The sequence below is a fragment of the Nesoenas mayeri genome, assembly GCF_963082525.1.
Source record: "Nesoenas mayeri genome assembly, chromosome: 1".
Lineage (NCBI taxonomy): Eukaryota > Metazoa > Chordata > Aves > Columbiformes > Columbidae > Nesoenas > Nesoenas mayeri.
The window spans coordinates 60,787,307-60,901,067 of record NC_137541.1 but is presented as its reverse complement, the minus strand read 5'-3'; the positions used below and the strand labels follow the sequence as shown (position 1 = coordinate 60,901,067).

At 44.1% G+C, this 113,761-nt stretch overlaps 3 protein-coding genes across 6 annotated transcripts; all 3 read left to right on the top strand.

Annotated features, from left to right (window-relative positions):
- Positions 1-3,221: 3,221 nt before the first annotated feature.
- On the top strand, positions 3,222-16,514 carry WEE2 (WEE2 oocyte meiosis inhibiting kinase; the record flags this gene model as incomplete). The annotated part of the gene is made up of 11 exons (XM_080359635.1): positions 3,222-3,554; positions 7,017-7,216; positions 8,060-8,108; positions 10,555-10,727; positions 11,376-11,497; positions 12,760-12,906; positions 13,682-13,783; positions 14,098-14,183; positions 15,047-15,217; positions 15,306-15,448; positions 16,361-16,514. 11 exons carry the CDS (start codon positions 3,222-3,224, stop codon positions 16,512-16,514), a joined length of 1,680 nt encoding a protein of 559 aa, XP_080215761.1.
- A 1,352-nt stretch (positions 16,515-17,866) lies between these two features.
- SSBP1 (single stranded DNA binding protein 1) lies at positions 17,867-72,871 on the top strand. 4 transcript variants are annotated; one of them, XM_080363570.1, is made up of 6 exons: positions 17,867-17,999; positions 19,185-19,245; positions 20,194-20,334; positions 20,997-21,084; positions 21,300-21,388; positions 72,799-72,871. In XM_080363570.1, the coding sequence occupies exons 1-6, from the start codon at positions 17,976-17,978 to the stop codon at positions 72,819-72,821; spliced, it is 426 nt and encodes a 141-aa protein (XP_080219696.1). In that variant the 5' UTR covers positions 17,867-17,975; the 3' UTR covers positions 72,822-72,871. The 4 variants fall into 4 exon arrangements, with proteins under 4 accessions (XP_080219696.1, XP_080219695.1, XP_080219697.1 ...); XM_080363569.1 differs by lacking the exon at positions 72,799-72,871 and adding an exon at positions 22,720-22,888; XM_080363571.1 differs by lacking the exon at positions 72,799-72,871 and adding an exon at positions 22,694-22,751.
- CREB3L2 (cAMP responsive element binding protein 3 like 2) lies at positions 72,871-106,883 on the top strand (the record flags this gene model as incomplete). The annotated part of the gene is made up of 11 exons (XM_080363567.1): positions 72,871-73,015; positions 88,332-88,498; positions 90,040-90,127; positions 91,948-92,129; positions 92,799-92,945; positions 94,655-94,713; positions 96,063-96,131; positions 103,816-103,915; positions 104,874-105,000; positions 105,682-105,907; positions 106,808-106,883. Exons 1-11 carry the CDS (start codon positions 72,886-72,888, stop codon positions 106,881-106,883), a joined length of 1,371 nt encoding a protein of 456 aa, XP_080219693.1. The 5' UTR covers positions 72,871-72,885.
- Between the last annotated feature and the right edge of the window lie 6,878 nt (positions 106,884-113,761).

The following is a 113,761-nucleotide window of genomic DNA, read 5'->3' as shown; positions in this document are numbered from 1 at the left end:
TGTCCCTTGGCAATCCAAGCAGGGGAAATAAATCCCAAATAAAAATTCCTCCGCGACACACATGGGCTATTTGTGATGCTGAGCCGTTCCTGGTCCCCTTTGCTGTGTGGGGACAGCAGCCAGTGATGGGGAGCAGAGGCTGCCGGTGCTGGCTTTGAGATATGTGAAATGTCATCACACTCCGAGCTCCTGGCTTTTGGTGAAAAAGGAACAAGAAGCCTGGCAGCACCAGAGCTTTTGCGCTGCTTTGGCCAGCAATCTGGGCCTGCAGGGGCCACACAGTTTGTTGGATATATGCAAAAAACAAAAGGCACATTTTCTACTCTATTATTTCACCAAAAATCGAAAAGGCCGAGGCTAAGAGAGAATATGACCCTTTTGGGAGAAAAACACTCTCCTTCAAAAGAAAATGAACACATTTCCCCTCCAGCTGAAGGCTGAGAAAATTGTCATCAGATCTTTGAGTAGTCCTCCAGATAAAAATATGAACTGAACATGTGATGGCTTTTAGTTAGAAGATCCAATATGAACAAGTTGGGCCTTCTTTGCACAACTTCTTTGTCCAACTTTTTTCTTATCACATTCCTCCTTAGAAAAATGGATACTGCTTCTAAAACTAGAGGAACAAAAATAGGAAAAAGTGCTTCAGATGGGATTGAAAACTGTGGTCTGAAGGAGTTTCATTGCTGAGTTATTAATCAAAATGCAGTTATGGGGAATAAAAGCATTATTTCTTTAGATTTATGTGGGGGACTACGGCGGGTCCGTGGATTTCCTGGTGGAGGGCATGGGAACAGAAATTAGCCTTGAAGATATTAAGGCCTACCCATGAGAAGGATGGGATTGGGGGGGTGTCTGGAGATGTTGAGGATGTGCTCGTGGGAGAGAAGGGAGTGGGGGAGTGGCATTGATGGTGGCAAGGGTAGCCGGTGAGATGTTGCTGCTGTGACTTGTAACCCATAGTGAAGAGACAGATTAATTGGTAAAACTGTATAAAAATGCACTTGTGGCAATACTACTACTTTCATCCTGGAAGAACTTGGTCCATGTCATTTGTCGGTCTCAACCGCGATACATTTAAAATATCCAGGGCTCCAAGTACCAAACATCTGGTTAATACAGTCAGATCACAGCAGCACTAAAGTGGTCCCATCATAGGATCTCAGCTGGCCAGATGCTGCAGAGACAGCTTTTCATGGCCAAAAGCAGCCTGTGCCGGCATCTCCAGGCCTGTGGACCTCTCTGGAGGTCAGGTGCAGGGAGAAGCAGCAGCTGCATGGCAGGAGAAGGGAGACTGCAGGGCAGCAACAGGCTCTTTGCTTGGGAGAAACACTACAACCCCTGGACCAGATGTGGCAATAAAACCAATTCTGAGTTCTTGGCACATTCTCCTCATGCAGCTTCTGTGGCCTGTGTCAAATGAATCGCTAGTCTCAGTCTTAACAGGCAACTTAGGATCCGAGGGAATGTCAGGAAGATATACCAAGGGAGGTTTAGGTTGGACATTAGGAAAAGGCTCTTCACCCAGAGGGTGGTGGAGCACTGGAACAGGCTCCTCAGGGAGGTGTCACAGCCTCAAGCCTGACAGTGTTCAAGAAGAGACTGTACAATGCCCTCAGATACACGGTGTGAATTTTGGTGTTGTCCTATGCAGGAACAGGAGTTGGACTCAATGATCCTTGTGAATCCCTTCCAACTCAGGACATTTAATGATTCAGAGACCCATATGCCCATACTTTTCATTCAAAGACCAGGTTGGGAGGGCCAAGTGACCTCAGATCAACATGTCCCTTTATTTTGTGGTGGGAATTCCCCTTGACGTCTACATATGGAAGCCCATCAATCCTGACAACCCCCCATCTCCTCTGGGCTGGAGGTTCTTCCATGTCCAATTTCTGCACATCCTTCCAGCAGCTCTCCTTGATGCTAACAAAAGGCTGTCGTAACTTTGTTCCCAGTTGAAGTTTACTCTGGTCCCTCCTCAAAACACAGGCTCACCAAGGCACAGAAAGATCCCTGTTTTCTACACAGAGGTGCAGCAAGATGGGACATTGACCTACTCCTGGCAAGCAACGGAGCAACCTTACCTGCAGAGCTGCCTTTGCCATCGCAGCCACCTTCTCACTTCTGTCCCTTGAAACCTTAAGATGGGAACTCATACAAAGACCCATGTATGGTCCCTGACTCTCTCCTGAAGTCTAGCACATTATAAATGAGGCTACCGACCTCTCTGTGCAGACTGCAACACTCGTCCAAACTAACAGACATCTAAATGCAGGAAGTGAATTTCAGACTTAAGGAAGCACAGGGCCCCTGGCACTGCAAGACTAATTGCTTATACAAGTAAAGCCCCCAAAGACTGCATCTCTGATGGGATTAACACAGAGCAGACTGGCTGTCAGCAAACATCACCTCCCCGGAGGCCCAGGGAAGCTGGAGGAGGGAAGAGCGTGCAGAAGCAAGGAGATGACTCAGAGGGAGCCCTGGCTCTCTGCAGAGCTGGGTGCAGGTGCAGCAAACCCACATCCACAGCGAAACCCCTCAGCCACCAACTTCCCTAAGCACAGGCAGCTGTGCACAGGTGCTGCTGAGCTCCAGATGTTTCCCATTAGCAATGGCCCAGGTGTGGGGTGGTTATAAATGCACCAGGGCAGGAGAGGGGTTGTCTGTGGGATATTTGGTCACTGTTTGGGGTACCCTCTGCTTTTACAGCTGTATGTAGCATGGGTTCTTTTTCTCTAGTTGAGAAATTTAAGGTAGAAGAGGATGGGGGAAGAGCTGATGTGTGGTGTTCTTTGGGATTTGATTGCTCTGTTTCTATGTGTGATGAGAGTAGTGAATGAAGTATTGCTGGGTGGTGAAGTTGCCTTGGAGGCTTACTGGGAGAGGCAGTGACTTCTGAGTTCTGCCTTGCACCAACAAGGTGAAAAGCAGCATCTGTTGTTGTTATGTGAACAGTAACTGAATGGATTTGTAGTTGGTGATCCTGGGGTACTGTTCCTTAATCAATGGTGTTAAATTACATCTATGAGTGATCAAGGCTTCTGTGTATGTGGGACTAGAGTGGGGGAATGCATGTGGTGAGTAGAATCAATGCCTTTGATGAGGTAAGGCAGAGTGGTTACTCTGTGTAAATAACACTGCCTTCTTCTCTCTCTGCCCTTCTCCCTCTAACAAGGTAGGCCAGTATCAGCTATACCTGTTCCATTTCATATGGTGAAATGGATGACTGGGACAACAGTGATGAATTCATTCAGAAGCTGGATTTTTCCAGCTCTGACGAAGAGAGTGAAGACAGAAGTGTACATGTGGAGGATGCCCTGAGCTCCAGCCCACCCCGGAGCTGTGAGTTCCAGAAGTGGCAAGGGAGCAGTCCTCTGCCAGCAAGCCCTCAGAGAAAGCTCAGTGAGATCTTCCTGAGCAGGACAAAAGTTTGGGTGAGTCCCACCCTGAAGACTTCCCCGGCTGTGAGCAAGAGCAGAGGTAATGCTGAGACACCGCTGCACATCACCTGGAAAAAGCTGCAGCTGTGTGACACCCCATACACTCCCAAGGTAATGGCATGTATCAATCTGTGTCTGAGCAGGCAGGGACTGTGGCATCACTGGGGCTTCACTGTGGGTGGTGAGATCATCTGTTGCTAGCTCTGTGGAAAGCATTTTTTTTTGTGTTGGTGTTGTTAGCCTTCTACTCTTTCCTTAAAAACGTGGACTGTGAGCTCCTTAACTATGGAATGGTTATTATGTGGGTGTGAATAGAAACCTGTGTGTGGGAGCAAGTGTCTTGACTCTGTCCAAGCTGTTGTTAAAGCCAGGCAGTTGTTGGGCCAGTCTGACAACAACAAAAAAGGGGGGGTAACCATGTCCCTTGGCTGCCTGTGCACCCCTCACACTCTGCTTGGGGAGTGGACATCTGTAGCATCTCTGTAGGAAGTGCACACTGTCACACTGTGCTCCCAGAAGGATAAATGTATCTCTCTTCAAGGAGCTCCTCATTCCATGGGGAGCTTGGAGACAGACAGCTGCCCTGACTGCTCTGTTCAGTGTATTTTTGGATCAAAGTGGGTTTTCTTTTGACAAAGAAAGTTGGAAATGGTGTTGTGGCTGGGGCATGCTTTCTCTGGCAAGTCTGGATTGCTTGTAAGCAAGTTGTTGTCCTGTGATGCTGATTCTTTTTGTGTGAAACTGAGTTGCTTGGAGAACTTGGGGAAAGCAGGACTTTGTTCTCAGGATAGCAAATTCCCTGTGGAAGGAGTAACAAGTCAGTGTGTGCTTGTGTAGGAAGGTTAGCCTGTCTTCCTCTGTGTCAGTGTCCTAAAATGTAACTTAACTACTGAGCTAGTTTCTTGGAAGAATGGTCCTAGCCCCTATTTTCTGTGGAACTTCTTGCATAGGATATAATACACCTGGTTTTTATCTTCTGTAAACACAAGTGGACACTTAGAGTCAGCTTCTCTGTTCCTAATAACTTCTGTTGTGCACACTGGCTTCTAGCATTCATGACTTGCAATGAAATGTAGCTCTTTCAGGCCTCTCTCAATATTAGTGCTCTATTGGTAGACTGGTTGCTCCTTTGCTTAAGTGGTGCACACAAGATCAGTCCCTTTGGTACTTCTGATCTAGGATTTTATTTCTGTCCCTATCAAGGAACCTGATTATGTTGTGAGAAGTGTGGTCCTATGGCCACATATGACTAACAATGTGGCCATAGTTACTGCTGCCTGCTGCTCTCTACAGGAAGGTGACTCTAAATGGCTACACCCCTAATAAGCTTTTATAAGAGATCTCCCTCAATCTCATCCCAAAACAGGTGAGAAGTCTAGAATCTCTTCCAGACCAGATGGGCTACTGGTAGTGCAGGGTACTTTCAGTGTGCTCTTGTGAAGGTGGTGTGTTGGCTGGATGCTTCAAGACATGATGCCTGTGATTTTTGTCACCTTGTAGCCTGTGAGAATCAATTGCACTAAACCAACAATTTATTTTCCTGTGTTGTCTTCTGGGAGAAAGGTCTTGATTTCCAAGTGTGGTGCAAAAGGTGGGCACAAAGCAACCTAAATCAGCTTATAAGTGTGGCTGTGAGCATTGATCTTAGAACACTTAAAGGTGAGAGAAAGGGTAAGAGGGTGGAGTCATGTGTAACTGCAGACAGGTGGGCACTGGAGCCTGAGCTAGGATGCATGGCAGAAGAGGCAAATGATTGTATTTTTTGGACTTGCCTGGTCTCAGAACAGATTGCTAGATTGGTAGCTGCCTAATTTACTCTGTATGGCAGCAGCTACTCTCAGATGATGTTACAGGAGACGAGCCTTCTTGATTATGAAATAAAGCCCTAGTAGAGCAGATGGGAATCGCATGCATGCAGTGGTATTTTAGATCCCTTTGACTTGTGTCTAGACTAGAACATAGCCACAAACCTACAGAGCTTCTAGGCTACTAGGTAAAATTGGCTTAGACATATACTGCTTTTGATACATCCATACACAGAAATTTTTGATCCAAGAACAAGGGAATGCAGGCTAGAGCTTGAGACAGTGATCAAGAAGCACTTCCAGGATCACAGTAAACCAGTTACTGAACTTCCAAGTATGGTCTAGAAATAGAGGGGTGTCCTAGAAGTAGCTATATCACAGAATCGACTGGGTTGGAAAAGACCTCAGAGATCGAGTCCAACCCTTGGTCCAACTCTAGTCCGTTTGATAGATCATGGCACGAAGTGCCATGTCCAATCTCAGTTTAAAAACCTCCAGGGACGGCGAGTCCGCCACCTCCCTGGGCAGGCCATTCCAATGCCTGACCACTCTCTCTGTAAAGAATTTTTCTAATATCCAGCGTAAATTTCCCCTGTCAGAGTATAAGCCTGTGCCCCCTTGTCCTATTGCTGACTGCCTGAGAGAAGAGACCAATCCCCACCTGGCTATAACTTCCCTTCAGGTAGTTATATATCCATAAGTGCAGCATCATTTAGGTGGAAGCAGGATACTGGCTGCAGTTTTAGGATTTTTTTTTTTGTCTCCAAAAACTGTCAGTGAGAGAAGGGAGGAACTCTAGATGTGAATGAAGACGTGGCTCCAGGATCATAAGAGTGAGACCATTGTTGATCAAAAATATATAGAAGTATCTTTATGTTCACAACAGGAAGAGTTCTGAGCTCTTGAAGGGCTTTTAGCTAAAAGAAAGAGATGTTAAAAACCCCTTTATAACTTATAGTAGTCTCTTGAAGCTGAAACAAGTGAAATTCAAACTGAAAACCCAAACTTTTATTTAAAAAAAGCTGACAGTTACCGAAGGGATCAGATTACTGTCATCATGGAAAGTGGATTTTTCCCTTCTTCAGATCAAGACTGGGTGCTTCTCTGAAGTTATGCTTTACTCAGCCCAAGGCTTTGGGCTGCTGGGTAAAGCCCAGTGGCCTGTTTTCTGTGAGAAGGTGGATTAGAAGATCCAGAGCTTCCTTATGAACTTAATTTCTGAAAATTAAATTTTTCTTCTCAAGGGGAACTGTTTCCTGATGATTTTGCCAGTAGCCCTGTAAAAATACTTCTATAAACTTCCCCTGTTCTAATGCTACTTATTGCTGAGGAACTGAAAGGGAAATCTGGTGATGTCCTGTCTTGTCATTCTGACAAACCTGTCCCGACCAAACTGGTGCAACAGTCCAGGTGTGACAGAACTGGATCTTCCATGTTAATGCAACTGATGATGCAATTTCTGCAGCTCTGTAGGTGGGGAAAGATGAGTGTCTGGCTTCTCTTTTGCCTCCCAAAATGGCTCTGCAGGCCTCACCAAAGTGAGGAGGGAATAGAGGCTGAAAGGGCTTAGTGAAGAATGTAATACTTTGTTGAAGGAGAAGAAAACTGCCAGGATTAAATCAGTTATTCAGGGTTTTAATGATTCAGGAAGAAAGCTGAGTTTTCCTTGATTTGCAGGAGACCAGATATTTTATTCTGACATAGAAACAACAAAACATTTTGCTGGTTTATCTGCCACTTTTTTTTTTCTTTTTCCCCCACAATACAGAGCCTGTTATCAAAGGCAGCTTTTCCTTCACATGAGACAAAGGTCCCACCTAAAGGCTTCCGACATCTGAGGTTTACTCCTGGTGCCGACTCGGATGACTCTACCCAAGCCTCTCTTGTCAACATTAATCCCTTTACACCAGAGTCATATCGACAAATGCTCTTTCCTCCTAATGGCAAGCGGAAGACCAGAGGAGAGCTGTAAGTGAACTTCTCTTAAGTAACAGGTGGAAAGGAGACTGTTTAAAGGAGATAAGTAATGATGGAGACATTTAGTACCTGGACTTGTTTGTTAACAGTGAATCATTCACTTCCGTACCATTCATTGGTGCAGAGCAAACATTAGCAGACATATGAAAGTAATAGAAATATAAATAAGATAAATCATTTCCTTTGTTCAGAAATGTAAGTAGGGGATCACCAGCTAACTTCAGTGCTGTGGCTGTAGGAGAACATTGTTCCTCTTTCTTAACCATAAGTAGAATGGAGTTCGATTCAGTTATGCACATACCCAAACCCTGGAAGAAATTAGGTGCATGTTTGCATGTAATCCAGCTTTTAGGATAGGTGCAGGCTACTGCTGACCTGCAGTTCCACTTCTGGTCTAGGTTAACCAAGCCACAAACATAGTCAAATACTTGTGTGCTACAACAATCTTCAGCTTCTTTCATAGCCCCAACTGTAACAGATGCTCAGTTGGGATTCCCCTTAAAAAGCACAGTAGGGCAGTGTTCTCCTAGACTAGGAGAACCTTTGCCACTAGTAAGGTGGACAGGAGAATGATGCCCCTGAAGGATACTACTCTGTCCTGTGGGCTGAAGTGGAGGCTTTCTAAATGAAAACAAAAACTTTCTAGCCTGGGACTACAGTCTGTAAGGTCTCAACTAGACACTCATGGTGTATTTACACTCTACAAAATATATCCTTAATTGAATCATGAAGCAGGGTTTGGACATTCTTTTGAAAAAATGTTGCAATTTCAAATCTCAGTTGGATTGTTGCCCTGAAGTGATACATTCAGACTTTTTTAAACTTCTCTTATAGGAGGGATCCTGATCCAAGAAACCAGATAAAACAGGAGCTACCTACAAAGGTAAGTATGTGCATTTACCCCCACAGAGAAGGGTAAATATTTCGTGCTTGATGAAATTTATTTTGCTCTTGGAGTATAAGTCATGGCATTGAGACAAAGGATGAATACCAATGACAGAATAATTCCAAGCTGAATGTTTTATGTTAACATTTGTTTGAGATAACAAACTCTTAAATGACTTCTGTCTCTAAAGGAAACTTGTACTAAAGTGGATCTGAAACTTTGACAACTAATCCTAAAATATATTGATTTTGGTCAGGAGGTCTTTCTAGGAAATATAATATAATTTGGGTTCCTCAGGGGGAACTATATTACTGTATTATTGAGTTACCACAAATGCTGACCTTTGTGGTCTGAAAAACAGCAGGTATATTGTTGTTCCTATGAATCAGTGCACTGAGCATCTCTGGATGTGGATGGGACATGGCTTCTATATTGCAAATAATACATGGACCTTCACTGCAAAAGCACAGACTGAGATGAACAGTCTGACATGAATAAGTACTGAGGGCTGAGGTTCAGTCGCAACAGTCACAATGGGGAACTTCTGAAGCAAGGCAGCAAATTTGATACTAACTTTCAGTAGGAAAATGTCTAGCTGGAGGAGGGGGGTGCTTGTATGCCTTGGGGTCTAAGGGAAGACCCCACCACAGCTTACATAGCTACAGGACAGCAAATGCAGAACCAAGTTCTCTTGCTGTTGCTGCTAAACCTCAGTGGTGGGCTGTTTTGGCCTGGCTGCACAGGGCAGGGGACAAGGTGTCATGTACCCTCAACTGCACTGGTAGGACTGGGCAGCTGGTGTGGGAACCCACATCCTGCAGTCACCTTCCTTCTTCACAGTTTTATCTGGGGGAAAGCTACTCATCTGGCTGGCTTCTGGAAGGCAAGCCAAGTCTGAACTAAGTAGTGTTCAGATGAGATAACAGAAAAAAAAAAAAAAATCTGTTTTCTTGATTAGCCCCTTGAAAGAGGTATCTGTCTTTTGCAGGCAGGTAGAATTGTTTGTTCACTCTAATTGTGAAGTAATCGGGCTTACTGGAAGCATAATGGTACCCTCTAGCTGAGAAGACCGGCATTGCATGGTCTCCAGCTGTGTAGTTAATGTGGTACCAGGTAACATCCGAGGCTACAATTATCATTTTCCTAAAAAAAAACCCAAAAGCCTCAATTGTAACTTGCTGAATTATTATTCTGCTTGAGCACTGATTAAATGAACATATAATATAGCTATGAAATTGTGTACTAGGAGTTATCTTTTTTCCCCGAGCTTTTAAGATGCTGTAAAATATAGCTGCCTTATGAAATACAACCTATTGCAAAGGGCTGATATTTCACATGGGCCATATCTTATTGGCTCCTTGCCTCCACCCTTTAAGGTCATATACCATATACTAGCATCAATCTCAGTGGTGGTTATGTGGAAACCACTGTGCAACATGAACCACTGTCCCTCTAAGGGATGCAGGAGGATGATGAAAAATCATGTAGTTCACTCTATTCACTTCATGCTCCACTGCTTATCTCTTCTTATCTCCCCTGCAAGCAGACATCACTGTACAAGCAGTGCCGGCAGCTCCTGTTTCCCTAGTGATCGTTACAGGAGCAATGATGATGTTGCAGCTGTTCTTCAGGCTTTCAGCCCTTTGTAGAAAAGTGGCTCCTGGTGAGAAATCACTGAGAGTACAAACTGAGATGCTGGGACCTGCTAATCTGCTCTTAGTCAACAGCTGGTGCCTCAGACCTGATGAGAGCCTGAACTGATGTAGAACGTCCTTGCTGCAGGCAACCATAGCTGCCAGGGTAAAGCAGCTCTCAAGCCAACACACTAAGCTTCTCTCCCAACCTCAAAATAAGCAATAGCTCTTATTAAAACACAAGCTCAGTACCTGAGTGTGGCTAATTCAGAGGTACTGGAATTCCACCTACCAAGGCTGGTGATAGGTCTTCTTGAGTCTGCAATAGCTGGGGAAAAGACAAGTATTTTGTTGTTGTCTGCTGTTGATCCCTGACGCCATTGGCTAGGAGTCTAGGAAATAGGCAGGGCTGCCAAGAGAAGAGATGTGATAGTAGTAACCCAAGGAGGCTTAGGCACATACAGCCAACTAGACTACAATTCTCCTTAGCTGCAATTTCTACCTCTGTGGCTAGCAAGTCATGATTTAAAACCAAAACAACAACAAGAAAAAAAACAAATCTTGGCCAAGTCAGGCCAAGATGGCCTTTGTTAGAGATGCTTTTTCTGACCCCCTAAGTGGAAAGTAGTGTTTCAAGAACAACTGACCATGCACCTACATGTGTGCCTGGATGAATGTCCAGGGTGGGAGAAGGAGCAACATGGATGCTCTGCGAGAGCAAGTGCTACACAGATCTAAAAACATGATGAATGCCATTACCTAAGTCTTTCAACTCATACTTGTGTTTTGCTGGTTTTGTGACCTTGTAGAGATATCCTTTGAAAGAGAGCAACATGGTTTCCCGCTACAAGAAGGAGTTTCTGGAACTAGAAAAGATTGGTGTGGGGGAATTTGGCTCTGTCTACAAATGCATAAAACGCCTTGATGGGTGTGTTTATGCCATCAAACGCTCCAAGAAGCCCCTGGCAGGATCCTCAGATGAGTGAGTGTGCTAGCTAAAAACTGCCAGTTGAAATGATGGGCATGTTCTTGGGAGGTGTGATGGGGAAGGAGGGAGTGTGGATCTAAAGGTACCTGAGGGGTGGCATGAGCAAAAACCGGCTCCTGTTAAACTCTCAAATAACAGTTGGAAGAGTGGGGGAGTTACCACTTCAGGACTATTGAATATAAATGTCTGAGAAAGGGAAGAAACCACATGCATTGCAAAGTGAGATGACAGCTTACCTGAGCTCCTTGGGTCCATCCAGCCAATCTTTTTAAAACAATAACTATCAAACAGTTCTCTTTTTGGTATGTCCTTCCCTGCTGTAGAGCCAGCACTGTTTACATCTGTATTGAATAGCTACTGTTGTCCTGCATGCTGAAGCAGTCTTTGAAGCTGCCTTTGCCTCTTTAACAAAAGGCTGTCTCAGTGATACTATTTTTTTTGACAGCTGTTCAGCATATTTGAGCAAGGGCAGGTTTTGCTTCAGCAGCTGTAAGAGCCAATCCACTAGCCAAAAAGTCAAGAGAAAGTCCTAAACGCCTCTGCTTCCCCTTCCTTGAGCCAGGCTACGAAGCAGAGCTGCTCTTGTGGTCCCAAGCAAGACTCTGGCACCCTGTCACCTCTTTTCTGTGTTGGCTTCTCTAGGCAGCTGGCACTGCGTGAGGTTTATGCTCACGCTGTCCTCGGACACCACCCTCATGTTGTGCGCTACTACTCGGCATGGGCAGAGGATGATCACATGATTATCCAAAATGAACACTGCAATGGTAAGAGCTGTGACCTTATTAAAGGCTGAGATCTCAGGATGGGTGCATTATCTTCTTTTGTACTTGAATATGCGACATTTTGGCTCACAGCAAAGCAAACTGCACTGGGGTTACTCTTTCACAGATCATCCAGTAATGACTTAATATTTAGACAAAGCTCTGAATGGTGCCAGTGTCTTACAAGTAGTGAATACCCTCCAGATTGTGGAGTTTTAAAACTATTCCTCTGTGTTGGCTGGCCTGGAAAAGTATTCCCTGTGCTGATGCTTGGAGATGTGTCTGGGACTGCTCAGGTAAAACCTGATAGGAGTGACTCAAGAGCAGCAAACTTAAGTGGTGTCATGTATCTCAGTAAGTCCTTCTTAATGAAGGAGAGTAATTATTTGAATAATGGCTACCTGATTGAGATGAAGGCACCTTGCATCTTGGCTAGAATAAAGGGTTCAACAGCTGCGGAGGAACAGAACTAAATCTGAGGTGAACTGTAAATGGGTAAATTGTAAATGGGCTGGTTTTGGGAGACACTGGAAAAGACACCCATAAGTTTTTACCAGAGCTCTACCAGAGGAGCTTGAAGGAAATATGTAGCTCTTATCTTTCAACTGTTCCTGCAGTTTTGGGGCTCAATGATGAGTGGTGGTAGTTGTTTGGAGTAATGACTTCAAATCTACTAAAGGTAACCATGAAACATGGTGATCGTTGCTGTAGTATTGATGCATTTCTTGCATTGTAGTGGATGAAATCTGAGACTAAAGGAGAAGCGGTAAAAGGAAGGCTGATGGGAGAGAGTCTGTGGTATTTGCTAGTCCTGAAATAGCTGGAGCACCTTAATGGAAACCCACATAACTCTGTTTCTGTGTCAAATGTTACATTCTTCAATCAAAAAATCTGCTGGTGGGAGCTTAATTTCCTTGCTTCAACATTCATATGCCTGCTTTCTGCCTGTTAGTGTGGGAAAAGTATTTAACTTTTCCACTGCTCACTTTGTGGCAGCAGCAGCATCAAGAGCAGGACAACCCTTCTGGTGTTGTAGGTAGACCTGCAGTTGCTTAGTCCTTGGCAGGCAGGAGGCAAAGGTGCTCTGAGGCTGAAGCCAAATGGTGGTGTCCAAGTTTGATCACCAGAGCACATGTAGGTGGTCTTGTAGGGGTTTGTCTCTAGCAAGTCTGCAGGTGCTCTGGGCAATAGTTTCTGCTAAGCTCTTTAAAACCTGCTGCTCCATAAAATCTTTGTCAGGTCTCAGACTGGCCGTTTTCACCTAGGTGGGAGCCTCCAAGACATGCTGCTGGAAAATGCGAAGCTTGGCCAGTATTTCCCAGAAGCTGAGCTGAAAGAAATATTGTTACAAGTCTCCATGGGCCTAAAATATATCCACAACTCTGGCCTTGTGCACCTGGATATCAAACCTAGTAAGTATAGTGCTGTCCCTTGTGGGTCCTCCAAGTGACTCTTCAGGGGTAGGACCTGTAAAATATCCTTCTGACTGGACTTATTATAGCGCTTCAAAGGAAAAAGGATCTTGCCCTAAAAGGTGAATGTCTTGTGGGTTTTTTAATCTTGCCACTACTGCTGCTCTAAAACAGCCTTCTCTGATAGTTGGCAGCATTTCACTTCTGTTTCATTATCTTCATAATCCTTGCTCATGGGAATCACTTTCATACAGGTGGAGCAAGTAGGGCTGCTAATGAAGACAGGGACTTCCTTATTTGCTGCTGTCTTGTTGCACAACACTTGACCTTTGAATGTGAGAGCTGGAGTGAAAAGTGAATATTTATTGTACTTCCCCTGAGGGATTAAGTTCCTGCAAAAAGTAGTAACAAGCTTTCCTCTGTACAGCTGAAGATGGGCGCCTCCAGGGCTATGGTCTCCCCCACAGTCACATAATTATATCCTTACAGTAGAGCTCCTCTTTCCTGCTGAAATAATGCTTCTAGCTTGGGCAGCAGAGGGAGGAGTGGAAAAGTCAATTGCACTGATTTTATGCACAAGATACAACTATCTTCTGTCAGCTTTATTGCTGAATATGTAAACTAGGCAGAAAGTGGATTCACAGGTGGGATGCATGTGCAGAATTTCTGTCTGCAAAGCTCAACTAGCTTGACAGGTGAGATTTCTATGAAGTTGTCAAGCTGCTGCGGTCCGGCTACCAATATCACAGTCTTGCTAAACTTCCCTGTCTTGCAGGTAATATCTTCATCTGTCACAAGCTGGCAGTTGCAGGCCCTGCTGGGCAGGAAGATAGTGACAGTGAAGATGAATTTTCTTCTGGTGTGGTGTATAAGATAGGTAGGTTTTAGCCCACTTATCAACTAGCTTAAGACTAGGGCCGCTCATTACTGTTCTTGCTGGCTGAAGAGACTTGCGTACAAAACTGGTGGCATAGTCCTGAATGCCTCTGCTATTTACCAGAAGTAATTCCTTTAGGGAGACAATTCCTAGAAAACTCGTGCTTGTTTCAAAGCCAATATTTGAGTTAGGGGCAAGTTTGCTCTTACTTAGCATTTCCTGATTGCTCTGTTGGTACCTATAAAATGCAGGCTTTTATTTATGGGGGTGATATATATCAGCTTGCTCCATTAGTTGCTCATTCTTTGTCTCAGGTGACCTTGGCCATGTGACATCCATAACAAACCCCCAGGTGGAGGAAGGAGACAGACGGTTTTTGGCCAATGAGATTTTGCAAGAGGTACAGCCACTGGTGGGGCAGTGGGAGAACATGGTGGTGAGCAAGTACGGGGAGATCAGCTAGTGTGAAATCATTAGTCTGGCATATTCCTTGTCTCATCTCCTTTTTCTTGTTTCTGGTCTGGCTGTGACCTCAGCACAATTAGCACTTAATTAAGAATAGTATAGGTTTAGATCTTGTTATGTAGATATTTAATATATTTCCTAAGTAACTTTATCATCAGATTATTGTAATTATTCTAACTCTGAGGGATGAATGGGACAAAACCTTTATCAATTTGGAGACATTGCTGAGGAATACATGCACCCAGACAACTGCCTTGTACAACAAGGACTGATCAGGCAGCACGGGGGAGTGAGGCACAACACACCTCTTAAATTGACTGCAGTTTTGCCACTCTGGCCAGCGAACAAAAAGGGGATCGGTATGTACCAACCAGCTTGGATGTGTTCATCACCTCGGGTATTTGTTACAGTATCTTGTCCTGCAAGTGGATTTATGAGCTGTTAGGTCAACATATCACATGGAGACTTTAGTTTGAGTTGGACATGGCTAGTTTATTGCCTTGTGGTGAAGGCTGCAGGCACATATTTGTTGGGCCACCCTCTGGATTTGCTGCAGTGATCCTAATGTGGGCTGCAGCCTCCTCAGGACTGGGTGAAAGCTGAAGTGCTATTAGTTACCAGTACTACCTGCTGTCAATGTCTTTATCCTAAAGAGGAGAAAACAGCTAATTGTGATGGTGAAGGCAGTGTTATACATGTACTTGTATGGCTGTTTCTTTTTGAGCAGGTATCCCAACCCACCTTTGTTCAATATAACAAGACACTTCCTTTCTATAATTGTTTATCTTCTCCCTGCAGCAATACTGCTATTTGCCCAAGGCAGACATCTTTGCCCTGGCACTCACAGTAGCTCTAGCAGCTGGCACAGCACCACTGCCTCACAATGGGGCCATGTGGCACCACATCCGCAAAGGCAATCTCCCACCCATCCCCCAGAAGCTTCCTCATCGCTTTCTTGAGCTCCTTAAGGTGAGAAAGTAGTCATGATGGAATGAAGGTTTTTCCAGTTGGCCTGTGACAGAGGGAGTATTAAATCCTGAATTCCTTTGCCTTCTAGCTCATGATCCATCCTGACCCAGTGGAAAGACCTTCTGCCACAGCTCTTACTAAACATCCGGTTCTCTGTCCTTCACGTGGAAAAGCTGTGCAGCTCCAGAAGCAGCTAAATGTGGAGAAGTGCAAGACAGCCATGCTGGAAAGGTAGGGCTGCCTTGAGCATGAAGGGAAGAAGACATGGGTGCCACAAGTCATCATCAGGCTTGAATGTAGGGTGGTAGTGTTGGGAGACCCAACATGCAGAAGTACCCAGTCAGCTCCTCTGCCTGGAGCTCGAAGCAAGATGGGGCTGTAGCAGGGACTCATAGTGACCAAGCAGCTGTGGTTCACCTCTGGCTTTGAGGAGCTGGCTCAATTAGAGCAGTGAACTTGCACACTTGCTGCAAACACTGGTGATGGAAAGTACCGATACAATATGCAGCCGGTGGGCAGATGAGGAATTGATATTGCAGTGAGGTAGTGGCCTAGCACAGAAGGAAAAGTACTATCAGGTGGTGGCAGTTATCCTCTTTCCCCTTGCTTGCTCTCACTGCTGTTGGCAGTAACACTTTGAGGTGCTGGGATCTAGGAACTGCTCTACCACCCCGCTTAGTGCAAGAGTCAGCTGGGAAATAGGCTCTCCATGTAGACAGGACAGCACATGCTCTGGGAAAGCAGCAAGCATCAGGGGGGAAAAAGGCAGTGGAAAAGAAGCATGTGCCTTTATTAGGTGTGTTTGCTGCATGAGTGGCACTGATCCAGGTTCCACCATCACAAATATCTGAAACAATGAGAGAAAAACTGAGCTACTGGTGCCAGTCTAGGTGTCTGACCTGATGCGTAGCTTTCCTTGGTAAACCTTCAAAGCTGATCTGGTCTCAAGTAGAAACTCCAGAGAAATGTACAGTAACCTTCATGTCATCATCTGAGGTCAAAAGCCACCGCTCTCCAGCAATGCTGGAGTACTGATGTAACCCTCTTGTGCAAGACTGTTCATAGTTGTCTTCTGTAGCTCATGGGGATTCATGCACAATGTGGTTTTCTTCTTCTCCTCTTCCTTCCATCTCCCCCCTGCAGGGAACTTAAAGCAGCTCGCCTTGCCCAGACCCTCATGAAGGACCAGCAAGGGAGTGCCAAGTTGCGAGAGTCTGAAACCTCTTCTAAGCAGAACAGCAAGCGCCTGGTGGGAGGGAAGAGCTGTCGCTCATTTAGCTTTACTTTGGGTTACTGAATTTGTGTTGTCCAAAAAGCTCTGGCTGCTGAATGGCCCTGTGAAAGCAGAGGGTCTGCACAGACCAATGCCCCATATTCGTTCTCCCTGTTGTGGTTTTTGGTTCCCTCACGAGTTATGATGAGATGTTGGCTGAGGGAAGAATGACTATCTTACAAGTGTCATCACAGGATTTAAGATTATTGTCCTCAGTCTTTTACCTGTTTAATTTATTGTGTAACTGGTCTTGTTCTAGACTAAGAATAGGTTTGCCATACAAGGTAAAAGATGGCATTTCCTCTACTGGCTGCCTTCTTTGTTTAGTTGGGCCCTGTTATTGATGATGTTTTTGTGGTCTTAACCCTCTGGCCACCTGTGTGTCTTTGCAGGGGAGGTAGTGGCTGTACATGGAGATGGCATCTGGAGCTGGGTCCTCCCAGGAGTGAGGAGGTTGGGACTCTAGTAGACAGTTTCAACTACATGTCAGGAGACAGACTGGTTACATAGCAGTCCTGCTGGGCTCAGGATGTGATTGGAGTGGTGTTTCACTGAGGGGGACGAAGAGTAAAAGGAACACTGAGTTAAACAAGGCCTTTCTTGTGGAAGTTGAAGAAACTTTCAACTTCCAGCAATGAGCACAAAGTCATGTGACTGACTAATCTATCACAGACTAGTCGCTGCTACTCAGTTTTATGTTGTTTGGCAAGGACTCCTCACTGAAATTGGGGTAAATACCGGTGATGAGCTGTTAGGTGGGTCTGTGCCTACTGCCCTTGCACCTTGCTGGTGCGACCGCCTGCGAACTGTTGCCTGTCAGCAAAGGTGAGGCAAATAAGAAAAGGCTCTTTAGGCTCTTTTGTCAGTTTTGAGTTGCCCATGTGAAGTGTCTATATATTTATTAATGTAACTTTTGGAGTCCTTGCCAGATGTGTGGCTGTGGTAGTTGGGCTGAACAGTGTATTGTTATGAGGGAGAGTGTAATGTTGGTAACTTGGTTTTACTGAAGTTTGGTTTTAAGCGTTGGACAGTGCTGGCTTTTAAACTGTTACAGCCTGTCTTTAAGAAGCAGAACGTGCCAATAAAGATTTTAATCCTTTTACCTACGAGTGACTTCTTTGTTTTTTCCCCTTTGAGCCCCCTTCCCGGCCAGCTGGCCGCTCCCAATGCCCCGTATGCGCCAGGGCGGCTGAGGGCCGGCGCTGCGGTCGGGAGGGCCCTCCCCCCCGGCACAAGGTCTGCGCAGCCCGCCCTGCGCTGCCCCCTCCCGCCCCCGGCTCTCCGCAGAACCGCCGCGGGGAAGGGGGGGACATGCTCGCGTTTCCGCCCGGACCCTCTTTGCGCAGGATCCGTGGCGTCCCTTCCGTTTCCGGCCGTCTGCGGGGCAGAGGTGCGGGCGGTGTGGCCGGGGGTATTGGGGGCGGAACGGGGCTCCCTCCGGCGCTGCTTCAGCCCTGCTTTTCCCTCCGCAGGCGCGGCGGCGGCATGTTGCGGCGACCGGCGTGGCAGGTAGAGTTGGGGCGGGGCGGGAGCGCCGGGTGACGGTTTAACGGTTCCCCGAGGGAGCGGCGCGCGGGCCCGGGCGGCCCCGTCCCGGGCTCTGGGGTCGGGCTGCAGCCCCGGCGGGAGTTCGGCCCTGACCGCACGTCCCCGAGTGGCTCGTGGGGAGGGGCGTTGCCGAACGCTGCCGAGAAGCAGCTCCTGCCCTTTCTCAGGTAGCAGTGGGGCTCGTAGTAACTTTGTTTTCACAGCAGCGGGTTTTACCTGCTGCCATCAGTTGTAGGGGTGACCCGGGATCCCGAACCCCTGACTCTCGACAGGGAAATCTCTGCAGTCAGGGGCTCGGCCACCTGCCAGCGCCTTTTCCTGTATGAACTATCTGTAGATGCTGCTGCATTTACCGCAGCACTGAAAACCTGGTGTATTACAAGGTCTGGCTTGTGCACAGAATGAATCTTTGATTATTTGCATATACATCAGTGGACCATACAGGCATACCAAAGAACTTCTGCTTTGCATGTTGCATTTTCTCTGGTTTAGCTCCTCTGTTCAACACAAGACCGCCAGTCTTGACTTCCCTTAAGTTTTGCAGTCACTTTTTATAGGAAGTGAGCTTTCTTCCAGTTGCTGTGCATGGGCCTGTTGCAGAGGTGTTCCTGGGCTTTTCTCCTAGGTATATTTGCTGATTTTTGCCAGCATCAAGTCAGTTCCTTTTCTTTTTGTCACTCATGTTTAGCTGTAGCACTCAGCTTTTTGTGACCTTGATTTGCTGCTTGCTTGGAAATGAGGGGTTATCAGTGCATCACGGTGATGAGTGAAGAAGAATGTTGATGAAATTTCCAAAACCTGAAGCCTATCAAATTAAACATCCCCCTGACTTCAAACCTACCCCCTCTTCTGTTTTGTATTACAGGAAAGCAGTAGTTACTGTATGTCCCAAAAATAATTGTTGAAAACATACCCTTGGGCCATCTTTGTTCCTGGCAGCTTTTTGACCCCAGTTTAGCCAGTTATTCTTTCCATAATCCCGTTGACTTCATTTAGCTGAACAGATCTTCCCTCGCCTACCCCCGTAAGTCACTGGAAAAGAACATACTTGGAAAACCTCTGTAAGCGTTCAAAAAAGGAGGTGTAAAAGCATGTGAATACTATTGATACTTTGTCTTAGAAACTAATATCTGTCTGTTCCTACAGGTGCTTCGCCAGTTTGTAAGACATGAGTCCGAAACAGTTGGCTCATTGGTACTGGAAAGATGTAAGTAGCTCCTGAGGTACAACTTAGCTGTTACTCTTTGTGGTTTTTATCTCAGTTGTAGAATGGCTGAAATACACCAAGAGAGAAACAGATAAGAATGATAGCTCCTGAATGCAGTAACTAAGAATGTGTTGTTTCAAACAAACAGACTCTTAAGCAGCTTCTTGTGTGATCTTTGCCAGGTCAAGCAGCCCTTAAGAGGGGAAAGAAAAAAGCCCTGACATGGACTACAACCTGTAAAGGGCAGGTAGTCGAGCTTTATCAATGGCAGCGAATCCTGTGTGCTGTAATCATGTTTCCTAATACCTGCCTTTAGGTGTCTCATGCTTATTTCTGAAACTCTCCTGTGCCCGAGGGACTTGTTTGGGTGCTAGTGCCTCAGTGAGGTTTGCTCCAGGTGTACACTTCAGACTTTACCATTCAGTTCATGTGTTGATTGTGCAAGAGTGATGCTTCCCTGACCTCCTTCTGTTGCCCTTGAACAAGGAGAAGGAATAAATTGTGTCCACCTAATGTTGGTACCTGTCTAAAAAGTAGTGATCCTCTGATTCAGAGCATGGAGTGTAATAGTGTAACCTTGTTGTTTTAAAGGTACTGTTTTATGGACAGAACAATATAATGATAAGTTTTTATCACAATGAAAAAACATAAATTCAGAATAGTCTCGTGACATATGGATGTGTCTGTGGAAAAGATAACAAAAGAGCAAAAAGAATAAAGAACATTTAGCTTTCTAAATGAGCTTATTCAGTAGTGGTAACAAATAGAACAGGCGCAGTCAACCATCTGCAGGGCCTGAATAAGCCAAATGCCACAAGAGCTTGAAAAATGGTTTGGAGGTGCAGAAAGTCATTGTCTGACCCTTGGCAAAACCTGCTGGCTTATGATTTGCCATGATTAGAACCATAATGGTTCACCTGTGTGTATATTTACTCTCTCATGTTTTAGCCATGAATCGTGTTCAGTTACTTGGTCGGGTTGGCCAGGACCCTATCATGAGGCAAGTGGAAGGAAAAAATCCCGTTACCATATTCTCTCTTGCAACCAATGAGATGTGGCGAACAGGGGATAGCGATGTAACCCAGGGAGGTGAGTCTGCAATGAGCAACGTGCTTCTGCTGTGTTCCGAGGTCATGTTTGCATATGCGGTGGCACCACGCTTTGTCTTCAGGCTGCCATGTAAATCTCTCAGGTGCAGGGAAGTTCTTTTCAGGTCAGTAGAGATGCTGGTGTATTTGTGTGTCTTTTACGGATCTCCAGCAGCACATACTGAACAAAGATCTGCATGTTAACCTTCCTCTGGATGAGAGGTAAGAGCGTTGTTTCAGCAGTTTTTCACTGTTGGGGTTGCCAGCGGTGTAGCAGCTTCCATATTCTTGTTGTATTCCAAGAGGAGGAAAAAAAAAGGTATATTTTCTCTTGGATTCTTCTATCAGTCTGCAACTACAGATGTCTCCTATTCTCTAACTTGCTCAATGTGGAATATGTGAGGGGAAAAAAAAAAATCTAGCACTGGCTTCCAGAAAAACTGATCTCTTAGTTTAAACTGTGCTTCTGCACAATGTTTTCATTTGGACACAGGTGAATGGAGCATTGAGTTTTAGTACAGAGTGGGAGACTGAGTTCTAATATACTTCCATTTTCAAATAGCTTTTCATAATTTGAGAACGCCAACATGTTGAAATTAACTTCTGAGGCCTGCATCAGAAAGGGGATTTGGCATCCAACTTTGTTATTTTTATGTAACTTAGGTGATATCAGTCAGAAGACAACATGGCACAGGATCTCTGTCTTCAGACCGGGCCTCAGGGATGTTACGTATCAGTATGTGAAGAAGGGGTAAGTGAATAGCAAATGTGGTTGAGGATTTAATGCCTTAATAATTGATTGATGTAACAATTAGAGTCAACAGGAGCTATACTAAGTGCCATAAAATAAGTTAGCAGACCAGCTACAAACAACTGATGCAAAAGCCTATGTATTCAGTATCAGATACAGAGGAGAAAACAGCAATACAGTTCTCTGACCAGAACCACATTCTTGATTTTTTTCAGTTCTCGGCTCTATGTTGAAGGGAAGATAGACTATGGAGAATATACAGATAAAAACAATGTGAGGCGTCAGGCCACGACAATTATAGCAGGTAAGGAACAACATACATTGCCCTACCTTGCCCTTTTAAAATGGAGAGGGGTGGAGGGCCTTTGAGCTAGAGCTTGGTTTGTCTTCAACCTCAGTATCCACACTTGGGAATTTTGAGAGAATGAATGGGCTGTACTACTAGATGACCTCTGGCACTGCTTGTGAAGAGACAAAAAATGAGAGCATATACATGCAAACTGTTACATAGTTTGTTTGCACAAACAGTTGGTGCAGGAGGTCGTGTGTGTTAAGAACACTGTCATGTAGTACTGCAGGTCAGGCAGTTTCCCTTTCTAAGCAAAGTTTGTTTAGTAGCTTTGTTTTGGTTTTGCAGGGAATTTTTTCTTCCTGTTTAAGACTGGAAGCTTCACCAACTTTAAGAACCTCTCTGAAAGATATTTTATGTGGGGATAACTTGATGGAGAATTTAGAAAGACCTCAGTCTGGTAGCTAGTAGCAGTAAGAGCACAGAATGGGTAGGGACTAGACTTGTCCCTTGGGTAGACACAATCAAGAAACGAACTGGGAAACTCAACTTTTTGATTCAACCTTTGAAGAGCATGTGCATTCTACATTTTTACTGTGAGTAGAGCACTAGCTTGTGGCCTTTGAGGGAGAACTAAGATAATTGGGTAGCAGAGCAAACATTTCTGTTACACAAGTATATCTAAAAAAACTGGGCTAGAGAAGAAGGAAAAACAACCAACCAACCAATCATGGTCCTGGGTCTTTCTGCTGTGCAGCCTCTTTAAAACAATAGTAATCAAACTTTTACATGAACAGTTCAGCTGGTGGTGCTATAGGTTACTGTTTATAAATAGTTGAAGGGGAGAAGCAAGTCTGTCTTTTAAAATAGTTTTTATCCTAGTGGTTTCTTTTTGGTGTTCAGTATCTCCAGTCTCAAGATGCTTTAGAAATTACTGAGGCTTGATGAAATGCAAGTTTCCTATAGTCCCATTGGGTGATGACATCGTAGTGCATATTGAAAATGACAAAACAAAAAGGAAAGAAGCTGTAACTGATAGAGATCATAGTAAAAAAATTAAAACATTATTTTAAAATGTTTCTAGTATCTTTGACTGTTCAGCAGCTTTTCGTCAGGTTTGGCACACTTGCTTCACAGTATATATGGTTGCCTTGAGTTGTCAGCTTTCTGGGGAGATAGAGCAAGAACCCTGTATCAGACACTGTTTTATTTTATGAACTATTCTGTTCCGAAATGAATGTCTTTGCAGCTTATTTTAACACAAAAGTAGGATGCATTTGTGGGTGTTCAGGCTTGCAACAAGGCAAAAGATTCCTGAAGATTAAATTTTCTTTATTTCTTTTCAGATAATGTGATTTTTCTGAGTGATGGTGGTATGAAAGAAAAGGTGTGAGGTCGTTAGTGCTTGGATCCACGCCACTTCATTCCTTTTTTGTTTTACAGAGCTTCATAATTCTGTAATCATGTATAATGCTGTAGTTTCTTTAAAGGATAAATAAAATGTTTGATACCTATAGGGTATCTGTGTGTGTATCTGATTTGTTTTCTTGTGTGCTTTCTCTCTGTTCATCATCATTTGGATTTCTTTCTTAAAAGACAAGGTAACCCAGGTAGCTATATTAATTCTTGAGCTGATGAATATGTAAATGAGTCTCCTTTTGCATCTTCAGCCATTTTCAAGCCTTATATCCTTGGCTGCTTGAAAAATCTCTCTTCTATCTTGTGGGGCCTGACAGCCTCATCACCTCTCACTGTTAATATCCCTCCTGTGTTCTGAAGGTGTCATTTTTCCTTAACTAAGTCAGTTTAAGGCAGACCCAGTGGCCTCAGTGGGTGCTGAGCTTGACGTTTCTCTTTCACAGCCCTGGAGAAGGTTTCTGCGTGTTGGCCTCTGCCCCTACACTGATCGTAGCATTTGATTAAATCAGTTGTTGTCTCTCACCAAACCCTGTGTTGGTCGTGTGCTTAAATCTTCGTTATTATGGCATTTGACATATGATGACTCCATGATGACATCAGTCTCATCCCAGTGCCCTGTTAGGGTGCTATGCTTAAGGTCTGCCATCAGGAGGAGCTGGAGGAATGTCTGCCTTGGCTGTTACTTGTGAGAGGCCTGCAATGGTGTGTGAAAAACAGCCCTGGGCCAAGATTCTCAGTTAATGTGGGAGTGGTGTTTATTTTAAGTTTGTTTTTTTGTCTAAAAGACCCAGAATTATTAGTATTGCTAGTAAAAAAAATGCACAACTAAAGGTGTTTCATTCTGTTGCATGGAGAAGTGGTGAAATTCCCACTGTAATACAATGTGTTGTGAACAGGGAAAGAAAAATATTAGCAGTGACTATTTCCTGCCTTCAGAGCTGGTGGGATTCTATATCTTGTTTCTCTCTGAGCCCAGTACAGAACATACTTATTTATAGTTTTTGCAGGTTTTCCTCACACAGAATGATTATCTTGTTTATGCTTTTCTTTATGAGCATTGTCAGTAGTACTGAAAGCTTCAGTTCTTTCAGTTCAGCATTTGTTTCTGGTTGAAGTTAATGCTTCCACTAGTGTCCTAGCCCCTGTCACTGGCATACTGTAGTGTTAGACATACTGAAAATGCTTAGCTTTTTATCCACAAGAGATTGTGGTATCTTTTTACATACGAAGTCCTGACTTTAATTCCTGAAACAACTACTTGTTCAGTCTGAGCCTGTTGTACTGCTGGGAGATGTGGTGGTACACTTCTATAGCAGTGATCTGAATACAGTTTGTGTTTGGTCCACACAAAATTTTCCTGTTAGCTGAAAGCTGGAGTTTGTCTTAAGCTTTCTTTGTATCTGTGAGGCCTTGAGTGAATGTGCTAAGCCTCTGTTTGTTCGGTGGTTACCTCCTTTTCTGCACCCTGCTGTGGTGGTGGAGCTCAGCACAGCTCATGACAGTGTCTGCTTTGGAGCTTGGGAACTGGCTTTCTGCTCCAAACTCAGAGTAGAAGTGGCAGCGATGATTCCTGTCACCGCTGCACATGGAGTGACCAGAACTGCCAGAACTCCTCTCAGTTATGGCTGAATGGCTCATGCTAATCTCTGCCTCTGGCTCAGGATGGAGACAGAGCTGAGCTAGCACAATTTATAGGATTGGATGCCAACAAAGAAAAATATTCGCTCAAGAATTTCAACTTTTCTTGCTTTTCTGGTCGTTCTATTTAAAGTTGCAAGCATGCTTTTAAAGATTGACCTCCTACAAAGACAACACATACCTACTTTGAGATCACATTGTTTGAAAAGTGATGCAGTATCTTGAGTGTTCATCACAATTTTGCAGTAGGGTAGATATTCACAAATGGCTGCATCAGTAATAGATATAGTTACAGCAAAAATAACCAGTGGCAAAGGTGTGTTGCACGTTCAGCTCATAAGTCTGCTTTGCTTCTATGGAGCAAAGTTAATCTATAACTAGAGTGATTTTGGTTATGAGAAAATCAAGTGTGAAATTAGCATTCCTATAGCATCTGGCTTGGGCTTTTTTCATGGCTAGGTACTGGTTCTGTGAGGAAGTGTTGAAGAATGGAAGTTGTTCCCACTGAGTTGAACACGGTGATACCTTGTTTATAATTAGGCAATGTGTATTTTTCCATGCTGTCCCTTGTAAATGGCATTCAGCTTTTGCTTGTCCATGTTAACCTCTTGTGTAAACTGTATTCGGCAAACCCTGATTGCATACATCAACTGGGACATTTAGAGGTATTTGACCTTAACAAGGAATGTATTTTATGTATTTATGGAGATAGATTGGAAGAGAAAAAATAGAGATTATTTTGTTTTAAAATGACAGAGCATTTAAATGAAGTACTTGGAGTATTTCTTAACAGTGCTGAGACAGAGCTATTTGGGCCTGCAACGCAGCTCAATGCCACTCAGTTATTTCTATCAGTCTGGTGTAAGGTGTAAGAAACCTCCTTTTCCTGTGCTTGTTTCTGTTTCATGTTTGATTCCTGTCGCAGCTCTGCTGGGAGGACTCACAGTGCTTGTAGGAGCCTGCTAAGAGCCTGTGCAGAGAGGCCATGAATTGCAAAGGCAAGAAAGCTGAATTAGTGCTTTGAGAAGTCCCTGGGTACAAGAAGTAGTCTGTACCAAGTATGTGGTTTTAGTAGTAGGCTGTCTCCAGTACTGGAGATCCCACTTCTTTCATGAGTATTCATGTCAGTGAAGGAATAGAATGCCAGGATTGTGGGAAGAAAAATTCAGAATTCTTAAGCACACCTTCTATTTTTAGCTCTGAAATTTCTGTAGTGGAAGCCTTTTTGTCAAGTAGTGGAGCATGTCTGTACATACAAACTAAGACTTGGTGGCTGTTTTATCTTGGTGAGCTTTTCCACACAGCAGTGTGATTTGCATCTCATTTATGCAAGAAATTTGATTTGTTAGTACATTACCAGGTACTGGGTAGCACAAGTAATGTGTCTGCATGTGACACACAAAGAAATAGACTTCCAGATGGTTTCTAGAGAGACATCTTTTTGTGGGAAATGTGTGTTACTGTGTGTGAGATTTATTTCTTCTGCTTGTTGCTTTATGTCCCAGTTAAAAAAATAAGCTCATTACCATACTTTTCAGTTTCAAAACAATCTCCAGCAACTACTGTGATTAGAAACTGATTGCTTAGTGATTCTTTGTGTTCTTAGTCCTGAAGTTTGTGCCCTGTACTTTTTGAGAGGTGTTTTGTTTGTTGAAGAAACCTAGCTGTGGCCATTTTCTTTGGCTTTCAAGAGGTAAGATTTTTCATTTGTAGCTGCTCAAAACCCTAGCAATTGTTATCCTGTAGGCTCTGTTGCTATTTGTTCTTTTCTTGCTGGTTGACTTTTCAAACTTAGTTGAACAGAATGGCTGTAGAAAATGGATAGTTATCTTGATCCTGGTTGTCACAAGTTAGAAAAATGTCACTTGTAAATATTTAATGAGCCTTTGTGCAACTGACCTGATCGAGAACTGAGTAATGATGTGGTTGCAGGAGTTGTGGCTTCTGTGACCCGGATCTGCAAGGAAAACAGAGCACCTTTCCTTTGCCCGTCATTTTGTGACATTATTAGGCTTGTATTATTGAGAGCTGCTTTTCTTTGATGCTTAAAGTGGTGTTTGTTTGGAGCTCTGGCTTAACAGCCTCCTCTTTCTTAGCTAGTTTGGGTTTTTTTGTGGGGGTTTTCTATATTTTTTTTTTCCTGTGTGGGCTTTTTGCTCCTTGCAGAAAGGTGACAGAATGCTCAGTAAACGAAAGCTGAGCTCTCCTCTCCCCTTGGTCCTATCTCTGCAGACAATAAACCCCCACCTTTTTATCATCTTGTAGATTGTTGGTCAAGTTTTGCACTGTCCCCCTGTACTGGAAAGTGAGTCCACATGCAGTTCAGAAGTCTGTTGTGAGGAAATGTTCCTACACAACAGAAGAAATCAAAATGCTCTCAGAATTATATGTGTTGGAACTTAAAAATACTACTAAAGCTGTTTGAAGAGGAAAGTTATGAAACATGGATAAAGAGCCTTTATTTTCAGCATGTTAGTAACTATTGAAATCTACAATTAAAAATCCTCCAAGAAATACAGGAAAAAATTAGGAGGATAGTTGTGTCTGTGTAATGTTCTTGCTGGTTTTGTGGTGCTTTCCACAGTGCCTGATTTCTGGTGTAGTATCAGTTTGTAACCAGCAACACATGACACATTAGACTGCTATCCTAAGTGTTGTATCAGGACACTGAATAATTAATATTCTCTGGAAAGGATTAATTTCCTCCACTTTTGTATTTTCTTTCTTGGTGCCCTATATGTGCTGCCAATTTTTAGCAGAAACTTGTTAATACAGATTTATTTTCCCAAGAATAACTGATGATGCAGCATGAAAACTTCTGTGTGGTCTGTATGCTGTTAGTTGCCACCATAAAGGGTGAATTGGTCATATTTCCTTACAAAATTTCAGGTAATTGTTTCAAGAATGTTGAAGCTCAAAAATGAGATGTAGCCTTAAACTTTAATTTTAATAATATAGCAGGAACATGGCAGGATGCCCAGTTACCAGTATCTAATCACTGGTTGCCAATGTCATGTTTTGTATTGGTGAATAGCCCCAGAAATGGATAGTCTGTGTATGAAAGTATTTCAGTTGCCAAAGAAATCTTCCAAGATGCTTACGAACACTCAGCGGTGCTGTGTACCACAGCAGCAGCTGTGCCTCAGTACCAATATTACAAGAGAGCCCTGGGGAAGTGTAGCGGGGAGAGAGAGACAATTTTATGTGATGCAAGAAGAGTGAAAACCATTGGGAAAAGCAGTGCGCTGATGACTTGGTGTGCCTAGTTTCCCATCAGTGCTTTACCCAAGGGAGAATGACAGAAGTATGTACTGTGCAATTTGTTTCCTAAATCAGTATTTCTTCCTGAGAAATGTGTTAGGATGAAAAAGTTCAGCCCAGTACTGTTGGTCAAATAGTAGTCCTTAGGAGACACTCATCCTCAGTATTTAAAAAAAACGAAGTTGCAGTCACCTAGTCAGCACCTTCTTTCTTCTTTTAAGGTGGCTTTTATTTTGTTGGCTTACAAGGCAAACATGGCTCTCCCTTCAGGCTCCTCACATGGGCAAAACACTAATTTAGTGCCCCAGCCCAAAGAAATTCTCTAGTCACAGCAGTGATTTTAGCAGGATCTAATGTCAGCCAACAGAGTGATGGAGAGCCTTTTGTTAAATGGATTATCACAAGGCAGCAAAAGCTTTGAAAGAACACATCCAATGAAAACAGGGAGGTTTCTGGATAAGGAACTGACCTTTACAAGTTTCACAATCTGCATCTTGGGACTGGCACAATGTAATTGCTTTGACAACAGTGCCTGACACTGCCAGGACACAAGAAGTTTCAAAGTTTGTACCTCTGGTCAGGCTTGCCAAAGTGGTAGCTAACAATTCAGGTGCTAGTAATTTGTCCTGAGCTGTTTTCTGAGCTGCTGAGGGCATATACTGGACTGATTTCTTTCACAAATAACTCATCTTTGCAGGAGATCTTTGGTTAGGGCAGTTATGGATTTTCCCTTCATATTCTTCACCAAACAATGTAGCTTTTGTTACACTATTTTTTTTAAAAAATCAATCAAACAAACAAATGTCTTAAAGGGACAACCCTGACAAGGTTATGAATATTTTTCCACTTTTTGTTGCTGCTGTGACTGATGGGTGCTGGGAAGTTCCTGTGACTTTGTTTTCCTCAGAGGGCCAGTCTAGGCTCTCCTTCCCGAGGACTGTATCGCTGTCGGCACAAGCGTTGGCTCTGTGGGTGAATGGAAGCAGCATGCCATGAGAGATGCAGCGTCAAGGGGAGCTCTGGAAGAGAGGAACGCATCAGGAAATCCAGTTAAAATTCAGGCACAACGCAGCGTGGAAATGCCAATTAGTGTTGAGCTGACCCACAGCAAAATCCCTTGATGAGCTTCCAGGAGCTGAAAGGAAACATGGAAGAATGCCCAGTTTCTTAAATCATAAAGATTTGGTTTATTTTGTTTTTAAAGAACAATGAAATGTCAACGTTGTCCCGGCTTGGCATGAAAGGAAGTCTTAAAATACCAGAATTTCCCATTGACTAGGATTATTTTTACTGCTGGTTGATGAGCCCCCTGGGAGTGGTGTCAGTCAACAGAGGATTCATTGCTGCCAATGCTGTGGCCGTGCAGAGTTTTAAAATGCTGTTTATCCTAAAGTAGCTGTTTTCTACAAAGTACGTTCTGACACATCTCTTCTCTATAGAGCAGGTAAGCTGAGCTCAGTCCAGCAAACCATGAGTGTTGTGTGATTTTCATGCTTCCTGTTTAATTAAACCACAGGACCAAAGGGGTTGGTAGCTTCAAACCGTAAACCCGCTGAAGGCAGTGTGAGCCCCGCAGCGGCAGCGCTGGGGCTGAGGGGACGGCGGGGCCCGGGGGCTGCCCCGGACGGTTACCGCTGAGCCGGCGGGGCTGGTACCGCTCCGGGAGGCCCCACGGCAGGCAGCTGTGCGGGCCGCCAGGCGCCGCTTCGCGCCCCGTCCCGCAGCCCCCCCGCCCTCACACAGCCGTCGCCACGGGGCGGGGCGGCGAGCGGCGGCTGCAGTCTTGTCGCTGCCGCGTTGGCTGACGAGCCCGTCGCTCCCGGCGCCCCCGGCGTTCCATTGGCCACGCGGGGCACGGGGGTCTCCCCCCACGCCGTGACGCGCCCGGAGGGTCCCCGCCCACATTCCACAGCTGGAGCCGTGCGGGGAGTGCCGATTGGCGGCCTCGGCTGCGGGGGCGTGGCGCGGCCGCGGGGCGGGGGGGGCGCGGCGCGCAGCTGGCGGGGTGACCCGCCCGCCCCGGTGTCCGCACACTCCCGCTGGCGGCGGGGACGCGGCCTCAGCCCGGTAGCGAGGCGGGGAGCGACCGGCGGGCGGGCGGCTCCGCGGCCCATGGGAGCGGACGGCGCGGCGTGAGCCGGCCGCCGCGGGTGCGCAGGGGCAGGCAGGGAGGCGGTGGATTGGCCGGCGGGGCTGCCCCGTTGGTTGCGGCCGCCATGGAAGTGTGCGAGAGCGGCGGGGAGCAGCCGCCGCTGCTGCACTGGGACCGCAAGCTGAGCGAGCTGTGCGAGCCCGCCGACCCCGACACCCTGCTGTGCCACACGGTGAGGAGCGGCGGGGGCGCAGCCGTTGGAGGGGCCTCCTGAGGGCCGGTGCCCGGCCGGAGCCGCCGGGAGGGCGGGGATGGGATGGCTGAGACGCCCCCCGTGGGCGCCGCGTTTCGGGGCGCCGTGGCAGGGGTTGTGCCAGGCGTTCTCGGCTTCCCCCTTGGGGCGGGGGTCGGTGCTGGCGGGTGGAGGCCTTCGGCCAACAGGTGCTCGCCCACCGCCCCTCCGCGGGGCCGGGTGCCCTCGGGGGAGCGGGGTGTCTTCGGGCAGGCGCCGGGACCGCGTCTCGCCCCGTCTGCGCCGTCGTGTCACAACTTCCTCCGCGCCCGGGCGCAGCCTTGGCGGCTCCTGGCAGTCGGGGTCCCGCTCGGCCCGCTGCCCCCGTACCCTTCTCCAGCCCGGGCCTCGCCTCTGTCCCCTTCTCCCGGCCGGGACTCCCCCTTCCTCTCTTCCCCCGGGGGTGCCGTCAGGGGAAGCCGGCCGGGGGTCCTCCTCGAACACCGGCCCCCTCCGCGGTGTCCCCCGGCGCAGGACAGGAAGGAGGTGACCAACGGGCCGGGATTGTCCTGGGATGGACATCGTGGCCCGAGGGACTCCCTGGAACCTGGTCGTTTGTCATCATGCCAGTGTCAGAAAAGTTAACTATCCTGTAGATGTGATCTGAAGAGTCTCTTAAAGATGTTGATCAAATGCTTGCTTGAATAGCCTTTAGTTTTGACTTTATTTTCGATTGGAATCCCCATACTTTCACTTGTGCAAAATGCATAGTTAGGATAATCTCAAGGAACTACATCTTTTGTTTCTCTGTTAATCTGGAGGCTTTTTGCAAGCACAGAGATACAACTTTATAAACTCACGTAGGTGCAAATCCTAAGTGGATGAGAGCTGGAGCGCTTTGGGATGGCGTGCACGAGAGACTCCTCTAGTCCACAGCTGGTGCAAAGCACAGAGTAGTCTCCAGCACGTGCTCCAGGGGAGACCCCTGTTTAATACAGTGGCAGTGGCTGCCATGTCGCATGGTCGGTGCCCATGGGATCTCCGCGTTTCTTTCTGACACCTTGGAGAGCGATGTGCAAGTACAGTCACCCCACCGAGAGCAGAGGTGATCCCACAGTGCGATGTGTGGCTGGATAGCATGCTGGTGCTCTGTGGAGATCCTGGTGTCGGTCTTGAAAGGCAAACAAAGCTAATTTTATTTGTTGCATGCAGTACACTGTGGCCTTACTGATCCGGGATCGTGTCCGTGATAAGCTGCAGAACCTGGCTTCAGCAGGAAGTTTTATTAAAAAAACAACAAGACTTTCTTTAAATGTTGTTTGGCTGCTTTGTCTTTGAAAAATCTTGGGTGTTCTTGCGCAATGTGTATCTTCTGGTAGATATGGGGAAGAGCAATCATATGCTATGGTGGGTTGTTTTTTTGGTTGGTTTTTTTTCCTTTGGAAGAGCCAGCTGGAACACTTAACAGTGGAAAGCTCTTCCTTCAAACAGCTGTTTTCTTGGTTTTGGGGTTTTTTTCTTCAACAAGAAGAATGTTGTGAATGAAATGATAGTCTCTTCAGACAGTGCTCCTACTTGGATTTTACAGTGGTACTGGGATACTTCCTCCTGCTTTGTTTGGATCCTCGTGATGAGAATGGAGTTGCCACTTCTAACTTTTTTCTTCTTTAGTTTTCTCATATGTTTTTAATTAATTCACTGAAGGCAATCTTGCACTTGGGTTAGAACTTGTGGCTGTAGTGACACAGATATGTGTGGTTTCTGTCATATTTCAAGGAGCCTGAGGCTTGGTTTTAAGTGTAACTTGACAGACAAAACATCCTGGCTGTCTGGTGGATGGAAATGTGGTGCTTTTCCCTCTGTTGTTTTCAAGTTTTATTGGGGATTTTGAACTTCAAATGCTACGGTGATGTGTGTTTTGTGAGAGGCAGCGCATAGATGGATCTTCAAAACCTTGGGCTGTGACGCCTCCCTTTGGGAGTAGCATTCTGCTGTTGGTTTGTTTGTGTGGTTTGTTTGGTTGGTTGGTTGTGTTTTTTTAGGAGTTAATGACTTATGTAGACCAACTTAAAATAAAAAGTGTGAAATCAATTTATATTTTTGTTGGTTTTGGAATTCTTCCAAAAGAAGCTATCAATGAAAAAATAAAAGCAATGAAACACTATGGATGAAGTATGTATAGTGGCATATTAAGATCTTTAAAGGAAAAAAGGGAAGTTTTCTGAAATTATTATTCTCGGCGGGGGAGCACATCTTTCTTCCTGAACTTTTTGCAGAGTGCATCCTGCTGTATGGAGGAAAATACTGTGCTTGATATCATGAAACACAAGTTCTCCATTTACTCCGGGCCAAAGCCTCGTAGAAATAAACCGGATAAACAAAAACCCCTATGGATGAAACATTAGTTCTTCCCCTGGCTTATGCTTTCCATCTGGACTGGTTTGACCCAGCCGGTTCTGCTGTGTTTGTAAAGTTATTGCAGGGCCTTTCTGAGAAGACGGAGGTGATGAGCAGACCCTTCTGCGCTCTCTCTACGTGGGCGCCCACAACTGTGGGCTGTCATCCTCATGGCTGAGGAACACGTGCTCAATGGCATCTTCTGGTCTTTGCGCGCTCCTGAGATGTCCTATGGCCGGGTGTGTGAGCCTGTCTTCACAAAAAGTTGTGAGTGGGCTTGGAAAAGGTGCCTGGGACAGTCACACAGCCCAAGCTGTGAGAGCTGGGTTGGCGAGGGGGAGGAGGGAAAAGATGACGACTGAGAGGAGAGTTCACAAGCAGGAACAAGGATCCATGTCCTCTTTGGCAGCTGGACCTGTGTATGCAGGCAAGGGTGAGAATTCTGTGCCAGCTGCCTTTTGTGTATTTTAAGTTAAATCTTAACCTTTTTACAACTACAAAGGCCATTCCTGGGTCTGGTTGATTTGAAGCTAGTAGGCAAGTGTGCCTACACTTATAAACTCAACCTCTATTTTAAATTGTTCCAGCCTGCCTTAATTACCAGGGCTGAAATCCAGCCGCCTGGGGATTTACATTTCTCTTTAACAGCTGATGATTTCACCAGCGCCCGAAGCAGCGTGAGGAGCAGTTCCCTTGCTCTGCTGGTGCTGTCGGTGATGTCACCGTCTGTGCTGGGAGAAACTCGGACCCTGAGGAGCTCAGCTCTGGTGTTGGCAGGCAGCAGGCCTTGAGGTGGCTCCTTAAAGTCTTCACTGTTTATAGTAATCACCTGGATGCTAGATAGCTTTATAGCAGTTATTTTTCCAGAGTGGCTTCCTTTCCCAGAGGTGTATTCATGGCATATCACAGAATGTTAGGGATTGGAAGGGACCTTGAAAGATCATCTAGTCCAATCCCCTGCTGGAGCAGGAACACCTAGATGAGTTTACACAGGAAGGTGTCCAGGTGCATTTTGAATGTCTCCAGAGAAAGAGACTCCACAACCCCCCTGGGCAGCCTGTTCCAGTGCTCTGTCACCCTCACTGTGAAGAAGTTTCTTCTCATATTTAAGTGGAACCTCTTGTGTTCCAATTTGTACCCATTGTCCCTTGTCCTATCATTGGTTGTCACTGAGAACAGCCTGGCTCCAACCTCGTGACACTCATCCTTTACGTATTTATAAACATTAATGAGGCCACCCCTCTTCTCCAAACTAAAGAGCCCCAGCTCCCTCAGCCTTTCCTCATAAGGGAGATGCTCCACTCCCTTAATCATCTTTGTTGCCCTGCGCTGGACCCTCTCCAGCAGTTCCCTGTCCTTCTGGAACTGAGGGGCCCAGAACTGGACACAATATTCCAGGTGTGGTCTCACCAGCGCAGAGTAGAGGGGGAGGAGACGTGTTTGCATATATAATCTTGATATGTCCTGTAGCTTGTTACGATTGTGCGTCAGTAACACCGTACACTGGTATTGTGCAAGGTATTACTGTTATTATATGATTTTTCTTTTTCCTGGCAGTTGATCAAAGTGCAAAAGCCTGTCACTACCCAAAGGGAGCAGAAGCGTGGCCAGGTTGCACACTCTTCACCTCGCTGCTGCTCTTACTTCCCATAACATGCCGGTGGGCTTGAAGTGAGAGAGCTCTGCTTGCAGCCGTGGGTCTCTGTTGGAGCTGATCTGTGGTTGCATGTGGCCCAGCTGGGATGGTGGCATCCTCAGTGACAAATGCCAGATCTGGTACAGATGGATAAGCCTGTTGACAAATGCTGTGAAATGCCAACTACCTGTCCCATTGCTGGATGGCAGCTGAAAGGCAGATGGTTCTTATGAGCTTTTGACATTTAAAAACTCCTTATTTAATACTGAGGAGGCAGTCTTCTCCCCCCACACCCCCATTTTCATGGTTATTTTAAGATATAAGCTACTGGCTGCTGCTTCTGCTGCTTCCAGATGGTAGCAAAATGCAGCTGAATGTAAATATGACCGATCTTGGCATGGCAGATGTAGAACTGCCGCTGCCCTGCAGGTATGTGGGAGCAGCAGCTGCCTTAAATATTTAGGACTGAGTTCCTAGGTGTGAAGTCCTGCATGTCTCCATGATGAGCGCTTAACTGGAAGATACTTCAGATGCTAAGTAGCCCAAATTGCTTATTCTTTAAAGAGCCTGACTACTGAACTTGAAGCTCAAATGAAAAAATGGAAATGCCTCAAATATCCCACTGCTGATGCCACTGTCTGAGCAGTGTCTGAGCTCCGCAAGCCTGTTGCTGTGTTGCCAGTGATGCCGTGGGCGGCTCAGCACTGGGATACGGGCACAGCGCAGGTCGGTGTGAGCAGAGGAGGTGTCCAAATTGCCTCCAGAACTAAGGGTTTGTGATAGTCATCTAAGACGAGCTGGGGAGACTTTGAGCCGGCCTTCTTTCCTCAGATAAAAATTGCCCATTGCAAGCCTCTGTACTTCTCCTGGAACTTGCCGTGACTCATTTCCTCTGCCACAAAAATGATGGTTGCTGTGACTTCATGTGCTGATGACTTCTGCAGAAACGCTGCCTCGGAATGAGCTGCCAGGGATTGTCAGTTTTTGGAGTACGGGTGTGGCAGCAGTTAAGTTAAATGGACAACAGTGCTTGATTTTTACAATCTGTGTGTATTTAATTAAAAGTTGCAATTACCACAGCAGGTACAGATGTGGATCTGGCTGCACCTTATTTTGTAGTGGCTGCATGTAGCTCTCTGTAAAATCTGGTGTCAACATTGATCCTTTTCTTTCTTGTGGGGGCAGGGAGGGCAGGAGGAGGAACTTTATTTATTTGAAAGTGGGATTTGCCCTGTTGCCCATTAACAAGAGAGCTGAAATCTCATACACCTGCATACAAAGGACCAGACAGCTAACTTTAGGTTGAATATTTTTGAAGTACATACTTTTAAGGATTTTACCAAAATCCTCCAGCAAAGAGGGGGAATGTGAAAATGAGATTTTTTTTTTAATAGTTGTATACAGACTGCATACACAGCAGTAGTGTTAAATTTTGAGAATGGCTTTCCATACTTAAAAAAAATCAGGGTTGCAACTGCTGAACAGTAGAACTGGTTGTATTCAGTGCCTTGCACTGAAAGCCATGTCCCCCTCAGCCTTGTTTTCTTCCCAATTTTAAATAAAAAAACCAGGGACATGTCAGGTACTCGTAATGGGTCTAAATGACCTACAGTTCCTCTAAAAGATGAGATAAACACAAGTGGGATACTTTGAAGCTTTACCCTCTCATTTTCTTCGAGTTAAAATTAAAGGTATTGAGTTCCTGGCTGGTTTCATTGGGACTGGCTGTAACTGTGTAGTGCAGTGCTTGATCTGCAGTGAGGACAGGAGCTGGAAAAAGTTTTAGTCTGTGCTGGTTTTGACTTTGAAGCGTGGTAGATAAGAATGAGCCACCGTTTGATGCACAAAAATACTAGTTATTTGTTTATATTCTTTTCCTGATGGACGTGATTGATCTGCACTGTTCTCTGTAAATGTTTTGTTACTTTGGAAAGCCAGTCATTAAGCATGGAGCAGGCTGTGTGTGATAGCTGGGATAAAGGAATTTCTTTCACAGCATTACCAGACAGGGTTTTCCTGTGTCTGGAGTTGTTGAACTTATCTACAGGGACGAGGGGAGCTTGTGCTCTTTGCAGGTCTTTGTTTGCACTGTAAAGAGTCCCTTCTTTGGAGTCTTTTGCAGCTGGGGGTTGAATAAGTTTCCACTGTCCTTGTGGGGGGTGGCCAGTTTTTTTATTAAAGCAATCTCACTTTCTAGGATCATCTGTGTGTGTGGAGGAGGCCAATCTGACTAGCTGCAGATACCAAATGGGAACGTGCAGTTTGGTTTGATCTTTTTGTGTCCCTCCTGCTCTCCCATGCATTTGCTTCAGATGCAGCTGTTCATTTGCACGTTATTTCTCCTCTGCAAGTCTACCTTCATGCTTTTGCATGTACACTGTGACATCAGATCATCTTCATGCCAGCTGTGACAAATAAACTACAAATAAACATAAAATAAATATAAAAATAAAGCAAAGAGGCCTTTGAGCAATATATGACTGGCTCTGTCTTAGCTTATCTCTGCTTCTTGTTGCATGGCTGTCACCTGTACCCCCACCTTGGCAAAGCCACTTTATGTTTGAGTTGCCTGACAGATGTGGGAGGGAAACAACTACTGCAGAATAAAATTGCTTCAGTGCCTCAGGACTCACTGTGTGCAGCAGTACCATGCTGTGGTGACTCTAGAATGTGGCCCTGGCCTTGGGGGGCTTGTTAGCTTCCCCTAATAGGCTTTTTTCATAAGAAGGACAGTCAAGTACTAGAGAGAGTTCAGAGGAGGATGACGAAGCTGGTGAAGGGTCTGGAGCACAAGTCTGATGAGGAGCAGCTGAGGGAACTGGGGCTGTTTAGCCTGGAGAAAAGGAGGCTGAGGGGAGACCTTATCACTGTCTGCAACTACCTGAAAGGAGGTTGTAGCATGGAGGGGGTTGGTCTCTTCTCCCAAGTAGCAAGTGATAGGATGAGAGGAAATGGCCTCCAGTTGCACCAGGGGAGGTTTAGATTGGATATCAGGAAAAAAAAAATCTTTATGGAAAGGGTTGTCAGGCATTGGAACAGGCTGCCCTGGGAGTTGGTGGAATCACCATCACTGGAGGGGTTTAAAAGGTGCTTAGACTAAATTCTTAGGGACATGGCTAAGTGCTAGAGTTAGGTTATAGTTAGACTTGACGATCCTGAGGGTCTCTTCCAACTGAAATGATTCTATGATTGTATGCTTTTGCAGACCTGCCCAGGATTGTGAGTAAGGACCAAGACACTGAGCTTGTGCCGTGTCTTGCCAGCCCCTCCTCCCTCCAAAGAGCTGTGCTGGCTGCATCACTGCAGGCTCATTTTCTCTTCATGTCTCAGCTGCCAGGGTACCTCTGGGATACCTGATTGTTGCTTTGAAAGTGAAGAGAGAGTTGTTTGAAAGTAACCTTCTGTCTCTCTCCAGGCAAGCTGTCTTGCTGGCGTTGCACTTGAAGATACGTGCTGCTTTTTTGTGTTCTATCCTAATATCGGTTATCAGGCCTTGCTGTCCTTAGTGCTGTCTGTGCTCCTTCCTCCCCGTGTTCTGTTCCACTTACTTTGTAACACTTGGTTTAAACATCCATCATTAGTTTCTGCTGTCTTGGGCTCCTTCTCTGCCTTCTGGAGAAGGATTGTTTTATGGATGAGACTTTAGCAATTCTTGACAGCCAGTCAGAGAGGGTGAACAATCTTAGCTCAGTGGCATTTTTCACAGACTGTATTGGCTGCCTACCCTTAGCTTACAAGGTCCTCCCTTTAACTCAGGAGTGTCAAAGTCGTTTTCCCTGGGGCCACATCAGCCTCGTGGTTGCCTTCAAAGGGCCAAATGTAGAAGTAGTTATACAGTCCTAAAATTGCATTCGGCCCTTTGAAGGCAACCGCGAGACTAATGTGGCCCCCAGTAAAGATGACTTTGATGCCCACCCCTGCTTTAACTCCTCTGAATCCCCCAGAGCAGCTTCCCTTTTTCCAAGGGGATGGGTCCCTGAGGGTCCCTCTCACAGCATAGCTCCACATCTGTTTTTTCAGAGGGGACACATTCCTTTCTGCTGTTGCTCCCTATTAATCTCTCTCTGAATTACGGAGATGAGAAATCAGTACTATCTGGACGGCCTTTGGCTGTGTTTTTCTGGGTGACAAGACCTGACAGTGCGGTTCTGCACCTGGATGTAACCGCAGGCTGTTGTGGCAGCTGTCTGGGAGCTCATCCAGTCGTAAAATGACTTTCTTGCAAGAAAATGGCTTTCAGGGTTATCAGTTCCCTGATGCAGCTTACCCTGTAGCAGCCCAGATACTAGTGCTGATGTGAAAGGGCAGGTAGGAGGAATATTTGGCAGAGGAAGGGGTGGTAGAGCTGCATTTTTGGGCTAAGGGAACATGGAGTGGTAATAGTCTGGGTAGCTTTAGGGGCAGATGTAATCCCGATGTGCGCGTGTGTGTATTGATTTGGTTCCAGTGGACTCTTATTTGGATATCACAGGAAAGAAAAGGGATTACCTGGAGAAAAGGCAGTTGTTCAAGGATCAGTAGGAAAAGGGGTTGTTTGACAAGAGTGTAGATACGTTGCAGAGAAATGGACAGTCCTGAGGTTGGATCCAGTCAATATTACCGCCACCCCTCCATGATGTTGTGTTGGTGAAAAGTGGAGGCTGTCTTGGATGCTGAATTGTTTGTCTGGTATAAAAGTGACAGAAACAGTGTGCGAAACTAAGCATGGCCTAGGGACACATTTTTACTGGCAAATATGTTACCCTTTCACCTAATTTCAGTGAGTAATAGCCAGTAAAGAAGACAGGTCAAAAACTATGAGGTATAATAAAGCATAGCGGAGGTGAGCATCTCATCTACTATCTCCAGTCTAAGATGCTGAGCTCTTCAAGCAGGACTGTCATTCTCTCTGTCTGTGAACTGTCAAACTTGGCTTGCAAACATAGAAAAAAGAGTCACTGAACTGAGTTATGTCAGTGCTAAATGTGTGCAGGACGGATATAAATGCTCTGTCAAATAAGGAGTGTGCCTTCGCATGAGGGCGAGTTGGGACGTGGAGAATTTGATGTGAATGTGATGTGATAAGGAAAGGCTGGTGAAATGGGATAGACCTGAATTACTAGGGCTGTCCCCGTAGCTGCCATCCATCCAAATGTGTAGCTTATTAGTGCTAGTGACCTCTCTGTGCCTTCATTGTGTCTTGGAAACTACTCACTTTTTTTTTTCTCTTTCCCATCTGTTGCTAACTGGCTTTCGATCTTCTGTATGTGATCTGGCTCTGCTGTGGTGACAAGCAAAAATCTAATGGAAAAATGTGACACCCACTTCATCTCTTTCCTCTCTGCCAAGGAAAAACATTCCCCTACAGCCACACTGGGGCTGGCTTTGTCCTTTCATATGATCTGTTAGTCATACGGGGTGAGAAATAGAGACCAGGTTGTTCTGATTACCTCGTAGGGAGCTTTGGGCAGGCACCTTAGAGAGCTTCAGGCTTCCTTCTCTGTGAAGTCTGATGTGTCCTGAGCTGAGATGCAGGAGGGAAGCATTTTGGTGTTGGAGGGGCAATATTGCTGATAGGCTTTAGTGGCTCACCTGGAGGTGTACATGCTGGGCTCGCTCCCCTCCTGCAGCTCTGCCAGGACAAGCCATGTCTGTCTGGTGACACCCTGGAGCACTCATGTCCCAGCTCTTGCTGGAGCTGAGGTTGCCTGCAGAGGTAGTGTGTGTGCTTCCTTTTGTGAGACGGGGTAATCTCCAGTGGAGAGGGGGAAGGTCACTTGCCCTTGCTCTGCACCAAAGATGTTGAATGCTGCCCCTGATTTTGGATGTTAAGAGGCATCTTCAGCTGTGGCAAAATGCTTTTAAAGCATGTGTTAGCTTGCAAAGCGAGGAAAGCATGTTTAAATTGCTGTGATTTGAAGTAACCTGTTTGATTTTCCTTCTCCAAAATTTGGATGCCATGATGCGAAGGTCTGTAGAAAAAAGTGGAAAAAACCCTTTACACCACTGCATGACAGGAGGATGAGAGAAAATGGACATTAACCGAAGTGAGAGAGGTTCAGACTGGTAAGGAAAAATGGCTTCATTGTGAGGAGAGCCGAGCACTGGTGCAGGCTGCCCAGACAAACTGCACCGTCTCCTTCCTTGGAAGTTTTTGGGACCTGACTGGATAAAGGCTTGAGTAATCTGATCTGAGCTTAGCGCTGACCCAGCTTGGCAGGAGGCTGGGCTGGAGACCACCTGAGCCCCCTTCCAGCTGCAGCTGTGCTGTGGTTCTGTCCACAGCAGCCCTGAACACAAGGTGCTGCCTTGCTCAGGTTTAGCTACAGCATTGCTAGACAGTGGTCTGATCTCTGAGTTTTTCATGTCCCCATTAAACTAGTGAGTGATTGAGGCCACTTGGTTTTACTGTTTGTTTTTTTTTTTTAATAAACTTTTTTCTGATGATCACAGTGTTACATAAAACTACCTTTTTTTTGTATTTTTTTTTTCTTCTGTTCTGGTTTGGATTTACAGAAATGAGGAGAAGGAGAACTAAGCTGAGTTCCAGCCATCCTGAGCAAATGCTTGTTGCTGCGCGTACATTTTCCTTCTGTGCAGCACACGATGTACAGAGTGGTGTGTTGGACTTGTGTTTTGTTTATGCACCCGTAATTTTGTTCAGAATTTTCTTGATAAAGTTCTGTGCATCTTACCTACTTGTTCATCTGTCATATGATGTGACCGTATACGAGCCTGCACCATTTGTTTCAAGGCTGTTTGTCTTTATGCAACCTCATTCTTATAAGGATTGGCTACTACTTGTGCTGTTTCTTTTTTGTGAAGGAGATTGTAAGTGTGGGAAGAGACCACCCTGCATAGTAGCGTATGGAACTAGCTTGGAGGAGGTTTTGTAGACCTAAAACCTGAAAAACAGCCAACAGTAAAACAACCAACCAACCAAAAGAAAAGAAGCAAACAACAACAAAACACTAAAAACCCCCACCAAAACCAACAACAACAAGCAAACAAACAGAAAAACCAAACAAAAACCCCCAAATAAACAAAAACAACAACAAAAAAACCCCAAGCTCTGAATACCAAGCAGGTCTCTGTTCCTTCACCCCTGTAGTCCTATAGTTCCCAGTCTCCTATAGGTTTTTCTGTCGGCTTCAGTAATCTGTTTGCAATGTTTTGATTTTGTGTGGGTTATCTGAAAACATGTGTGCTCTCATTTATGGAGCTTCTGTTACCCACAGAAGAGATTTGTGTATGTGTAGAACCAAAACTTAAAAGCATTGAAGAGCTGATCTGCTCCTCCAGCTTTTCTCGCAGCAAATGCAGCGATGTAACTGTTGCCTTTGGGGAAGGCGTGTGATACTAGAGGCAGGATAAGATCTTCAGGAGGAACCAAGGCTGTGAAGGTCATTATTTCTCACAGCCAGATAAGCTGGCTTTCTTGGATCTGTCCTGGCCAGTAAAGGATGAAGACTGAGGAAAATATGATGTCTAAACTGCCTGCTTTCACACCCCCTAAAATAAGGCAGCGGCTGACTTTCTGTAAAACATCTGTCTTTCTCATTGCGGGTGTAACTGGCCTAGTCATAGCCACTGATGGAACGTCTTGCTCCAGCTCCTGGGTGTCGCAGCTCCCTTCCCCTCCTCCTCTCTGCCACCCCCCTGCACAGCTGTGTGCGTATTTCAGGGTTGAGACTGGTGCTGTTTGGGGCAGGCTGGTAAGCTGCATTTTTCAAAGAACAGGCATAAAGCGTAGAGGGTTTTTAAAAAGAAAAAGCAAGGTAATCCAAGCTGACCCTGCCTACATATGGCTCTGATGTCTTCTGTGCTCCCTGGTGAAGTGCTGTGGGGGCTGAAGGCTCCCTGGGGATGTCCATTTGAGCTGGCTGCACTGTCTGCCCTTCATCTCATCCCAAATCAATTCCCCCCTCGCCTCTCCAGACCGATGCCTTCAAGTCTGCTGCCCCCTTCCCTCCCACAGCCCTGAAGGAGCCAGAACCGAGACTCCCTGGGAGGCTCTTGCCCCTGGTTATCAACTCGATAACAGCGGCTCTGCAGTGAGACGGGGAGGCTGGGAGCTGACAGCTGCAGGAGGGCTCCAGATGTGTGGGGTGCTGTGCTGGCAGCTGGAAGGCGCCACTCAGACATGGCTCCCTAAAGTAACAGGCCTGGCACAAACGAGCTTTGTCACTATTTTTAAGGAGTGAGCTTTCTGAATGCAAAACTTGTCTCCTGCTTGTGCCTCCATGCTTTTGCAGTTCTATTTCTATTTGGCTGGTTTGCTCCTCATGGCTTTCAGTGGGTGCTGTCGCTTACAAGGAGGATTAAAGAAAAATAAAAGTCTTAACTTTTGTACTTGCCCAGGGTGACTTGTGGCCTCTTGTTTGGCTGTTCTAATTCAGAGCAGAATTTCAGCTGAATTCCTGTTGACTGTTACCTCTGCTGATAAAGCACAGCAAGGAGTCTGCTCTGGGGCTTGGGAATGTTTCCCTATTGCTGTTGCTTGTTTCTTGGGTTGTTAGAAATATGTTGCAAAACCACAAGGGAAAGATGGGCTTAATTTATGTTGCTGTTTTTTCTGAGCTACAAACATGTCTGCAAGATCAAAACCAAGTAAAAAGTGGCACTGACCTTGAAAGCTGTCGAGTGAATCTCTTGATTTTTTTTTCTAAAAAAAACAAAGGCATTTTATGTCCAGAACATCTTTTTTAGCTTTAATGAAAAAGATCTGGAAGAGATGCATACAGACAGCCCTCTCTTCAGTACCTTGCTTGGAGCAGCTTTCTGGCAAGATTAGTTTGGGATGAAAAAAACTACTTGGTTTTAAGATGTGGCTTCAGTGTTTAAGAGGGACATTATGTGATATGGTAGCTGGGGTGGCACTACAAGGAACCTCTGGAGTCATTTGATTTTGTTTCAAATTTGCAGGTATTTGAGGGGGAAAAAAGGAGGCTGGAAAAACAGACAGTAGCTTGCTGAAGGCCAAGGGAAGAGACAACTGATGCAGTTATTCAGTGCAGAAAGTGCTGAAGTCCGTATATTGAAGGAGCCAGGGTTGTGACCATGGATGGCCAATTAACTGTGCCACCGCCATGGTGGTGATTAAGATGTTGAAAAGTACGATTTGGGGGAGATGGATGGAAACCTGGGGCTTGCAGATGTCAGTATGCTACAGTTTGTGGGTTTTTCAGTTCTTGACACCTGGATATCTGAAAGAGAGGCTAATTTGGGAGAATTCAAAGAACAATAACAAGCGGTTTAAATAGCTGGTTTATGAGGGAAGATAAGAAACATTAAATGTGTTTGCTTCAACAGGTGTTTGGGAGTGGATGTGGAAGCGACATGATAAGAACAGTTTATGTTAAACTCACACTAATATTATTGAGGCTTTTTTCTCAGTTTCATGTGATGTCTATAATGTAATTTTCGGTATCAGTACCAGAATAGAGAGTCTGCAAAAGCTTTGGTTTCAGCTGTGGTTCTCATAACACACAGACAATTAATATCATTGTATTCGCAGCAAGATCCCTTCAGAGCTTTGTGCTTGGAATAAAATTATCGTTATCATGAAGGGGATTATGAATCTTAAGCTATCATTATGCTATTCCTTTTTTAAATTGTAAATGTCCTTTGAAAATACGTTTTCTCTTTTCGCCTCAAGTAATACTTACAGGTTAGAGAAGAGTAAAGAAGAATCAGTGTGAAGTAGAGAGAAGCTGATGGTGATCAGCTAAGAATACTCTAGGGGAAAAAGACAATGGTGGAAAACGTAAGGGTAGAAAGGGGACTTTTTTTAGAGTGTAGTGTGAAAATTAACCATTGCCAGTAACCAGGTTACAAAACTTCTTGGAACCAACAAACCTGGATAACTGGAAATCCAGACAGACTGAAAGGTCCCAGGGGAGAAGTTTGGCTTGTTGACACTAATTTTTGTTGGGTCATGACATCACGAGGAAATGTCTGAAAACATTAAATTGACTGAGAAAGAGTAAAGGGGAGGAAATAAAAACTATACACCGGAGATCCTGGTACCAAACATAGTTTAAAATACAGAAGAGCTCTTGCAGGATTCCTTAAGTACAGACTGGAAAGACACACACATGATTTAACCCTGGTAGGTGGGATTTTATGAAAAGCAGATATAGTCAGAAAATATTATTTCATTATTTGGGATGAAACAAATTGAGATATTTTGCAAGTAATTGGCTATTTATTTCATTGTATTGATTAAAAAATTGTACCACAGAATGTGTGAAATTAAAGTGTTGACTCAAAGTAGTTGCAAATGAACAATTGGTGTCAGAGGACAGATTTATTTTTTCTTTGCAGAACGATACCAGACAGGAGGCTTCTCAGTATTTCCATCCATGATTCAGAAGCAAGCTGTGTCTCTAGGAACAAAAGGTGTATCTGTACCTATGGGACAGGTGAATTCATATTGGAAATCAAGACTTGGCAGATGGTCTAGAGTTCAGAGTAGACAAACAACTCCGTGTGCTCTGCTAGGGTGATGCTGAAGGAAAAAGATTAAAAAAAAAGTCTGTGTTTTTCAAAATAATTTATCTATTTAACCTTAGTATTCAGTGTAAGTGAAACCAGTGCTATTGCACAATGTCAAGTTCCTGAAGTTCAACTCTTAAAACAAGATATGGAAGAACTGAAAAGCATAACAAAAAGAAAAAAAAAGAGCTAAAAATATACTGGAGTTGAGAAAAAATACTCGTTTCTCAGTCTTTGCAGTACATCCATGTTCTTTCCTGGAAGTTATATTTCAGCAAAGGACAAATTATCATGCTATACAAAGGTACCTCAGGGAAACACAGTGGATTGGGACATGTGGAAGGGTTGGATTAGGAAGGTTTCATAGTCATTTCTAGCTTTAAATGCTCTAAAACTTCATTGCTGGGCCTGTCGACTCTGGATACTGCAAGGCAAAACATGCAGCAGCACATCACAGCATTTGGTCATTCTAAACTGCATTGATTTCAGTGAAGTTTAAATACGTGTGATTTTGAACAGCTTGTGTTTACCATGACGCCTCTCGGCACGTATAGAAGGGGACAGCGCACAAGGCCTATGGCAAAGGGTAAGATTTCTGGTAGGAGAAGGCATTTGTCTCAAAATACAAGGCTGCCTTTATGTATATTCCCTCATGGAGTCGAATACCAAAGATGGCCTTCTATTCCGTGTACGTCTGTCTGGGACACACTGGCTAAAACACACCTGATTGGTGTGAGTTTGCCCAGGGAGTTCAGCCCTGGCAGGTGGAAGAAGGCAGAGGAAAGGAAGAAAGAGAAGCAGAGTGAGGTATGAGGAAAACCCAATTGACTGAACATATGAGGAGGTGGGATGAATACTCAGATGAAGTTTCTAGCTTTCATTTTAAAGTTAGAGCTGGCGGAAGGTGGCGGCTAATATGATCCCAGCTGTACCAACGGTACCAACTTTTACCTTAGTTTTTAACAGTGGAGGATTTTTGTTGTCCCTCTGCTTCTTTTGCCATGATACTACAAGCCTGTGCTTTTCTACACGGCCAACTGGAGGAAGCTTAAAATCTACTGCCTGTGGCAGGCCTTACCCTATTAATGTCTATCCAGAACTTTTGCAATGCTTTAACGAGCCTAGTAATTTGTCTGTCATGCAGGGTCAGTCTCCCCCCAAGTTTATAGGGGACTCATGTTTAATTTTGGCAGACAGGAGGAGGAGGGTGCCCGGGACGTTTGGGAAGCGTGAGGAATTTTTCTTCCTAAAGATGCTCTGTCTGTAGGTAGCTGACAGACAGAAGATGCTGCCTTAAACTGCTTCCATGGTACGGCATAACCTTCTCTAGTGGTAGTGCTGTGTTGTTTTTTCTTTGGAATGTGCTAGCAGGAAAAATATTTTATTCAAGTATAGTGTTGGCAGCAGATGTGGCTTGAAAATGTTTAAAAGCTGTATTGGAAATGCAGCAATTGCCAGGAGAGTGCCCAGCTTCTCTCAAGCGGTGTTGCTTCTCATGTTGGCACAGAGCTCCTAGCACGCCTGTGAGGTGTTGGTGTGCGGGAGAGCTGCTGCCCTCATGAAGTGGCCCCTTCCTGACCTGCTGGTCAGCATTGGGTGCCTCCTGGAGAAGCACTGACAACAGGTCTGGCTAGGAATGAAGCTCCATCAGGCTGGTCAGGCTCTGCTGGGAGGGGCTGAGGCTGTGTGTGCTGCTGGGAGTCACCGCTCACAGCTGTCTGAGGATGGAACAGGTGAGCAACCCTGCTTCTTCAGCACTAATGAATTTGTGGAGCAGAGGAGTATTTGTATGACTGCCTTTGCCATCCCGCTGTGGAAAGATAACCTGCAGCAGTGGAGGAATTAGTGCAAGACATGCAACACCTTAAACTGCTCTAGGGGCCTGGAGCCTGGATGTGTGCTTAGCCCGCTACTGTGATTGATGCACAGCAGGTTTATCTTTGCAAGGCTGCCTTATCTCATTACTGCTTGGCATGTGGAGTGAGCTCCTTGTGACAGTAGGCACTGCAGCACACGGTTGGCAGATTAGGAACAAATCTGTGCTAGGACCAGGTGTGCCTGTATGGAAACCATGTTGAGGGGCAGTTCTGCTCTTCCAGGCTGGTACCCTCACCCCTGAAACAGCCTCTGGGGAGTTGGACACTTGGGTTATGACCAAGACACAGAATAGAAAATATAGGAGTAAAAGCAGAAGTGAGGTGAAAAGTGCTTCCCTTCCCCCTCCCACCTCATCCTAAGAGCAGAGACTGATTTTAAAAAACCTTGACTTTTCAGAGTACTGCTAGAATGCCTGGGAGGGGACTTTCTTCAGGTATGGGCCCTCTCTTAATTGAGCCCCTTTAAGATACTTTCAGGCAGGTGTCCCAAAAATCTTGGTTCACACTTCTGTGCAGATCTCCAACAAGAGCTCTGTTGTTTAACTCAGGCAGGCTGCACTCCATCAGTTTAGTCTAGCAGCAGGGAAGGAATGTGAGTCAAAGGCCCGGGGAGATGATCCAAAGCGAGTGAGCAGGTGCCAGAGAAAATCTGGACCAAGTAGGGGTATGAAGAAACCTGGAGGCAAACAGGGCAAGGAAGTATAACGAGTTGCACACAGAGGAAGCTGTGTCTTCAGTGGTCTGCATATGTGTGTACCAAAGAGAAATGGCTGGGCAGGACTGGTGCTGGGAAACAGCTCTTTCAAAAGCTCGGTCACAGCATATGCTGCAGTGTCTGGAAGCTTTAAAGTAGCGCTGAGGCTATCTAAAATGTCTCGGTGCCATGCTTAGCTTCAGAGCTCTTGCATTAAGCAGAGATATTTGAAACATCTCATACTGGAGGGAGTTTTCCCCATGACAAGTTGTACCTTTACAGGTGCTGATCTCTTCCTCGGGACTTTGGAGAGTAGAGGGGCCTGGTGTAGAAATAGCTCTGAGGAAATGTATAGCTCGGTGCAGTGTTTCAGGGAGGAGGTAGCCATAATTATTTTCTTCTTGTCTCTAAACAGAATCTCAAGGATTCCTGTAAAGTGCAAGGGCACAACTAATATAACCAGTGCTTTCAGGCTCCTAACCGCAACTCTCAGCAGTCCTGCTTGCGATCCACAGAGACACCTAAGCACCAATTGTCAGTAAACACACAGACAAAACTTTATCACTTTTCCCAGAACACACTGCAAGTTAGTTTAGTCAGGGATCCAGTGAAGACCTGATTCTTGAACATCCCGTTTCTCCCTAGATTGGTTTGATGGAGGGATGCCCATTTGCGTTGCTTCTGTGAGTCTCTTCTTGGAAGCTCGGTGCAAATCGATCTGTTTCCAGTTAGTGACGCGGTGCTTCAGGGCGCTGAGCCAAGCCAAACAGGGATGTTCCCTGCTTAGGGAATGAACCGTGGGGCCTCTGTACTGGGATCTTACGGGCAATGTGCTGGCAGACAGTATATTTAAATGGTCAAGATCTGTATTAACTTCTCAGTCTTCTTTTTTTTGCAAATAATCTTTCTGCCCTGGTGGTGTTCATTTGAAAACAAACAAACAAAAGGAAGAGGGGAAGGAGGAAGGCGTTTTTCCATCCCTCTCTGACAGTGAAGGAAAATGAGGTTATAAAAGTGTTATTCTTTATAATTTTATGTGAGGAGCAGCTCTGCCCCATTTAGGTCTTTTCTCCACTATTGTCTAGTGCAGTCTCTCAAACTAGTCAACAGGCTTGTGTGAAAGGGCACAAGTGTAACATCTCTGGGAAGTAAAAAGGGCTTCTAGTATTTTATTGGGAAAGGTTATAGCAGTAGGATTTGTTGAGGGTGTCCAGGGAAGGGCAGAAGAAAGTAGAAGAGCAACTGAGAAATGTGTGATGTTTCAGCCAACTCCTGCCCTAGAAACCGTGCAGTGCAGGAGGATACTTCAGACTGTACTTCAGAGGGGTGTCACTTCTGTTCCCTATCTTGCTGCTGAACACTGGTTGTCTTGTAGATGTTACGTTGTTAAATTGTCATGTATCTGACCCCGGCCTGCCAGCCGCTGCACAGGTACCCCCCAACTCAGGGAACACAGATTTGGTATCTTATGGGATGGCTGGAACACTAACGCTGCTGCAGCTGTGGCATCCCAGCTTGTGTAAATAGGGAGGGAGGGATTCGTAACTTCTGAGTACATCTGTGGTGTGGGTGGGTGGTTACAGACTCAGCTGGCTAAAGGAGGCCAGCCGAGCAAATATTTTACTGTAGTTGTCACAACTATATATGGAAGACCAGAAAAAAACACTGGTCAGGCTGCTTACCCGAAGAATCTCTGCTGAATTTTCTTTTCCGATTGTTTCTGTAGTAAGAAACAAGTCAGGTACTTTGTGTCTGATGGATGGCAAATAGTCCTGGAGATGAGTAGGTACTTCAGTTTGAGGCTGCCTGTGGTGATCATAAACAATCATGAAGTACTTTGCTGCCTAGTGTAGCCTTTTTTTGATGGCATTTAGGAACATCATTTACCAGAAGCAGATGTTCCCTTCAATAAGAAGGCTTGAATAGTCGTGTGTGTGTATCCCAATGCACACACACGTGCACACACTTCGGAGGAAGCAGCATTGCCAGTGCCCTCCCAGAGTTCGCAGTGGTGATCTTGTAAATACAGCTTGCAGGATCGATTCTGCTGATTTATGGTAGTTCTGACAGCTCCACCCATCAGGGATTTCAGGGTTGTGGTAAGTAGCCTGCAAAATCCTACTAGGCAATTATATTTTGTTTTTGCAACATTATGACAGATCGTGGTTTTGGTTCTTGTTGGGGCTAAAGATGGAGCATCTGCGTTTCAGCCTTGAACATAGGATAGGTAGATTTACGTATCCCAGTACAGGAATATTCAAGTTCTGGTTGCATTTCCAATGCCAAATGCTGCTCTAGTTTGAAGAGGTCATTTCTTGCATTGCCTTATCTGGAAAATAAATACCAACACGCCTCAGTGGTGTGTTTTATCGAATAATTACAGAAAGTTGCCCATATTGTTGAAAAAGATCTGCTGCAAGAATATGAGTCTTATTTTCTGTTTTCTTAATGGAAGTGCATTTTTCACTTGAATGAAGTTCCGTGGACCTGACCTCAGCCAGAATGGGTTAATTGTTGCAATTAAATCACAAATTGTGTCATTCGTAATACCTGTAAAGGGAGCACTGCTCTGGGCAAGGTAGTGCTATTTATAGGGAACAGCAGCTACACGGACATTTCCTTTGGAGTTCTTCCCATCCACTGATCTGACTTTTGCTCTTGGAGGAAAACTAATGATACTCCTCTTAAGAAGGTCTGCTAAGCGGTTTGCTTTGGTGAGAGCCAAAGCCTGAGCAGACAGAGGCAGCCCTGTATGTGGAAGCTGGTCTCATCTGGCGGCAGCGCTGATGCAGGGGCAGTGCTTGTGCCAGTGGTGGGTTTGTAAGCAGATGTGGCTAAGCATCTGCTCTCAAGGAGAACAAGCCATGCAGGATCGACGAGATTTTACCCCATTGTCAGTGTTTGCACCACTTTCCATGGAGCAGGGCTGCACCTTCTTTGGCATCTCCTGGATTTGGTGACTTCGTAATGAAGGATTGCTGAAGAGATTGAAGTTTTGGGGAGTGCTGCAGCTTAACGGCAGCCCTTGGATGCAGCACAGTCCAGGAAGAAATTCTCTGTGAGGCAGGCTGCTACTGTAAGCAATGCAGTTTTGAGAGGTGGATAGAAAAATAATCCCTTCTTTCCTGGGAGAGCATGAATTTGCAGGGCTGGATGCCTGGGCTGCTAATGAGCAACTGTTACAAAGTTGTGGAACCTCCTTGGCTTCTTAAATGAGGTTTGTCCTGATCAGCCAGGCGGGTCAGAAATAAGGCAGGAATCACCCTTGGGTGTCCTCTACTGAGAATGCTAGGCCCCTGGCTGGTCCCTTTAGATCTGCTGGCATAACTGAACCTGGAGTAGCTCCCTCAAACTGCTCTGCCAAGCCAGTCTGTGTTAACTTGCGTAGTAGACCTCAAATCTGTCTAGATGAAACTGGGTTGGAGCAGCAGATGTAGAGTTAAGCCATCCTTTCTGAGGGAACAGTGACCTCTGGGGAGGATGGTGACTTCTGTTGAATGTGGATAATAATCCAACACACTTTCTGGCAGAAAGGCACACATCTCTGCAGGTTATGCCTATTAAACATTTTTATCTCAAAATTCCCAGTGGACACAGCAACACTAGGATTTTCTTGGTGGTTATTCTTCCGTGTGGAGTGCTAATGGTGCGGGATGCCGAAAAGAGGCTGAGAGAGCTGAACCACACCTTTTGGTGAAACAGATAAGATGTAAGGTCAGGGTGTATGAGATTGCATGTTTATGAATTCCTTGTGCATTGATATCTGATTTCATGGCTTCAAACTCAGTATTGCAGTTGGAATGTGCCTCTTTGTTGTGCTCAGTTTGAGTTTTAATGATAGAGCTGGCGTATCTGAGTAGTTTGCATGTGACTTCGCCAGAACTTGCTCAGTTTTCAAGATGTGCTCTCATCCATCGCATATGGGCAGCATTTAGCTTCTTGAGCTGTAAAAGACAGGTTGCCAAAGTATTTTCCATGGCTTGATATTGTTATAACACTCAGCCCTGCATGCTGGTTTTTCACGCACGTTAATGTTTTTCTGAGATGTGTTCCTTCAGTTTTATTTGCACTGGTTTGTGTTGTCTGAGAGCCTTACTTTCTCCACCGCTATCGACAGTGAAAAACTGACTTCTCAGAGTCTGAAAAAACCCAACTGTTATGCAAAAATTATGGTGAGAGAAGGATGTGGTCATCCAGCCTGGAGGGTGTCCACTTGAAGCCAAAGAATAGGCAGGAGAGCATGCCATCACAATAGCCTGCCTTATAATTTCTCCCTTTGTACCACGTCTCCCCCGTCCACTTAAAAGCAGCACACAGGAAAAACTAAAAGAAACCAACCCCCAAAAATACGCAACCAGGGCAGACCGAGACGGTGGAAGCAGAAGCATGCAATTAAAAAAAGCTGCATGTGCCTGGTCCCAGACATTCCTGCAGCTGCAGGCTCCCGGCGCAGTATCCGGGCGGGCTGGACCCCCGCCAGCCCCCTCCCCAGGCAGGGGCTCTGCTGGGGAAATGCTGCCGGATGGGGGGGATGCCAGGGTTTTTGCTCTTTCTCCACACGGCGATGAAATGGGGTCTCCAAGGTCCTGCCTCTGCTCAGAAATACCTTTCACTGTTTATGTGCCTTGGACAGGCTGTGCTGAAGGAAGAAAGAGTCTCAGTAATCCATCTGAAAGGGAAACCGAGGGCAGCTCCCCTGTGTCAGGGAGCCCACCTCTGCTTTAGGCCCAGCCTGCATAGTCCCTGCTCTGTGTGCCTGCGGTAGAGCAATTTTATAACAAATGTCTCTGTGTTTCGTTTTGGGTTGGTGGGGAAGAGCAGGGGTCAGCACCAACAGTCAGGCTTTTGAGACCCTGGGGCCATTGAGTCTTGCATGTGTGCATAACTTTTAACCAAAAACCTGAATCCGTATGGTTTTATTCAACCAAAGGGACGACATAAATTCGGGGTCGGGGGTTAACATGTCGGTTACTGGCAGTTAAACACAAGGTGTGAGAGTAGGGCTGGCGCTTTGGTGGGGTGAATTGTGGGGATGCTCTCGCTGCTTTCCGAGGACAGCAACTCTGTTTCTGTGCTTTGGGCTGAAGTCACTGTGGGCACATACTTGCTCGCTCTTTGCTGGATTCCAAAATGTAGGTTCTTCCAAGAGTGGTGTTCGGTATGAAAGAAGCTGTATTTACTTAATTTATTAAAAGAGATGGCTTAGTAGCACGGCTCTTGGCGTTGCTCTGATCACTGAAAAACGGTGAACATCGGTATCATATGGGCATTGAGAATTTTTAAACTTATAATAGGTGTTTTAAAGTGTATACAGTGACAGCTGTGATGGGAGCTGCGGCACAGCATCGCTTTCCCATACTGCTGCCTCCAGTTGTTTGTCTTGCATCTCCGCTTGAGGCTGCAGCAGGAAGAGGTGCCCAGCCCTTACACACCAGTGTTTTATCCTATGCTGCTGAGAGAGGCAAGCTGGGCACCTTGTCCCCTCCTCTGAACAGAAATAGCTGGGGCAAAGGCCTCCTCCTCCCATTGTGAGCCATCGTCCTGCAGGGAGCCAGAGGGCAATGTCGTCTTAAACCAGGGCTGTTTTTCTGGATTTTTTTTCCAGAACTTGTTTGTCTGACTTTTCAAGCAGTGACTGACGGCTGCGGGTATCCAGGGGCTAGATGGGTATCTTGTGCAAAAAGCACCTAGAGTGTCTCTGGGTGGCTCTTAGTGAAATGTCACCCCTTTCCCCACCATTCCTAGAGCTCTTCCCATCACAGGCAGCCTGCTCTTCTGCCACCATCGACAGCGGCTGAACAAGGTGAAAAACTGCATGACCTTTTTGCTGCTACAGGTTATCTTGCAAATTACAAAGCTTGAATATATCAGCAGAAGAGGCTTGCCTCTGGCTGTTCCTGCACCGGTTACACAAGTGTCCCCTGGTTTTTGGTGTAAGAGTCATTGCCATGGGAATTTAAGTGTTGAAAAGCAAGATAAGGAGCTGTGTGCATTCCTCTCCTGCTGCCCAGTTGTGTCTTTGCTCATCTTGTCTGCCTGTCTCATCATTGAAGTCTTTAGCAGGTAAATGCTGTGGAGCTCTGGGCAGGGAGCCCCTCTGTAGTCCTCCTTAGTTGCTTGATTTCTTCCCTAAACAAGACACCAACTTCAGAGTGCACCAGGAGAGCATCTGAACGTGCACATGGGCATCCCTTAGCAATGAGAAATTTCACACTGTTTGGCTGGGTCTGTAGCCAATTTGCTTGTTATTGCTCTGATTGCACTTCTTGGAGGTGTGCGGTAGCAGTGTTGTCTAGTGATAGGAAGCTTTATTTACAATCATGTGGTGTGAAAAGTCATATAAAGCTTTTATTCCTGTAGTTACGGCTCTGTGTATATGGCCTCTACCTTGCCAACAAGAAAGCAATGATTGCGAATTTCTATGCATCAAAAAAAGGCTGTTTCACAACATAAATCTCTGTTCCCTCCTGGGTTTGCATCAGGATCAGACAAATCATCTGCTTAAATAAAAATGGCTAGAGCGTTAAACCTTTGAAAGCGTATTAGATTGTCACTGCTTTTGTTTAATAGTTGCATTTTAGGTGGCAAATATGCAGTTTGAATTACTATTAGCGTGGGCGTCTGGTCTAAATCTGTTTCCATGTTCTGTCCTGACCTTTCTTGACTGGCTTAACAAATCCCATCAAAAGGGGAATAGTTTTAACTGCTGCTGCATGAGCCACAGATTGGAGCAATGTCGACAGAGTAGAGAGACTGACGATCTCTTCTACTCCTTCCCCCGCCTTCTGGCAACTGATAAAATACCACAAATGGTGGTTATACTGGAAGCTGGATGGTCCATTTAAATTTCTATTGCCTCTATCTGTTTGAAGGCTTTTCTGAGTGTGGCTGGCTGTCCACATAAAGCTCAAACTAGAGGCTTGTGTAACTGAATCCTTTTGCGTAAAACATCTATTGGGTCCTTCTGTAAAATGGTCCTGTGGGTTCTTTTTACAAATGCTACCTTACTGGACCTTTTGAAGTGATATAAGATATTTTTTACTGCAATATTGGGCAAATAAAGATGCCTGGTAGTGGGGAAAAGACAAACAGCTGCTTTTTCCAAAAGAAGAATTTTATTTTCTCTGCATTGGCCTATGCTCAAGTTCTGCACGTGTGCATGCTAGCAACTTGCTACCCTTACAGGACAGGTACAATTCGGCTTATGGAAATCCCAGAAGTGGTGAGTTCCCAGTTGGCACTAGTGCCAACCATACTCATTCCAGCTCTTGCTAAAGACAACGTCTTTCTGAGCCATCAGGAACTGCAACTTGTTGGTAGAGTCAAAGCAGTGATTTTCAAGCTCTTATTTTTGCACACCAAACAATTTTCTGGGGATGTCTGGAGACTTGAGCTTACTTCATGTCCTTTAGTTTCTTTTGTTACCCTTTGCAGATCTTGCAACCAGAAAAAAAACAATAGAGGAGAAGGTACTCATTGTGAACCTTGATGTATAAAATCTTTTAGTTAATAGAATTTTGCTGTAGTCTTCAGAGATGTTATCTCCATGTGTGCATATACGTTATGAATATGAAGCCATCTTAGAAGGATGTCAAACTACTTTACATATGCACCATTTGTTCTTGTTATGTTAATTGTATGTTAATTTAATGAATAAAAGCTCACTGTGTTTTTTATGATATTTATTTTTTTTAAGGAAGCTTGAGAAACTCCATGGTTACCCACTGAGTGTTCAGGTACCACTCTCAGTTCATTGGAGCAACACCAGGCCAATGCTAGATCTTCTCCCATACTGATGCATGTCCTGAGAACTTGGTTTTGTTTCATTTAATGATGCTGAATTTCAGTGATATGAGGTCATTACTGTTGCCTGCAGCCAACTCCAACCTCCACAGGAAGCAGCAGTTTCGGGATCACTTCTCTTTCTTTTTTTTGGTCTTCCTTTAGTTAAAGAATCTTCCTGCTATCACACATTTGTCGATGTACCTTACGCAACAGTTTTCTGTGTAAAATCCGCCGCAAGTTTCAAATTCCTCAAGAGTCCCACAGTGTTTTGCTCTCTCTCTTGGTCCAGATGGTCTGTAGCAGATGCTCATCCGAACTGTTCTGCAGCCAATGGTGCTGTATTAAAAATCTGAGCTATATTTAATACACACAGACACACACATGCGCGCACACATGTATATATCTCTGTGTATATATAGCCTGAACTGGCTCTGGAGTTATGCATTGCTGATAAGCAGTGCAAGGTTCCCCTAGTTGTTGTTCTGGCTATGCACCTGTGTTTCCCTAGAGCCGAACAGATTAATTTAGATCCAGGAGAGTGTTGTTTTCCCCGTCACTTGAGCTGGGTAATGCAGGGGCTGTGCTGGCTTCATGCTCGGCAGCCTGGGTTTCACACGGCCACGCACCACAGATGGCTTACAGGCCACACGGATGAAATCGTGACACCTGAAATTTGAATGCAAATTGTGCTTTCTGAGCTCCTGAGCTTGCTCTTTACCTCTTGGCAGCCCTCAAAGCCTGAAGTGGCTGTGTGGGTCCCTCTCTCTGTGTCCCAAACTCTCTTCGAATTTTTATGACCCTGATAACCTTGGCACTGAATGTGATGCAATATTCCATGCCCTGATCCTTGAAATCCCTCATGATAGGAGAGTATCGCTTCATTATTGCCCTTAGGCATGCGGAATCGAGAGGCGAAGGGCACCTTTGCACCAGAGGATGAGGCCCGGGCCCGCCAGGGCAGTGTGGGCCAGCGTGCGGCGCATTCGGCTTCTGACTAGCCGTCTAACCACATGGCCATCTGTCTTTCCTTACAGCAATGCTGACAGAGCTTGGAAAAAACACTTTTATTTCCATCCCCCCCCCTCCTTTTAAGCTCTAGGGTAGGGGTTACACAAGCAGGGGCCAAGGGGGCTCTCGCTAACATGGTTGAGTGGATCCACAGCTCGAGTGGATCTTGGCTGCGGCTTGCGGGGGTCTGAGTTAGTGTTGGCCGGGACAGCCTGAATGAGGGATTACATGTGCCTGCGCTTATGCAATGTCTGAAACTTCCCTCTGCCTGTCTCTGTCCTCAGGGCGCTGGCAGGATTTTTTGGCAGTCTCAGGAGAGTCGTCTTCTGCACCGCACAGAGCACTCACTCAATATATCCAATTAATTAAATTGCAGTGCTGCAAGTGAAAGCATCTTTGTTTGCGCATTAGTGTTTGAGGGATATGGACGGGGAAGATGCTGTGCAGGGGTGCCTGTGTGTATGTTGGCTGGTGGCATTGGCTAGAGTGCCTTTCTGCTAGTAGTGCCAGAAACTCGCATTGCCTGATGGGATTCATTCTTGTAATTGATCTTTAAAACAGGATGAAACTCCTCCTTTCCTTTAAATGCTACCTCTCCTTCCTTTCTGTCAGCTGTTTGCTTATAACGTTTTTCTTTATCAAACTAAACAGACAAGCAGGCTTTTTTCTAACATAAAGAGCCCAAGTTAGTCTGTTCTCTCTCTCTGGGTTTGTATGGGGTTGCATATTATGTGTTTATATTCATACTCTTTCTCACGTTTAAAGCAAGAATAAAGTAAAACTTGTCTCTGATATCTCTGCTATGGGGAATCTTCTCGTGCTGCAAGCTCCGCATTTGGAAAGTATGATGGGCCAAGGAGGAGATGCCCAGACGCAACTTTGCTAACTAGGAGACCTTGTAGAAGTGACTTGGAAATGAGCAACTGCTAAATTACTTCTATTGAAGTCAATCCCTCCACGTGGAAGCTCCCTGTTAATTCCCCCACACACCCTGGCATTCCCCTTGCCTGGATTTCTGCGGAACCTCCTGCCACCACCGAAATCAGCCATCTATCAATGTGGTTTATTTCGAAAGTAAAGGTGGATTCTTGAAAATGATCACAACACTGTGTGCTTGTGAGTCCTCACAGGTTGTCTCAGGTGTTTGCTTGTGCTTTGGCATGGCCACAGCTGCCCCTCCTCTCCTGAGGAACAGATCGGTATCAAAGGGGTAGCGAATAGTCAGCATGTGTGCATGTTGCTGGGTGTTTATGTTTTCAGTCTCTTTGACTGAGACACCCTGAAGCCCAGTGCAAGCCTGCCAGATTTTTCCTTTTCGAGGGTTAAGATTGTGGGGTGACAATAAAACCCTGGCAGATGTATTGTTAACCTCCTCTACTCCCCCTCTTCCCCCTTTTGCTCCTCCCTCTCCCCGCTTCCCACTAGGGACAGGCGATTGGGAGGGAAAGAAGGACAGAGAGAAGAGAGTTGGAAAAATTAACAATGTTTTACTAATGCTACTAATAAGAATAGAGAAAATAATACAAAATATGCAAAACCAATCTTTAAAGTCTCAGCAACTGCAGATCCAGCACCCAAAGTCCTGGATTGGACTCTGCAGCCAACCGGAGCTGGATTCAGTCTCTCACTAGGCCTCAGTTCTCAGGGACGACTAGCAAGGTCCTCTCCTAATGTCGGCCATAAGCGAAAGGGAAAAGGGAAAAACGGACGAGATCCTCGTGATCTCCCACTTCTATATGAAGTATTCACGTGAATGGGATGTTATACACAGTTGGTCAGTTTCTTGGTCACTTGTTTCTCGTCGCCCCTCTCCCGAGATGTCTATCTGTGCTTATCAATAAGTTTGCATTCCATTGCTAGGTTTACCAAAACATGTGTCTGGTTCTCCAGGAAAATGCAGCTAATAGGAAGGCTTTAGCTGACAGGCAAAATCACTAAAAGAGAAACTTGTTTTTAACAAAACCAGGACAGTGACCTCCTCCCAGCTCTCTATTGAGGTGCAGCTCTTGGGGTGATGGCGAGCAGTAGGGGCTCCCTCTCGTAGCCAGTGCTGGGGCATCCACAGCCCTCACCAACCCAGCTGAGGCGTGGGCAGGAAAACTGACTCACTCATGCAGCAGGGCTCAAGAGCCCAGCCTTAAAAACAAACGAAGGGAAAAGCCTTTCAATGGGCTAGTGCTGCGGGATGTGCCACCCGCTTGGAGTTTATCAAGTGCTGTGTTTGGAGCTTGCATGTGTGCGGGTGGGTTGTGTCTAACGCGAACAACCTTTGGTCTTAAAGCTAGGTTCTTGAACTGTGTTCCCTGGCTGCCTTCCTGATAAGGATATCGAGTTATCTGGAATATAGGAATGCAAAGCAGCATCAGCAGGTTTCCCAACTCTGGGTTTGTATCGGGTTCTCCAGAACATGCTGTCACTCTAGTAAACAGCCTTGTTTTGCTGCAAGAAGGCCAAAGAAAACAATTATGATTAATTAGTTCAGCCTTATGTAAATCATGGGCTATAAAACTTGCCCAGATTGTTTCCTGTTTGAATTCCTGCATATCTTTGTAGGGAAACCCCCAGTCTTCAATTAAGAATGGCTTGAATGAAAGAATTCATGCTGTTCCTTATGATTGACTGTTCTCCCTTTTTTAATATTTTGTCCCTTTATAACCATAAAGAATGGATCTGGCGTCAGCTTGTAAACTCAGCTGCAAGCTGGTAGAGCTGTTCTTTAAGTCTTATTCCCTGTTTCAGTACTTAAGTTCATGTTCTGCATTCATTTCCTCTTTGACAAGCTGAGTACTTTGGTTTCTTCTTTTGTTATTTGCTTTCATTTTGAGGCAGGATTTCCAGCTCTGCAGTGATTCTTGTTATTCTCCAAACTTTCTCCAGTTTTCAACATGATTTTTTCTGGAATTTGGTGGTATGGGGTTGGAGCCTGGCTGTGGCCAGTAGCAGCTGCATCCACCACAAGGATGGAGAAAAAGAATTCCTGCTTCACACCCCTGTGTTTTGTGAAGTCCTCAAGCCCATATACTCTGGGTTTTGCATGGGGGACAGACTTGTGCGTGGGTTGTGTGATCGGCATGTGGCTGTAGTACAAAGCTGTACCTGGGGGCTGAGCTTTATAGGGCGACTTCTTTTAAATATAAAGCCTCATTTAAGAAACAAGTACAAACAACAACAACAAAAAACTAGATAAATTTTAAAAGGCAAATTTTTTGCGGTACCGTTACCTCCCTGCTGTTCTTTGGCTGTGTGAGCCCAGCAGTGGCTCCATGGCACTGGATGGTCGGGCGAGGGTCCCCAGCACTTGGCTGCTCCTGGGACTGTGTGAGACCTGGATGCTCTGGCTGAGGGGCTTGACCTGGGGTGTAACAAGGGGTCTGTCACGTTTGGAGGGTGATCATATGTCTGCAGTAATTCCTCCCCAGTTCCTCCTTTGTGCGCCCAGCGCCTGCGGCACCTGTCCCACAGATGCTCCTTCAGCCGCATCTCTCCCAGGGTCCCTTTTGAGATCTCTGCTTCTGATTGTCAGTCACCTGAGCATGACTTGGGGCCTTTTGTTCACAACAATAAGATTTTTATTTTTATTTTTTTAACCTTCAACTTTCTTACATGTCCCTTGTTTATGGCTGCTTACCAAGTACTCTGAGTTTTGGGTTTGTGACCTGACCATTTTATTAATTGCTGCTCCTGCTGATGCTGCGTTATCTGCAAACTTCAGCGGTGGTGACTTTTCCTCTCAGGTCATTGACAAAATATTAGGGTCTGGGTCCAAGAACTGATCTCTGAGGGAACCCATTGAAAATGTATGGTACAATCAGCTGATTTGTGTTTCCCATCTGGAGATTTCTTGTTTATTTATCACACTGAATGTGGCCTGTTGACTTTATATCACTCTAGCTTTGTTTTATATAGCACCAAGACACTTGCCTTATGAGAGACAAAGTATATTAAGCTTGTAATGTAATTACAAAAAGAGATAAATATAAGAAGCTAAATTGTCAGTTGTTATTGTGAAATTATAAGCGTAAATTCTATTTCTTTCCCTTTTATTCTTGGCCTCTAACTACTTTCTTCCCTTCTCCATCTCTTCACTTTGTCAGGAATGAACAGTAGGTGGGTTAACTTGCTGTTACTTTGCCTGCCTTTTTTTACACTTAAATATTTTCATATTATTTTTTACAGTCCATCAGTATTGTCTCATACTGAAAATAGTTCGAAGAGCTCCTCAGAAGCTCTGTTTAGACTTTTCAGATGGAGGTATTCTAGGTCTGCTAATTAAAATGGCCAGCTTTGAGTAGCTGTTGTTTTTATATTCTCTTCTGTTATTGTTGGGATGAAAATCTTTTCATTACCATCCTGTGGGATGGCTGTATCATCTGTTCTTACATAAAGAGCAGTAATTCAGAACCACCCCCTCCCAGGAATATTCAATTAAACATTTTGATCTTCCTTCTTCCTCCCCCTAATAACTGCAGCCAAGCGATGGCCTGATCTATAATTAACATTCTTCTGAGTTCCGACAAACTCAGAAGCAATCTTTTTTTTCCTCTGAATTGTATTTTCTATTAACTCTTTCTTGTTCTCTGTTTATTTTCTGATTTATGTTAATTCTCATTAATTTTTCCTTTCTTTCAGTAGCCCAAAGATGTAATACTCACAAGCTTCCATGGTAAGCAGCGTTGTTAGCCCAGTGTGGCTTTCTCTTCACCTGCCATGGTGAGAGGACAAGAGTTTTGGTTTTTAGGCATGTGCTGCAATGTTCATAAACAATTTACAATCAACACTGATGCTTTCTTGGTTAAAGACCTTCTCTCATGTTCTCTAGACGCTCTGTATTATGGGGACAGATTGAAGAGCTTTAGGATTGCAGAGCATGTGCTGGAGGAAATGTTTGTTGGAGGAGAAGGGTAGGGCTACTGGTTCTGGAATATGATGCCAGCCCATACTGAGTCTCCTCTTGAAACTGCCTTCTGGGTGGGGAAGGATAAATGAGGGTAAGTCCATAGCAGTTGCAAGAATGACCACTTTAGGATGGGCAGTTTTAAATGGGAAAGCCCAAAAGTCAGTGATACTTGGCAAAAATACACAACTGGGATGAAGGAAGCTCTTGCCGCAACCATAATATCCAGCTTATCTGTCATAGGTTTATTTTTTCCCTTCCCAAGTACTATGACTTTCCTTCCTCCTCCTGTTGCGTTCCCTCTGCACCTTTGCTCTGCTGGCCCTGCTTATTGAGGGTCTTCACCTGCAACTTAGAGCTTTCTTCTTGATTCTGCTGATCTTTAGGTCAGGCAAGGTGCTGGGTACCTTAGGCCTCTCTTTCACCTGCTTGGGAGCAAAGGTCTGGAAATGGAAGGTACAGATGAAGGACAGGGATGCTCTGAATGGGGGAGGGCTAGTGAAAGAAGCTGAAATGCCTGTTCACAGGCAAATGAAGGCAACACTGGTTTGAAAGTCTCCCCTGTGTTATGGCGACTTGTAAATAAGCTCTTCAATTAGCTCTTCTTTCCATCTCTGGAAAGAAGCATAGAGGAGAACTAAGTGCACAACTTTGTTTTTTGTTTTTGTTTAAGCCCTGATCTTAGGACACACGTGTTTCTGTCTATTGCTATTTTTGGTCCTGATTCCTAATCCCGTACCACTCCTATTTTTTATTTTTTTTTAAGGAAGTTGACTGAAGTAATGTTTTCTGGCGCTATGACAAAAGACTTGTCATAGGAGATTGGAATACCAGCTCTCAGTTATGGGGTATCTTTAAATAATTTGTCTAGACGAATGCTATGCATACTTCTCAGTACGTATTTATTTGATCTTGTTCACATCCTGTCTCCTTGTTTCCTTTCTCTCTACAGATGTCAGTAGATCTTCAGAACAAACTGGTCTGCCTTTGACATGAGTGAAAACCAAGTGACCGCCACTGCTCTTGTGGTGACATAAAATGAAATGCATCTTTCCTCAGAGGGAGGGTGCCAAGGTACCAGTGCTGATGGAGCTACTGGTCCATACCAAATGAGTGGCCCAAACGATTTCTGTGGGTTACCGTGTGAATTTCTGCAGAGTTCAGGCTGTACAAGTGCAACGCCGGCATCTTGAAGTATCCGTCTTGTGGTACAAGGAACCACTGGAGGTGGCTTCAAAACATAAGGTTTTTTGCTGTGGGATGGGTTTGGGCAGGGATGGCTCGTCCAAAGCAGCTCTGGTGTCATGGCTTCAGGCCCAAGGTAGGGATGTTCTTCCTCTGTGTTGTCATCATCAAGTACTATTGCTCCGCTCTTCCTTAGCTTGCTGAGGCAGTAGCCGGTTTGACATGAAGCTCTCTGCGGAGTTGCAAGCTGGAAATGTTTTGACAGTTTGGGATGGGAAGTCTTTGATGATACCTGCTGTTGGCAAAATATCAGCTCTGTATGCACCCACAGTGTTTGTGTGGGCTCAGTGCAAGTATATGAGAAGGATGAGAGTTATGTCAGATCAAAACCCGGGATGTTTCTACTTAAAGCAAGGTATAGGACTTGCTTACTGGAAAGGTGTTCTTTAATGTAGTCGTTTGTTCCACTATCTGGCGAGATCACATGCTGGAACAGGATTTGATATCAAACTGTCTTCTTTCGTGCACGGTACTTAACATGTAATGCTCAGTGACAGCAGCACTGAACACAAAGTCCTGCCAGTGTTGTTTTGCTTTCTGCCCCGATAGTAGATATCTGTGTGATAGAGGGGACAGGGGTTTCTGACGGGCAGGGTCTAAAACCCATGGCAGCTGAGGTCATTGCTAGCCAAAGGCTGCCGACCCTTGAGCTCTGAATCAGGCAGGGGAGTTCATCTCTCAGGTAAGGTGATTTGACATATGGATTTCTCCACATTTGTTTTGCAAAAACACTCTATTTTTTTTTCTCCTTCCCTAGTGCTCAAGCTCCTCTCTCTTAAGTTCAAGAAAGGGTTATATGTGCGTGTGGTGTGTTTGTTCTTTTTGGAACTTTACATGCATCTGCAATTTTAATCATTATGTCTATGAATATTAGGCAGCATTTATAAAAGCTAATTCATATTTTCCATAATCAACTCAAAGAGTCTGCATTTAAGCACTTGAAGCGACAGTCTGACTCTTCAAAAATGAAGAGCACTTTAACATTTAGGAGCTTATGTTTATGTCCTTTCTTTTCAAGCCTTACCCTTCCATGCTTCTGCTCTTAAAACCAGCCAAACATAAAACTGAGCAGAACCCCTCCAGTACTAAAAATCCGTAAAACAGAACCTACAAACTCTTAAATGAAGTAAAATGCCCAATCTATCCTCAAGCTGCCAATACTGATAGTAAAGCCTTACTTATAATAACCAGACATCTTTAATTAAATAGCTGAATTTTGATGGGTGGTGTGTAGGTTTTCAGCCAGAGTTAGGAAAAAGAAGGAATGATTACTCCTGCAAGCTGGAGCCTTCCCATTTAAACTTTGCAGCCATTAGAGAAGTAACATTGTTGAAGAAGAAAACAGCAATTTTAATTTTGAATGTCAAGTGCCTTGTCACTCAGGAGTGGCGAGCCAGAGCGTGCACCGAGTGCTGCTGATGAAGCAGAAGTTGTTTCCTACCTACGCTGCTCAGACTATTACAATTTAGGATCCTTCTTTGAAAGATACTGGTTTGGTCCTGAGGGAGGAGGCTGTTGTGAACACTTTAGACATGTGACAGCTGACCTGAAGAGCATCTGCATTCTGCAGGAGGCCCCGTGCACTAATGGGGACCTAGATGAGAAATTATGATGTTGCTGGGCTCTCCTAATAGCATCCAGCTTGCCCAATGGGCTGGTTCTGTTTCTGGGAGGTCGTGCCTGTGGGCTGAGGTTGGCAGCTTCAAGTGTTGCTTAATATGTGGGAACCGTGATGAGACTTTGCAGGGTGAGCAGGTGAGTGAAATGCTGCTGGCCTGCAGGGCAGGTTACAGCCTCTTTGTTTTAAGTACCCATCCTTGAATTTTGTGGTGCTAGTCATCCTCAAGGAAAGGGTTTTGTCTCCATGTAGGCCAGCTTGACAATCCCCATGACTTCTGACTTCTCTCCCTGGTTATCTCTTCCTCCTTCCTGTTATATCCATAAAGTCATCTGGGAATTGCACTTGGTGATCTTTAAGGGTCCCTTCCAACTTGACATAATCTATGATCTCTAAAATGGGTGCAAGACTAGTGGGTTCTGTTTAAAGTACAGGAGTCACACTGGCTGTGCCCTTTACAAAGGACTTATCTGTGCCCTTCGACAAGGGATGCTGTTACATGATGACTGAGAGGAATTTTCTTTGCTATCCTCCTCTCCCATTTCCATGGTCAGTGAAGATGATAGAGGAAACCAAGTGCAGTGCGCACAAATGTTGTAAAATGCTGCTGTAACGTTAAGATCTATCTGCAAGCGTTCAAGAAGAAACTGGAGTAACTGTTTTCTTTCAAAAGTGGCCATAAGTTAAACCAGCTGTGCAACAACAAAATGTGTTATTCCTGCTGCTGAGCTTTTGGCCAGCAAACAAGACCATAAATGCCCACTGGTGAATTGTAAAATATGTATACAAAGGTTTCGACTTGTCTGAAAACTTTCTTTTGCTGCTTATTTTTTTGCTAAACACTGGGTTTTTTTGCTAAACACTGCTAAACCCAGAAGACACTAATTAGATGTAAAACTTCCGGTAAATGCAAAGAGCCTGTAGGTGTACCTGGCACGTAATCCAGGAAATTAAAAAAACCCCAAACAACTGCATCAATTCCTTTCTTCTCTAGGTAGTTTTTAAAAACATAACTGGTCTCTCTATGTATCTTGCCTGGGTGCCAAAAATCATCAGAGACACCAATGACTAAGTTTTGAAAGCTGAGCTACCCTCTCTGTGTAGGGTGAGTCATGTTAGGTGGAGGTGATGGGGAGAGGCTCGCCCCTGATCTTGGTGTTTTGGAGGCTGGTGAAAGGCTGACCTGTCAGTCAAGCTTGTCTTGCAGCCTCTGCAATCCCTGGTGGTAAAGAATTGTGACCCTGGTGCTCACTGGGTGGAGAGAAGTGATGGAGAGCTTCAGGTTTCTGTGGTTTTGCCGCTCAAGCTGGCAGCCCAAGAGCTGACTTACGGGACAAATGAAGTGCATGCCAGTGAGCCTGGTGTAAGAGGCAAAATAAAATAAAGGGGCAGGGGGAAAAAAGTAGCTGAGACAAAAGAATGAATGCATCTGACTTGAGAGCATAATCCAGACGCTTGCTTGCAACACAGAATTCATAATGTTTTCTGAGGTCTCAGCCAGGGACCCAGATGTGGGGAGCCTTGCTGAAGGGCTTCCAGCTCGGCTGAGTCACCGCTCTGGAGCACTGGCCCCGTGACTCACCCTCTCTGACTTTGGCTCTTTTGGGGAGAGGGTGGGAAAGAGCAAAACACGCGCCTTGTCTGTTGAGAAGTTAGACTGGATCCAAGAACTCTGCACTGGGGGAGGGGCAGGGGAATGTGAGAAGGATTTTCCTATTTTCTGTGACTCCCAAGAGGCTTGGGCGAGGAATGAGCAATAGCATCCTTTTCTCTGCTTGCAGATGGTGGGTTTAAGAGACACTGAACTTCAGCGTTGTTTCTCACCATTGCCTCAACTGCACAAGGGCTTCTATTTTATTTTTTTTTCCCCCTTTCAACCCATATTTAGTCCTAGTTATTATAGAGCTTAATTTTGGTTTTAGGTCTCGATTTAAATCCAACTTTTTTTTTTTTTTTTTCCTTTTGGAGAAGGTTGGGGAAATGTTAAGGAAAGGGAAATAATAGTTTGGAATGAGGAAAGGCAAAGGAGTAGACATGATTCTTGAAAAATCCCCCTCATTAGCTAAAAATGAATACATCTCTCTCTTTGGTGGTTGTGAGTTAGAAATACTTGAGTGTTTGCAGTGGATGTGTGTGCATGCATGTGTGCATAATGCGGTGGATTATAAGATTTGCTCAGCATGAACTTCAGCATTTCCAACTGTGTAACCTGAGCAAGTTGGGAAGATGTCCACATTTCATTACCGTGTAAATCTATTAGCTCTGAATTTCCTGGCATTTGTTTCACTGATGACACAACCTGAATGGTATTTTCTTAGTTTTTTTTTTTTTTAAACATTCCTTTTTAAATTTTTTTTTTTTTAATGCTTAAAATGAGCAATTGCTGGTGCGAGACTCCAGATGATCATATCTGTTGTTATGGTAGATCTCTTTGCTGTTTTCAAATATCATTTTCATGTTACTCTTCATATCCTCCTGCAAATGAGGTAACTTCAGTATAGTTAATGACTATACAGTAAATAATTTTATAGCAGAGTAAAATAATTGAGCAACTATTTCTCTGCCTCTTGGTTTTGATTTTTACACTGTAGAAGATAAACAACTAGAAATCTGAGGTTCCCTCTGTTTGCCCTTGGCAGGTACATAAGCCAGGGTAGTATAGATCTCTCTTCTGTGTTATCAGCATGTTTTAGTCATGAATTGAGGGACTGTTTACGGTCCTCAGTCTCTCTGTTGTCTGCTGTGGCTGCATCTAAGCCTTTTTTCCTGCCATCAGAAAGCTCTTCCAGCTTTTTCAGTCCTTCATCGGACGGAGAGGGATGTTCTCTGTGTCCTATTTAATAGTAAGTGGATGTGGCTGCACTCACACACTTAATACCGTGGTCTGTCCAAGGGGTCTCTTGTCAAATCAGGTTTCAGCCATTTCAGGTGTGGTTGTAGTAATTTTCCATATATTCGCTGCCAAATATAGTTTCTTCCCCCTCACTCAGATTAATGCACACCAAAGGTACACACTCTGGTATATCAAACAATGTGGGGTGCAGCCTTCTGCTCCTCCACTCTTTCTCCCTGTGAAGGATGATGGTGAATGACTCTGCGGGGTTGGTGTTGTCTCTCTTTCAACCTCCATCTTTGGAATCAATCTTATGGAAAAATGCTCTACTGCTGCCAGGCTGTCCTTCATTTCTCATCCTTGTAAGAGCAATGCAGCAAAAGCTTGGATCTTTGCCTCATAACAGCGATGTATCAACTCACCCCGTGACAGCAGATGAGCTCTTTTATTCCCCGCAGGGCCTATGTAAATGAATCATGGAGGTTAGGCTACAGGAGCTCCATCAGTAGCTCTTCTCAAAGCTGACAAGGATTAGTACTGTGTGATACAAGCTGTGGCTGAGTTTGGAGAAGAGTAAGTGGTGGCCAGCTTCCCTGCTGCAAACATAAAGGATTCCTAGAAAGGGAAGAAGTTGAGAAAAGAGATGGACCTGACAATGTACAGAATTTGTGTTTGGATCTCTGTGAAAATTAACTGATGCCCAAGTGCCAGTGAGTACTAAAAATAGTTGTCTTAGCTGTTGGAAGCTGGTGCACGCTGACACCTCCAGTCCATTGCCAATGAACTTGCAAGAAAGTCAAACACACCACCAGCTACATGTCTGGGAAGAAAACATCTGTGTCGAGGAAGCTTTTTAATCTGTGCCTTGGGGTTTAACCTGGGGTTGAGCATGCAGAAAGTCACGGACTTCTCTGTGGCATTGTCATCACTGGTAGGCTTCTGCTTGCAGTCTTCCACGAGCAGCATCTCTAGTCACGATTCTTCATTAGCTAAAAAGGGCAGATCTCTCCTCCAAGCCCTCACAGGTAAGTGCTGCGCTTGCAAACCCAGGCAGAGAGTGATAGTGAGGTGTGTGATGCCTTTTGCAGTCCTCGCCATGCAGTCCAGTCTAGAGCTGAGCCCATGAAGGCTGACCAGCCTATATGTGCCTTTTTTAACAACTGGTGCCTCACCTGGATGCCCCAGAGCTTGAAGCCTTTTGTTAGAAGCTGTGGCTCCTACTTGGACCTCCTCAGCTACCATATAAGCAGCTGCCAGATGTCTGTGAAATGTGTGCTTATTTCCTTGAAGAGGAGATGTTCTCTCCATGTAGCCACACTTCTTTATCTCTTTGATGCTATTTGCTAGAAATGCTTCTAGCTTTTCTGATATTTTGTGGTTTATCTCCTATGAACCTTTGTTTATGCAAGCCACAAAAGAGCTGCTGAAGAAGTTATTCCCTTTTCTTCCTATTATCTTATTGTAAGAGGAAACTAGAGGGGGGAGGAAGGGGGCAAGTTCATGCCTGTGGTGCACGTTTACAGGCCCACAAATTGGGGGCTGGTTTCTGCTCTCCCCTTTTCACTCGTCTCCTCCAGGAGCACTGCCTTGTAGATTACATGCACTCTGATCCCTTTGATACAGAAGCAAGCGTGCATTACTTGCCCTCCACCCCCCATTATTGCTGCTCAAGCCTTACAAGAGGTAAATATCCATCAGTTTTGTACCTACAGATAGTGGGCTTCATTTTTATCCCATGAGTGCCTGCTGGATAGATGGGATGCTCCCACCTGGGTAGTTCTTTAGTGGGGTGGGGATTGATCCTGTCAGGATGGGGAGACCTCAAGACCTCAGGGGGAGCCAGGAGGGAACCATTAGCTCCCAGGATGGGAATACCTGGAATTTGTGGGTGATTCTCACCCCCAGCACGTTGCCCTGGGCTGCTTGGAGAGCAGGGCTTGCTCTGAGATGTGCCAGGGTGCTGCTGCTGCAGCTCCTCTCTGGGGTGGCTCTGCTGGGAAGGGTGGATGGATGGTGCTGCGGCAGCTGGTGTGTGGATCTTGCAGCTGACGCAAGGCGTTTTCCAGGCTCAGCAAGCCCTCTCACTTGTTTAATAATTTAAATATAGTTATAAAGTGTCAATTTGGAGCTCTTGACTTAATTCCTTTTTTAGCGATTCTTATAAAGTCAGTTTTCTGAACACGACTGTTTCATTTTTTAGTCGTGATAATGTCACACCTTTGGAGAACTGGAGCTAGTGCTGCTCTTGTCTGGCTTCAGGTAATCTCGCGGAGAAGGCAGCAGTGCCAGGCACCTAGCAAAACCTGAGTGTCAGTTTTACTTCAGAGATATTTATTTGATCAGACAAGAAAGAAGAAAAAAAACCCAAACCAAACAAACCTTGTCCCTTAGGCAGAGCTGGAAAAAAGGGCCTTTGTCTGGCAGGAACAGGCAGATGCTGTGGAAAGCTGCAACCCACGGCCCAGCTGGTCTGCAGCCAAATACTACTTTCGAAGAGCCATCCAAAATCCGCCCTGCACCCAGATATGAGAGCTCTCCTCTGTTTGCTTACCATGGGGTGATGTTTGTAGGTGTTTTGTATTCCCCAAAAGCACCTGGGTTATAGGCGGGAGCAAATGTCCAACCAGATTGGCGGTGAAACTCTGTGGGTCTGCAAGTTACTTTCTCTTTGTAAACAGGAGCGCTGCTGTTTTGTTTGTCTTTTCAGTGTTCTGGGGGAAGGGGAAGCAGAAGATAAGGTTACGCCTGTCCTAAATCCGTGACTTTTACAGAGGTTAAAATCCCAGCTGAACACAGCTTTTTTGCTATGTAGAGAGAATAGTTTTAGGAATTCAAGCAGGCTCCTTGTACCAACACATGTCTGCAATTAGTGCTGTGGGGTGTGAGGACAGCAGGAAGCTGGCAACGGAGCGGTCTACAGAGGTATTAAAATAAAAGAAAAAGGCACATTTTCAATGCCAATGCTCCTTTCTCCCCCTCCTTTTTTGTTTTTTTCTTTTCAAAAGTAACCACTCTAGGTGAAAGATGCCAAGCTGAAAGCCACATCTTTTCCAAGCAAACATATATTCAGGTTGTAGGCATAAAATTCTCCGTTTCTTCCCTAAATTGCCTTTTCCTGTTCCGGAGTACAGGGGTGGTTGGTGCCGTATCAGAATTGAGGGTTATTCTGTGGCTTTGCAGCTCTGGAAAGGGCTGATAAGTGCAGAAGCGGAGAGGGGAGCGCAGAGAGGAGGAAGAGGAGGGTTGGCAGCGGGAGGACGTGCTTTTGGAAAGACACAGGGAGCAGCCTAGGTGTAGGTGAAAGTTTCAAGGAGCTGGAGGCCTAAATGCTCCCGGATGGTTTCTGCTCTAGCTGCTGCTCAATGCACTTTTTAAGTTCTCTAGACAAATGGAGCCGCTTTCAAGTAGACAATTGTTAGCTTAAGGAAAAAGCTTTAAGCATTCACTATAGTAGAGACGTGCATAACATATGAAAGATTCCTATAGCTCAGGTGGTGATGTTTTTTATAATCACTGAGTGAAGTCCAGATCCTTAAAATTGTCTCTTCCCCTTGTTCAGTAGCTGGGCAGCCCGACCTATGTCTGTTTGAGGCTTCTCTATTGACCAGTCTGCAAAGTTATATCAGACTATTAACGATAAGATTGAAAATGATGATGAAACTGGAGAATAATTTAAAAACCCGGTTGACCATTTATTTGCTGTCAAACACTTCTGTTGTAAATGCAAAATCTTTCTTCCTTACTTCTTGCTGCTTTGCAGCTGCACATGAAAAGGAGAAAGCACAACTATTGATGAACATGCTGAACACCCTTCCCCACCCCAAGGTCCTCTTTCTCTCTGGTTTTGGGAAGCTGAATGTTGGGTTTCCTTCTTTGCTTTTCTTGAAACGATTTTAGGAAAATTCCCCATTCAGAAAGGGAAAAAAGAAGTATATCTGATTTAAATAACTTTAATCAAATAGAACAAGTAAAATAGTATTTGATATTAATTTCTTCCATGTCAAAGCAGTTGTATGCAGAAGGCTAACAGAAATCTTCATTTGTGAATTTGACAAAAATAGCTGAGTAGCCTGTGGTCGTTTTGTTTTTCAGTTGAGTCTGTTAAAGTAGAACATCTAAATAGTGTCAGGCTAAGTCAACACTTAGTTATGATATTTTGAAGGATGACATCCTCAGATTGGATGACGCTGGTGATAAAGTAGCTGTATGATGAAACCAGGGTATTAACATTGTGGCATCCGTATTTCAGCATCTGCTAGTCATCAGTCAGAATAATACATGCAAGAATTAGAAAGATGGAAATGTTCTAGCCAGCTTTAGGAAAATATGTAAACAATACAATTGACTCTCACCATTAGCCCAAATCGAAAGAAGTGTTTAGACTGTGGGAAAAATATTCTACCTAAGAAAGGCACTGTTTTTTACAGGTTCATCCTTGACTTCTGTTGTGGTTGCGAGGCATTTTTGTCCCTTGTTTACTCTTTCAGGTCTGCCTACCCTATTTTGCTCAGTGACTTTATTGGTGCACCAGGGTGTTCAGCTGATCTTGAGCATCCTTTTTCTTCTTTGCGCAGTGGAGAATTGTAGTTTATTTTTTTGTCCTTCCAGATGTTGGGAGGCAGCCATGGATGTGAAGTGCTAGTGAGCCCTTGGGTATAAAAATTTAACAAGTATTTCTAGGGTGGTCATGACCCTCTTGCTGAGTCATCTGAGAGTTTGTTTTGTAGCGTTATCATTTACAACAAGTAAATATGAGGCTACAAATCTGTTTTGCCATTTGTAAAGGCTTTGCTTTAGCTAGCTTGCCATCCCAGCATAGCAACTGTGGTCCTCTGTTTATTGCCTTGTGTTTAGTAAATATTTTCTTTTACTCTGTGTCAGTCAGAATTGACTGAAGCCTTATTAATTTTGAAAGAAGGCACAGTTAGCACTCTTGGAAGATCCACTCAAACTTCCAGGGGACTCTGCGAGAGCCGGCTGTGCTCACTGTTTCTCAGCATCGGGCTTCAAAGCCACAGATGCTACTGGAGCTGTGAAATGTGTGTGCATGGGGGTGTGAGCACACCACTTCCCTCACGAATTTAGACAATATTGACTTGTTTAGTCCTTAATTTAGCCTACAGGAAGCTGAATCTTGAATTTCAGTGTTTGTTTCTGCAGGAGAGAGCAACACGAAGAGCCAAGATCAATACTGGTTGTAAAACCAGCAAATCAAACAGACTTGGACTTTTGTAGGAGGATCATGCCCCAATCAGCAGAGACTCCTATATAAGACAGTAGATAATGCCTGATTGTTTAGAAAGGCTCGTTACAATTCATTGTACAAGTATTTTTGTACAAATATGGAATTCTTTGAATGACATGAACAGGAACGGTTTCTTGCAATATAGTTTCTTGGTCTGTTAAAGATACAGTCTTCTGACATTGGAAACAAAACCAGGAATTGCTGCAGAGTTTTTGGCTATTGATTGAAACTGGTTTAGAGTCTCAAGAAGTAAATAGGAAGATTTGGTTTGCGCTCATTTTTAATAAGAAACAAACACAAAGTTATCCTACTGCTTACAGCCATAATATGTGCTGTCAGTTTAATGAATTCAGTGTAATAGATAAAGCGGTAATTAGTACTGGCTGTTAGGAGCTTTAGCTGTGGGGCCTAGAAGCTGGATATAGACTCTAGTCCTATGTGGAATGTGACTTCTAAAACAGATACATAAATCAGCCAGGAAAACCGTTTTATAGCAAATGTGTAATTGCTTGGCTGGGGATGTGCATGGGCCTGTTTTCTTAGAGTGTGCTGTATGTTCTGCGCAGTTAAAATAGTCATACGTGCTGTCAGAGTCTGTGTCTGTGTTCCCTTATTCTTCTCTGCCTCAGTGAACATTAACCCGATATATTCTGTTCCACACACAACATGTTCTGTTGAAAAATCCTGCAGGATCTTTCACACTGTCTGGGTGAAACATGCATTCCCATTTTTGCTGCTGTGCTTTAGTTAGTACTTTGTGGGGGCACGAGAGGGGAAGGAGTCTGCTTCAGAACGTGTCAGCCATGCTTCTATTTTCTGTTTTCATTGCAAGTTGATCACAGGCTCTTCTGTTGCAATGTATGCCTCTGAGAAGACTTTTGTTCTAGCTGTAGCTCTTCAGCTTGAAGTAGTGATTGGTGGAGGAGGTCGTCAGGCAGGGCTGGTAGATCCTGCTGCTGACTGGCACGGGTGCCCGGTGCAGATACTGGAATTGTTCTGATCAATGCTCTCCTGTTGTTGGGATGACAGACAGGCAAGAAGATAAACTTTTTTTCGCCCCTTTTTATCCCCACAGCACTTCACAGAGTTCCTGGATGAGTTTTCACCAGATGTCCTCGGCCAGCTCTTGAATGATCCCTTCTTGTCTGAGAAGAATGAAATAATGGAGGTGGAACTGTCTCTGGCGTCCCCAGCACCCCTCATCCAGGCAGAACACAGCTACTCCCTCTGCGGGGACTCTCGGCCCCAGTCTCCTTTGACCCACATCTCGACCGATGACAACTTCAATGAAGGTAGAACTGATGTGTGCAAAATCCACTGATAGTGGTGCCCTGAGCTCTTACTTGTTTGTCATGATGATGAAGTAATGAGATATTCCTGGTGGGGTGATGATGCACTAAGGTTGCGTGTGAATGCTCTGTGATAATTGAAATACCTACAATGAAATTGCTGAAGGGATTTTTTTTAAGTCTGCAGGCGTTGTGAATAAAGAAACTTGTCTGTAGACAGGGAAATTGTGCTCAGCAGAAGTTACTAATTTGCACCATTAACATTTTGAGTTAGAAGTAAGGTGATCATCAAAAAGAAATGGGAGAAGTACCAGAAATTCACTTGTTTCCATGTATCTGAACGTGTGATTGGTGGAGGTAAGTGGTGAATGATAAACTACATGAGTCAGATGAGAACCACCATGAAGTTTGGGTGCTGTTGAACTTGACATGGAAGGAAAGAGTGAGATTTTTTTTTCTCATCTTCAGGAAAAAAGGCAAAAGGGAATCTTATTGCTGTCTGTGGCTATCTGATGAAAGAGCACAGAGAAGACAAAGCTAAACTCTTTTGAAAGGCACAGCATGGGCACAGGAGCTAGTGGTTGCAGGTTGCAATATGGGAGATTCCAGTTGGGTATTAGAAAAATCTTTTTCACCATGAAAGTGGGTCAGACATTTGAACAGGAGTCCAGAGAGGCTGTGAAGTCTTCATCCATGGGGATATTCAAAGCTGCGTTTGGAAAGGACCTGAGCAACATGATCCAAGTTAGCCATACTCTGAATGAAGAGTTTGGGCAACATGGTCTCTGGAGGTCCCTTCAAAGTTACATAATTTCAAATTTACTGAAAACAAACAAACATTTTAGACTACTCTTATTTTTCAGTAGTGAGTATCTGGAGCTTTCTCTTATCCCAAAATGAAAATCAGATCGTTTTATTTTTGTTTCTAAATATAAGTGTAGGAGTGTAGGAGGTGCTGCCCCGGTGTTAAAACCTGTCTTGCTGAAATCCTTGTTGTTTTTTTTTTTTTTTCTTTTAAGAAAATAAAGACATGCAAACTAAAAAATAATGCCCATCAGGAAGCTATCGATAATCTTGTAAAGACATAATAACTGCAGTTTTATAGATTTTTGTGGTTGTGGGAAATGGCAGTGCATAGAAAATGATGAAAATCAACAGCATTTTTTAGCAGTTACCTTAATTCAGCAGTTACAAACACCTGGAGGGGGAACAAAGGAGAATGCAGAATGGGTGGGAGGAAGGATCCAACCTGTTTGTTCTGGTGTGAGGATGCCTGCTGGCCGGCTGGGGAGTTCAAGGTAAAAACCTAGTGCTTGACAGAGGAGCAAGGCTGTGAATATCTGGTAACTGGTAGGAATAATCACCATGGCACACTTTCATTCCTAATAATTGGTTTATGTCTTCAACATTAGCTTTACAGTGAAAAGCAGTAGAGTACTAAGCTGGGTTGCAATAAGAGGAAGAGAAATCAGTGCTTAGGCATAAGCATTAACAAGCTAAACTGTATATAAAGTTCCACCAGGACATGAGTTTTCAAAAGCTGGCAGTTTTATAGTCCAAAGTGCTCTCTTAAAACAAGATGTGGTCTGTTAGAGATTTCACAAGAGGGCAGCTAATACAACCTGTGATAAGGCTTTAGAGGTGAGACAGGGTTTTGGAGATGATCTGGAAATATCATCTATGTAAAGCTGTCCGATTTTAGATTTCCTAACTGTTTTATTTGATTATCTTTAAGTGACTACATATAGGAGATAGAAACTTTAATTGTGGCAGGAGAAACAAGCACAAGACACCTCAGAAGGCAAGCTTCTCTGGAAGTTAATAGGGAGAAACTTCAAACTAGGCTAAAAGTGAGGAGAGTTTCCTGTGGGGAAAAATCCTGAAGAAATCCATACTGCTGAGACCACTGGGTAATTAATAGAGCTCTAGTCAAAGGATGCTTTAAAAAGCCAAGAAACATTAACAAGTGGGTTTAAAAATAGAAAATTAATGGAAAGCATTTCATCTTCTCTTCACTCTGCAGAGTGTTTCATAAGATAGGAGGAGGAGGAGGAGGAGTTGTTCTTGGTGCTGAGGATTTTATTTAATCTTAACCCTGGAATCACGCTCACAAACTTTCAAAACCTATTGACTTCATAACAGTGAAGCTCAGAGAAATACTTGAGGGAACTGCAGAATTACAGTTAACATGACTGTCTGATAGATAGCCAAAGGCATCACCCTCATGATGTTTTGGTCCTTAAGTCCGTGAGAGCAGAGAGGGAGATTTTGTGGGTGGCATTGCAGCAGGGCTTGGCACTGAAGGTTGAAAGCATCTGTCTTGTTAGGCGGTGGAGGAATGCAGCACTCCTGTCGACTCTGGTGAATGGCAGTCCCTTTGGTGGAGTAAGGGGACAGCTATTGGGAGCACCAGGATCCTTTTGAGGAGCGGGAGGCACATGGTGTGGAAGGGGAGGTCCCTGTACTCCAACATGATCTCCTGCTGCTGCAGGAAGGGGAGCAAATCTGTGCAGTGGCAGGGGCTGAGAAATGAGGAGGCCTGAGGGGATTACATAAAGAACATGCAAAAAATTTACATTCTCCAAATAACCACCCCACTGGGCGAATTGCCGAGCTCCTTCAGCTGTTGTGTTTTCGTGATATCTCCATGTGAGGCTTCATGATCCTGCTGATGCAGGAGCCAGCTCTGCAGGACTGGAAGTAGAAACAGGCCAGTGAGGAGGCTCATGTAAGACATGTGTGCATGTATGTATGCACACGTGGCATGGACACATGTGACATGGACACATGCGTGCCTGTGGCCAGCAGCAGGCCCTTTCTGTGCCAGCCAGACATGCCAGCCTATTGTCCACAGTTGGAGGGAGGCTGCCTGCACCAAGGGACTAGGGGCAGCTTGTACCACGCAGGTCTGGTGTCCTGAAGGCTAGCATTGCCTGCCTGCCTTTAAAAATAGCCTTAAAAATTGAAGTTTGTTTCCATGGTGACAGGCCCTTGGAGACAGTGGGGAGGCAGGAATGACAGCTGGGGGTGTGTGGCCCATCTTGGGGCAGGTTCCTGCTGGCCGTGTGGGACCTGGGTGGCCCCAGCCTTCAGTCCCAGCCCCAAGGTGCTGGGGCTGGTGTGCTGCCATCAGGCAGGTCCCACTTTGTGTTGCACCACTACCTGCCTCTCTGCTCCCCTCCTTCAGTCCGTGCCTGCTGTTGGAGGAAGGAATTGGATTTCGGGAGTGCCTCACTATGGTTCAGTGCCACTCAGCACCTGCAGCAGTTTTCATCTACATGTTCGTAAGTGTGGGGTCCCAGAGCCCCAAGTTACTGGGAGACTGAGAAAAAGGCCTGTTTTGTTTGGGAAATGATCTTCAAATCAGTGTTAAGACACTCAGTGTGTATTTCCATCTTTTATTTTCCCAGCTAAGTCTCTGACAACTGTACCAAAAATGTTATTTAACATTTCCTTTCAGCCATTAGGATGGAGTGAATGATTGCTCTGACTCCATAAGTGCCTTCTTACCAACCATTGCAGGAACAGATCGCTTCTGCTGTGAACCATTCTCATTAAACACTACCTATCCGTTCCTGTGGTATCTATGATCGCTAAATTGACTTATTCTAATAATCTTAAATCTTACGTAAAGTCTGGGGGTTTTGTTTGTTTGTTTGTTTTTTGTGGTTTGTTTTGGTTTTGGTTTTGTTTTGTTTTGGGTTTGGTTTGGTTTTGGTTTGTGTTTTGTGCTAGAAGTGTAACACCTAGCAAACTTGTAAGCCTGGGTCTTGTTGACCTCAAGGTGAGAACATGTTTAAGTTTCCATAAGATCAGGGTCCCAACACTGGTTTTCCCCACTTATTAGTTCTTTTGTTTTCCCTGTATTGAGGGTATTTCCCCAGCTTTGTGCAGAAAAACTTCTGAATACTCACAAACTGTTGCTAGTGTGTGGTCTCTGAAGGTGTCAGTCCCTAAATCTGTAGTTTATGAAAGCATTGGCAAAAGTAACTATTTTAACGCAGATGTATGCAAGATATGTGGTGTTTAGCAATTTGAGTTTCCTCCTCCTCCCCAGAGAATCTATTCTTATATTCAATTTTACATAAGCTTTTAAGACTAAAGAGAGAGATTTATAGGCCTGGCTTGCTTGCTTGCAGCTGTCTGACCGTGAGCTTTTTTTGCCTGAACTGGTGAATAAGGCATCAGGCCTGGGGAGGGCTCCAGGCTGTAACACAGAAAAGGAGGTTGCGTCCCAGGTACCGATGAGCTGCGTTGGTTGCGCTGCCGCCTCTCTCACAGCAGGTTTCTGCTTTCTAGTTGTGATCCTTGAGGTTTGGTTTATTTTTTAGACAACTGCAGAGTAGTTGTGGAGAAACACAGTTGGTAGTTGTGAAGTGGAAAATGCTTCTCAGAAGGAAATGAAGAAGCTGGAAGAAGAGGTTGAGAATGGGGCTGATGAATAAGGGAGACCTCTTGCTGTGCATCAGGGATTTTTGGGGCACAGGTTCACTTCTAACAGTTGTAAACATTTCGGGGAAAAAAGCTTTGTTTTCTGTTGTGATTGGTGCATGTCTGTTTTCAGTTTTCCAGTCCCTGTTGTGGGTCAGACATCCAGAAGGAAGGCCAAACCCAAGTTTCAACAGGGACTATGCTTAGCCTCTTGTGTGACCTGAGATCACAGGATCACAGAATGTTGGGGATTGGAAGGGACCTCGAAAGATCATCTAGTCCAATCCCCCTGCCGGAGCAAGAACACCTAGATGAGGTTACACAGGAAGGTGTCCAGGCGGGTTTTGAATGTCTCCAGAGAAGGAGACTCCACAACCTCCCTGGGCAGCCTGTTCCAGTGCTCTGGCACCCTCACTGAGAAGAAGTTTCTTCTCATATTTAAGTGGGAAGAGATGTGAGTGAAGGGTCCTCTCCTGCCCTCCGATGCTTCGTCTTGTCAGATATAGTCATAAACTTTAGGACACTGGCTGCCCCTTGTTTTGGACGTGTGAGATACATAGGCAAAAACTGAGTGCGAGTAATATGGAGGGGCTGGTTTGCAGCAGGAATGCAGAGGCAGAGTCTGCAGCATCCGTGTGGGGCTCTTCACCCTCTGGGATCAGCTCAAGTGATGGGGGTGGTTTGTGATGGGTGTGTATTTGGGCTTTGTATGTGTTTTCTATTTTGTGAGCCCAGCAGGACACAGACAGTGGACAGCTGACTAGTCATTTGTATGGTTTTTCTCCTCAAATGGTGGCCAGGTGTCTGGGTGCATTCCTTTCCTCATCTCCCAAGGGCTATTCTGTTGAGACTAGTCTTAGTCCCCACCTGCCTCTCCTGTTCTTGGTTTCCTGTTCAGGAATGCTTTGAAGTTTCTCTTGGATTTGAAACAGCTTGCCTTGGCTGGAGGTTTGACAGTGATTGCAGAAATGGTATGTTTCTATTTTACTCTTAGCTGTGCCAAAACCGAGGCTGGTCCCAGAATATAACCTGTATTGTTGTTGGGTTTTTTACTTCTGAGGTCACGTTTTCCTGTAACGTGCTTTTAAAAACTAAAATTTTCCTTTGAAGATTCAACTACATGGTTTGAAAAAGAAAAAACAAACAAACAAATAAACAAAACCACACACAAAAACCACCCAGACAACAAACTGAAAAAACTCAAAACAAACAAACAAACCCCCCAAAATCAAATGGCTCCCACTTTTCCAGTGCAAATTCCCTTCAACAATAAATCTAGCCCTCGTCTCAAGCAATGCTTTGTACAGAAGAATGCTTATTTATGTATGGAGTCTACAAGCAGTAGTCACGTCGTGCTGTCTCTGCATAGAGTTACCCATAGGCTTGAGGTTAAGGGTGTTCTCCATGCATTTTATACATATACATATACATATACATATACATATACATATACATATGTGTATTTTTAACCCATATATATAATATATTAATTATATAAAATAGGTTATATTTTCTATTTTTATTTTTATATGAGCCATATATATGCACACACACACATTGTCTTTCTCCTATATATTTTTCTCGAAATACTGAGTCAATGAGATGTGAACAATGAAAATGGAACCTCCTCTGCCCTGACTTTAAAGAAAATGGAACTGGACAAAGAAGTTCAGTTGTGTTTGGAAAAGATGCTGTCAAAGCCATGCTGATAATTTTTGCAAGTACATTCCAATGCAACTTTTTTCCTGTGTGGGTTTTTGTTATTTTTGTGTGGTGTTTTAAGAAATGGGAAGGAAGACATTTGGTGGCGACAGCCTGTATTTGTGTGATTTTATGTGATTAGGTAGCGATCGGTCCTTGTCACCATCTGCAATTTTAAAGGATGAGGAGACTTTTGAACTTTTATATGCCCAAGGTCCAGAATCTCAGTAAGTCACTTTGAATCAAGCCTGTAACTTCTACTTGGGCAGCAGTGTGTCTGAATAACACCAGATTTGATTTAGAGGTGGGCATTTTGGTGATTACTTATGCTTACAGTTAATAATTGACAACTTTATTTGCAGGCAGACCTCCTTTAGCTTCCAGTTCCACATGTGAGATCTCTTTCTGGCCTTTTTAGCTGCTGGAGTAAAGAACCATCTGCTCTCAGAAACCTCTTTCCCTAGGTGCTTGTAGGCTGCGATTGAGTTCCCTCTTGATTTCTGCTTGGGTACAGTTTAGATCTACTTCTACATTTATACAGTCCTAAAATTACATTCGGCCATTTGAAGGCAACCGTGAGGCTGATGTGGCTCCTGATGAAAATGACTTTGACACCCCTGGGTTAGATGAAACTGCACTTCTCTGTTGTTTCCCTATATGGGATATCTTCTGGGCACTGAGCTATTCTTGCAATTCCTTTCTAAACAAAAGGACATTAGCAGTTCCTTTTCAAAATTGTGTAAAGTGACCACAGGAGCTCATTTCCCAGGAATAGTTTCCCTAATGATGAATATTAGCGGAATACTCCTCCCACTTCCAGTCCTGCTGTTTCTAAGCCAGTGATCTCATTCTCTTTTAGCTGCGGTGTTGCACTGGGAGTTCATGCTCACTTAGTTATGTGCCGGGAGCATCAAGTCCTTTCAATGTGCGCCAAAGCCTGATTCCTGCCATAATACGGATGTGCCTTCACAACACTGGTGTGGAGTGTGGGGAGAAAAAACAAGAAGGGCAAGAGAGAACTGTTTTATTTGAACACAGTGCTTTTGTGGATAATTTTAACATACCTTAAAAAAAAAAAATCATAACCTTTTATAGGACATTTAATGGTTTCAAGCATTAAGGCTGTAAATCTAAGCTGCCACCCCAGCCTGTGCCTCGCTCCCATATACATAAAGGGTGCTATAAAAATAACATATTTCTCCCCCCAAGCAAAATAGTTAAAACCATCAAGGACTGTGTCCCAGCTGACAGCTATGCCGGTGTAAAGTCTTAGACTAAAGAGAGGTTAAAGCAGAACCACCAGCCCCCAGACACCTCACGGTTCGTTTTGCATGACAAGATTATTCTGATTGAAAACTGTCAAATTATCTGCAGGAAAGAGGGTATTGACCCTGGTTCGTTTAGGTCTTGGAGAAGCAATGTGTCCTTGTTTCTATCTTAATAACTTTCATAATGATACAAATAATCTGTGGTTTTTAGGTAGACTGTGTGCTGCTCGAAGGGGGGACACAGGTACAACTGGTGATCCTTTGTTAGAAAGAAAGCTACTTCTGCTGTGTGTCTTGATGACTGTGTATCACCGATGCTCATCTTTGCCTATTTATTTAATTTTCCCTTCCTGGCACTTTAAAAAGGACCCCAATGTTTGGAAGTCCAACAGTATCCCCTTTGTCGAGGCCGTTTCGAGGGCTTGGGTTTCATTATTTGCGGTGGGAGTGTGTGTGCATGCTGGGAGGGGGAAATGCCATCTGGAAAATCTGTAAGAGAAACTGTTTGTCGATGAATGTGGGCTCTTACCTCACGGAGGAGAAGGGGGGTAGCAGTGGTGGCGTTGGAGTTCAGCATTTCAGGCACAATAAACAGGGCTTGTGTCTGCCAGGGGGTGTTACGTGAGCCCAGAGCTGGGCACCGGGGATGGTATGAGCCGAGGCGGAAGACAAAGAGGCATTTATTTCTCCAGGAGGGTCCAGCTTGCCTTTGGGAGAGTGTGTGTAGGGCTCAGACTGCAAAGCTGGGGATGCTGAACTTCCCTGCGAGCATCATGTCCAGCAGCACACCCAAAATCCGTCCATCAGCAGAGGTCCTTTTGGGTTTGCAGTTGTGTGTTTCTGAAGACACAGAGTGAACAGGCATTTCCCCCACAAACAAGTTGTGAGGCTCTTCCCAGAGGTGTTTTCTTCTTGCAATGAGCTGACTTCTGTTTTGCAGCTGCATTTCTGTGGTGGAGAGCTAGTGAGCACCCTTGGATCCTGCTGCCAGCTGTACAGGAGCAGCGACCTCAAGGCAGGATTCAGGCATGGACCAAGTGCTCATCCAAAGTGCGGCTTTGCAAACATGGACCCTTGGTGCAAGTTTAAACACCATCTGAGTCAAAGTGTCTTGTTAACATGTGATGAGCCGAGTCTGAAACTGCATACTGTCACATATGGCAGGGCTGTGCAGAAGCCATGTGAGCTGTGCATCCAAGCCCTGTGGTTCGAGATGGCAGTACAAGGTCTGTCATGGACCAGAATGAATTAGTTGAAGCCCTTTTGTTCAAATCCATGACACAGCTGAAGAGGAGGATTATTTAAATATGCTTGCCTGGAGAACGGTTTGACTCATAAGGGATCTTCTTGCATTATCCTGTCCAGAGATGTCTCTTCCAATACTCGTGCAAAGCACGTTGACCTGTAGTCTGTTGTGGTCTCCTTAAGTTTCCAATGTTTTCTTTCTCTAGCTGTTTCATCTTTTGCTTGGACAGTGAACTTCAAGGAGGCGAGAGCTGCCTCTTCATTCTGGTTATACATATGAGGATATTCCTTGATGATTCTACAGGTCTTACTTGCAAGCTTGTTTCAAATGACGTGCAGTGCATGCATCTGTTGTGATGGTAATGGTGGTGTGTTTGTGGTGTGGTTTCTGTGTGTATGTGGTTTGGTGTTTTTTCTTTGTTCTTCTTTTTCTTCTTCCCTTCAAGATTAGGTACATGAAGTACATCACTCATGTGGGTTTACTTACCTAATGATGCTATCTTCCTTTCTACTGGAGGGGAAAAAAACGGTGAAAATCACATTGTTTCTCTGGATGCTTGCATTCCCTCTACTTGGGAGGGGTAAGGGAAGGATACAGAGTGCATCTCTAATTTCCTTTGTTTAAAAATACACAGCAACTAACTGATGCAACTTAATTACCCATGCAAGAGTGTCTCTGTTAAACTCTTTAATGAATAGTGCTGAAATGAATGAGGAGAGCAAGGGATTTTTTTTTAGTTATAAGCTCTATTTTTCTGCATGTCTATCACAGAGCGTGAAATTTAGTCAACACTGGAGAAGATTTACCTTTTCTCAGAAAAGTAGGTGGTATGTTGGACAAGATAAAGAATTAGTTGTATAGAGTAATGTTGGATAGAAGTAATTAAAAAAGGAAAGCAAAACTCACTGAGAATTCTGTTATTAAAAAACTTGCATGGTTGAAGGAAGCATTTTTGACCTTATTTTTCATGTTTTCTACCCTGCCCTCTCATAATATATGGAACAAGGAAAGAAGCAAAATTTTGCAGTTCTTCAGAGAAATATGAGTATCCTAGAAAGCTGCACACAGTGTAACAGACTACGTTTAGCTTTTATATATCTATACACAGGAACAGATATATAAAAAATGCTTTTCAACAAACACAGAAGTAGTATATATTAGTTCTGCCATGTACAAACACAGCTCTTGAGTGTTTTTAATGTATGCCTAAATCACACATACTGATTATTGCTACAACTGTGATGCTTGGAGGAGCACTGAAATACTTTTCTGTTGAAAACTATCACCATGATGCACGTGGTGTGCAGCACAGACAGAAGTTGACTTGGGTTTGTTGTGCACCCAAAGCCCAGCACTTGTGCGTAACTCAGTCTTCATAACAGACTTTAACAATATTAAGCTTTTATTGTGCAGAAAGTTGTGTAGCCTTTTCCCCTTTGGCTGTAGCAGTCTGAAGAAAGGAAAGTGAAAAGGGAAGGTCCACTTGTGGTACGTTTGGTAGATCCTACTTGTCTATCTTAACTACAGGTGATGGAACCTGGGGCAGGATTAGAGACTCGGAAATAATGACAGAGGACAGAAAGAGTTTCTTTACTACTTGGACACCTTGCTGTAACTATGCATGACATGCGGTGCTTACACTTACAGTTCTGAGGGAATTTTGTCCCATTTTGAGCTTCCTCTCCTGTATTATTGCATACACAGGATCTGGGAACAGATTGCACATCGTATCTGGGACCAAACTGGACAGGTGATGAGTACAGCTGGGAAAGAAGACGACACATTTAGAGTTTTTCCTGATATTAACACATCATTTAAAAACACAATAAAATTAATTATGCCTCTAACAGTACTAATTTTATTCCATGGCAATGAGGCAACAGAACTTTGCTTGCTACGCTGATTGAACTTAACTTTGGTGCTTTGTAAGGCTTTGCCTTTTTTAATAAGGTGGAAGATACATGCTAAACAGGAGTCTGCAGAAATAGTAGGACAAGCTTGATGATAAAAGCAGCACAGAAAAGCTTTCTGAAGAAATGTAATTTTAGTCTTGAACACAGAAGATAAAATCCCAGACGTATGTGTCACAAACCCTGGGTTGCTGTGATGAATGGGTTTTTTGAATGCTTGATTTGAAACTCTGATATTTAACTTGCCGAAGTGGGTGCACCTGAAAACTCAGTGCACACTGTGTTTTGATAAAGTGTAATAACAGTGCTAAATCATCTGAAAAATCCAATTCCATTTGTCTACAGTTGGCCATTTTAAATTACTAGACACTTTTTGGTCCTAATCTCTCCATGTCTCACTTGAATTTTCAGGACTGCTGTGGAAATTAACTGGGGTTGGTGAAGCATTTTGATTGTGCTCTAGGAGGGAATTAAACAGCTCTGTGGGAACAGAATTTGAATTGTATTTGGTAAAGGAGAGATGAGGCTGTGCATGAGGCAATGAGAATAACAAAACACGGTATAGCTTCTCAGGGGAGCACCATGCATTCTGCTTGCTGGGCAAGGCACAGGTTCTCCAGAGAAATTGGTCACATTATTAAAACATTACTATTTTTATGTGTATATAATGTGCAAAAGTACACTGAATTAAACCTTTGTAGGTATTGCTTAATACCTGCGTGCTTTGCAACATTAATGTTCGGTTAACATAGACCATGTGTGGAATTTAATAGTGCTGGTGTGTCGCACATGGAAGCGTTAGCTGAGATTATGCCAAGTACTGTGTGAGACTCCTTAAATGACGTATTTCATGTGCCAAAATGCCTGGCATGCGTGGACTTATGAAAGAGTAGGTGAAGAGGAGTGCTTCTCATCTAAAGAGTTGTTGCATGGTAGAGCTCTGAAGTTCATAGAAGTTCCAGCAAGAGTAAAGCAGCTGGTGTCATTTGTTCGGCGGTGAACTTTTGGAGTCAGGATTTTGAAGCCTGAGAAGAGATTTCTGACAGCTAAAATGACCATCTTTAGGACATGGATTTTTGTAGCCATTTGAATAGCTAAATCTGTTGTCCAGGCTTATTTCTCTTTATATCTGAACAGTTCGCAGTGTATTCTACTCTCACCTTAGCAATGATGTGTTGCCCTATTCATACCTATTTAGAATATTGTCACCAAGATCGTTTTCTCAGCCTTTTGTTTTGTACTCTTTTTCAGTAGTTCACATGTACCTCCTGGGTCATGTCAAATATAAATATAAACATAAACACTCACCTTCAGTTTCTCGACACCAGTCATCTACTCTTTCCACAGTACGTTGTGCTGGGTTTGGAGAAGACACCTCCATTCCCCTCCAGTGGGTCCCTTGAGCCATTCTCTGTTGTCTTTTCAGTATTTCGTGTGCCTCTTCTTGCTTGTTCTCACTATTCCATGACACCTCTCCCATGGTTCTCTATACTCCTCTGTCAGAAATACCCTTGTCTTGGAGGGTGTGCTCTGCCTCTCAGTACAATCAGTATTCTGTAGCCTGCTTGATTTTTCCCATTTGACTAAATTTTTATGGTTTTGTGCAACATTCTCAAGGGCTTTGAGAGAACGGCTGCCCCTTTTCCGTTAGTACAGTCCTTGGCAGAGTAGACTAGGATGCTAAGGGGCTATTATAAGAATAAACTAAGAGTAATTTTCAGATAATGTCAACCTGCTGTGCTCAGGAAGAGGAGAAGGGAGAGTGGGAAATGTCCTTACAACTTTCTTGAAGCAGAGGAGAGATGGTTGGTGACTTCAGAAGCTGGAATGTGTCAACAGAAGGTAGCTTATTGCACAACACTGACCACGATAATGAACGCATAACAGGGGTTTGCAAAAACTGGGCAGAGGGGAGTATCAAGGTGGGATTTGACCAGTGTGTTGCTCCATCTGTCACTTTCACGGGGTCGTTCATCTGGAATGACAGCTGTCACTGTGCATCATAAGAGGCAGCATCAAAAAGGTGTTAGATGCAGTTCTTCAAAGTTATCTCCGTGCTAAATGCAGCGTGTTGCTGTCGGTGAAAACCATCTGTAACCCTGCAAACTGGTTAGACTGACTTTAAAGCCTAGAATAACTCCGAGCAATTTGTGCAGATCTAAGTGGTGATGGCAGGGATGTCAGGTTAATCAGCAAAGTCAGCTTCCAGGGGAGTAAAATGACTGACTGAAGGCCAGAGTATCTTGCTGCCTTACAGCAGCTGCATCCTCATGATGAGTCTGGGGATTAGAGGTGATAAACATCACAAAGTGCAACCTTAGAGGACATACCCTGTTTCACTGGGCACCCACGGCTAGATTTCTCCTTGCATGATGATACAAATCTCAGAAAGTTCAGGGCTAATTGCTTGCTTCACTGGTAGCTCTCATTTATATATAGCCTTCCCTCCCAAAGGGAGTCTAAAGGAGATGACAGATGATAGCACTGCCACCGTGTAGCCTGACCCAGAGGTGCGAGAGGCAGCAAGTAGAAGCTCTGCACAACACGACGTGGGGGAGGTTTTGGCAGAAGTTATCCAAAGAGGCATTTAAAAGTTGCATTTGACAAGGCATTCCGGATTTCCAGGCAAAGACAGTACTTTAAAGCTCTTATCGGAATGATCCACACACAGCGAGCTAGAGGGAGTCCACAGATCCACTGAATACTTAATTGCAGTCAGCTGGCAGGGAGCTGCACACTCGTGTTTGTGAGGAGAGAGGTGCAGGGAGGGTTGAAAGAGAGCAGTGTCCTCCCTCCTGAGTTAATATTTAGACAATGCTACCTCTTTTTTCATAAATAATTCTATTTTTATATTTCTGCCTTTCCCATAAAGCTTTGCAAGTGAGCTCTCCAGAAACTTAAATACAGTGTTTAGCTCTCGCTGTACAGTTAATTCTCTGTGCAGAGCTGGTCTCGCTGTTCTTAAGCTTCTGATTACAGGATACGTATTTTTCAGTTTTAAGTCCTTAGTGTGTCTTTTCTCAAATTACCTCCTTCCTTGCCAAGCGGTGGAGGTTGGGTCCCACCACAAAGTAATTACTAGCACTGGAGATGTACATACTTCTCCGTTCTTCCAGTCACCTAGCTTGTGCCCAGTGCTGTATATGTGTGTGGTCTTAATAGCAAAGACCGCCAGCAGCACGGGGGCTGTAAACCCACTCTTATTTTTGTTATTTGTTTGTAGCTGAACTCGCTTGACATCTCACTGGCGTGATACGTCCAGCTGAGTGTTGTGTCAGGCTTGCAGACTGCTGGTGGCACAGCCACAGTGCCCTGGCTGCCTCCCACCGTGCTGATGCAGTGTGCAGTTCATTCAAAGCTCTGTTGCTGTTTACTAGCCACGCCGTGTACATGCTTGCTCTCTGCTTTAATTCTGTAAATGCAGTAAATACTCTGTATGAAGGCAGGAGAAAGCTGGGAAAAGAAGATCCGTGCTCTTTTCTCTTATGTATATTTGGCCTCAAATTCCAGCTGCTTGATTTATGGAAATGCTTCTTACAACTACAGGCGAGTTGCGGCAGAGGACTTCACTGTGTGCTCCTGGGATGCAGTACAGCTGATATAGGATGCTCTTCTGCAAGATAAAAGAATTTACATGACTGAACTCTAGCAATAGAGATCGGAAGTTTTTTAAGGCAGAATCGCAACTGCCAAAAATGCATTTGATTTATATATATATATATATATAAATATGTGTATACATATACATATATATATATACACATAAAATATATAATTTTTTTTATATCTCTCTCTCTATATATATATATATTTTTTTTTTTTTTTTAAAGTGAGGTGGTTAATAGCATTCCAGAATTGTTTTGAAGGTTGAGTCCTTCTAAGTTCTTGATCCTATATCTTACCTAAGCCCGGGGAGAGTAAGTCCCTTTTTAGCAAGCCAAACAGTGGCTGCCTCATGAATAGAAATGGGGAGCTACCAACTTACCATGCCAACCTTCTTCCAGTTCTTGACAGTGCAAGACAAACCTTTCAGCTTTGTCCAGTGAAGAGTTGCACGGCTTTCTCCTGATTAGTGAGCTTGCAGTAAGTGGAGCTAGGGGACAATTCTGCCAATGTGTGTTGCAGGTTTGGTTGCTACCAGTCAAAATATGCATCTTGTGCTGTTACTTCCAGAGGCTCTGGGGACGAGATTAACATGATCACCAGGGCTCTGGTGCTCCTGTGAAATCATCAAAGCCTTTCTCCTCTTTCATACTTACTAAATGAATCCTCGGGGGGGAAATTTTGAAGTTGAGAGTGTGAAAAATCCTTTATTCTTAGAAGTATAATATCACCGCTGCAGCTATTTGATGATTGCAAGTAGTAGAAGGAGCAGAAGTCTGGCTAAATGCTATCTCTACACAGAGGAACAAAACTGAGTCAGCAGGCATTAGCATGTGTAGGACATGGCTTCCTGGCTGCTTTACCCAGTGGCTTGTTTAGTCTTGTTCTGCTATGTGTTAGCAGCTTTCGGCAATGTGCAGTGATTAGTGCTCCATGTCTTTCCTCCCTGCTCCTCTCTGTATCCTGGGGCTAGGATTAGGTTACAGCCTTGCAATGTCTGCATTGACAGAGAGCTGAATAGTAAGGGCAGAGTTTTGTTGATAGACTGAAATGCCTTCTGTGTTTGTTTCCCTTCTCTGGAGGAGGGATGACATTATTTTCATTTGTAGTCTTTCTGTCTCTGACCTAAACATGTGGTGTCCAATTTCCTTCCCTGGCAGGTGACCTGGAAAATGAGGAATGGTGTCTGGGTACAGAGCTGACTCCAGCAGCAATAAAGACTGAGCCAGTGTTGTGTGAAACATCAGGCCTTGCTCCCTCAGTCAGTCTTACTGTCACGGCCACGTCGCTGGATGGGGAACAATCTGAGCTACAGACGGATGCCCTGGTACATGCAGACTTTCTGTTTTCCTCTCTGCACAATTTGCTACAGATTCTCCTAAAACTCTGCATAACATTGTAGCCTCCTTGATGCCAAAAGTAGTCAACTCAGGGTGCACACTGGAGTCTGCTTTTATGTTTTTTAGTGTTTGCTGGTGTCCCACTGCTGCTGTAAGAGCTCGTGTTTCAAAACACCTGCATCTTCATGTCTTAATGGTTGGATGCACAACTTTCTCTTCTATGCTAGTTTTAAAAATACTTAAACAGTTTCTAATGAACCAGTCTCACCAGAATTGACTAACCTATTTGCCCAAGCAAACCTGTGACAAGCTAAGTGTCTTTAGTGCTGCTGTGCCTTCCCATAATGAGAACAAGACTCCTTGTTTGAAACAACTGGAGAATTACCCTGTTTGCTTGCTAGGTCACTTTGGCCACATCTATGACGCTCTGACATTTCAAGCTGCTGCTGCTTCCACACCAGCCTGCCTCAAAAGGAGCATTTGTGATGCCTTTCTGACCACAGCTGGAGCAGCCAGTCAGCATTCTCAAGGGTTTAGTTTGGCTCTGGTTTGGCTCACCGGAGTCCTCTCTCAGTGGAGGAAGAAGCGTGACTGTTCTTAGTCCCTGGGGTGCGATGTCAGTCCAGGCTGGGTGGAGTTCGTATATGCTGAAAATAAATGTTTCCACTTGGATGTGGATCAGAAATATGTGCAACAGAAATTATTTTATGAGAAACTGAAAAAATTAAACACAAGTCTCCCATAGTCCTCTTCTAGTCTGAATGTCCTGTCCCCGGGATGCGGTCCTGCTGTAGTTTGGGATGCTGTGATTTGCAAATAGCATATTGGGACTAGCTGGTGGCTCATTACCGTTGCACGGATTAGTTACACAGGCTTTTGAGAGAGATTTTTTGGCAGCAATGAGCACGCTGATGTGCCAGTCTGACTTCCTCAAGCCTGGGACTGCAGCATTCAGGCAGACTCTGGACAACAGCTCGACAGCCTGGTGTCCCAGCCCTGGCCACAGGGCAAGCCGGGTGTCTTCCAAACTCTAGTCAGCCATGACTGTCTCTTTTCCTGCTCCTCCACGCCATGAAATGAACTTGGGTCTGATGATCTGGTGCTCAGTGACTGGCATCTTGCTCTTGCTCCCAGGTGACAATGGTCTTGCACAAGCTCTCTCCTACTGCCAGGAGTGACTGTCTCTGCTCAAGCAGACTGTGCGGTCCAGCAAATCCTAGCGGCAGCCCTGTTGCTAAGAGAAGTAATTTGAGTGGGTTGCATGCTGGCTTTCAGTCTGAAATGTCATCTGCAAGGCATAATCTTTTATTTAGCTAAATATAGTAGTAAGAAAAACCACAGTGGGAGTAGTCAGGTCAATATTATCCATAGCTTGGTTTAGCAAACTGTGAAGCAGTTAAAGCTTTGCCTGTAGCAGAACAGGAGAGGGAAACCTCTCCATTTATGGAGAAGTCATCCTTGCATCCTTCTATTAAGATTTTAAAGATGTGTGCTTTGGGTTTTCATGCTGTTTATTTCTCTTTTCTAGATGAAACCACTTGGCCAGAAAGTTCTTCCAGAGATTAAATTGGAGCCCCATGAAGTGGATCAATTCCTGAACCTCTCTTCTAAGGAAGGTCTGCTAATTACCAATTCAAAATGCAGGGGGTGATAACCAGAATGGTCAATGAATGTACTTTACACTGATTAAATATTTGGCTTCCTCATTCGCCATGTTAATCTTTAGGCTGAAGCTGTTGCCTTGTAGGGATTCAACTTGGACTGCTGAAGAGCCATCCTCTCTTTGACCCATTTATGTGGTTTTTTTTTCTTATTTTTTTCTCTTGCTCATCGGAAAGAAAATAATCCCTTTTTTTGTCTATAGCATATTAAAAAATGTACAGTTGCTAGAGGGAGCTTGAATCCTTAAAGTACAGGATTATTTAGGCTAGAAGAGAAATCCATTTGATCGATTTCTCTTTGTAGGCATAGAAAGCATGAAGAGTGGAAACTTTACTGTTTTAACCCTTGATACAAAAGCAATGATGTGAGTTTACGTTAAATTAGAAGTTACGGGCATCTGTTTGCAGCATATTAGTTTTAGCAGAGTTTTTAAGAACCACCAGGATCCCTTTGAACTAATCTATAAAAGAGAAAGGAGGAGGAATGATCCCTACCCTGAAAGTTAAATGTGATTTTGTGACACATAATATGTTAACCCAAGAAAAGTTTGAAAGGGCCAAATATTTGGGCTGAAATTTGAGCGGATAACTGCATCTTGTCTAAGAGCATTTGATATTCTGTTGGTGAATTCATTTGTGTAGGTAAATAGAACTGCTCTAGGGAGAGAAGCAAGTAATGTAGCAGGTGGAAAAAGGGAGGCTACATCTCAAACCAGGGCATAGGTTTGATTGCTCAATTTGTGAGATTAAAGGCCTTGCTGTTTTTTCAGGTGTGTATTTTCTTCTGGCAACTGCTAGAGTTCAGATGCTAGACAAAAAAGAGCTCATACATAATAGCTATTTTTTGTTACTATTTTTCCTCCTTCCTTCCCCAGTGCCCATTCGATCTTTTCAGCTCAAATTTGCAAAGTACAACAGAAGTGGAAGGTGGCAAATTCAACCCTGTATCTTCCTACTCCCAATTTTCATTGCTGTACATTTATCTCAGGGAAAAAATTGACTTAGTTATGGCTGATTTGGACATCTGTTAAATTGTCCATGTAATATGAGTTGGTGAGACATTGCCCTGTTTCTCTTGGTTCAGACTCATTTGGTCATAAACAGCACTTGGCTTGCCAGTTCTAGCACAGGTTCTTTTGGCTGCAAGTGCAGTATAAGTTCACATATGGCCACGGATAGCACAGTGTGAGAGAGGTTCCTGTGATGGTTGCCTGTGCTGTTCCTATTCCATCAGTACCTTAAAGCCTTTGCTGTCACTGCATTGTCACTTCTTCCCAGCTGTGCCAAACCCAGGTCCTTAAGAGGCAGATTATTTCTCTCCTCCCTGTTCGTATAACACCTTGGATGTGATGCCTTCTCTTGAAAAATACTGGTGATTTATTTAATCCACAGCAAGCTTAAGAAAGACTATTGTTTTTGGAGAGAAAGCATACTGGCTCAGAGCCTTTCTGTTAATGTGGTTTCCCAGGGACAGGGGACTTGTACTGGAGGATTATATTAAACCTCAAAGCATTTGGAGAAGAAACTGTAGATAGAAGTGACTGGAGCATATGTGCGGAGCCCTGGTTTGTCTGTTGAACATAAAGATAGCTGCTGAATTTCATTCCTTCTTTGGAGACCTGCATGCTCTGAAAATCTTTCAAGCTGCCATTTTTGCTTCATCCATTTTTTAGCAGACAGTCCTAGCCTTGGAAGCTGGGTGGTGGTGGCAACTCTAGTGGGAATTTGAATTGGAGCCTCAAAACCTTGTGGTCTGTGTCTCTCTTGCCATTTAGCAGTGGATCCTCTGCATTTGCCTCCAACCCCTCCCAGCAGCCATGGCAGTGACTCTGAAGGAGGACAGAGCCCGGCTAGATCGCTCCCTCCTTCAAGTCCAATCCAACTACAAGCCACGGCTAAAGTGACATCACGCACAACTTCAGCGCTCTCCAATTCCCCCCTCCTGACTGCACCACATGTAAGTTGGGCTGGCTTTTTCTAGCATAGCTCTCTCTCTCTTTTGGTTTTTGTTTTTGTTTGTTTTTAATTACTGTTTTTGCCATGGATTTGCTCATTTTCTGTTGTCCTTTAGATTAATCCATCTCTGGTCAAAACTGCAGATCCAGTAGTTCTTGCTCACTGGTCTGCTCTGTCCCCACAGAGAACAGCATGTGCCTCTCCTCTAAATTGAAACAGGGTTCAACAGTGTTATTAGGTTTCTCCCACCATGGATTGTGTTTTGCCTTCGGGCCCAGCCCTACTGGGTTAACCTGTCTCTGGTAGATCTGCATCTGTTCTCTTGTCTTGTCAAAAGCAAGTGGTGATCTTTTGAGAGGGATTTTCAGTAGTGCTTCTCATTTGTCTCCCTGTTTAAGCCAAGAGAAGTTTTACTGTTGGTCTCAATGTGTTCAGAGCTGGGCCAAGAACAACTGTGTTGAGAGAATCCTGTCCCAAAGGTTCAGTCTCTGCAGGGAAGCTATCTAAAAGGTCTTCCCCTTCTATGCATTCCCAATCACAAGAGGATGCTGTGTTAGTAAGCAGAGGCCTCTCTGAAGTGGGAGAGCTGCTGCCTCTCTTCCCTAACACCCTTTTCTCTATGGCTGTGTGCACTTGCTGTTATAGTATTTTGTTTCTGTGACACTTCCAGAAATTACAGGGGACTGGCCCACTTATCCTGACAGAGGAGGAGAAGAGGACACTGATAGCAGAAGGGTATCCAATCCCTACCAAACTGCCTCTGACAAAAGCAGAGGAGAAAGTGCTGAAGAAAATCCGCAGGAAAATAAAGAACAAGGTAAATGTTAGTTAGCTTCAGTAGGTAATTCCAGCTCATCCTTCATTTAAAAAGTCCTGCAGCAATTCCGCAGTAATGCTCTGTGGTATTGTTGAATGCTTTAAGATGTCTTTTAATAAAGTGTTTTTCTTTGTTCCTAAACACATCCATCAAATTGTCTGTCACTGTGGCAGTGTGCTTCTGTCTGGGTATTTACCTGAACACGTGAACAATAGAGTATTTAGCAAGCAGGGTATCAAGTTGCTGTTGCTTGGCTCCGTTTTAAAAATAGTACAATCCCACCCTTATGGTAAGCAAAGACCTCTGTATTCTTTCTGTGCTGATTAAGGTGTTCTTTTCCATTGATTCATGTTTTAAAATATGACTGTGTATTTCAGTGCCTTCATCTTTTGGTCACTGAATTCCATGACCTTTAAATGAATGGTTGATACCAAGGCTGTGAAATACCTTATGAGTCTTTTCTTTCTTCCAACGTGGGGAAGAACCTAGTCATAGGGAGGAAAGCATTTTTTTTCCAGACCTGACCAGCTCACTTGTTCTAGAGGATATTAGCACATCTTTGAAGGTTAATGCATTCTGTTATTCGTTTTGCAGACACTGGAGTAAATTTGCCCATACTACATTGGAATTTGGTCTTGTAGTATATTTTTTCAAGATTTTTGGAAGTGACTTTGTGCATTTAATGTACCACTTTCTTATAATCATAGTAATTTATATTGGAAAGTGTCTCTGGATCCTTTGGTTCAACTCTTTGCTTTGAAAGCAGGGTCAACTTGGAGCAAGTTGCTCAGGGACTTGTCCCGTCACTTTTTACTGTCTCAGAGGGTGATGAATCCCCAGCATCTCTGGGCAACCTGTTCCCATATCAGGCCACTCTTGTGGTAAAAGAAAATAGATAGAGTTCTTAATGCCTAATTGGAATTTCCTGTGTTGCAACTTGTATTTGATGCCTCTTACCATTTTGCTGTAAGCTTCTGAGAAGACTGACATCACCTTTGCTACACGAGATAGTTGAAGATAGCAACAGAATTTCTTCCTTAGCCTTCTCTGCTTAAAGCTGAGCAAAACTGGCTTTCTCTGCCGTTCCTGATGTGTCATGTGCTCCAGCATGCTTATTATAGCAGTGGTCCTCCTCTGGGCCTGCTTCTGTACATCCAAAATTATTTCAGAGCTACAAACTGTACATTGTACTCAACTATAGTCTTGCAGGCACTAAATAGAGGGAAAGAACCGTTTCTCTCAACCTGCTAACTACACTCTTGTTAATGTAGACTCAGATCTAGTTAACCACCTTTGCTACGGGGGCATATTGCTGACTTATGTCTGACTTGTTGTTCACCAAGACATGCAAGTCTTTTTCTACAAAGCTGCTGTCTAGCACATGGATGGGCTTTTCCTTTGCCAGATGCAGGGCATTGTCCTGGGATCACCTTTTAGTGTTTGTCCTAGGCTATTCTTTCCAGATAAAACTGATTTACTTTTTAAGGTTATTTAGTAAGAGCAAGGAATGATCTTTTTCCTACTACTGAGAGGAGCAGTCTTGCTTCAGGATGTGAAAACAGACCAAGTCAGTGATTTGCTTACCAGGAATAGAAGTGAGAACAGCACAGAGACTTGAATCTAATAACATCAGGGCTTTTTACCAGTTTATTAGTTGCCTTTTTTTTCCCCTATGCAAATATTTGGTGTTTTTCTTCCTTTTTCCTTAGATCTCTGCCCAGGAAAGTAGAAGAAAAAAGAAAGAATACATGGACAGCCTGGAAAAAAAGTAAGCTAGCCTCCTTCCTGTTTCAAGCTGGCCAGTAGCACTGGTTACTGGACTGGGAAGGGATCCAGCTGTTGATGCTGGGACTGTTTTGTGCACAGAGTGCCAGCTGCCATCTCGTGGTTGTGTCTGAGAAAAGGCCTTTCTTCTGGTTTCTGCTTGTACGTGCACTGGGCTGCTGCATACATAGCTGTGTCTACCTCCAGCACGTCGCTAACGTGCCAACAAAGATTTCAAACTTTAAATAAGGCAAAACCCATCTGCTGTCAGCCTCCCCCTCATGCAAGTCTGTTGGCTTAGTGTGTAGGCAACGTCCAGGGAAAGGTGGATTCAGAGCGAATATATTCTGTCTTCTAGTGCAGATGGAGACAGAAGTAGGGAGTGGGTGAGTCAAGACTGCCTGGGAAAATAAGCAGGACTCAGGAAAACAGCATGTGACCGATCGATTTCCTTTAGAGGGAAGGAGCCAAACCCCCAGTTAGTGATTTATGTCCCAAGTTAATCTTTATTCCAACAGACAAGTATTCCAGTATTTCTCTTATGTATTTCACCAGATGGATCTGTTAAATGGCTTGTACCATCTTTGGTGATATCCTTCATGTAATTTCCTTTTTTTCTTCTTATCTCTATGGATGAGTCTTGCTTTCTCAGAGCTGCTCTGGTGAAAAGTCCACCATATACATACACATACCAAAGCTATTTCCCTTCACCTTTTTCCTTCTAGAAGCTATTACAGCTGGTCATGTTTGTCTTTTTAGGAGTCCTGTATTTTCACTTGGGCCTCTTATGTGGCATGCCATATGATAACCAACTTTAGTTTAGGGGGTTTCCAGGAGCAGTGTGGAAGTGATCACTCTCTTGGAAATGAATACTCTTCACACCTGAAATTCGAGGATCTGATTTCAGAAGCATAGCATTCGCTAGATTGCTTGGTGCCTCATCCTAGTAATGAAATGCAGACATTGAAAACCTTTGCACAAAATACTTGCTAACGGCATAAATACAGCATGTTCTGTAACTTTTAAAGTATCTGTCCCATGGCCTGATGCACAGAGAAAGTCTGAGCAGGGTCTTTGCTGTTGCTGTTTCAAGAGGCAAAAAGTAGTTACAGCCCATCCTGAGTGAGCCACGCCTGCTGGGGTGTAGTTGAGCACTGTAAGCAGGTGCTCCACAGGGAGTAGTATCTTTTGCAATATCTTTTACACCATGAAGTATGATTAAAGATTATGACTAAAGCTCATTGGTATAACTTTTCATTAAGTGTAGGCAAGACCACAGACATCTCTGTGAAAGCAAGTTTAATAAATGATTGATTTTTTACATTCCTCTTTCTTTTCTTGTGCTATCTCCAGAGTTGAAACTTGTTCAAATGAAAATAGTGAGCTGCGTAAGAAGGTTGAAGTCCTGGAGAATACCAACAGGTAATGTATGAAGGGAATAAAACAAAACTGTAGCATGATATTACAGTGAAAAATTAAAATCTGGAAGTTAAGAGATTGCTTGAAATGTGATAGCTGTATCTGGTCTGGTTATTGTCAAAGAAAGATGAAGAAGGCCAGTTATTGTGACTGCAGTGTGATGTAACACATAGAGGCTTTGATGTAAGGTCTTATACTATCTCCCTAGCCTGTGGTATGCTTGGAAAACCTCCTAGTACTCTTATTTGTGTTCTTCCACTGCACAAGGAAACATGATTAGTGATACATAGCAAACTAAAAACTACAGCCCAACTCTCCAGATTGTCTTTATTTAGTGAAAGACTGTTTTGACAGGAGACCTTGACCTGGAGCATGAGACATCCAGAAATTACAGTGCTGAAGAGTCGTTATTAATTCCTTCTGAACTAACATGTCATTGCAATTATTGTGCACCCTTCTAACCACCTCACACCCCGGGATTTCCTTCATTTAGAGGGAGAAAATCAACTTCATGTTTCTTCATTTCCGAAGAAGTGGGTGCCTCAGTGCTGGCTTTCTCAAAGGACACATGGCAGAAAATGTTTGATAGCTAAGCTTTTAATCTAATGTTAGCTGAGAGTGGAGTTGCATTTAAAAATGTCCATCATGGATCATGCTCCGAGTGTTCTCAAATGATGGCAAATTCCAATGAGTAGGTACTAGATAAGTCCACTGTTAACACCTTCTAGTTAGAGGCATTTGTCGTGATGGTTGAATATTAACATTGATCATGATGGTAGCACTGAAGTGTGGGAGGAGGCTGGGTTTTGAAGATAAGACCCACGATCATGAAAAATGGCCCTAGAGCTTTTCTGGCAGCCAGTGTATTGCTAATTGAATGACATGTGTTGTTTCTAATCTCCGGATCCAATCTCTAATTTCATGGAGCCAGACCCTGTAGCACTGCAATTTGCTGGAGAGTCTCCCACACACTGCTCATGCATAAAGACATCTGCTGCTTGTTTGAAGAGAGCCAAGCCATTTCTGTGCCTCCTGTAGCTTCCTTCAGGGCTTTTACATAAAAGAACCAGGAATCGTTCTGTAGGTGTAGAGTAGGATTTTCTTTCCCAGGATCTGTCCCAGGAGGTGCTGAAGGCAGCTGCTCTAAGGAAAGGTGCAGCTGTGGATGAGCTACTCAGGGACAAGAAGTTGTCAAGCCTAGAGTTGTTCTCCCCAGTTCATATAAATGTAGCCAGCTTTTTCCATCTTGGAGTTATTGGGAACGCGATCATGAGAACAGGTTTATTGGTATTGTCTGTTCTTTTAGACAGGACCTTTAGCATCCTCTTTATTATTTGATGATCTTAATTCTCGCATGCTAAATGTTCTAAAAATATTTAGTGAACTGATATTATCTCTGAATCCTTCATACTTTGCGCATGTGGGATGAGTTGCCTTGTTTTCTTCCCTCTGCAATAGCATTGATATTGATTTGTAATCTCCTGCAGAGAAGCAGATGTTCCTGACCCTCTGCACAGAAATTCTTGCAATTCATGGTGATGCTGTTTTGGCTATTTAGATACAAACTGTACCTAAAATCTGTTAAGGCTTCAAATTGAAGTATCGAGAAATTTCTGAAAGTGCCTGTTTTCATCAAGCCTGAGTTACATAACATACCACATTATGGGTTTTTTTCACCTTAGCCCCAAAGAGCCACTTTTCTTATTTATTGTATAATTGTGCAACTGTCTCATTCAGAGAATGTTTCCAGGACTTTGTTTAATGTACATTATCCATTTCATATGGTTTATTGAGAATGTCTGGTTTTCTCAGTGGTATTTGCACAGAGCCTTGATATGGCATCCAGAAACTGACCAAATGTTTCAGAAATTGTCTTCACAGCATCCTACAGCTGGTAGTTCCATCTCCTGTGTACAGTCAGGAATCAAAGTTCAAAGCAGTGATGGTCAAAATTATGCAGTTTCAGTTTATTTTTGGATATCCAAATTTAAATGTTTAGGACTTTACTTCTCAAAATCCCTGGCACACAGTTATACACACATGTACCTTACTTAATATGCCCAAAGCAGAGCCCCAGTTGACTTTAATTGCAACTTGGGGTGTTCAAAGCAGTAAAAACTGAAGATGTTGTTGAAGGTCTTCTCTAAAAATAGACCTACAAACATCAGAGCTGTTTTCTTGTTGTGAAAAATTCTAAGAGTGCAAGAAAGATAAAAGGAAAATAAGAGCAGTGATTACCTGTAAAAATGTTGATGCATTAAGTGTGGATGAAGGGAAACTTGGGTTTTTACCTTGTTGGAAAATTGGGCTATGGCTGCTTAGCTAACAGTTCATGCACATGTATGTGCTGTTAGTCAATATCATGTTTTTATAGTCTGGCTGGAATTGAGCAGAACGGAAGGGCAATTTCCAAAACACAACTGTTGTACAGCAGAGTTTCTTTTCAGTAGTTGCAATCAGTTTTTTAGAGCATGTTATTCTATATATAGAACAAATTTTGCACAGATACATACCTAAGGCTTCAAGGAAACCCTCCTTGCATTTAAAAATCTGGCTCCAAACCATGGAAACACTAGAATTTCTTGTGGTAAAAATGTTCCTACATTATTCTCAGTAACATGAACAAATTTAGAAGAATCTTCCCCAAGGGCCTGCCTTTGCCTGAAATTCTGGATCTGAAAAGATGTAATGTAAAAGATGCAGATGTGGTCAAGTTCTTTGCATCCAGAAGCATCTCCCTTGACATTTATGCATCTTAAAATGCAAGGCAGGAGTCTGGAGATCAGGATACAGGGGAGTTTTTAATTCTCATTACTCTTAGTGGGTGACTGCAACATTTTTGGCAACTTTAGTATTAGAACACTAGCATATGTTTCCTCTCCTAATTTATGTGACTCAGTCACTTAAAAGAAACGCATCCAAGTTCCTTTCTCAGCAGGTGTCTCAAAACTAAGGAAGCACATTATTACATGAGTATGTGTCCTATAGCCACAAGCGTGCCAGGCTCTCATTGGTTTCAGTAGCATCTGAATATGTGGGGTGCTATTGTCTTAAAAAGCACAGAGTGTGAGAGGAATGGGTAGCTGGGCCTAAACAGTTGTGGTGAACAGAGCCAAATCCAGCTGGTGACCGGTCACGAGTGGAGTTCCCCAGGGCTCAGTATTGGGGCCAGTTCTGTTTAATCTCTTTATCAAAGATTGGGACAAGGGCATTGAGTTGCCCCCTCACTAAGTTTGCAGATGACACCAAACTGGATGGAAGTGGTCTGCTGGATGGTACGATGGCCATACAGAAGGATCTGGACCAGCTGAATCAATGGGCTGAGGCCCATTGTATGAGGTTCTATAAGAACAAGTGCAGGACCCGGTCACAACAACCCCAGGCAGCACTACAGGCTCGGGGAAGAGTGGCTGGAAAGCTGCCTGGTGCAAAAGGATCTGGGGTTGTTGATTGACAACCAGCTGAACATGAGTCAGCAGTGTGTCCAGGTGGCCAAAAAGGCCAACAGCATCCTGGCTTGTATCAAGAATAGTGTGGCCAGCAGGACTAGGAAAGTGATCGTCACCTGTACACAGCACTAGTGACGCCGCACCTCAAATACTGTGTTCAGTTTTGGGCCATTCACTACAAGAAAGACATTGAGGTGCTGGAGACAGTTGAGAGAAGGGAAACAAAGCTGGTGAATGGTCTGGAGCACAAGTCTGATGAGAAGCAGCTGAGGGAACTGGGGCTGTTTAGCCTGGAGAAAAGGAGGCTGAGGGGAGACCTTGTTGCTGTCTACAACTACCTGAAAGGAGGTTGTAGCAAGATGGGTGTCAGTTTCTTTTCCTAGGTAGCAAGTGATAAGACAAGTGGAAATGGCCTCAAGTTGCACCAGGGGAGGTTCAGATTGGATATTAGGAAAAATTGGTTCATGGAAGGGGTTGTGAAGCACTGGAACAGGCTGCCCAGAGAAGTGGTGGAGTCACCATCTCTGAAGGTGCTTAAAAGATGTAGAGATGAGGTTCTTAGGGACACGGGTTAGTGCTGGACTTGGGGTAGTGGTTGGACTCGACGATCTTGAGGTTCTCTTCCAATCAAAATGATGCTATGGTTTAGTGCCAGGGTAGGCTAATGGTTGGACTCTTTGATCTTGAGGGTCTTCACTGATTTGCATGGCTGTTCCTTTATTTGAGGCTGGTAAAGCCAGTTTACCAAGTCATTTTCAAGGAGTGAATGATCTGCATTTAGGCTTCAGTGAGATATCTTGCACTTCACTTAATACCAGCCTTATTATAGTTGACAAAATGTGGCAGCCCTGGAGCAAGTGACTCCTTGTTCTCAAGGCAGCAAGGTAGTGTATTTATGCTGGAACATCTTTGATGAAATGTCCTGAGTTTTTACTCTGTAAGTCTAATTGTGGATATTTTTTCTGCTTTAAGGTATTCTGGTCTTTCAGTGAAAACCTTTACTTGAGACTTACTCTCCTACAAATAGGACAGGCAGAGAAAGAATCTGTATGTAGAGATGGCAGACAGAGTAATTTTTCTCTCTCCTTATCAAAAGTAGTTTTTTTGTTACTCTCTAAGTAGATAAATTCTCTGAAAAATCTTGATCAAAATAAACAGTGTTTGGTGTCTCCTAGAAGGTGTCTTTTTGTTTGTTTAAATAGATGTTGGATTTTAAACATAGACATTGAACCGAGGAAGCCTCCCAGGTGGCTAGGTCCTGGAGTGACAAATTTCCTCTCCTTAATCAAACTGTCACTGGAAGCAGAGGGGACGCCTTGACTTGTTCCTTACTTCGGTGGTGAAAGGGACTCTTCTGAAGATGAATAGGTGAATGTGCACACAAAAACAAGACATCACAGGCAGAGTGAATTTTGCTGGCAGTGTGTGTAAGGGGGAGCAGGAGTCTTCAGTCACTTTGCAGCTTTCCTATGAGGTGCTTCCATTGGCAGGGAAAAGCGTGAAAGCGCGTTCGCACCTCCTACGGAGGTGACCCTCTAATTGAATATCACTGGGAAATGTGTCAGACACAATGAAAATAATCCCTGTGGGTGCAAACCCCCTTATGCACACTACCTTGGGATTTTATTTTCTCCTGTTAGGATTTAGCCACAGGCAGTGTGTTTCCCTAAAAGCATTTGTGGCCTTCCTGCTGCTATTTAGAGGGAGCATCTTCTTTTAACATAAGCTGCTGCTCTATAGAACAGAGAGCTGCTCCTTTCCCTTCTCAGTCCAGGCCATCCTTGCAGCTGTCCAGTAACAACAAAGGCAGCTTTTGCATGGGAAAGTAGACCTTTTGACATTGGAATCCGGTCTTCCACCATTCCAGGGTCAAATAGAGAATAAAAGCACCAAGGAGTGCGCCATTTTGGCAGGGGCCAGGGTAAACTGGTATCCTCTCTGAACAAACAGACTTGATTCTTGCCCTTGCCTTGGCTCTTGCTCTTAGTTTGAAGATGCACCGGTAGCCTGGCAGCTCGCAATGCCGAGTCCTTGTCTGCCGAGAAGGCAACAGTAGCTCTGCTCAAACAGATAATGACTTGGAGGAGAAAGACATTTTGCATTAAGGTAGTTGGTAAACAAGGTGGGTGATGAATCTTCCTCCATGTGTACAGCAGACCTCAGAATACCTGCCTAATTATACTTTCCAAAAAGAGAATGTTTTGGAATCAGCTCGCTGGGCCCACTCTGCCCAGCAGGTTTTTTTAATTGAACACAAAAAGGCAGAGATGAGCAAAATGAGGAGAACTGCCTCTTCTCTGTTGATTTCCTCACCAGCCATTAGCTGTTTTCTCACTGACGCCTCCACAAAAAGTGGTAAGAGTGATCAGCATTTCAAGGATTCTGCTGCTGCTGCCAGCCCCCGAGCTGATGAGGAGGAAGAGAACTCCTTCCTCCTCGCTCCACAGAGCTGTTCTGTGTCAAGCCCGGTGACTCAGTCCCAAACCGGGGGAAAAATTTAGTCTTCTGCAACAGCACAGAAATTTCAGGGTTAAAAAGGCATTGCTTTATAGTGTATATGTATAGTGCCTAGGGTGGCAATGCTGTATACAGCACGTTCTGTGCTGGAAAATGATATGTGTCATGTATGCAAGTCTTTGCAAACCCTAGGCCATGTAGTGGATGGGAGGAAGAGGTGAGGAAAGATGCAGAAGGGAGCAGGGAATTAGGATGGTCTCATTTACATGATGGACAGTGTTTTAATCGCTTAATTTACCTGCAGTCTCTGTAATAGTGAATAAAGGACTGAATTAGACTAATCACTTTCTTTTTTTAAATAATGAGTTGCAGAATAAACCATGCTCTCAAGAGCACGCGAGACATCCTTCCCTAATAAGTTGAGAAGGATTTTCTGGCCCAGATAAATCTGTGCTGTGAGCATGCCTTGTGCTCATTTCAGAATGCATTCCTGAAGTCCTTGAATTCATTAAACCCTAATTAGCAGTGAGCATTGATGATTAAAAAAAATCTGTAATAATAGGCAGACAAGTGTATATTGAGCTGTGAAGGCACCTCTGGGTCTGTCCTACAATTAGCTTTTAGCCAGTTTGATCTTAAAATAATCCTTCTATTTTCTCTGACATCCTAACCTTGCCTCTTGCTTTAGCATTTGACGTCACACCCTCCAAAGCTTTGGTCTGGAGTGTTGTGGGGGTTACCCTCTGCACTAGATTGTGAGACTTACAGGAAAAACGAAAAGTGAAACTGGAAACAAACAGCAAAGTTAACATTCAGATGCAAATTGTACTATATTTGATTGTGTCTAGGGCAAGTATTTGGATTACTCCTTATTTGTTAAAAAGCTTTAATGAAAACAAAAGAAAACTGCTGTGATAACCCTATATCAATCATTCTTTGAGATAATTTCCCATGTAAATTACTAGTATCCTAACTGTAGTCATTGATGATGATACAGCAAAAGTAAAATAGCCAGAAAGACAGAAAACCTTCCCGGTCTGGGACTGTTGACTCCAAGGAGAACAGAATTGCCATCACAGTTGGGAGCTCTTTGTGGCTGGGACTTCTGAAAGATACAGGCAGAGTAGCCACTTCAAGCATCTGTGATTTTTGTCAGCTCCTGGAGGATTTAGCAAATAGGAATAAAATGCTTTATTTAATAAATGAATTTATAAGAAATGAAGTCTGTGCCTATGTCTAGCTTTAAGACCTTCTCTTTGAAAATGGTCCAGCATGTAGTCCAAACCACTGTACAGCAAGTTTTCAGAAAAAGAAGGTAGCTGTATACCTTTACTACCAGCCAGAGCAGCTATAAACTTACTTCTGCATCTTTTCACATGATGGTGAAACTCCTACTGAATTCATGATGCAGAACCAGGTTGTATCTGCATCTAGTCACTTGTATATAGAGTAATTTCAGTTGTTTGTACACTTACCAGAATTGTTTCTTGTAGAAACACTGAAAGTACAGGTTTTATTTACAAGAATCTTCTGAAAGTGCTGAAGAAGTAATTGTTCAGGGACATCAGTTGAGGGAAAGCAAAAAAATCTTTTTGAAAGATTCAGTGCTAATACATGAAAAATCTTATAAAACTAAATCATTCCTAGCTAGTAACCTCGAGAGGAGGACTTTAATGATCTGTGCCTTGTCATAAATGCTGTATTATTGCCAGGTGCGGAATATGAAGCAAAACGCTGTTTAATCAGCAAGTAGATGCTTATCTGTTGTCTTTGCTTTCCAGAACGCTTCTGCAGCAGTTGCAGAGACTCCAAGCCATGGTTGCTGGGAAAGTGTCCCGTTCATGTAAGGCAGCTAGCACACAGACAGGGACCTGTCTTATGGTGAGTGTCCCTAGAGCTGAGAATTGTAGGGGAATGAGAATCTTTTCCCACTGCTCAAAGGCATATCCCTTTTTCTGCGAAACCCCTCACTTGCAAGTTCTCAGCTTGGGAAACCTCTCTTCAAAATTTGGCAATGAATTTTGAGGTCGGTGAGACTCCTGGCTGATTAAGATTAATGGTGGTGGGAAGGCATTAAATTCTGGAGGAGACTGGGCCTGTGCTTTTGATTGAATGCTGCAGTGATTAAAGAAGGAACACTGCTCCTCTGAGTGACCTGTTTTATTATTTTCTACAATATTGTATGTGAGAAATCATGTCTAGAGTTGTAAAATGAAAACAATGGTGACCTTTGGAGCCCAATTCTTTTGATATCAGTAAAAATAAACTTGTTCATCCAAATAAAAATATGATTAAGGCTATAAATCTTCCTCTGGCCTATTTCAATAATAGTAGGCAGGATAAGAAAAGGATTAGAATGAAACATTTCCTTTTTCCCTCCTTACACTTAGCCAGCAAGTACTCTTTATACTAAGTGCTGTAAATTGATGGAAATAATTTTCAAGGCCTGAGTTGTTCACCTAGTCTGCCAGCCCCTCTATTGCTTTGAAGCAAGACTGAGGCAAGCAGCAAAAATAACCCTGGAAATTCCCAACAGCATCTATAAAACACACGTGGTGGTTGTGTCTGCTTTTCAGCTTTGGGAGTAAATAAGGCTACAGGCCAAAATGATGGCAGACATTGAAAAAAAAAAACCTCCAGCATTGAAATCTGCCCTTTAAAACACAGCATTTCTGTTGCATACCTTTACTAAAAGACACTGTATGCAGTGATTGAAATAGCCTCAAATGATTTGTTTTTAAAAAGTATCAGATGTGCTTTGCGTTGATTCTTAGTTTTGATGTGCACGTGTGGACCAAGGGCTAGTGCACTTACCTCTTCTGCATCCTCCCTTTGCCAGATGGTGGTGCTGTGCTTTGCAGTAGTTTTTGGCAGCTTCTCTGAGAGCTATGGGCCGTATCCTTCTGCTACAAAGATGGTGTTGCCCAGGCAGCATTCTTCGCCAGAGTCCTACACAGACTCCATCGGTAAGTGGCAACTGTCCCAGTCTTGCTCCGTGCTTGGTTGTGCTTTGACACTTGTTTTCCACCCTCATCCCTAACCCCCTCCTCAAGCACCTCTTGCTTTTCTGCTCCTCAACAGGTCACTCTGTGATAAACCTGTGTCTTTTGAAGGATAGCTTGGCAAGCTCTTTGGGTGGCAGAAGGCTTTATATCCATAGGCAAAACCTTTTCCCACTAGCCTGCATGGTACTGCTGTTTAAAGCAGTTTCGTTTCTGTTTGTGGAGCTAAAGCTAGTGATCTGTAAAAGGTAGCAGGATTTCTACTTGGTAGCAAATGTTCACACTGTTAAAATGTGCAACTGATTTTGTCTGATGCGTCTTTTGGCAGTGTCAACAAAGAGTCCAAGGGCTGAGTGGAAACTGTTAATATTATATACCCATAATGAACCAGTTGTTTTCAATATGTATTATCGAAGCGATTGTTTCATTTTGTTCTTGTTTTGTGAATAATTCAGTGCTTTTTGATCCCTACCTGGACCATTACTGTGGTATCTTTCCTCAGCTATCAAATTACAAGTTAATCACTATGAAAACACCTTTGCGGCTCCAGTTCTGCTCTGATGGCTTCCATTTCTTTAAATGACCAGGGCCATTCTCTGAGTTGCCTGTTCCTCATCTCTTCTTGCCTTCTGTCTTTGTATGCAGTGAGGTCAAGGAGTCTGCTAATTTATGAAGAGCCTCATCAACTGGAGGAGTCGTCAAGCCCGATCTCCTTTGCAGATCGCAATGACAGGCAAGCAGACACCTCCAAGTACACAGCACTGTCCCTGGAGGCCATGCCAGGGACACAGCAGGATGATATCATGCAGTTCACAATAGCCAATGAGACGAGGCTGGAGAAATCAGTGCTGCTGGGCCTGCAGCAGCACAGGTAAGTGTAGGGTGAGCTGCTTGTCACAGAGGTGTTGGGCATCACTGTCATTTGTTCCTGGAGACCAGAAGTAAGACTAGGGGGCTCAGCTGTGCTGGGCACTGTGAGATGTGAAGTAAGAGTTTGGTCTCTATCTGGAGAGCTTATAGGCAAAGTTATTGTTACTCTGGAGAAGCGGTTGCAACAATATTGTAGCAATACAGCTACCAAACTTGGTGCTTCTGCCAGAAACCTGACACTTGTAAGACCGTTAGTTGTGCCTACCCACTTCTTTAAGCACTTAAGTTCTGTGTCTCCTAAAGGAATAAATAAGCTTTTGCCAGTTGGGTGAAAGTGTGAGGCTGTGACTCACTGGGCTATCTATGAGGTTATGGTGTGAAGAGCTGGAGTTTCTTGCAGCAGTGATCTTACTAAGGGCATTACTGTGGAAAGTTCACAGTACTCAATCTTAAGAGACAGACCTGTGAAGTTATCTGAACTACTTAACAAAGAGCTTTTTCGTAAGTTTGTTTGTTTTAGCAGAAATGCAGTCTCTTTGGGGCCTTTGCAAGAGAGAGAATTCACTGGTTTAAATGTGTGTGCAGTTTTCTTTCCATGCCACCTTTTCTTGTCCTGCCACTGTCCCGTTGGCCCTGGTCTTGGTCTCTGCTACCAAAGACTAGCAAGCACACCAAACAGAAGAACATTGCCCCAAGCATGCCTTCTGAGCCCTTGTTTCAAAGTTATACCTAGAGCCAAAGAGATGACTAATTCAGTGTGTTACCATACTCCAGCTGACAAGTACCTGGTAAATACTGAGTGCCTTTTTAGCACTAGCCACTTCAAGCAGGATATGCACTTTTAAAAATTACTAACTATTAGTGTTAACCTTTGTTGTTTTGGTTTTTTTGTTCCCTGCAGAGTCAACTCTGAACTAGAAGGAAATGAAACACTGAAGATAATTGAAATAGATAGAAGAGTCAATGCCACCTCTTAAAAATAAAAAAGGCCTTTTTTTTTTGTTTCCCTCTTTCCCACATATTTTCAACCAAAGTCCCCCTGACTTGTCATCCTCAGTGAACCAAAGCACAAAAGAGAGGGAGTTCGACTTCTGCATTGACTGGTGAGGCTGTAACTGCAGAAGAGATCTCTTGTCTTTGTAACTCCTCACTTCACACACAGTCCCTGTCTTTGTTTTTATTCCTTTCCTGCTGATACTTGCAAGGGTGGGATTGAATTATGATGGCAGATGATGCCAGCAGTGTGCCGGTGACTGGTGGGTGTTTGTACGTGCACGCACACATCCTAATCTGAGCACAAAGACATTCTGTAGCAGAGTGGAATATGCCAAACTGATGGGAGTGTGTGGGTGATAGGTTTTATGGGAGAGGGAACTGAGAGAAAGAGGAGATGCAGCATACTGCTGCTCAGAATCCAGCCACAGCTCCATGCCTACTGGTCTACAGCACTTGAGCCTTTTGGGCGGTTGAGGAGCATATTGTGTAGTCTGCCTCTGAAGGGACAGGAACGGGCTCTGATACAGTTAACAACAGAGGTGGGAGAGCGGTGGGCAGTGATGCTGCTGAATCCCGACCTCTTTCTCTTTTCTCCCCTCCAGCCCCTTTATCATTTAGTGGGGTAGGTTTCTCTGTGGGTTGAAAGCAGTCCTCGTAGGCTTCCCTACTGCTTCCACCCTTGTGGAATTCAGGCAAAGATCAGTTGCTGTCTTCTCACACTTTGTCCATGTAAGAGAATTACACTAGTTTAACTAAACCTGTTTGGAAAGCAGGTTTTGTTAAATTGATGCAATGTTTTAGATGGATGTCCTTTAGTCTGCTTAAGACTAATCTGTTTAGCTTAAATCAGTTCTTTCCCAACAAACGAAATCAATGTAAGGCTTAAACCAGAAGTGCCTCCTGAGAGGACCATGTGGATTTAATTTATTGGCTTTGAGATGCGTTGATGGAATTTCTTATGTAGACCTGGTCCCAGATTTTCTTGTTTTCCTTTCCTTTCCTTGCCATCTTCCTGTTACTGTTGTAAATAGTATTTATTAGCTTTGCAAAATCGTGTCCAAGCGGTCGCAATGAAGAGAATTGAGCTTCCCTAACCCTGCAAGTGGTCTGGGCAAACTCTGAAATCAGACACACAGATACCATTAAACACCCATTCCTTCCTCTCCGAACTTGAATTGCCCTAAAATACAGCCATGGGTCTTATCTTCCTCTTACCTCCTTTTCTAGAGATGTGATCTTAAACCAACTGATTAGCCAAAACCCCAACTGGAGGTGGTGGACACCATATTAGCTGTATGGCAAGACAGCCCCTGACTTGAGGAATTAAGTATGTAGGCAGCAGACAAGGCAAGAGAGGGATGAGCTGGGCACATAGGGAGTTCAATGGAAAAGCCAAGAGCAGTGTTCAGGTCTGATCCTGGTCCAGTACTTTTCTCCCTGCTTTGTTTCCTCTTTGTCCCATGTAGCTGGTGCCTTTAAGGGTTTTCCCTCTCTTGGTACTGTGGTCATGTCTCTGCATGGACCATTGAGGATGGAGTTGATGCGAAAATCCTAATTCAGCAGGCTAGCACATAGCTATTCTATAGTTTACCAGAAGTAGTCAATTTTTAAAAATAATTAAAAATTTTGAAGCTCTTTTTCTTTTTTTTTTTTTCCTAATGATAAATAAGGGAAAAACTAATGTAGCCTTAGAAGTAATTTTTTACCATGTACAGTAGATATTTCCTGCAAATATTCTATTTTGTAAAATACTGCATTTCTATTTTATTACAGCAGCTGCCACATCAGCTCCTTTCTTGATCTTCATTCTCCTTAGACTTTCTTCCTTCAGTAGCCTATTTTGCCACCCTCAGGCCTGACTCAAAACCCAATGGAATTAATGGAAATAATTAGGTGGGCTACAGCAGGCTGTGGATCAGTCAGAACTGTGCCATTTTAAGGTGTTTCACATTAGTGACAGTGAAACATGTGCCTGACTCCATGAAGTTGTAATGAGTTTTGGCATACAGACGTGCTTCCTAGGTAATGCCCTTTTCTTCTGTGCAAGTGCCTTTTTATTACTTTACCTGTGGTAGCAATGAGAGGAGAAATGTCATTGTAGCCTATTTTGCAAGTGTTCCCTTCTTGGCGTGGGTCAGTCTCCTCCTCAAGGCCTTTTTCCCTTTACAGTGATCCTGCTGGGTCCTCTGCACCATTCCAGTATCCACCAGCGGCTTTTGTATGGGCTGTTTTGAGCAATGGTTTAAGGCTTCACATAAATAACGAACACCAGTGGGTGCCACAAGGGATGGCTGCATTGCTTTGCCACTTGAGGTCCACAAAGTGACAGGAAAAGGCTGGGACTGACCCTTCCCAACCTTACACTGGTTGGTCAGTGTAAGTGGGCAAGGTCACAGCTTAGAAAGTTCCTTAAATGGTCCTTTTTTTTTCCAAGCACCCATGGTTTGTCACCTCTGAGAGCAACTGAATGGTTAAGTCTTCTGCCAAAGAGGGCCCGGGTTGTGGAGCACAACACCACTCGTCAGTCCTGCGTTTTGCACTGTGCCTAAGTAGGCGGCCGCTCTGCTTGAGCTCATGCCCTTGATCAGTTAAATGGATCGCCTGCCATTGCAGACACAGCTGACTTCGCCGTATTAATACCAAAATTGAATTATTTCTCTGTACTTAAAAGACGGATAATTTTGCAAAACCCAAACACCACCCCCCCACTCTGAAACCTACTGCATTAGTCACCATTAAAGCTTTGCCATTTTGTTGGCTTAATTTGGACATGGTGTTTCAAATCTGATTGGGAGATAGTCATGTTTTCATCTGGAGCATTTTAAACTGGCCACAGTCGGGGTCAAGCCTCTGAACTAATTCATCCAAGCCAGAATGGCAATACCCATTTTCTTGTAACTGTTTGATAATCTGTTTCTATAATCTTAATCTGTGTAATCCTTTAAGTTATTTTAAGATACTCTTTTGGGGAATCTCTTGACCTAGTACACACATTGCTTAGGGATTTATTATGTTAAATATTACTTCTTTATAATAAGGAAAACCTTTGCTTTGCTTTGGTAAGTTTGCAATGATTTTTCTTCAGGGGCCTTAGTAGAACGAGTTTCTCTGCTAGATACTAGGGGCCAAAAAATCACCTGTCGTCACCTACCCACAGGCTATCACTGTCTCCAGAGGTGGTTTGTGCCTATGCACGTACCTGGCAAGGGGACAGAGGAGGCAGGACACGTGCGATTGCACTTCCAACCCCAGCAGTGCAGGGGTGACCCAAATGTGAAGGCTGAGGCACCGCAGACGGTGTGGAGAGGCAGCTGAATGTGCTCAGTGTTAAGGGCACAGGGAAAAGGCAGTGAGGTGTATTCAGGGAGGATGCCAGTCTAAGTGCTTTTAATTAATTCAGCTATATTACTTAAGGTCTTAAGTCTTCTGCCAGTATACTTTTTCCAGTCATCAGTGACCTGGTGCTGTAGAATAGTGAGTGTGTGTGTGTGTGTGGACAGAGTAGGCAAAGGCCTTATGTGCTACTTAATTTCCATTTCCACTAGAGGACTTAAGAGATCCTTGGAGTCTTCAGCTATAACATGCTGCTTGTCTGCATTATTTCATACACACTAGTAAACTTACCTTTTGGCCCATAGCATTAAAGCATGTTTAAATCTGTCGGATTTTTGCTTCTAGGGAGATAAGCTATGAAGGTATGTAGGGCATTATTATATATATACATATATATATATATATTTGAAAACTATAAAGCAGAGGGCATGTGACAATTCTAACCTTGTTACCAATGTGTAGATAGCGTGTGGGTTTTTTTGGTGGTGTTTTTTTGTGTGTTTATGGGTTTTGGTTTTTTGTTTGCTTGTTTTTTTCCCCAGGCTATTTCTAGTTCTTTGCATTTCTCCTACTTCATCTATACTATTCAATATTCTTCAGCAGCACAGACTAATAATGGATTAGGCTGAGGTTCTTAGGCCAGATCCCAGCTAATAGAACACCGCACACTTCTCACCGGTTTGGAGGCTGCAGGTCTGATTTATAGGGGCAAGGAACCTCTTCCATATCTCTCTGTGTAACAATGTGCCTCAATGTATTCTTGTTTTTTCTAATGTAGAGCTGAAATAAAAAACTTTTTGTTTTCCCTGCTAAAGAAACCAACCCACCTCTCCACTCCCATCCCCCAAACTATCAGCACTGAATTCTGTCTAGACGCATTTAGAATATAGGTCAAGTAAATGAATGATATTAATTGCTACATTGGGAGGGATTTCCACTGAGTATTTGGGCTCTAGATTCCAGCTAATGCCAAGAGGCCATTGTACAAAACCCACGCAGCTAAGAACAGAAGAATAAGAAATATTTTTATACTCCTAATGACGAAAATATTTCTTTCTCAAGTCATTAATTAGAAAGGGAACATTTTGTATTCTGAAGGTGAAATGGTAGGTCAGTACTTTATAGTTACAAAAGTTATAATCGCCTATATAAGTAGTGTAGTACTATGGTGTGCTGCGGCTTTGCCCTGTAGTGTTGGGGATAAACAACTTTGGGGGTTGCAAAAATGAATGAACTGGCTTACATGTTCGGAGCTTTACAAGTAAGATGTGAGGATTCAGTCCATGGGCCAGGATATTGTAGCTTTCTCATGGCCAGTATAATGATGGCGGGCATTCAGGGATCTGTTGAGGGTGTGCTCTCAGTTACTGCTGCGTTGCTTAGGTGATCGGCGTCCACTGGAGACTTCAGGATCGAGAGGAGAATTGCCATTGGTTTTGGTGCTTTTCATATCAGGCCTTTTTCTTCCTTACGATAGTATACAACTGAGTTGACTTCCTACGTAGAAAAGCCTGCACCTCGCAGGATACTCTCATTTGTCATGCTAAAATAGAGTATCGATATTCTTCATTATCTCCTCTGCCCTAGAACCCATCTCCGTGCTCTTCCTCTAAGAGCTGGAACTGAATAGGAGAGAAAAAAAACATGGGAAAGATGGATGTGTAGACCTGCCTTACACAAAAGATGAAAGAAGTGGCTGATGAGGGGACTCCTGACGTCACATGGAAACTTGCTAGTTCTTGATTCCATAAATCAGCAATGGTAGCCGATTTCATTAGTTACCCCCTTGTTTAATTTTTACTCTTCCCCTTGCTCTTTAATACTATGCAGTCCTGTTTATGCATATCTGACCTTTATGGTGTATGCCATTTTTCCTTCCAAACAGCAAGCAAAAACCTTTTTACACTTTAGCAGCCTATAATTAATCAAGTGGAAGGGAGAGACAGGGAAGGAGAGGCAAGTAATCAGTTTCCTTTAACAGAACTCTGCTCATATCTGACTTTACCATATCAGATTTTAATTCAATGGTGCTGATGTAACAGTGTCTTGCTTTCTTCATTCGTACAGTTAGCAAGAACAAGTGTGAGTGTGTGTGTACCTGGGCACGTGTGCATGGTGAGCAATGACAAAAAAGAAAACAAATGCAGAGTTGTTTAGTTAATGTAGTAAGCATCCCTAAATAAAGGCACCTACCTGAACACACAGGGCACATTCCACTTGGTGCAACAGAAAGTCCAGGTGTTTCTCTCTGAAACCTGTTCACATTCCACATCACTGAGCACTTGTAAAACTGTAGTGAGAATTGCTGTCTGAAGTCTGTCCTATTAGCAATTTTCGACTGAAAGTTGTTGCACTGTGTCATTTTGTGTGTAAGCATAAATCGTCTGGCCTTTCTGTAGGACAGCTCTGGCTTAATACAAAAAGCAAAAAAACAGCTTTAGGTTTTATTGTATCTTTGGGTGTCATTTTTGTTATGCAGAATTATGGCTTTGAATTTTGTTTTGTTTTTAAATGGGGAAAGTTAACCTTAAAAAGTGGCCCCTGGGAGCTGACAGCTCAAGGAACATGATTTGTTGAGCTGGTCTTCTGGGAGAGGATCTAAAGGTCCTCCCTTCCCCGGGAGCGCTACTGCCCTTAGCTGCTCCACGCCGTGATGTTAAGTACATCGCAGTTTCCCGGAGATTCCCTTGGCCCTCTGAGGGTAAATTACCTGGTGTTACCATCTTGAAGACAAATACATATCCAGGGCCAAAGCCTTGGGCCGTGCAAAACAATAACTTGTGACTCTGAGTCACTCTGCGTGTGACTCCCCCGAGGCATTTCAGCTGATCTTGTCCTTTCCCTCTGTTCATGTGGAAAAAATATGGGTTTGTGCAAACATTTAAAACTGTCTGAGATGAAAAGGACAGGGTTACTAGTGAAAAAGCACACACCTCTATGCTCTTTGGTAAATTGCATTGGAGCCTCTTCTGACTGCAGATATCTCTGTTCTTTTGCCATAAGTTTGTTTAACTCTGTGTATGTGTGTTCAGTGGCCTCTCTATTTTTGTATAAGCGCTGTCATCTGGATATGGTCCCACCTGATTGTTCACACTGCAAACATGTCCATTGGGTGGAAAAAAATTGCTGTTTTTCCTTTTTAAATTGTCTGCTTGATTCTACGAGAGAACAGACTACCTGCTTTTGTAGCCTAAACATGTATGTAGCTAAGTATGTTATGCTTTTCATTTCTTGCAAATAAATATTTTCTGTAGAAAAAGCAAGTGCAGTTTGTTTACTTTCCTGATAGTTGGAAAAGATCCGGTCCCTTGGCTTTTCCAAGTGCAGCTCTGCATGCTGTGGTGTGGGTTTTTACTGGAGCTGGCTGCCCCTTCCCTTTTGTGAGAGTAGCAGAGAATTTTATCTGCCAATAATGGGTGGAAATCAGGCAAAACCTGATGGCATTTAATAATGATAATGGCACTTGAGTGCACCTGGGCAGTGTAGCCCCATTAATATTAAATTCTCTGTCTATAAAAGCAGGATC

Bases quoted from the DNA above. Each gene is read 5' to 3' on its own strand.
- SSBP1 (XM_080363568.1), top strand. From the start codon at position 17,976: ATGTTGCGGCGACCGGCGTGGCAG. The intron at 18,000-19,184 runs GTAGAGTTGGGG...CTGTTCCTACAG, and splicing joins TGCGGCGACCGGCGTGGCAG to GTGCTTCGCCAGTTTGTAAG. The intron at 19,246-20,193 runs GTAAGTAGCTCC...CTCATGTTTTAG, and splicing joins CTCATTGGTACTGGAAAGAT to CCATGAATCGTGTTCAGTTA.